Genomic DNA, 144,179 nt, shown 5'->3' with positions numbered 1-144,179 from the left:
TGGGATTTCCGTCAAAACCAAATCCACAACGACGCTGGCCATATCCGAAAGGTGCTGTCCTTCCCCCCTGGTAATACTCCTGTATTTTCCAAACTGACGTTTAGCTAAATGATCCCGTCCGTGCACCGAGCGCAGCAGTTTCCACAGGAGGTGAAGGACGCGTATTGCCGAGAGCAATTGTGAGTTGCTAGCCTACAAGGACTGTGCATCTGACAATCAATCCATAAACATTGGAGAGAGAGCGCAAAATTGGACCCTTTAAGTTATTTCCCCACATTTCAAATCTACTTGACAACAAATCTGAAAGTCAACTGTAATTTTAATCATCCAGTAATGTTTTATGTTAGCCAATTACAGTGCTCCAAGAGATTAGCTGAATGTTTCATGTCTGATAAATATGTGACTGGGACTAATTCACTGGACCCTTCTCTAACCTGCGTTAGGTATAAATGAGTAGAGCTTCACTAAAATCAATCGAGCTGTATCCAGTTATACTGTCACAGAAATTGGTGCTATAGACTTAGGATAATTTTCCTAATAAAAATAAATTTTAACCAGTAGATTTTTGACTCATACTTGTAATCTAATATTTCAGGCAATATACAGACCTACTAAATCACCCGCTTTCCCTGCATGCATTCCAGATGAGCTTTGCTTTTTACATCTCTACCTACTAGCAAGAATGCTCATGAAACACCCCATAATTCAATTATAAGTACCTCTAGGAACCTTCTAATTATATGTTAGGCAGGTCAGAAATGAAATAGCCATGCTGCCCTTTAGTCTTGGATAACAGAGTTGAAACGGTGAAAAGAAAAGTTCATCTGTTCATTAAGGGGCCAACTGTAACACAGTTAAGGGCTTCAGCAAGCTGTTTTGTTGAGATCTGAATATCCGTGAAACAAGCCCCTCCAAAACTGGAAGTTTAGCGAGCCTTGCCTTTTCAGCCACTGCATCAGCAAAGAATGGGTCACCAGCCGGGAGAGTAGGTGCCGTTCATTAGTCGTTTGTTTTCTCTTACGCTAAATTTGGTTGTAGGAGTTCACAGGATCAGAATGAAAAACAACTACAGGTACTTAAAGGTGCTATTCTTTTCTTAGAGATTTCGGCGCTACTCTTAATTAAATCTTCCATAGGATCGCAGGGCTTGGAAGGAAAAAAGAAAAAAAAAAAAAAAAAGATACAAAACAAGAATGTGTCCATCAGGCAGGTTTTTCTAAGCTTTGACAGCTCTAAATGCAGGCAGCTGCAATACAAGCTTGTCCTCAAATCCTTGACAATGACCTTAACCTCAGGGTGAAAGATAATGTAGTTGCTTTGCTCATTCTGTGCAGAGTGTCTACTGATCAGAGGCTTGTGGCAAAATATGTATATTTTTTTCTTATGATATAGACTATTGTTCACTGGCAACTCAAGTGATACCACAACATTATCTCTGTGACAGGTTTTGTGGTTGGTTGTTTGGTTTTTTTTTCTATTTTCAAACGTGAAGGAATGGCACAAATTCAGGCAGACTTCCACTTCAACAGCTAGACAAATGACTTTGTAATGCCTTCCAAATTAACCCCTCCTTAGCCACATGGTTCAAGGTGAAAAGAAAAATTAAGCAAACAAACAATCTAATCCCAGGTACTTTTACCAGGTACTTCACACAGCCACCTGCACCAAGGACAGGGAGATTTCCCACACAGAGTGGTTCCTATCACGCTTAGCACAGCCTTATCTAAGGGCGGGATCCTCCAGTGGTGAAAACTGTCGCTTAATTGTCTTCCTAGGAGTAATGATCATTTACATCCAAAGGATCTGCCTCAAACCGAGAATCTGCCTTCACTATTTAAAGGCAGATAAATTTTGAACTAAGGAAAGAGACAGCCGTGTGGGAGCACTGTAATCCAAGGTGCCTACCTTATACTTAAATGACAAAGGAAAATTCCTACCGTAAAACTTCGATATTAACATTATTATTATTAAAATTACATTATTATTATTAACATTACATTGTTATTATTATTTAATTATTACTGAGATTCCAATATTAAATTAAATAAACGCGGGAACGGCTGTGGGAATATATTCTGATGTAACGTGGGGGTACAGGCACCCCGGTGCCGTTGGTGGTGGGAGCTGCCGAAGCTGCCTGCTCTGCAGAGACTCCACTTTACTCCGCAATGACAGAGCATATGGAAATTTTACCTGCTAAATATCAAAGTCTCCGTCACTCGAGTGCAAACCGCAATTTCTGTCAGTATATAACCTGGCTAGATTTTGAAGGTTTTCACAATAAAAGGCAGGTTCTGACATAAAGGCTGTACCTCTCACCAACCTTCAAGTCCCTGTTCTGAAGTCTGGGCACAGCAGACCAGTTCAAAACGAGCGGCACGATTGCGGTACTTGCAAACATTTCTCATAGGAGCATACAAAAATAGTGATTTCAAGTGATGCTTGTTAAGCAGGGTATTTCTCACACAGAGGAAAATCCTTTTTCCAAAAGCATTCTGAACAAAAATAGGAAGAGACATGGATAGCACAGAATGCACTTACACTACACATACCTTTTGGTGGGTGTGCACTCTGTGAACATGTCTCTTCTTATTCGAAGAGCTGGGTTTTTTTTCACATTACATTAGTCAGCTAAGAAATTAAGGAGAAAAAGCTTCATGTGGCAGCCAAAACGAAATAATTTAATGCTTAAATGAAAACCTGAAAAGAAATATCTTTTGGATTTAATTAAATAGTTTACTATAGGAAGGTTTGATTTAGACATGAGATTCTTCTTAAAACATTTTAAAATGGAAGTAAGCTAAATATGACCTTGAAAAATTATGTAAGTTTTTTTTTAAAAATATCTTTTTTCATATCAAAAATTAAGACATTGTTAAAATGGTTAGAATCACTTGTCAAATTAGACCCAAATGAGTATAGAGATTTAATAGCTTTGTTACAGTAGAATATTTTGGCCAACATCAGCCCCACCTGTCTTTAGTACTAGTGGGATTCCGATGATCAACCAGATACGTTTCCATAATCTTTGAACTGGTTTTGTAAACGATTGCCAGCCTAAAAGAATGTTTGATAAAACCCCACGATATGAGCTTGATTTTACATATAACAAGTGTTCAAAGGTGTGGCTGCTGCTTTTCTTTTCTTACAAGAAGAGAGATGGAGATGCAGTTAGTGTGTGCATTGGGAAGCTTTGCGTACAAGCATTCAAAGGTTTTAGAAAAATTGGTCCAATAAAAAAATCATTACCCACAACTAAAAGTGCTAGAGTGCAATATTAATTATTTTTATCTATTACCTTCTCTTGGTTATCAGTACCTACTGAAAAAAAGACTGGCCTTCCCAACCTGAAGGGAAAAATTTTAGAGATACAGTCCTGGTCTTCCCCCATTTTCTGTCCACGCCTATTCCAGATGAACAACGTCACAGAAATCAGTAACCCCTGTCTGTGAGATCTCACCCTTAGATTAAAATAATCCTGCAGGAATCTATAGCTCCTCTTTTCTTCAATGGCTCCTGCTTTTGCGTGCCATCTTTCCGCTTCAAGAATGTGTTTCTGCTTTTTCCAAGATGCTAATTTGGCTCATGGTTGTTATTTTGTTCGGTTTTGATGATTTCTTGAGAACACGGTTCACTAGATCCTACCAAACTATTTCACTCCCTGTGTTCCATTAACGTTCTCTGTCAATCACTTCAAGATTTTACTTTTTAGTTTTATCTTTTTTCCCTATTAATTTTAAATCTCACATTAAAAATAGGAGGAAAAATAGAATAAAAGCTGATACAAACTTCTAACCAGAAAGGTATATTGAGAACGTGTTAACACGGTATTGTCAGACATTTATAAACTTCTTCCAATGAACTTTGAATTACCCTGGTCCTTTCATATTTTCCAGTTAACATACATACATCTGCTCTGCCATGTAATCAACTGATTGTTACACAAGCATTTGCTAAAGCTATGACAAACTCAGATTTATGAGGTCAAAAAGTTCAAACTTAATCCATTCAATAGCTGCAATTTATCGTCTGATGATAATTGTATACACAAACATTGTAATGATTTAGATGACATAGTGTAAAGATGAAATCCGTTTATTTTAAAAGGGTTTCTAACCCCTAAAATATGTTGCCATGAACACCTTTCTAGGTCCGCTTTTAACAACATAGTTATTATTGTTTTATTGATCAGGATTTTATTACTGATTTGACACTTATATTTCACACTAATCGAAAAAGGTATAATTTTTCTACAAGAATAAGACTGTAATTAATTATATCATTATTGTGTTTTCAATTCCTTCCATTTAAAGGGGCCTAGAAAAGAGTGCTTAATTTATCATACATGTATTATAAGGAATATGTAAACCTCTTCAAACAGACAGAGAGCATGATCCTTTTGGAGATGATGGGATATGACATAGGCACTATATTTATAGATTCTTACCTCTATAGTGACCTGATTTTATAGTGACAGCTATTATAGAATGGGGTAATAAATTAGCAACCTAGAAAGCTTGGGTATCTACAATTATTACTATTCATTACTTTTGTAACACTTATTAGTGACCGCTCTCTAATACTTTCAACAGATAAGAAAACAACCTGCAGTGAATGGTAGGACAGAGCAACAGTGTTACGTATACTATCTCATATGTGTAATTTTATATATGTATTTATATACACACATACCCTCAGTTCACAAATTCAGGAAACAATTGTTGCAAATGGACAGCATCTGTATTCATCTATTTCTTCTAAACATAAAACATGTTAGCGATTGTAAATTTCCCAGACACTCTAAAACAAGTAGCTAAATGTGAAATTTAAATTGATCTTTGGTTTATTGCCATTGATTTTGTCAATTTTCTAAATGTAACAGTGTTCACCACTGGGAACAGAAACCTGTGTATATATCAGTAAAATTTATGCTTTCAACCAACATAAACTGCACAGGAGGAATGACTGTCCTTGCTGTATAAAATAAAATGCATGTGAAGCGAAGGATTTTCTTCTCTAATTAGATACTGTATATTTTTTTTAACATCGTGTTAGTAAATTTACCACATAAATTTAAATGCTATTAACAATATTGCTTGCCCATTTTCAGTTCCGTTTCCTTACTATAGATTTCCACAAGTACTTTGTGATAATGGCATTAACCCATATGTCTAATTCAGATGTACAAAAAACATTATCAGTGCTCATACAAACATGCCTCAAGTGTTTTATAAAAATGTCAGCACGAGCATAACCTAAGCTGGTAGATACTTGTCTAAGTCTAATGCTAATTATTGTTTTCCCAATTAAAATACAGTAGATTTACATTTCCATACTGTAGTACCCACTTAGCCCACGAGTCCCCAAACACTCTGCCTGTATGCGACTTCCACTTGCCAGTGAGGGTAGCTAAAACCGATGGAAGAGAAAATATCTTGCGTTTTCCAGTCTGCTTTTCTGAGTGACAAGTGTGGGATTTTGCTCTCTGAGGTAGCCGAAGTGCTGCTGCAGTTAACATTAGGAACCCGCCCTCATCAAACCCAGCTCCATCAGTTCGGGAAAATAGCACAACTGTCGCAGAATGGCATCCTGAGGGTATTTATTTTCTTAGGATTCAAACCGAACCATTTGCAAACTTGTTTCACGAACCTCAAATACGCGGGGGAAGGGGGGTGGGTGGGGGTGGGTGGGGTGGCGAAGAAAACATGCAAACTATTTTAAAACACTAAGTGAAATAAAATCAATGTCTGAGCTCATTTTGTGTTAATAGTCTTCAAACGCCTTCATTGTTTCACTGTTCTTAAGCAACGCTCAAGACAGACACATATATAAGGCTTTAGATCACCAGTCTCAAAAAGGAAACTTTTTTTTTTTGCCAGTATAATGTCTGATAAGACATTAGTACACAAGAACATTTGCCTTAAAAGATAACGCCACTTATCTTAGTGTTGTAATTCACTGGGTGGTGAAAACATGCGCCTCGGTGTAAACATATCTGCTACATGTGTACGTTCAGTCAGTTCACGGGAAATCACATTTGTTTCCTCGAAAAGTAATTTTTTTAAGACCATTGTGAGCCTTACTGTGTGTTAAGAGCATTATGAGCCAACCTACAATATGAGCACAAAAAGGGAGCAAAGAACCCATAACACTTTCTGCTGTTCACATGCACGTGGCAATGTGATAAGTCTCCAACGAGGGGGCAGCAGCTCATCACTGTCACCCCCAAAACTGCTCCAGGGACACAGACCAAGCACCTCACTTGGGACACCAGCAGCACTCCCCCTCCAGACCTTTGCTCGGAGATACACCAGTTCCTCCTGGGCAGCATGTGTTTTTTCCCCTAAGAAATGCAAGAGAAGGTGCAGAGATGCTGGAGTTACCTCCCTGCGCTGGAGATGACGGCCGGGAAGTCAGCGCTGCCCCAGTGCGACCTGTCCCATGTGTCCCACCTTCCTCAACACTCCTCAGCCACCACATTGAGGATCTGACAAGCTCCAGGGGAGGATGACTGGGCTGCAGTTCCCCCAGGCGAAGGAGACATTTCCTGGGCGTAGCTCATTAGCAGAGAGGGGTTTTGCCAGTGCCGGCTTGTGGCGTGACTCACTGCCCTGCTCTCCTGCAAACCGAAGCACTGACTCTATAAAACGATTTGCAAAACAAATGTTTACAGGTACGATAATAAATCAAATGCAATTCCAAACTGTACCTAGCAAAGAGGAACTTCTAACTGTGCCACCAACAGGGCCTGACCCACTGCCCTTGTGGCACTGACCCAGGGCGCACACAGGGAAATGGTTTGTACCCTCAAGGCTAAGTCAGCTCTTGGCAGAGGCAAAACTCGCTCTTCACAGCCACCAGCCTCCCTCACTAGGCAGAAGGTGAATAAGATTTTTGGGTTATAATGCTTTAAACTCCCATTTCCATTTGATTTGAGTACTCAAGTCCATTACTGGATGGAACTCACAGATTAACCCAAACGCGGCACTTTTCCCACCTCTGGCCATGCATCCAAGGCAAACAGCACAGCTCCCTCCAAGCCAGCCTTTGGATGAGGGTTGCTTTTGCAAACAGATGTGAAACAAAAAAAAAAAAAAAAAAAAAAAGGTTTCAAAATGCTCAAAGTAGAAACTGCCTCTCACACAACAGGGCACAAAACATTCATTTGGCCTCACCAAAGGGGCAGAGAACAGAGTCCCCCAGATAAAGATGCTTGTGTTTGGAAAGACCAACAGACCTCCCCATTATCTCTTATTCCTCCTGGGTGGGATGCTGCCGCCTCTCCCGCACTTCTTGGTGCACACATTTCCCTTACACACAAACCCACCCACTCGCGGGTTTTACTCGGTAGCTGCTAGTAGAGCCTGTCTCACTCCAGCTCTCTCGATCTCTGTGTTTCAGAAGGGACGGTTACAATGCAACGAGAAGATAAACAAGCTGCAATATCTTGTTTTTGCTCCTGAACTCATGTTATCAGCAGTGACTTTGACATTTGGTGGGAGCTCTCGTTTTCATACAGTCTAGTTCTATTGTGCTTTTTCTGATAAGAAACCTCAGTAACAGAAGTATACATCTGAGAATGACAAGAAAAACCTCCTGCTTTCGCAGCAGTCTGACTGCATTCCCACTTCCACCAGTGCCACAGCAGCTTAGGAGCTGCTTCCAGTTTGCACTGGGAACTGGGAGGATCAGGGTCAGTCTCCCAGTATCTAAATAAAGTCAGTTTGAAGAAGTTGACAGAAACGTCAGCAATAGAGTTTTCCTTTTAGTAGAGCAAAATGAACCTGCTTGACTTATTTTCTAAAGAAAAATGTAGAATTTATCTGATTGGATAAGATCTCTTCTCACCTGCTCTGTGGCGCATGTGGTCACCTTTGACTTCAAAAACACCACGCTCCTCCTAACAGCAAAATGCTGCTCTGCCAATTTAAAATACATATAACAAATCCCTCCACTTCGAGTAAGCGTGAGGCAGTGGGACGATGGTCCTAATTCCTGCAGCAGTGGGACTGGGGTGGAAAACAAACTTTTAGGGGAAAGAGCCTGCACTGCTTCTGTTTTCTTCTTTCCCGCCCTCCAGCTTTTTCAAGAATTTGTTTTCTAAAGATTTACTAGAAAATTACCGCCTTGCTTCCTACGTCCCACACCGCCATGGGTATTTTCACCTCTCCTACCATGGGCGGTGTCTTGGGGACGCAGGTAGAACATCAAGCATCTGCCACCAAAGTAAACAAAGCATCCCAGAGCCCTGTCAGCCTGCAGAACTGCAGTAAAGGGGTTTTCTTTCTGCCAAGTGACTTTATTGAGGCAGGGTTGAAGGCCTCATCCCCGGATGCAAGGTCTGGGCAGTAACTGGGTGTAGAGAAACTGGGAGAGCCCAGCAAGGCATCCGGGGAAGGGATGCAGTGCTACCCTGGGGCACTGAAGTGCTGAGATAAGGGCTGTCATTGGAGCTGCTGAGGGATGTTTTGCCTGGTGGCACAAAGGCAGGAGGTCCACCTGGTCCCTCTGCTGAAGCACGGCCCAGTGCTCTCACTGGGCAGGCCAGAGCAGACCAAGCATCTGAGGTGGCGGCAGGGCCGAGGCATTGCCAATACGCGCCAGGACAGGCAGGGTGCTGAGCTCTGCTTTCTCCTGGGTCACAGATACAAATCAGCTGCTTGGACCTTTTTTTTCCACCCTCTCCTCCCTGGAGGATTGTGTGATGAGGTCAATTTGAGCTGCGCTTACCTGGAACTTACGTTAGCAGAAGGAAAAATGCCAATTACTTATATTTAAAAATAGACTGAGAGAACATGCTTTCTTTCTCTCTCTCTCTTTTTTTTTTTTTTTTTCTCCCCCCTTGCTGATTGCCTGGTGGTACTTATGGCTGAGAGAAAAATCAACACACCATCACTGATTAGGCATTCAAGGCTTGTTTTTGTTTGGGTAGCAATCTAGAGGTGGAATGAGATGCTATCTGGTGACAAAGGGAAAGCATACCCTACCTCACATGCTGGTCCCTTCCAAGAGCACATCTTATAAAAGCCACAGGTTGAGTTTAACAAATTTCACTGTTTTACTAGAAAGGTCCCATGTGCTCTAGCCTACAGGTTTCCCCTGTGCCAATGAAGACCGGTGCCCTCCGTGCAATAAAAAAAAGACTGAAATAAAGCCCACAGCATCACAGCTGCCTGTTACGCAGCTCTTCATAGTGGAGTAACCTTCACTTGTCTGAAGAGAGACCAAAATGCCTTAAAGCTACTCTACAAAACACAGAAGGGACCATGTCATTGGCTACAGGTGAGCAAACAAGGAGAATTTAGAAACATCCAACAATTCATCTCAAAGTTTCACTTTGAAGAGAGAATAATCCTTCGTTCATGTGAAGGATGTCGCATCTGCCTGGCGAACAGGCGCTCGGAGAATGAGGCTGAGCTCCTTGGTTCGTATTAGTTGGAAACCTTTTGGACTTCAAACACTTCAGCTATTAGAAGCAGGTGCCTCTGAGAAAAATCTAGCTTTCTTTTCATTTTGTTTCAGCTTTTGAAGCACATTTGAATAGTTCAATTTTACAGTAGTCAGAGAGGAGTGGTAGGGACAGAGCCATGCTAAGTTATCTCCATGTCTTCAGATATATTTTAGGGTAACGGGAATTTAGGAAGGAAATCATAACTACACGAAAGAAAGGAAGACTTATGGGCTTTGCAGCCAGTGTGTTAGGGTTATTAAAATATGCTTTGTTATCTTCACACATGGTAGAAGCTTTATGAATTATTCTTATGGAGATGATTCCTCGTTTTAATGTCTGAAAAGCCCTAAAGTTAGATGACACTTTGATTGCTGCTTTCACTGTGTAAGTACTCACAATATCTCTGCTTCTCATGAAAATGAATATTCCCATATTTTCCCCAAACCAACCGTTGCAGACACGAAAGACAACAACAGAATTTCTCTTTGTTTTTCAAAACTTGTCCTGGGAGCAACCCTGGACTTCCTGTTCATGCACCAAACCAGAAGAGAACTACTGTCCAAAGACGGTGAATGAAACTGCACAGAAGACCCAGAAAACAAATCCTTCAACGTGTTAAGATACCTTCTGGAGATGTTTATGCTCTGTCTGTTACCCAGTCTGTTCAGGGTATGGAAGAAAAGAAAGAGTGAAAGGCTGCATCCTTGTCTTTCTGACTCAGGAAACAATTAAAGCTCTATTATTGAGGACTGAACTGGCATCTTGCAACATTTCTTGAGATTTGAGAAGTATCTGCAGTGCTCTTGGCCCAGCAATGGAGGATGGAAATGGAAGCATATATCTTGGGCCGCTACAGAGATTATTAGGAAAACTGGGTCAGCACTTTACTTGTGGCAGTGTCACTAGCTCAGCTGTACAGAGGGAAAGAAGAGGCAGAAATAAGGGACGTCCCTCCTCAGGGAGCACCAGCATGCTGCACACCCAGCGGGGTGGGAGTGAAAGTGGCATGTCCATCACTGCGCTCAGTGGCACATGTAAACTCTACAGGGCATGGGGACACCTGCATCTCCCAGGTCAGAATAACAGCACACCCAACCTCCAATCCAACAGACTTATCTGATCTTAAGGGGTTTCAAAAAATAGGGAAGATAGTTTGGGTTTTGATGTTCCCCCCATGTTTTCTTCCTGAAAAAGCAATAAGAACATCAGTACACATGTAGAGACACATGGACTATCCAAGCCCTTTTTAAATATTTGTGTGTCACAGCGACTGTTTGGTAATTGTATTGACTCTTTTGGAAATTCTATCCATTCATAAAAAAACCCAGATATAAGGCCTTTGGGAGACAGAACTACAAATACATTGGAATCTATAACAGATCCTGAAGGATTTCGTATGCCAAAAATCAAGTATAAGGCTTTACACATATAGTGTATGTTTAATGTGTAGAAAATGTTTTTTCTTAGTAGTAATAGGAACAAATGACTTTGTTGTGCCTAAAGGTGTTAGTTGAAAAGTGTTTGTGAAGCGACTGATATGGATGTTGTTTCATCAGTACTCGCACAAGACATTAGTAAAGTCAAACTTTATTTTTCCAGACATTTGCAGAGCAAGTGTAAATTTAAACACTCAGTAAGCTATTCTCAATACATTATGGAGTGCCTAACCACCGGACAGAGCTGACAGATGCATGTGTACATTGCATGATTTCATGAGATAAAAGCACATGTTTGGGGGTTTGGTTTGAGGCATACTTTCCACAGGATGAGATCTCCAATACCCATTATTTGTTTTGCTCTTGCCAAGCTAGAGAGGTTTCAAGCGTGATAACAATTGTTAGAGTTCACTCTGTTAAAACATTTACTTAACATTAGCAACACAAAGTGCTACTTGCAGACTGTTTCTAACACAAAAGCCTATGGTATTTCCTATAAGAATTATATAAGTATAATTTGGCTCTTTAGAGAAACAAATATAATTAAGAAAGTTATTTAGCCGGTGATCTACTCCTCAGTCAGTACCACTAATGCAGAACATCGTTTAGGCCCAGCCTACACCAGGACCAGAGGAGGTCCTAACGCATGAAGCCCCCTTTGATACTTGGATTTTGGTTGCACCATGCAGCTTTGCATTGCAAAACTCATCACTGAAACCATAAACGATCAGTGCAGAATTCACTGGCACTGACCTACTGGTTTCTATGTTACTGTCTTTCCAGTCTGAGCAGCCTCAGAATGCAGGCTGGTGGGGTTGTGGGTTTTTTGTTTTCTGGTTTTGTTTGGTGGTTGGTTTTTTTTCTAAGTTCTTATTAACTAGCTGCCTTTAAAAAAAAAAAAACAAAACAAAACACCCTAATCTATGGATTTTATTAGGATATATTTATCCAAGTTGTTATGGCAATGGTACATTAGAAATCAAATGAAATATTTGTTGGCATGAAAAAATTAATTGTTGCCTAGGGTCTGGAACAAACACAACAGTAGAGATAACATGCCACTAATATGGCTTGTTTGAAGTAACAATACTGTATCAATTAAATTGGAGCTAAACTATGCAGCCTTCCTAAGCTATTTAGCTAATGCTTGGGGATGTGAGACTTTGCAGTCTATGCCAAGGGAAAATGGTTGGGCTTACTGTGCTAATGAGTAGCTGGAATTTACCGTTTTCTGTAAGCCACACTCACTTTCTTGTCCAGTGTTTTGCACTGTTTCATCCTTCTTGAACTGGGTACGTGAATAGTATTTCCGTGCCTCCCATAGCAACAGCATTGTGGGAGTCTCTCTCTTCTTTTTTTTTTTTCTCAAGTATCTTGTGGAGTAAATAAAAATTTTGACTGAACTTGAGATAAGCTTAAATCACAGTATTCCAACATCAAGGCACCAAACTCACAAGAAAGGTTGGAGCTACAGAGTTGCAAGGCCATTGCCTAAGGCCCTTGCTTTAGGATTCCTGATCCTGCCTGTAATTCGGTGCTGCTTATAATCAAGAATTTGTTGCAGGGTGATATCCTGACTAAGGGATACAGAAAGACTGAAATTCAATTCTGAAAAGAGAAAACAAAGGCTAGTACAGCCCTCTTTTGGAGGGACTAAGTCTGTGTATTAGTTTTGGCACAGATCTTTGGAGAGGAATTGGTTTCACCCCTAGTATAGGACATAAATCTCTCTGTAAGGATCATCACAAACACAATTCATAGATGCTATAGAAGCTTTTAACTCTTCACACTCAACATCGTCAATGGACAAACTCAAGTCCCAAAACTTGCTAGGCTAATTGTGCTTTTCAGATGGAGCATCCAGAAAGCCAATGGCACAGAGGAAGTCAGATGTCCCCAGCAGAGTTCCCAGCCCAGATGTGTAAATACAGGATTTGGAAATAACATCTAGCAGATCTGTACACTACCAGTCCTATGTTTATCCAGGTAAAGTTCCAGCGCATCCTGCCCCAAAGCACACACCTCAGGTAGTAAATGCAAACTACTGTGTGCTTGTCTTCTTCATGCCTGTGTGTTACAGCCTTGAGACTTCAGGTAAAGCCACTGAGGCCTGGGAGGCTTCACAGGCCTTCCAAGTTCAGTGAGTCACCACAGAGACTCCACAATTGCCCCAGGAAAAAGAAAAATAAATGGATAGGAATGCAGCGCCTGGAGATGCCTCTTATCTACAGCTCCTCTTCTCCAACCATGTTGCAAAGATTTTATCTGCACTTTTGCTCTGTGTGACAGGAGGGTCTGGCAGCATAAGCCACATCTACAGGAGAGCACTTTTGAGTGAAAGTCCAACTTTCCCTGAGTTTTAACCCTTGTCCCCATGGAGTAAAGGCATATATGTGACCCATGTAGTTGTAATAGTGTGTTATCTTAGATGACTCTGACAGATGTTGACATGAGATGCGTTTTGATATGAAAGCACCAAGGCTCTTATCTGTTGCCCAGAGAAAACACTTTTTACTTGCAAAACACTTCTTTTTATTGTCTGGGTACAGCTGAACCTTGTGAAGCAACAGACTTTTTAAAACACATGCATTAAAAATCAGAAATTTGTTGTTAGCAAAAAGAGCGGCACAGTATAAATGACTCTGGCCCACAAGTATGGCTAAAAAAAAAAGAGCGGAGCGGCTGTACACAATTGTATTTCATCAAATACTAGGAAAATGTATATTTCATCTAGATTATGTTGTATGCAGCCAATTTTCCATACAGCTGTATTTACAGCATAATGTAGTCACTGAATGCAGCTATGATACCATATAGAAACCTTTAATAAGACACCATAACTTTTGTGTCCATCCACCAGGAATGTGCTGCCAGGAGATATCATATTTACAATATAAAAGGGGACGTATTTTAGATTTGTCCCAATTAACCTTGTAACGAGATGTATTGGAGTGCTTATTAATGACAGTAATGAGATGCAGACAAGACAATGTATAAAACATCATTGGCATATAAATTAAATTCATATACACAGATACCTTTATGCACTGGACATGAAGGGAAATTATTAAGAGGCAATTTTGCAGGAAAAAAAGGCTAATTAGAAAAAAATTCAATACTTTTCCTAGCTTGTATCCATCAACGTTAGAAAACCTGTTTGCCCACTGACTAAGAAATTGTTCCCACCGCTTTTACTGTGCAAGTTACAAAACTAATTTTATGATGGTTCTCTTGGATGTATTTTCTATAAACAGCTCATGTCCATTATCCTTTGGCTATGTATTGCTCTGTTGTTTAATTTGCTTTGCTAAGGATGCATGATTTAAAAATAAAACATCTTTTCTATCTTTTGAAAGCTACTCTACATATAAGTTTATTTCTCATTGACCCACGTTACAATCACCTGATTTACAAAGATCCCGCAAGTCTTAGATTTTTATAAAGCAGCACAAGGGTCACAATCTCCAGCATAAAAACTAACATATGTGCTTAAATAAATACGTGGGAATTGTCCACTTAAAATTTGTAAATCTTCTCATGTGAGTGGAGTTACTCACACACTCAAGTGCTTTGTTGAACTCCGGCCTAATTTTCCTGTTCTACCATCGCATGTCTTCACTAAAGTCATGGCTAAATCCCACCCAACTTGGAAAAATTTAAGGTGTACCATTAGCCAAATGGAGACTTTAAAATGATTGTCATGACCAGCAATAACAACAAACCGATTACCATGCTGAGCTTTATAATAGCATTTCACTTTCTTTTCATTATTAGAATTATAATAAACAGATAAATTACATCCATACATACACAAACAGCTGTGTAAGCATGGCTGAAAAAGTCAGAAAATCACTTTATCAGAGGAGTGATTGGATCTCAAAGGATACTAGAAATTATGTACAGTAAAAGTAATAGCTCATGCATGACTTATAGTGATCAGGAGAGGCAGGAGGCAAAGGAATAAAGCTTCAGATACCTCCGAGCTGTTCATATTATTACAATCATATCCTGCCGTGTTACTTATTACTTCTTTAAAAATACTAAATGAAGAGAAAGTACTTTCTTTCAGTGTTGTTTAACTCTGAAAACCACCACACCTCCCAAATAACTTTAATGTTCTATATTTTTTTTAAATTAGTTGGGGAGGGAGGGAGGAGGAATGAATCCAAAGGGAACAAAGAACAAGCAGGAAGAGGAGGGAAAGGCAGCAAAACCTTGGAAGGACCTAATGCAGTGAAGAAGCCAAGTTGCTTCACCAGCAAAAGGTGGTGAAGGACAGTTCTGCAGAACATCAGAGCCTGTCCTCTGCCTTGCTTCCCTCTGCAGGGCTGTCTCTGACTGTGCAGAGAGAGGGGACAGTCCTACCTGCTGCCCAGAGACATGTCACCGTTCCTGCCAAAAAGGGAGGGGACAGCTATTTCTGTCCACCCGCTCATACAGCCAAAACTGTTGAGGTCAGGATTGCTCGGCACACTGGAGTCAGTCCCTAAAGGAGATTCCCCCTGAGATCTGTACAACGTCTAGCAGAAAGGGGCCCCAAATGTTGATGTGAAACAGCCATTGTCCCAAGGACAATGTAATCCAAATGGACAGACTAGGAAAGGGGCCACCGTAGACTCCCACTGAAGGCAAAAGGTAAAGTCTTCTGGGTCAGTGCATTATAGCAAGTCAAAGATCTACTCTTGTACCAAGACAGAATTAAGCTCAACTCATGCAAAATCAGTATTTTCCCCCTAATGTAATAGCTCCTGAGCAGCACAGATTTGGAAATCAGCGCTGCGAAGGGAGATGAGTCTGTTCCCAGAAACCCTTATCTCAGGCTGGTGTCTCTTTTCTAAACTGTGAAGTTTTTAAAGTCTACAAAACTCAGCACGTGATCATGAAAGGTTCAGTATCACACCATGCACTGCTTGTTTCAAGTTCACCCTTTGAGTCACCACAGACAGGTTTAGTGAAAGCTGCCAGAGTTTCACACTCCTAGAAGATTTTACTGCTCATTCACTTAGGGCTTTAAACGTGGACTGATGTTCTACTGCGCACAGTATCTTAACTTCTCCATTTGATTATACAATATTGCACCGGTGAAGTGATAAATGCAAAGCAAGGAATGGCTGAATGACCTAATCACTGGGCTGGGACTACCTAGGCTGCCAGGACTTAATCGCAGCAGGGTCAAGACGGCTCTTCTCCCTCAACTTAAATAAATTAAACCCCACATAAACTACTGCATGCGGTCTTTCACACAAGTCTTTAGAAAGAACTTGTGCAGACCATCAAATCTCCTATCACTTTTTTTTTTTTGTAAGAGAAAAATTTATTTTAGTGCTTTCGCTTTAAGTGTCACAGCCATAGGTTATTTTGCAGAAAGTTGTAGGTTTCCCTTTATCTGGACTAGTACACACCTGCACTTGGCACTTTGACGTACAGCAGTCAACAGCCTTGGACCTGTGCTGAGAATCAAGTGGACACCAATGTCTACTGATGTTTCCCTACTTGTAGACTTCGAGCAAAACCTAGTTTCAACTCATTTAGTAAAACAGAAAGCTCTGACTACCATCATCACTTCCACTTAATATGTAGTAATGACTAAAAACAGAAGATCTAGTAAAGCAATTAGCAAGCAACCTACTTGCAACTGATATATTAAATGCCAGGAGATGGGTGGCATCAGGAATCAAAAATGTGTTTCATAAATTCTGTTTTTCTAATTCAGGGATTTGTTTGTTCTTTGCTTTTGAAAATCATAGCTACTAGGTGAACTAAGCATGAAAATCTTGCTACTGAACAACAAAAAAACTAAATTAGTTACTGAGTACCCATTGCCAAGGGCAACACATTCAGCAGAGGATATGATAATGACAGACAAATCCTCACTAAATTCTGTCTCTACAAAATAAGTGCACGATGTCTTAGATATTTTCACTTAGGCTCGAGTCACCTTCCTTCCACAGCAGCTGCTTGCAGCTCTGTCAGTGAAAGCCAATAGAGGTATGGTTTCCTGTCATTAATATGACAGAATCGCCCCAATTTTCAGCTGACAGCACCGGATTTTTATGGCTGCTCATGCCTTGCTCTTTCCTGCTCCTCCTTTGTATTTATTTCTTTCCCTGGGAATTTTGTTCTCTTCCTTTCTCTGTTTCCCCTATTACTGTCCCTTGAGTCAACACAGATTCCTACACCTTCTACATCCCCTTTTCACCTTTCATAGAGGTTGCTTTTTTTTCCAGACAACAATAGAAATGAAGTAATGACAGCACAAGGTGACTTCATTTAGTCCAGCATCTTTCAAACTGGTCCAAAACAATCTGGTGATGAAAAACACAACCTCAGCACTAACAAGAAACGATTGGTCCGGCACAGGTAGGACTCATTCCTGAACATTTAAAAGCCCAGCGGGAGGGCAAGTGGTGGATCCTCCAGGAAGAGCTGATTTTCCACAATGGGAGAAGCCCAGGTAATTCAAAACTGCACTAATTGCACCCACAAAAAAAGATTTCTGCTGTCAACCCCTGTTGACAGTGACTCAGCACGGTCCCGCTATCAGCCAAAAATTGTTATCCATGTTGTACACTAAGGAACCAAAAATCTAACCCATCTCCGTGCTTTTGCTTGGGGTGTAAAAGTCCTGAAGCTGCTCATTAGCCTGCTATGGGGACTTGCTAGAACCACATCAAATCAAGGTCCCTACTCCCACAGACACAAATCTTTTTGCCTTTCTCACAGACGCAGCCCTGACCGCAGCCGTGCCTGCACGTACCAATTACTCACCATACTCCAAGATGAAAATCAAACTTCCCCTTTAAGTTAAGACAAGCACGTTCTTAACAAAGCCATCAAGCACATCAAAACACTTACTAATTATTAGGAAATAAAAACGTGGTCCATGCTCCCAGGTTTCTGAAATTACCAGAGGCCAACAAGCAACATCTAACAAGAAGTGCTTGAAAGTACCTTTATTAATGTTCTTTTTATTCCTTCATCAAATTCATTTTGTTCAGAAAGAATATTTCTCCTTACTTTCTTGTGCCAGATAAGCCCAGAACTGGGGAGCTTTTGTAACAAGGGCTAGCAAACAATGTAGAGCGTTGGAAAGAAACCATGTTTAGACAGGCAGACCATGGATAACAGTGATATTGTGTGTGGCAGGCAAGAGAAAGGAGGGACTGCAAACTAATAATGACAGGGCTATTTATTACTGAATAACCAGCCTCTAATTTTAGAAACATAAGATCTCCTATTTTCTATTGTTCATTTTAATTAGTATTTTCCCTAAATAGTCTCCCTCTTCCTATATGCTATTTATACAATTGCAAAGAAAATATGAAGTACATGCAATGTTAGCAGAACAGCGACAAAACGTGCTGTTTGCGGTATGTTAGCTGTGCATTGTCTGCAGCAGAGACAACCTAGGGAACGATTTTGTCTTTTGCAATAGGACATTCTTGTTTCCTTTTAGAGATAATATTCTGCGCCTTTAGTATCCCACCCTGCCACCGCATCCCATAGACACAGAGTTAAAAGCAGTACACCGCAGCCTGTAAATAGGGTGAAACAGGTAAATATTTGTGTGAAGAGCAGCCTTTAGCAGCTGGAGGAATTCAGCCCTGAATTGGGTTCTCTCTCTTTAAAATCCTTTTTAATTTTTTTTTTTTCCTTGAAAAGCCAACAAAATGCTTGGCAATGGCTCAGAAGCTGGTGCACTGCAAGATACCCTGTCTTGCTGTTTCCTTGCACTTCCCTCATCTGCTGTAACCACTTGTTTCTTGACATAAGTAGGCGAGAAACCTGTGATTTAGTATGCAGAGCCCTTCAGCTACGCCCTTGCGCTCACACAACAAAGGGCATTTGGGAAAGGGATATTTTCATCATGGGCATAAAGGGTTCACTTACCCTCTGGGTGTCTAAACACACTATTCAGAATGATGTTGTATTTCTCCCTTCCTTTTCCTGTAAGGTGGCACAAACCCTTCCGTCTGACAGCAAGACAGTCAAGGAGTCATAAGAAAGGTTCTTCTGGGCCCTGCCTCCACCACCAGACACAAGGAGATGCCTGGGCAGGAGAGTAATGACAGGTCAAGCTTATATAAAACTTCCTCCCTTAAACACTTATCTCTGATTTTTTCTTAGTGACGTGTGATTTGTTTCTGTTTAATAGCACTCTGTGGATTCCTCTTCCAAGAACTTGTTCAGCCTCCACCTGAACTCATGGAAACTCGTAGCATTAAAGGTGTTCTTCTGCAAGGAGCTTCTTATATATAAAAAACTACAATTTTTTTTTGTGTGCTTGAACTCAGCTTCTGGTAAATTAATTTGATATTCACCTATCATACATTTGCATTCAGGGGTTTGAGAGCAGATTTTCTTTTGACTACTACAGCAACGTATTTTCTATGCATTCTCCAAAAGCACCAATGCCCTCACTCTTATTAGAGCTAACTGCAAGCCAAAATAAAGGAAAATAGAGGAAAGAGATCTGGCAAATCTAAAGTTGAACACAAAGAAGTGCAAAGAAGTGCCTCCCCTCCTTTCCTTTTGAGATAGTCCTGTACTAATGTCATTTTAATAGAAATAGGTGAGCGATGCTGCAGGATTAGGTGCTGCTCATTTGTGCCAGCACAGCTCCCCCACGTCACACAACACTTCCATAGGGAGTGCGTGCGTAAAAGTTTTGACACTATTAGTTCCTACAAATGCGTCTGGGAAAGGTGAGTTTTGTCCCCAACACAGGGGCTCTGAAAAGAGGGTCCACCTAAAAAGAAATTGCACAGATCAATGTAAAATGCCATCTCTTCCTGAAAAGAAAACAAACTCAGATATTTAAATTTAGTGCATCTCCAAGTCTTACAAATGCATATGCCAGGAGGAGAAAATAAATAAATAAATAAATAAATAAATACAAATCTGCAAAAATGGGGTAGAATTCACCATAAAATGGTCCCTGGGCTGCATTTCCCACCGCCAGGACCAACTGCAGTTGGCCGCTTGTCCCAAAGTGGCAAGAAAGCAGAGAAAGGCAGTACATCGCGGGATGTTTTCCCCTTGGGCAGGGCTGAAACTTGTGTAAGGACTCAAGTGTCTTCCCTCATTGACAGACTCGCTTCAACAGTCGCCAAAACTGCACTGCTTCTCTGTGAGAGCTGGCAAAACCCAGCTGAATATTCAGTTTCTGTTGTGTTGAGCCACGATCCTCCACGAACTCTTGGTGCCAAGTTTTAAGCAGCTCCATGTGCAGCGTTTTGTAAATCACTTCCAGATATGCAAATAGCATCATTAAAACATTTGCATATATCCGTAAGCTTCTACTTCAGGTCCATATGCCCAGGCTGTAGAAGAGGGCAGAAAATAATGCTGCAGCATGGGGCGAGGCAGGTACGAGTGTGGAGGGTAGGGAGCAACGGGAGCGGGGTGGCGGAGACCCCCTCTGGCTGCCCTGTGACAGCTGCTGCAGAAACCCCTGGGAGATAAAACCAATTTTGCCACAGAACAAAATGCAAAACATACCCTCTCCGCTTTACGCAAGGAGCAACTGGCATGAGTGAATGGTATGTGAGACCTCCAGTGATAGGGAGGACCTGTCCAGAGACATGCAGAAAGGTGTAGATTTTTACCCACTCCTTCCACTGACTTTAACGCCCTGCCACTCTGCAAGACTTTGTAGCATCAAGGTTTCTTCAGCTACACACAATACAGCATGGAAACTTGAGAAATGCGTTTGGAGAAAGACGCAAAGCACCCGTATGCAATCTGAAGAGTCATTGCAGGGCTGGAGACCACGAGGACCTCCGAGGAACGAACAACCTGAGGTGGCTTAGCTTTAAGGAGACAAGTCAGACAGGGCATAGGAGAGCAGCCTTCAAACACATAAAAAGCTGCAGCAAAGAAGGGAGGAATCTATTTTCCATGCCCATGGCAGATAGGAGAAGCAGTAATGGGATTAAATTGCAGCAAGAAAGATTAAGGTTAAACATTAGGGAAAATTACTGAACAATGAGGCTAGCAAAGCACTAGAATAGATTGCTTGGGGAGGATGGAGAGTCTCTGTCATTGGAGGCCATAAAGAATAGATTAGACAAGTGTCCATCAGATATGACAGGTACAGGTGGTCTTGCCTTAAGGCGGAGAGATGGGGAAGGTGGCCCCTTGGGACCACAACCTGTCCTGCAGCCCGGGGAAATGGGCAACATAACATGAATCGTATCTGTGCGTGCTGACAACATGCAAACACATTCTGAATAACATTTTAAAACTACTAAAAAAAGAAATATAGTAAAAATTGTAGTCCTCTTGGAAAAAAATTACATATACTTTTAGCTGTAATGCTTTACTAGTTGTTTCAGATTCCTGATTTTTAGTTTTCACTGGTATAGGTTTTTGCACCGTCAGTTGTGCTCTGACAAAATCCTTGGGATTTCTCAAAGCTTTAAAGAGAAAATTTCGAAAGATTCCACTTTCTGGCAGGAACATTTTCATTATTATTTTTCCTAAAAGGAAAAGCATCAGGAAAAGAAATTATTTCAGTGACCAAATATAATGGGGAAAATATTTTTTTTTAATTTTGTGTTTCCCTTAATCATCTTCAATAAATGCCAGAGTTACTTATTTCATACACTGAAGTCATAAAACAGAAAAACAAGCTGAAACTGTCAAATTATTTGTTGAAAACGTATTTCTTAGCCCAGCTCAATAGTGAAATGCACATACTGATCTTGTAAACTGTTCAACACTTTTTTAAGTTCATAATAACCTCGATTAACTAGTCATAATGCCTTATTCCTAAACTTCCTGTAACATGCACATTTGACAAAATAAAACAGCCAAAGCCACTATCCAGAAAAGGCAAAACAAACTGCACTGCACATGTTAATAGAGAAAATAAATTAAATACTTTTTTCAGCTTCTCATTCTCCCAGGATTCAAAGCTGCAAGAGAACTGAGTATTACTAGCCATATTTTTGAAGGATAAACCAAGTCTGTGCAGCTCACCCCGTCCCACACAAGGAATCTGAGTCTGGAGAAGAAGCTGTCAGAGATTTTTGGATGTGTTTAATTCAATGAGAATTTTCCATCCACTCCCATGAAGCCAAGTTTTCTCCCCAGATCTGCTGTTGCTCCAACAAGTGAGGCGTGCTGTCATGTGGCTTCCCTTACTCAGACATACAGACCTAACACAGATGAGTCTATTTATGGATGATTAGAAATAAGTCTACAGAACAGAGTCCTAGAGAAAAGTACCGGAGAGATTTGCCAGTGCAATCAGGTGTAGACCGTAATCTGGAGGGGGACCTGCACTGCAAAATTAAGCACTTTGCGGGACGGCGTTTGAGATAACAGCGTAAAACAGTTTCAGATCAATGATCAAAAGAAACCTAAGCAGGCTAGTGGAGATAATTTGTGGCTTGGACATTCATGTGGAAAAGACTGTCAGGTTTACTGCAATGCTCATTAAACAAGAGTAGCGACTTGCGTGGCTTCTGCAGACCACCTCTCCTGCCTGTGCAGAGAGGATCGAAGGTATATTGGCTCCTTTGCACAAAACCACACACTTTTATTGTCCAGTTATAGCACCTGAACTAATAAGATATAACAGACCCAAAATTCACACGGCCTACTTTATAAGCAAATCTTTAAACCTCGGCCACAAAACATCCACAAAGAAACCACTCCTGCCTGGCATTAACTCCTTCACATCATCCCGTTGAAGAAAATGCACCTTTCTACTAGCTTGCAGTAAAGAACACCTGCTTCAACAACTCAGCCCAGAACTGAACCACTGCCTTCAGAATAATAAACCCGCAACTCTCAAGATGAAGATACCAGCCCACTACCTCACGGCAGTATCGCTACCCAGACGGCACACTTTGAAACGAAGCATATTTTTCTTGTCTTAAGGCTCTGAGACAACAGGAAGGTGCAAAAGTGATAACAAGCCTAAAAAGATGAGGCTGAATTCTGGAAGAAGGGATTTCAGAGAGGTAGGCATCCCCCTCCTCCATCCCTACAAGAACAGGGAAAGGTGCAGAGCCCTCCAGATGAACTGGCATACCTTTCCTTTTTAATCAGAATAGAATATTTAACTAAGGGCACAGCAAAAAAGCATCATAAAAAAAAAGTAGGACATATGAATTCTTGAGCAAACTCGGAATGAAAGTTACTGGTTTGTCAAAGCCTTTAAATTCCTAATGCCCCAAGTTCCTTGTGAGCCATCTCCTATATGACAGGTTCAATATGACACATCCCTGCAGGCCAACACAATCTTCTGCCTGCGCTAACAGGTCTAGTGGATAGCAAAAGGGATTTAGGATTGGCCTTTCAAAAGAAAACACGATTCAGATTACTCATCTAAGAGCACTAGTTATGCAACTTTCTGTGTCAAAAGAGTTTCTGGAGAAAGAGTGATCTGTGAAAACAACATTATAATTTGTTCTCCAATTAAAGTAACTGTAGGAGGAGGCATGTTCTCTAAGAGTTGGGCTTTGGTAGGAAACCTGGTCATTTAGTCAAGGGCTTGGCTGGGGAGGTCTGACCAAGCCATTCCAGAGCTGGTATCTGTGCGAGGAGTCTAAGTGAACCTTATATACGTACAGGTTCCATGACTGATTCCTTTACCAAGAAGTCAAGATTCAAAGCCTGAGATATCTGCTAGTGCTTGGTGGAAAGAAGCGTCAATGCCATGCCGGTGTTAAAAGAAGCAGCAGATTTTTGTGTGCAGAATGGGACCACCACTGCCTGCGAAAGTAGCTGAGCTGGCTGGATCTTCGTGGTGGGACAGAAAGGAAGGCACGAAGTATGTGCCTTGTATCTGGCCACAATATGGACCAGCTTTGGTGTTGAGTTTGCCTTTGCTTGGAGAAAGACAACCAAAATGGGCATTGGAGAGTGATAAAGAAAAAAGTGACAAAAATTAAATGGAATGAATCACTGAAGACCATGCAGAAAAAGATACCAGAACAGGTGGCCATCCAAAGCTATGGAAAGATGAATTTCCAGTACGGCAAAAAGTGCTAAAGGAAGCATAACTACACCAGGAAAAGCATCTTATTAATAACAGGTGTTTTTTTTTAAAACAACCCTAATTTAAAAAACCCCACAGTTTTCAACAGTGCTGCAAACATCTCAGAAGTTTAAAAGGATGATTCCTCTTATTCTCCATATCCATATATTACCATATCATTTAGCACAGAATAAAGACCCATCAGTTTAATTATACAGCTAAAGACAGGTGGTTGTTGTTGTTTTCTTTGATGATGATGCACTGCAACAATAAACAGGCCTGTTATTTTTAAATTAGCATATGGGTTCTTTCTTTGATGATACAACACCTGTGGTTAGAGTATATGTTGAACCGGAGAAAATACCTCCTGGAAACATCTCCACAGACTTAAGATTTCAAATTTAGAACAACAAAAGTTCCACTTGAATCCCCTGTTGTTGGAAGGATCAGCAATTAATTATTAAAAAAGGAACTAAAACATTACCATCAATCCTGCTGACAAGAGGTGCTGGTGGTTCCAGTGGACAGGGACAATTATGCACATATCACAGGGCTACAGACAACTTCTGAATTACAATTACACCAAGAAACTCACTACAAATATCACAGACGAATACCACTGAAAAACATTATCAGGACTGGCTTGAAACATATGTTGCATTAGTGCTGGGGAAAAATGAGGCAACCACCAACTTCAGAAGAGATGTCTGTCCAGACAAATTCTTGTATGTTAAAAAATTCTGCAGTTCTGGAGCCTGTGCAAAGAAGTTACCAAATAATAAAATAAAATGTTGAACTGCATTAACTATTTCTACAACTCTAGGAAAGTGTCCAGTTAGGAATTTCTGAAGTGCAAGTAGAAGAAATGCACACGCAGTTTTTTTCTTATTCTGATAGTCATGACGACACTGATGAACGCATCAAAAGAGGGTGACCAAAGGGTCCCTGCAAGATGTGCTGCAACTTGAACAAGCATTACTACTGCAGATGAGCTGCCTTGACCTGCCCATCATCTGCATCCTTCCCAGGCTATCTCACTGGCAATGCCATTTGCAGAAGATTCTCTTCGTTCAAGTCCATTGCAAACAGGAAGATAGAAGAGCGACAAGAAAAAAACCAAAGCAGAGAAATTATAAACCAATTGGAAAAAAAAAATCCTTTGAGGCAGACTGTGAAATGAGACATTGCTCGATATTTTAATATTGATATTTTAATATCAAGCAGGATAAAGGTCCCGTGTATTTGCTGTAATGGGTTAAATTGTCTTTAATAAGAGGTTAGAGGAAGAGGTAAACTCAAATTGAGCATACCTGTAAGACCAATCGAAATGACCTGGCCCTTCTTTCTATTAGCAAAACCTTGGGTGAACAGAAAAATGACTAAAGCACCATCTGTACATAAAAAATGGGGAGGAAAGATAGAGGAATAAAATTGGAAGGCGATAATTAAAGAGATGTCAAGAAATCCTATAAATATAGATTCAAAGATGGAAAATTCAGCAAACAAACTTCAATAGTTGGCATTTTTTATTCTCAGTCCAGGTTTCCTTCCATCAGTGGATCTCAAAGCAGTTTACAAATATTAGCTGATGAAATTTGTTCTTCTGCCAAGTTCCCATTGACAAAAATCACATCTGTTAATGCAACCAAGTACTGGAGTAGAGTTTAGTCATAAAGATTTGATAGGCTTTTGGATGTTAAGTTTCAAAATATTGTCTCCAAAGTTCCCTAAAGTAGCTGACCTGGGAAAGGAAGGTTTGCAGGCTGCTCTTAAAAAGTGCAAGTTCCATCTGCAGAGAGTTTGTATCAATCCTCTGGTGTCCCGGTAAAATATCAAAGTACATCGATAGCCTAAGCCTATTGGTCCTTTAATTCAGTCCTTACTAATTAGATACAAAATAGCTCAGCTCGCAATTATGGAATGCTTTACGTTAGCTGGTCAGATCCTCATCTGCTGTAAATTGGTATCCTCACAGTGATTTCAACAGAGTACTAATACTTTATGCCAGTCAAATAGCAGGACAAATATCACTTATGAATGTCTCCAACTACAGAATTTTGGTCTCACAGCACACAAAATATAAAACTCACTCTTTCACCAAACTATTTTAGACAGCCAGTGTTAAAGCAAAAAAAAAAAAAAAAAAAAAAGATACAATATAGCCCGGAGTGGCATAATAGTATTCTGTGATTATGCTATCTTGACATCGTTTACCACCTTTATTACAACCTCTTTTTTGCCATGTTCCCATTCTTCCAGAAAATAAAATCTATAATATGTAATAATTTAGAATTAATATCTTGATTCCCTAGATCCTTTAATGAATTCAAATGCACTTAGGGAATCTAACCAAAGACATCTGTTCATGAATAGTGAGAATTATTACCAAGTCCTGGTGGAGACGGCAAGATGCCATCTCTTCCCGAAGTACCTCCCAGCTGAGAAATCAACTGTCTCCTGGCTGAATTTTCGTGTGTCAAGGTTTTACCGTGTTATGTCTCTTGGGATTACTTACTAACAAGAGCTCCCTCCCAAACTTTTACAACCCCCAGAAAGGAGGAAGATGAGCCTAGCATTTTTTTGTTGTTGTCCAACTACACATGCATACTACCTTTATCATATAAAATAACGATGGACTCAATTAATACTAATTACTACTCCAAAGTTGCACAAATCCCTTTTTAATCATCTTTGGGTTTAACTGATTTACCCTAAACCCCTCTGACTGCCAAAAAATTAACATTTCATTAGACAAATCATAACCTACTCCCTATTCTCCAAAATCCAACCCATCTGGAAATATTCTACCTCATCAAATGTCAGACTTGCACAGTATAATGGAAAACTACTTTTATTTAAAAACCACGCATACATACACATAGCGAGTGTGATATATCTATACTTATAGATGCAAATCTAGAAATATCACCACACCCACACCCCACCCACCACTCACTACACTCCAGAAGATGTCCAGTGCCTTCACCAGTTACCATTTTACTTCTTCCTCGCTCTTTGCAAATCTTCTCTCTCCCTTCCAAACATCCATCACAGATTAATTTACCTCTACTGTCAGAAATGTAAACCATCAGCAGCTTGTTACATTGAAGAGGTTAAATGAAACTTTTGACATGACTTGTGTTTAAAATCCATCTTTAGCTGATGGCATGTCATCAGCTAGGAAATGTGTAATCAGGAGAGCAGACCTGAAAGTCTGAAAAGTCAGAGAATGCAAAGTTCTGCTGGTGGTTTTTCTTTCGTCTCTTCTTTTTTTTTTTTTTTTTAATGTAACAAGTTCTAAAATATATTTTCTATTTTTGGCTTCAAGTGTGGCTATGGTCTGAACAGTGACTGTGTAAAAATGGCACCTTCCTACTCAAAAGATCTGCTCCCTGTGTGCATTCTGAGGAAAAAAAGTGCTACTTCAGAAAAACTACGGACCCGATCTCCAGCTGGTTAATCAAGGTATGGGAACTCAACATCAGTTCAAGACCTGTCCTGTGGTTTTCCTGCTTTGTAATTTGTTGGACCCACACAAATAATACACATACAGATGCATATGTTTTAATCTGTCTCTAAAACGTCATTTTGGTTTTTGTAGTTTTGGTTTGTTTTTTTTTTTCTTTTTGCAAGTTCCTGTTGTGCAGCTGTCAACAGCACATCTGGTAGTACACAGCAGGATGGGATGATTACAGCACAGGTCCACGTTTTGTTCACACACATTCAGAGTTACATGCCAGTGTAAGGAGCATCTCCTGGTGCCTTCCAGCGCCCAAAGCACTCAGAGTCATGTAGCTACAGGGATTTTACCTAAATTCTGCTTGAGATCTTATTACCTGAATGTGCATCTTGGCAGTGCCTTTGCGTCCCAAATGCCTATCTCAGATCAGCCTTACTGACAAAAGGTTAAAGTACAAATTAGGGTGAGCTTCACTTTACCTTCAGATTGTGGTCCAAACAGTAAAACACGACCACCTAACGCCCTCTGTCCTTCTGCAGGACCTTGCAACATCCTTCTGCCTTCCTCACGCTGATAATATCATACGTGAAGAAAGATGGTTTATAGGGCACTGCAGGTCCACAGGGGCCAATGTATCTGCTTTACCCGCGATGGGCAAAGCCACTTATTTCAGTTCAGCCCACAGTGGTTCTTATTAAGATACTGAGGACCCTACTTCAGCCTCCACAGCCAGCAATACAATACATATATAGGCTCACGCTTAGAAGGCACCATCTTTGCACGCCTTCCCACTCCGGGACCTCTCCCTGCAACCCTTCTAATGAACCAGTGAGATGCAGCAACCACAGAACCCTGAAAGACCCGTTCCCATCGATTCCCAAACTACAGCCATCGTTTAACTCTTGACCGCCCTGATTCACAGATGAATCACCTCCAATTCATCCCTCTACCCGTGAAGCACAGATCGAGGATGTTCAACCATTGTTTAATATTATACACATGTTCTGATATGTTTGGTGTTTTTCATGCTTTCTGACTCACTTCTATCCATAGTATTTTCATTCCCCACTAAATTATCCCAACGCATTTCATTAAAATATCTCATCATCAGGCATATTATTCTCCACTTTCTACCTTTTTTACCTTGCGAGGATTGATTAAATCAGCATGATGGTAGCTGAGCAGTGTTTAGGACTCAGTGTGACCACATCTGATTTGTTCATAAAGGATCTTCCTTTCTCTGGATGCCAGAGGGGTGCAACTTGATGTATTAGTACCTTTTCTATTTAGAAAATCAGCTACTGAAATTGTTCCAGATCAGCTTGTTTAATCAAAAGCACCAGATAAAATTAACACAATATTGACAGAGAGAGAACTTTAAACTCTGCAGCTGTGCCAGTTTTAGGTGCTCCAAGGTAATTCTTACAGTCTCGTTGCAACTTGCGGCAAACTTACGATAATAATACCTTAATAATAATAATACCTTAAATTTATACAGCAGTTGTTCTCCAGAACTATCTGAAGGCACTTTAGTGACTATATATAGTCATTACTTCACCTACCACCAAACTGCGGCTACCTTAAGGATGGAACAAAACACTCACTTTCAGCTCTCTGCATCTTCTAAACTGCGACGGGAAAGGAAAAAGAAATTCTCCACAGTTTCGGGTGAGCAGCTAAATACACAGAGGGCTGATCTCCAGGAGAACGTTCACAGGACAGCACGTCCCGGTCCTGGTCAGAGTTTCCATGCTTTGCTAGATGTCCCAAGTGCCTGGGATTATTATGTTTTCTATGTACATAAAACACCAGTTGTCTCTCTTAGTGGAGATGTCTCAACTTGCAGCAAATCCATGAAGTGAGGATAGTGCCCAGAGGGCTAAATTACACCACAAAACCCTTAGAACGAATGTCTTTTCCATCTCGTCAGTCCACAGAGCCATGGCTTCCCGATATTTGCAATTCCAAATTTTCTGTGTGTTCAGTTATTTTCATGATAATTTGCACCAGAATTTGAGCCTTTCACCACGTGGTTGTCACTAACTGCCTCGCTGATAAAAGTGGGAAGATTTCATCTTGTTCCTAAGTCCCCGCTTGCAAAAATACCTCTTTTTCTACAGGCAAACAGCAGAATTTGTTGAGTGAGAAGCCTTATTTCTACATGTGCTCTCTCTCTCTCCCGCCCGCCGCAGTCCCTACATGGCTACTCGGTTTCTTGGCTACAGCAGCCACCAGCAAGTTAACAACATGTCCCCCTACATGCTTGGCGAGGATCCACGGCGTATCTGCTGGCCCATTCTCCTGCTTGAGAAATGCTAAATAGCGTTGCTGGCATTTACATGTCTCTCATCACTGCAATGCCATCGGCCCAAACATTCCTCCTTCCCTTCCCATCGATTACCGAAGCGGCAGCAGCACCCGGGGATCCTTTTCCCCCCAGTTCACGTGGTAATTCAAGCCTTGGGCTTGAATGACCATGCTTGCTGGGAGCCTGTTTCTGAAGTCAGGGATTTGCAGAGTAGAAGAGTGGCCTTTGGTGGAGACACCCCTGGCAAAAATACTGGACACACCATGGTTTACAGCACTTTGTAACTGCTAATCTGCCACAAGAAACTGCTTCAGTCGTATGGTCTCTCTCCAGAAATAAATGCATTACACTGGCTAAATGCTGATTCTGGGCACAGTGGAAGCTTTTACTCTCTGGAGAGATGCAACGTGCTCCGGGACACGGCAAGAAGCCCAAGATCAGATGAGGCAGCCGTTCCTACCAGGTGCGCCGCAGTGTCACCCTGAGCAGGTCCTCGTAAAATCTCTGTCTCTTTTTGCCTCCCCACAACAAAAATGTCTTCCTGACTGAGCCTTAATCCAGTTTGGATGTATGCAACCAATGGAGCTGGAGCAAGGCCGTGTTTAGCCTTTTATGGTTAGCCCGAACCAGAGAATAGCACACTCAAGGCATCATTCCCCACAGTCGAGGCGCATGCAATTAGATGACGGCAATAATATTACAGCAGTGGGAAAATGCTTGCTTCAGAGCTCTTGTACCTGTTGGAGCAAAGTCCCCATGGGATGTTTACAAATGGTTTGTCAAAACAGAGCCCTGAGCATGCACACAGTACCCTTCAGAGACACCGCTCACACCAGTTAAGGAGATAGCTGCATTCGTAACGCACTGTTTTCACGCTTCGTGTTCTGCAGAGGGTACGAGGTGGCACCAGTGGCTGGTGGCATTCGGTCCCATGGAGGTGCTACAAACGTGTCGGGGCACCTGACACTGGCACTCCGTGAGCAGCGAGCTGCGAGTGTCACGGGAGGGCTAGCTCTACCTCCAAACAGAGCGAGACCTGTATGATTAACTCTTAAAGGAAGGCTGCATTGTGCTCAAAGGTAATTTTACTCTGGCATTGATTTGAGGTGCAATTTGAAATTCATGACAATCTATGTAAATGTGCTTGTGACACTGAAGAGACACACAGTGCGGATTATGCGTGACATCTTAAGAGCATACAGATTTTTTCATAAATACTCACACAGCGTCTGCCTTTTAGACATCCTGGACATACTCTGCTCTCAGGTTACATCCATCACATTTAAAATAACTCCCATGATTACATCAATAGAAAAGAATTTAGTTTGGCCTCTAATTCTATCTGCAGATTTAATAATCTTCTCCACGTAAATGTAACAGAGAATAAGAAATTTAAGGGTCACAGGTACTGATCATCCGTCTTCTAAACTGGGAAATATAAGAGGAAATGGAAATGGTGAGGAGGGGTGAGGAAACGCTGGAGAAAGACGGAAGGAAGCAGCACCCCCCTCCTCACCACTGCCTTCCTCGGCCTTAATTTTCCCCATGGGTTGGTAAAATTGCTTGAACACAAACAGGACAGCGGTGACATTCTGCTGTTTCTTGTTGAATTACATTTATTCCTTAACACCGTATGGCCTTCCAAATGTCAATAAAACATCCCTAAAGAGTTAAGGACAGACACTGACGTCCTAAAGCAGACAACGTGCTGACACTGTAGATAACCTTAAAGGGGTTAAATCCGAAGCGAGTTGCAGAAAGAGGCTCTTTCATGAGTGAGATAAATATGACTAACGTACTTTTACTAGAGACGGTTAAAAATAAAACCTTAAAGAAGAAAAACATGCATTCATTTTACACGACAGACACTATTATTTCTACATATTTCAGATTCATTTGCAAGTTAGGAAAATTGTGACTGAAAAAAAAGATGTTAGCAATCACAATTACAAGCAGAAATTCTACTGTGTTGAGTCATAAACTGCCCCCTTGCCTCAGCTATATTACGCTCCAGAGTTAAATCTATTCTTGCGCTTTTTCTTCACCTCATTTAGCAGTGGGTATATCTTTTGGATTAATTAGAGCAATCCTCTCATTCAATAATAGTCAATTGTTTTCTGTTCAACCATTATGCATAATTGTTTTCTTTGATCCATACAAATGCCGGCTATTTTTCATGCTTAATTAAACCAGCCGCGTGTCCCCCTCCACCACCATCCCCCCCCCCCCCCCCCGCCCCGGCTCCTTTCCCCGCGCAGAGTTGCGCGCTGCGCTGCCGATGCGCGGCCGGCGCTGCACCGTGCGGCGATGCCGGCAGAGGGCAGCCAAGCAAGAATAATCCCGGCCCAGCGGAGCTGCTGGCTGCAGATATTTGTCAGATCATACAATTGGCCTCAACAGAGTTTATTGGGATTTTTTTCCTTCTTCCCCCTCTTTCCCCCCCCCCCCCTTTCCTGACAAACGCATCCCCGGCAGGGCAGCTCACTGCTTGCTTAACCACCCCTCTACACCTGAGAAGGAGACACTGCACGGCCCACATAACATGAGATATTTAAGAGACACGGCTACAGGAGGAGGAAAAAAAAAACCAAACAACAAAAACACGACCAAAAAAAACCCAACCCAAAACCAGAAACGGCCACAAATGGAGCGGTAACTGGTGTTTGCACAAGCTTCCAGGCTTACTGCACTAAGTTCTAATAAGCGGCAGAAATAAAGTCATGCTTTCTACCTCCAAATTATAACAGCAAACAAAGGGGGATGTATTTTTGCAGCGGAAGAACTGCTAGTTAAATTCTCACAGGAGGGCTAAGAGCTAAGGTCCAATCTTGAAAGCACTCATCACATGAGGACTGGTGCTTCTATGACCATCCTTAGTAAGGTTACACACGTATATGTTTCTATATATATTTATAAACACAAAAGTACTTATAAAAATATATATACACATACATAATTTCTTAATCCTACTTCCTAAAATAGAAATTTCTAATTCCTTAAAAATTGTGTGTGCTTATATATACTCATACAGACCTTTTCAAGGAAAAACTACTTTTTAAAACAGGATTTCAACCATCAAAAAAGAAAGTGATATGCACAACAGCAAAACAGCTCTAAAGCATCATCTTACGGAAAAGCATTCAGACAAAACCTAGGACGTTAAACTGCAAGGCTCTCTCTGAACTACTCTGAATATTCACCGTGTTTAGGAATAGTCGGTGCGTCTTCAAACCTGTTTTACTTTAACGGGATGATTGCTCATAAAAGTTTCTCACTCCCCCATGTGCAGATTTAAAAGAAGGAAGAGAAAAAAAAAAAAGAGCTTGGTTTGAGGAACCAAAATCACTAATTAAGAGTGCAAACCTTGAGCAAAATGATTGCTTTAAACTGCACATTTTACTGTCTCCCCACTGCAATTTCAGCCTGCTGACAACCCCGGAGAGCGCGGGAGCAACAATGGGGTGCTGCCAGATCTGCCTGGTCTCTGAGGCCGGATCCTGCTCCCCTTCCCAGCCCCCGAGGGACTGGTCCCCCCAGCCAGGGAAGCAGAGCAGGACCAGGATATGTCCCATGTCCAGCAGTCCTGTTTTGTGCACAGCCTCAGCAAACAGGAGCTTTCTGCTCCACAGACTTCTGGCCCTTTGGTTTTAACACACCATTTTTTTTCTTTAAACTACCAAGCCCAGTTCTTGGCTCTGCTGGGGCTGTGTTTTACACTGGGTACAACAGAAAGAGCTCACTTCTAACCCTGCTTCAAAGCATCACCTGTGGGGATGGGTAAATCAAAACAATCCACAACCTCCTGAGACCTGGTGCCATCATCACCCCTCGAATACCAGCCATGGATGTGTCCCTGCTCTCACAACACCACAAAGTTATTCCAAATTCTTGGCCACTTTTGGAGGGGAAATCTGCTATTTTACAGGTCCAGAACTAGGTGCATCCCTCTATATCAACTGACAGAGGATGGTGGTTGTTTTCTTTTTCTCCTTTTTGCAGAAACCTCTAAGTAGCAGACAAAGCTACTGTCAAAAGAATGTTTTTACAGCAGTGGAAATAATCAGTGCAAGGCTAGTTTTTAAAACCTGCTCCTAAAGTGCTTGGAACATTAAACAATTATTTATGAACACTTGAAACATTAGCTGTTCCACTTGAAACCATTGGCAGGGCTTTAATAACAGCCCAAGCAATGCTCTGGAAGCAACACCAAGGACTCTCGCTAGTCACAAACCCTTTATTTCATTTTTAAAGCTGCTGTTGCTGTGCACCAAAATTAAAAGGTTTATCACTGATTAAAACAAAATCTCATCACCGGCATGAGCGTCTATTCCCTTCAATGCTCCACCGAGACATTCCCCTCACTTCTTGACTGTTTGGTACACCTTTGCTTTTACTCTGCTGCTTCCCAAAACAAGTTTTTCCTGCAGAAAGCTGGACCAGGGCACTGCCTGCCCTCTCTCTCAGGATTCGGGTGGATTTTCACATCAAGGAGGCCAATTGACACCAGGTTAAATAGATTTCCTAATCAGGATTGCAAACTCTTTGATAATGCAAGTGCCCTAAACTTGTGTTATTTATTAAAAAAAAAAAAAAAAGTCTTTCTGGTAAGAGAAGGAAAGGGGAATTCAATGACAGAGATTGCTCAATGACAGGAAAGACCGCATTTACTGAAGTCTGCAGGTGTGGATTTTTCCTGCAGTCCGCTTTTCCCAGGGAACCAAAAGTGTTCAAACCTTTTTAATGTGTGTTTATGTATTAACATCAGGATGTTTCAACCTAAAGCAGAATCCCATTACATGGGGTGCAGCACAGGCACAGAGCCCTGTCCCTGGGATGGTATGTTTGGAGAGTAAGGAAGAGGCTTGCCCGCTTTGCAGTGAGGAAAGCGTGGTACAGAGAGGCTGAGCGCCAGGTATGGAAGAGGGCGCCCATCCCCTAGGACGGAAACCCAATCCTTCAGCAATCTACCTGTGCTCCTCATCTGGTACTTCTAAGCAAAACACAATCCAAAATCCAGCCCTTCCAGCATCCGGTAGCATGAGCCTGTCTTACACAAAAGACTACACCAAGAAGGAAGATGTTTCACAAACCCCCTTTAAGTTTAAACATATTTTTGTCCAGGATGTGAGAAAGCTCTGACCCTGCTCCTGGCTTGGGAGGACAGAAGCCTACGTTGCTCAGCCATACCCAGCTACCAGGGCTCACGTGCCATTCCTCACAGAATGGTTTGGGTTGGAAGGGACCTTAAAGATCACCTAGTTCCAACCCCCTGCCTGGGGCAGGGACACCTCCCACTAGACCAGGTCACCCAAAGCCCCATCCAGCCTGGCCTTGAACCCCTCCGGGGATGGGGCAGCCACAGCTTCTCTGGGCAACCTGGGCCAGTGTCTCAACACCCTCAGAGTAAAGAATTTCTTCCTAATATCTAATCAAAGTCTACCCTACTTCAGTTTAAAACTATTACCCCTCATCCTATCACTACACTCCCTGATCAAGAGTCCCTCCCCATCTTCCCTGTAGGCCCCCTTTAAGATCACAATAAGTCTCCCCAGAGCCTTCTCTTCTCCAGGCTGAACAATCCCAGCTCTCTCAGCCTGTCCTCATAGGAGAGGTGCTCCAGCCCTCTGATCATCTTGGTGGCCTCCACTGGACCCACTCCAACAGGTCCATGTCCTTCTTATGTTGGGGGCCCCAGATCTGGATGCCATACTCCAGGTGGGGTCTCACCAGAGGAGAGTAGAGGGGCAGAATCACCTCCCTCACCCTCCTGGAAACACTTCTTTTGATGCAGCCCAGGATGCAGGTGGCTTTCTGGGCTGCCAGTGCAGTGCACATTGCTGGCTCACGTTGAGCTTCTCATCAACCAACACCCCCCCAAGTCCTTCTCTTCAGGGCTGCTTTCAATCCATTCTCCACCCAGCCTGTATTTGTGCTTGGAATCATGTGGTTTATCATGAGGTTATGAAATTGCTCACGATTAGGTTTCTTTTTTTTTTTTTTTTCTCCCCAGAGGGGGATGGAGGCAGGCAGAGGCCAAAAGGTGTTTTCCGCCTTGGCAGTACCTGCTGTTGGCCTCCCTGTTGTAGGGAGCCCAGCGGTGATCACTTGACCATGCATGCTAAAACCAAGGCTAACAAAAAAGGCCGTATTCCACTGGGTCTAAGGAAAAGCAGGCAGCATGGTGTTAACAAATAACTGAGGCAGAAAAAGCAGCATAAAGAATCTGAAAGACATGAATGCCTGAGGAAATGCAGATTTTGGGGAATCTGTGAGTAAACAGGCATATGACTGACTGAGCCAAAATATATACAGGATTTCACAATATTTAAATCATGTATCTTTGTGTTCTTAAAAATAAATTAAAACTATACCAAGGCTTACACATGGGTAACTGACGCACACTGGGTGCTACTAAACCTATCTCATCCTGCAGCCCCCACATAAGCAGACCCGGGGGCCTGTGCACAGCCCCCACGACGCTTAACCACTGACACCAGTGGGAGCAAAGGCAAGCCAGTTCTGAGGGGGTTTAAACTCCCCCATGAAGAGCCCTCACAGCGTTTGAGAATCGCACAACAGAATGCGCATTATCTGTTGTGGACCCCGTGCCCGCTTTTTAAGATGGCTGTTAACTCGCAAAAGTTACTGTGGCAAAGGAGTGGAAAAATGATTTGATCGTACTCAGTGATATTGCTAAGAGCAACAGGGAAAGACATTTGAAAAAGTGGCTTGCAGTCATTTATATACCTCTTTCCACATGTTAACCATTTTTACTTTCAATAACCATGCATCAGTGCTCTTGCTGCATTACCTTATAACTCCTTTTCTTCTTTATGGTCCTTTGTGGGCACATTTTCACCTGCTTAAATCTCTGCATATCTACTAGGAAAAAAATGTGAGCCATACACACATGTACTCTGTCCTAAGTTATAAACATATTAGGGACGTACAAATGTCATCACAACCCTCAAATGCAGCTTCACTGGGTCCTGCTACAGAGACACGTTGTGACTTGCTAGAAGTGCACCAGCCAGAATCTGTGAAGGTTTCTAGGACCGGTGCTTCTCTCATCCAGGTGATTTGTTACTCAGAGTGCGCTGATCTTATTAAAAGAGCTATTCTTTCCTTTATGACTGTTTGCTCCTATGCTAGTTTTCCCTAAAGAGATGCAAAGCCCACTTTGCTCATATTGACAAAGTGAGAGAGAGTAATTTTCTTGTTGCAACTCTAGAACTGAAACTCCAGACTTACAAGGCTGCCAACAGCTGTGTAAAGCAACTTCTGCAAATTTACCAGAATAAGTTTGGCCACCTAGATCAGGGTCAATATTCTTGTAAACCATGAATTTGCAACCAAAAGACAAACAGCTACCTGCGTCTCCTCTCCCTTCCCAGTTTAGGTCCACTCACTCCTCCTCTCTAAACTCTTGTAGGTGTTGGCCCCAGCTTATCTTGCTCTCCCCTGACATGGTTATGCAAACAACAGAATTCTCTGCAACACCTCAGGTTTTGAGTCATCTGCCATTATTCTTACTGACTTGGAAGAGATTTTGAATCCTTCCTGAACAATATTTTCAGAAAGATGTTGGCCCATCTCTAGACACCTGTGATCACTACATGTTCAGGAGGGCTCAACATCTTGAAGTCTTTGGGATTCTGGCTATGACTGCCACACCTGGAGATGTTGACCTGGACTCTCATGCTAATCCCTACCCCAGCTTTAGACATGGAAAAGAAAATTGATAAATCTGAAATAGGTTCAGACTGAAAAGGTAGCTTACAGCTCATGTAGGACTCTTCTCAGGTGCTTCTAAGGCCTTACGTAGATCTTACACAAAGTGCTTCTCAGTTTAAAGATACTCCTTTTAGCACAGCAAACAGCATGCACGCTCCCTTTTCATGGTGTCTCTCCGTGGTGGTATTAGTCACGTACTCTCACACTGGGTAGAAACATTGCTTCAGACTTGGGCAGGGTTTGGGGGAAACACACTGCAACAAGGGGATTCTTTATAATTTCCGGTATCCTTTCTGATGCAATTCTTGCAAACCAATGAAGCTGGGAAATCCTTGCACCTACGAGCAGTTTGGTAAGGACAGCTGGGATCTATGCAGATGTTGTTAAAAAGGTTGGGTGAAGCTTTGGTAAAGCAGCCAGAACCTCCTTCTCTCTATTCATATTGCATGTCCTTAACAACTGCCTTTAGTAGAATATTTTCTTAAAGGGACAAACTAAAAATGCATATAAGTAGCTGTGTAGCAAATAGCTTTATCAATGATTTCATTTGCAGTCCAGAAATACCAAAGAGCTTCGCAATTCAAAATAGTAACACACAAATCTTAGGCCCAGGGAAGTTACCACCTAGAACTGAGAGTATACGGAAAACAAAAGGAATGAATAAGATGCTTGGGGTGAAGATGTATATAATAAATTAAAATTAATCTACCATATTTTAGGACACTGAGCTCTAGCTATGATTCACCTCTCTCCCAGTTATTGATCGAGTTGTACCTTACTAGTTCTTTATGAAGGAGGCAAGACCATTATATTACTACGTATGTTTGAGAAATCAAAATATCACCAGCATATGAAGTAGTTGGATTTCCAGTTATGAAACACGCATTTGACTCTTAAGAATGCTGGAGGCTGAATAAAGGTTAAAAACTCAGAAATAATATTGTTCCTGCAACTTTTGCAAAAATCTTTGAGAGATGAATTTAGCAATATGTGGCTTTTAATGGTGTTACATTAAACAGCAGGATTTCCATATGGCGTGAATCTGCTGAATTGTATCGAAGATGGGGATTTTGTTCCAAATTTCTATGGCATTCTGTGATTGTGTCATTAGATACCCGCAAGCCTTTGCTACAATGAAGAGTACAGAATGTGCCAAGTAAAACAATCTTGAGTACGCCTTCCAAGGGAAAATACTGAAACTAACATTTAAAATTTCCTAGCCCCATTTTCTCTGAAATGCAGTGAGTTCTTTTTGTTAGAGAAGGGTTAAATGGAAATGTGTCATTTTCATAATAATAATGTGTTTTATATTGAAATTTGTTCTTCGTGTCTTTTCTTTTCAGTATAAGTGTTGGTGTGTATGAGTGATATGAGGATAAGTTTGTGAGGGCAATTACCCATTATTGTTGAGTAGCTGAGTAGTCCCCTGAGCAAACTCATGCATAATTTGTTTGTTCATAAGATACTGTAGAGCTGAGGCTGCAGTATCTTCTATGCCCCAGCTTATGGGAAAATGGAAGCTTTTTCCCACTACTCTGCATTTCTTACCCTATTGTTTGAACTCTGATCATCCTTCTTGCCCCTCTATTATGGGCACCTTCGCTGAATAGGAATCGCATATCAAGCGGGTTAAGGTCAGAAATACATCATACAAAAGGGGGAACAGTGAATTCCTTTTACAAGATTCATTATGATAATCATGTCCAAATACATTATTAGAAGCATTAAAGAAATCCTTTTCTAATTTATTTTTGTGCCTCTTACTATCTGCATATCCTTGTTATCTAAGAGAAACAGCGTGGTCTGCGAAGTTGAGGTTACAAACGTGCAGCGGTCTTGGGATAGACAGGACTGGCTTGAGATACAACTTCAATGTTAAATAATTTTCCACTTTTTAAAAAACTCTAATCTTTCCTTATATGGTTTTCTCCCCTTACAGCTCTCTCTTCCCTTATCTGCAAGAGGACTTGCCCTTTTCCTCAGGTAGCAGCATCCCTATTACCTCTTTCCCTTACACACACTAGAGCAGTGATTTCTTGCTTTACTGATCAGCTCTTCTGTAGATTCACCCTGGAGAAGCCCCATAATTTAAACGTTGCTGTCTGCAGCCCGTCTCCTCTAAAGAGCTGCATGCATTTAATGGGCAATGCATTTTTGTTTTTAAAATTACTGTAATAGGAACGTGAGCATTTCAAAATTAGTCACTTGCACCAAGACAACTGTACGCCTGGATTTGTAAGGGTTTTCCTCCCACTTTTTTTTGCTTATAAGCCAAGGCAGTTCTATGCTATACCACAAGGAGGGAGGCAGGCTGATAACTCATCTGTATCATGAGATACAGGTATACGTATCAAGAAACTACTTTCTTACATGAGCTAATATTTACTGTTACCCAGCCAATGCTTATTTTTCACAGGGATGCACAACTGTTTCATCGGTAGTAACTCAGAGGTTGGAGGCACCACCAGAAGCAGTGACATATCAACCTGTGTGCCTATTCGGTATGGCTGGCGTGCCAGATGTCAGAAAATTTTGGTTTAGGACACAGACATTTAAAGGGATTCTTCCAATACTGATAAGATATTACATATAAGAAACAACTATAATTCTTTGAGTACATGGCAATATTTCTGTAACTGATTTTGGGTAAGATTTTCACAAGAGGTTGGCTTTACAAAACCTGCAGAAGAGCTAACCCCAGTTTTATCCTCCCACACAGAACATTACACAATCCCAGCCTTACATTTTCATATTTGGACAAAGCGTTATTATCTGGCATGAATTACATTTGTGTTCCACCTGTACCTACCACATTTTTATAATGACAAGCTACTTCTTTCTGTAAATAATAGTACAAATAGGAGGATGAATCATTAATTGATACTCAGATATCAAAATTATGTATTTTTAGGTTTTTTTAATAAGACAACTGTTTGGGGAAGATCCTTATTTCTTCTTTAGATACTTTTCATCTATTTTCTCCTGTTGATAAAGTAGGTAAGAATTTAGTTGAAGCATGATCGTAGGATAGCTCTAATGTAATTTGCATCAAGTCTTAATACTTCATCTTGGAAGAAATACCAGACTAACATGTGCATCTGTCCCTGTGTAGCTCTCCTTGGGGAAATCCGGCATAAGGCATTTGTCAAAGCAGCCCCCGAACTCACTCATACCTGAACAGAACGAGCTGAACATTCAACAACATAACTCCATGCAAGAAAGAAAGAAAAAATTCCAAAGTGCCTGAATTTAGTTAACAGCCTCTGCTTGTAACTCATGGAGATAGACTAAATATCTTCAGTCCAGCTCCACAGAAACTAAACACCCTAAAACTTCCAACACAGGACTCTCAGACTAGCTTCTTCCTGATGAAGTTTCAGGATAAATACATTAGGGTTGCAGGCGGATTTAAATGACAAAGCCAGTTATTAATTTTGGTACAAACATCGGATGAGCCCTCCAAGACTTTATGACACCTTCCTTCACACGTGGAACTCTGCCACCAGTGCTTTTATCTCCTCTTTTGCTCTGGCTGATGTTATTAGTATCAGAAATGCTGTTTGGATGGAAAGAGGAAATGGAGATATAGCTAATTTCTTAAAAGGTGGGGCCATTAATCCTGTCAGAGGAATATTTGGATCCTAAGGAAGTAGATACTCTCAAGCTGGTAGCTGTCAGTTATAGATGAGTCCAAACACAGCCTCCAAAGCCAGTGTCATCACCGCAAAGCCCTTAGGTGCAAGATGAAGACAGTGCCTCTGTGGAAAGGATGAAAAAATATCTTGGGAATACCTGGCACACCCGGTACTGGTGTAAGAGCAGCCTGCGCTGCAGAAGACTCTTTCACCACCATGAGTGGGGAGGGAATGGATTAAGACAACAGTAGATTTTAGAACCTAATATATTTGAAGAAAGCTGAGAGTGGTAGGATGATCTCCTGGGCTCAGGACAGTCTGTCTGCAGCCCAAGAGGAACTGGGCTGCTTGTAAAGAATGGCCTCTCTTAAAGGTCCACTTCACCTGCTAACGATGAGCTGCCAATATCAAATGGAAATGTAACTATGGGTGAGCAAATATTTATAAAATGCGTTGGTTACTTATAACAAGGCAACTTGTGCCAAAAACTAAGAGATCCATTGAGATTACAAGTAAGGAACAGGGAAGTGGTGGGACAAACAGGTCTAAAATGGAGAATTAAATGCTGAGAAAATTGGCATTTTTGCCCAGCATCCTCTGGTGACCCTAAAAATTATTCTGGGAAGGGACTGATGTGTTCTTCAAAAGAGACTGAGTCTGAAAGAGCTGTGCTGCACTTCGTGTTTCCTGTGTACATGGCTCTCCAGGACTTTGTATTACTTGCAACAGCCAAAATTTAGTGGCAGTAAGAACAAGCCCTGAGGTACGTGAGACCTTCCCTTCTCCTGTTCAGTGTCCCATCATCTTCTCTTTTCACTTTCACACAGCTTTAACCACAAAATGCCCAACAGCCTGAAAACAGATACGGCACTAATTATAACCGTCTTATAGATTATTTTTTTTCCTAGCTACACCACAACATATGATCACTGTCTCTTTTACAGATGGAGAAAATACAGTGATTTATCCAGATCACTCACCACGCAAATGGCAGAACAAAGAAATGACCCTGTATTTTCAAAGTCCTTAGCTGGTAGTTGGTATTTGCAGTAACACATCTCAGCTCTAAATCATTATTAGTTACTTGAATTTTTAGTGTAATTCAGTACATTAGCGTATCTTTATCACCATGAATTCCAAAGAGTGAAAGAAACATGCTCCAAAAGATGTTGCAGGAAGACTTGCTACTGGGGAAAAGAAAAATATTTAGGTCACACCATGCAAAGTCATATCTAAAGACTAGAAATTTCTATGCTATGGCTATGTGGGCTAAACAGCAACAGGAACACCCTGACGTCTAAGATACTATATCTGAAAACTTGAAAGTATTCTTGATGTCCAAGACAGTTCTGTTCCTCAGCAGGAACTCATAAGAGCTGAGAGGACACTGGGGAATCACTTGGAAAATATGACTTGCAGTTAAGCCCTTGATCAATCAGTGTAGTGAAAGGAGCGGTATCACTCTTCGGAAGTTAATTAGACACTAAGAGTAATACTCTAAGAAAGCTTTGAGAGCAGATTGTGTAAAGACAGCTCCCCATATAAATCATTACTATACCTCAACTCTGAATTTCCATTAATTATTAAAGCTTTCTAGGCAAGCTAAGCAGATATTCTAAGACGCATATTTCAGAAATTTCCACATGTTAAAAATTAAGTACTGTCGAACAAGCTGGGCCAGGCAATGAGAGCCTTTGGAGGCCCCCATCGCAATGTACTCCTGTCACTCAGCATCATCTCCAAGGGCTGCGTCAGGCTCCCTGCTGACGCACGGTGCAGCCCCAGACCCAGCCAGCTCCCTCTGTTCATGTCACCGCCCCGTCCAACCCATGAGTTTGGGTTTCTTTTCCACGTATTTGGGACAGACCTGGAGATACGGGTGTATCTGAGGACATTTAGAAGTGCTCCTGGGTTTGTTCAGTGTATTTTGTGTCAGCAGGGTTTTAGGTCATGGCACAAACTAAAGGGAATGGGGCGTGTGGAATAAAGGATCGGGCAGAGGGAGGCTGTGGGGAACAGCTTGCATGAAGAACCAAGGCCTGGCTGGATGGTAGGAATGAGGCTCTCCCCCTCATTCTTCAAGTTTGCCTGTGATGTTTTCCTTGGTTTTGTGATCAGACACAGAAAGAAACAAAGACATAATTTGAATGAACGCAACTGGCATTCTCAGATGTTGGGAGAAGTCAGACTCTGCTGACCCTTGGCTTTGTGCAGAGTTTAATTAGAAACAGAAGTAGTCCACTAAAGTGCTCTCGTTTGGGATGACTGCATTAAGCCTCCCCTAAATTCAACTTCCCAATAAAGTACTGGGAGCAGGGGTCTTGTAGCTGTTTTTAATTAGATTAATTATTTTCAGTATTTCCAGGTAAGACTAAGAAAAGTGTAGCTTAAAATATTCTGAAAGAGATATACATCAAACAAAGGTAGATGTTTCTCATATTCCTGCAGTAAAACAAAAGAAGAAACTCAAGGGATCTTACTTAGACATTGCAAAAACCTGGGAAGATAATCCTCCCCCCCATTCTATTCTGTGGGTCATCTTTTTTTACATTAAATTTAAGAATTGTTAACTTTATTTGTACATAACATGTAGACTTGTCCTTCTCTTGGAGCAGACAAAACAGAAAAAGAACGCCAATGAAAATGTTCAAAGGAATTGGAGGGAATGGCAGCCTTTAGATTTGCATGCAAAGCTTTCAATGTGATGAAATGTACCCAAATAAGTGTCTCAACTTTCGATTATTCAAATCAAGATACTGCAATATTTTTGGACACTCAAGACTTGAGCTGTTTATTTATTCATTTTCTTTCTTTACTGCCTTTATCCCCTGAGAAACCTAACAACTGAAATATAGCAACAGTGCAGAATATTTATTGGAGAAAACAAGCACTTAACAGGATTGCAAAATTCCAGGTTCTCAAGAAGAAAAAGCAAAAGGCATTAAACCAAAAGCTGCTGATACTGTACTATTTTTTAGTGTTACAGATAAGAGACATTTTTTGCTTTCAAGACAAAAACTAAGCATAGTTGAATAAGAGTGTTAGACTGCTTTTTGTCCAAACTGCACAGCAGGACATCTTTGCAAAGATACACTAATGTTATGTTTTATCACCTAGGAAATATTTGAAAATACAGTCAACCATTGGATTAGCCAAGAACTAATTACTATTTAGGTAGAAAACCAGTTGAGAAAACAGAACAGCCACTGTGAGTGGTTTGAAACATTTTAGGCAATGACATCAACAATGTTTTTGATTGCAATTTTGACAAGGATAGATGGTGTTTCACAACTAAACCAAGATAAAGAGCTGACCGCTCCCCAGAAGTCAGTGGCTACCTGTCAGGTCAGAGAGATGCTGCTCAAGGTGAGAACCACAGCTAAAGACAGGGGTACGTGGGACCATGGGTACAGAGGCCGGGCTGCCCGGGTAACCCTTGCGAGGGTGAGACAGCGGAGGTGGAAGTGTTGCCCCAAGAAGGCAGAGGGTCTCCATGCTGGGAGATGAGCAGTTCTCTTCAGAGGAGATTTCACTCACATTTGACAGATTGTTCAGAATAGACATGTACCTCCTGCTCCTCACGTTTTCAGCAAAGCATGCACAGTATTTGAAAAACTCTCTGAAACCCCGTCCCTGGGCTTCCCATGGTAGGACAAGCCATCTTGCACAAATCCTTGTCTAAACCCAAGATACAGTCTGAACTAAAAATTAATACCTTCAGTTATGTGATCACCTAGTATGTTAATGAATGAGGGAGTTGAAATAAGGTTGCCTGAGCAACCTCAGTTCTGGCATTGCTTAATATCAGGGTACTTGGCTAAGCAATCTGAATAGTTTTCTTTTAATATCAAGTGGGTTTCTTGGACAGATCTGGAGAGCACACTGCCTTCAGATGCTACTAGGAGCAAGGACGCAAACAGACGTAATTCACTTCCACTTCCTCAGCAAATTTGAAAAGGATCATGCTAGCTTAGGGTCTGAGGTTGCCCACCTCAGCGCAAAGCAGCACATCCAAAGCGCTGCCTGAGCTTGCACCAAGGCAAGTCATTCCCCAGAACAGCTCCAAAGCACATTTCCACTCCTCTCTTGCGTCTCCCCCTTTTGCCTCACCATGACCCAACCAAACCTCGTAAAGCATCAGAGCAGGCTTGGCAAACAAGAGATGAGTTGAAACTCCAGGGCAAATTTTAGTCTCCTTTGTATCACTTGCATACCGTTAGGACTGATGACAATTTATTATCTATGTTCAGGTCTAGGGTTGATTGCAGATATAATTTTGCTCTGTTCTCATCTGCATGCTTTCTATATATAGCACGACTATTTTTTTTTTCCTTCCCTTCCAGCAACTTTGACAAATTCTTTTCAAGCTCAGGATGGAAAGAAATGCTGTCTTCAAAACAAAAAAAGAAAAAAGAGCCTGTTTCAAATAAAAATATGAATGTGATACTATTTCACCTGTGACACACCTTCCCTACCCTGCTCCAACCTGTTACACATTTGAAAGAATTTGATACTCAAAAATACAATGAATACATACAAATAACTTTAAACCCTATGATTGTTTTTGAAGTATCATGCTACATGGAATCAGACAATTCTCCTCTTTCATCTACACTCCAGAGAACTACACTTTTTTCCTGAAATTCTATAGCATTTGAAAAGAAATGGTCCCAGTTTAGAGTGATAGCGCTCCAAACAGTTCTTGTGTTTTCCATTACTTTTCGGTTGTATTGGTATTCTGTTCCAATTAGTCTCTGTTAGTGCTTCAAAGCTCTATCTTATCTGCAGATAACATCAAAGATGAGAGCTTCCAGTTTTAAATTTGGTTTGTAGTTATTTTAAAGATACAAAGGCATCATTTGTGAATAGCTGATCAAATAGAATAAATACTTTTTTGTTTTGGCTCCAAAAGGGCCAGAAAACTACTTTTCTTTTTGAAGTCCAATTTCATTTAGACATCAGGCCTCATTTTCAGGGTGCTGAACTCCCAGAGCTCACATTGACTTCAGCTGCAGTTGTATGTGCTCAGGCAAGAAACATATTTCCTCTTCCACAAAACTTTAAGACTTCACTATTTTTCTTCTTTCACTAGTCCAAATCACAGCCCTTTACAAAGCATCTCATAGAAGCATTAGCAAGAAAGATCCCAAGTAACTCCCATAACCACCAACCTGTTGGTTCCTTTAGGACAAGTTCTTAATCTCTCCTTGTTAGTCCTGTTTGACTCCAGCTAGAAACTAGCACGATCATTCAGGAGCTTGACCTGAGGTTTCTTGCACCCCAGGGAGACCCTACATAAGAGTTCACAAAGTTGGTGTTGTCTCTCTACTGCTGCTTTCTGTCTGTCCTTATAAGGATTTAAACAAAGGCAAACAAACATAGCAAAACAACAAGAAACTCATTTCAGTAACAGTTAGCTGAGAAATAGTAGTGCTGAATTCAAGGCAGCTACAAGTTCCCTTGACGTCTTCCTGAAAATAAGGTAGAGATTTAATTTGGTCCTTTTCTTATAAGAGTAATTTAGACAACGCCCCCCCTTCTCATCTGTACTCATCACCTCCGAGAAGGCTACCACATCTCAACCACTGTTGGGAAGCAGCTTACTTAAAAGCACAAAGGGAAAACACTTAAGTCGGTTTTCTCCCTGTTTAAAAAGTGCAGTGCTTTCACTGACATCTTGTCTGGGATAGAGCTGTTTAGGGAGGTGCTGTCAAGCTTTGCCAGTCAACAAAGGAGTCCGTAAGTGCTCAGATTCCTCTTCATTAAAAAATACTTGCCACTGGCTTTTTACATATGATGGAAGATGTAGCAAATCGCTGTTGCGCCTACCTGGCTTGCAAATAATGTTAAAAACAGAGTGATCCGGCTGTCAGCAATCCCAGTATGCATTCTGCACTTGCTGAAAATGTGAGTGATATTTCTCAATGGTTCCATGTACGTACTTATGCACACAGATGAGTCAACTGATACTCAAGAAGCTGCATCTGTAGTTCATCAAACCACGAGGGGCCAGAGATTAAAGGTATTCACGGATTCCTGCAAGGGAACAAACTGCGGGGCCGCACGTGCCATCCATGAAAGTGCAGTTTGGGAAATGTAAATCTTCATTTCTGACCTACTCCAAATGCCTGTATAGCAGAGGCAAGTGATTTCACAGGAACTCTGCAAACTTCTACCAGCCCAACCACAACAGGTCAGGGCTAACAAGCACTTTGGAGGACAGGACAACAGTTCAAAACAATCTTCATAAATCAGAGAAACAGCATGAGGAAAATGGGGATGAAGTTCAGGAAGCACAGCTGCACAATCCTATGCTTAGGTGGGAATAATCAGTTGTGTTAAAAAAAAATAAAATGGTTACATTGCTATGCTGCAGAACAGAATCTGGGAATCTGGGGAACAGGACGGATTATAAACCAAACATAAGTCAACAATTTCATGCTGTCCTGAAAAAGACAAACATCATACTGGGATGTATAAACAGGAAGAAAACTTGTGAAACATGCCAGTAACCTCACTGCTCCATCCCATCTGCGCAGAGTCTTAGGTAGAACATGACCACTTTTGGACACCAAATTACTAGGAAGATGAAGCCCAACGAAGATGATCATAGGCTAAGGAGTATGATCTACATGTAAGTGGGGAAAAAAGCTGAGGGAAAATGTGCTAACTCTCCTTTATCTGCTGAAAGGATTGTCGCAAAGGGACAGGAAACTCAGCATTGCACAGGCAGAACAGAAAGCACAAGAGGCAATGGATTGACTCTGAAGCAAAGGAGGAGTTTTGTGTCATCAAGAAAAGGTTTTGTATTTGTTATCAGGACAGAAAAGCCCTGGAGTAAACCGCCTGGAAAGGCCATGTATCTAGATGTCTTCGTGGGACTGCAGAAACAAGTTGTCTGAGTATTGCCAAAGAGACACACAGAAAGTCAATCCTGCATTGAGCTAAACAAGGCGTAAACAGTCTCCTGAGATTCTTCAAAAATTCTTGTAAAAATATTCAACTAGGACCCTTGTAATAATCTGAGACAGACAGTTTCTAGACAGTAGTAATGAACTGTTGCAATCAAGATACAATCTTCATTTTTCACACCTGTTACACAAACTCCTGTATGCCCCCAACAAAAGCCCTGTAACTACTGTTGGTTACACCTATCTGCCAAAGGATACATCCCCTCCACGCGATGGTCACATTCCTGTCCCTCTTACACCAGTACACACTGTGATATGGAGCAATTACATCCAATCTATTTATTTACCATCTCATCAAGTCTTTCACAATTTTTGCTGTAATACTCAAGACGATTTAAAATATTCATCTGGAAAGGTCTCCTGCAGAAGGTGTTCCTTGGCCCAGAGGGACCTGTTTTACCCACCTTTCCAAATACATCAAACCTATGGGCCAATTGTCCCATAACACGCTATATATCTTTTTTTTTTTTTTAAAAGCTCTTGGGTTTAAGGCACTTTCCACCCAAACACACCCACCAAAGTGCCAGGGCAATGCGGAAACACCTATAAAGACAGCACACAGAGAGGTAAAGGAGAACTTGGCCCATGATGGACAAAACACTAAACAGCACAGGAGGATTTTCTGCTTAAAGCCAGGCTGTACAAAGGCACACATAGCTCACGTGTTACTGTAAAGCAATTATAAACTGTGGGCCTTGGTTTTGATTGGGGCCTCTAAGAGTTTGCTGCTAGTAGGAGGGAAAGCAGCCAAAGCGTACTGCTGCTTTCAGAGACCCTTCCCCAGCCTGGACAGGGTTTTCATGGCTCCAGGATTGGAGACTGGTTCTTTCTGCCTTCCCCACCTCAGCACCATGCTATCATCCTCCCAACTTTATTTCACACTTGCCCTTCATCCTCTTCATAGCTTTTAGCACAGACACCCAGTAACCTCCCCTCTTGCCCTCTTGGAAGATGAAAAACACGCAGTCTCTCTCTTTTCTTTACTGTTCAGTGGAAATACGGGACATTCTTAATCTTACTGGTTTGTGCTTCCTCTACATTATTAGTGACCTCTATGCTAACCCACCTTTGCAATCCTTTTCCAGCTTTTATTCCACCCTCCAGTCTAAGCATATTGCCAGAGGTTCACCGACCTACAGTGTCACAGAGTGGAAGAGTAAAATAAAGCCCCATGTCTCCCCTTGCAGGACACGGAGTTATTGAAAAATTATCTAGAATGTCTATGAGGCAGAGTGATGGGGAGTAAAATCCTACTGTCTTTGTACTGCTTAGAGCCTCTGCAGCATATAGATCATTTGTCAGCGCCAGTTTGAGGTAGTCTCTATAAACAGGCTGCTTTGCATTTGAAGCACTCGCAGGACATGATGGTTCGGCTAAAAAACCATGCATTTTACATGTAATCACCAGGATAATTTGGCTGTATATCGTGTTCCCACAACTTAATATTCTACCTACAGATGCATGATCAAGAAGAGATTCCTTGACTTTGACAGGGCACATCACATTATACTCACTTTATTATTGGAAATGATCACCCCAGGGTGCAAAAGGGAGCAAAGGCATAGTTTCAACATCTTTTTTTTTTTTTTTTAAACCACATTTACTGCAGTGCAGGGTATTCCAAAGCTACAGAGCGCCACTTGCCAGTGGACAAGCAGCTAAATTTTACCTGGATAGTGCAAGAAAGAAATAACTGCTTAATCTAATGCTGTGCTGTGGAAAATTCACACTGGAAAACTCAACTTCTGGGCACACAGTTCATATCCTCAAGTACAAAGTCACTTCAGGTAGTAAAATAGAGTGTTGTAAATGCTGTACCCATAGAGGTTACCAAAAACTCTCTCCTGGCTGCGACTACACATCCTCCCTTAGTCTCAGGACAGGACCTGATTCTGGACTCCTGACTTAACATTAAGCACGCAAAGAAACCTTGGCAGTTTTTATGCTTGCTAGGACCAACAATGAGGTTTTTTCCTCTGCTTTGATGTTTATTACAACTTGTTAAAGTTTCCTATTCTCCAACTCTGCAAAGACTTGAATGCGCTCCCAGTTGAGCAGACCAGAAAAACACACTCTCAAATCTCAACAAGCGCTTGATACAGTACATTTATCTGGCAACCGATTGATATCACATCTATTTTGGCATTATGATTTTATATTTTTTTTTATCCTCCATATAAATGCCCTATTTCACAATCTGGAAGGAAAACTAACAAGTGATGGCCCATAGCTATTTAATAGCTATAAAATAAAACCTATAAAATAAAAGTGAAATGAATTATCAAACCATAACCTAAAGTTTGGTGTTTAAAATGGGCCATGGCTTTAAAAATTCAATTACAGCTTTAATAGAAATAAGTTTACTCAATATTTTAATGACCTTCTCTCATAATGTTTTTTTCCTCGTTTGCAAAGGCTGGCATCACCGAGGATGCATGGCAAGCCTGCCTTTCCTTTAACTACTTTAAGATTGATTAGGAAACAGAATTATTGATGCATTTGTCCAAAATACCTTAATTAAATGAGGCAAAAAATAGCACACAGAAGCATGTCTCAGTAGAAAACTGGAGTTGATCGAGATTAAGAAAGGTTACATTTAGTGTTCCTGCATTGAAAACATTAGGACCATTAACTGAATGTCAGCAATGGAGAATATCCTGAATAGGAAACTCATTTAATATTTTCTTAACTTGCTGGTGGGCTATTTCCTGAGGTTCAGGTTAGGTAACTTCTGCAGATTTGCATGCTACCAACACACAGAGGGGTCCTACAGGGCATCTCAGCTGAGGACAGCAGATGAAGAGATCATCTCAGAACGTCTCAGAAGCCTGCATTACCTTCGTGGAAGCACAGATACAAAGCCAGCTTTGTGTTTGCTTGGTTTTGTCAAACTGGTATTGTCACGGCTTGGGGGATGCATTTTGCAACGGGCTGTCAGCGATGCTGGTTTCTTGCACCCCTGGGGGCCGAGGCTGGACTCACTGCTAGCTCCTGCTCGGAAAAAAAAGACCCTTAAGGACCAGACTTCAGGGGCCATAATTTCAAGTGACAGCGGCTTCCAGGGCTGTGGTTTTGGAGGGGTTTTTCTTGTCTGTTTCACTTTCTTTGCGAGACATGAGGATTTTGACAAAATCTCTAGAAAAGCAGGGAAGGGGTGCTGAATGAACTAGAGAGAAAGAATTTTCTCTCTAGTTTGTTTTGGAAACAACCCATATCTTCACTTTAAACAGTGCCTCTGAAGCGCACAGTAGCACCAGGTCCACGTTGCAATCAGATAGGTCTAGGCTGGTGTATGTGGAGCCCAGCTGATTTTATGAGGACCCAACCAGGAGCTCTATAGCTTGCCCTGACAAAGCCAGCTGAAGAATCAGCACCACTGATAAATTTAAAGCATTGCAGGTGCAATAACATGGGAAAAATAGGTAAGTGTTTCTGGGAGAAAGAAGGGAACTGCAATTGAAAATACATGATTCTCAAAGCCGCATCCAAGGGGAATGGAACAAAGATCTTAAAATATTAGCCCTTGATGTTTCCCCCCTGTGGTTGCAATTATTCCCAAAGTACCCTGCTTAAAATAGGTTTTCAAACCATGCAAGACTAATCATTGCAATTTGGAGATGTAAGTAGGCACTTACCATGCGATTCACAAATAGCTAAAGATGGTAGAAGAATCTCAGTCATGTTGGCACAAGAGATTTAAAAAAAGAAAGAAAACATTTTTTTTCTTGTAAGAATGACATGTGATGGGAGAGTAGAGGAAGATAATTGTCATAACAAAGGGAATATGTTATTATTTATTGGCCACACTTAAGCACGGGGATCTTGGATTATAGTATCTGGTGACAAATGCTGCTTGAAATTTTGTAAATATTGCTTAAAAGGTAAGATAACTGAGTAATTCTGCATGTGCTCTGCAGCCAACACTTTCAAAATTCAGTGCTGGGATGCAGAGTGACACTTTCTTTTTGTCCTGTAGAAGAAGGAAGATGCGACACCTAAGCACCCTAAAATCTTGCTTTCTTTGGTCTTGGCTATACTCCTGCTAATCTTAGAGCAATATTCCTGGTAACTATGGCAAGAGACTTTTTAAAACCAACTAAAAACCTTAAATTTTTAGTGCCTTCAAGGTAGGGGTCAGTTCAGACTGTCACCCTGCCCTCTGTGCTGCTGACCATCATGCCCACCCAGCACAAGGGCTGTCCCCACTAGAGACCATTCAGCCCTGTTGCAATGGAGGTGACAACTGTTCATCCCTGCAGACCTGCCCTCCCCCGTGAGGACGGATTTCACCCTCCTGAGCTCGGGAGAGTCACAGCACTCAGCTCACCACGGGACTAGACCTTTTCTTTGCCAAAGTAGCAGCTGTAAATAGACCTTTAGAGTCTAATTTCTACGTCCTTCAGTATTTTAACCTACATTCAGCCAAAACATTGACACGTTTATCTGATTTGTCACTATTAATTTCCTGGTTCCCTTTTTATTTTCTTCCTCCTTTTGCAGATTCACTGGGTTATGAACTGCAATAATAACCTTTCCAAACCAATTTTTCTTCTTTTTTTTTTTCTTTTTTTAAAGCTTTTGATATATTTTTTTATCACTCTACTAGTGCTGGGGTGCTGATTACCCCCCTCCTTCCCTACCCAGCTCTAGAAGTGCATGCAAACAAAAAGGGGGAAAAAAAAAAAAAAAAACAACCCTCAGCAATAAGTTGGCTGATTCTGGCAGCAAGACAAATGTAGCACCACACAGCAGGCAGGCAGAGAGTGCACTGCTCATCCTTTCGGTTTTGTCAGTGTATGGGAATGCTGGACATCAACACACAGCGAGGGATTCGGCCGAAAGCACTCCTCCTTGGCGTCTGAACCCTGCTGCTTTCACCCCCGGTTGGAAAGATACAGGTAAAAATAGAGAAATGCTTTAGCTAACTGGATTCAGTGAAAATAGAAAGCAGTTACAAGAAGCCTGGACAGCCTAATCTGATTCCTAGCAGGCAATGGAAGTAAACCACAGCGTACGGGCTGATAGCTACCGTATACGTAATACCCTCAGGTACTGTAACTTGCATGTGATTCTTCGCATTACAGCAAATAAATTGTTGCAAGTGGCATTAAAGATTTTATATTTTTTTTAACACACTTTGTTCATGTTGCCTCTATAAATATTTATCATTGTTTACATAATTATACCTCTCTGACAGCAGGCGCTACAGCAACTTTGAACCACGATAAACAGGCAGACTGGATGCCTCCTTTTTAGCCCGACCGTGTCTATTCTGTGTGTTGTACGTACGTCTATTACCAGCACGCTATGAGCATATCACTCATCCGTTTCATAATGTAATTTATAGTTACATTACAAAAGAATCCATCTACAAACAGCAACTATGTAATATTGATAAAGCATTTAGGAACAGAACATAAATTTAACGACTGAGGTATTACCTAGTATCAATAATCTGCAGAAAAAAAATGTGTCTGTATAAGTAATCACAATTTATTATAACAGGAACCTAAACAGAGAACATATTTCTTTGTCAGAAACTTTCTTTAAAAGAACTTGACATCCCAAAATTCTTTTCCTCCCCGCAGATGTCAGAAGCCGAGACAGACAAGGTAAAAATCAAACCAGCAGAAAGTTTTGAGCATGACAAGCAAAATATTTCTTGGCTGAAGAAAGGTGAGTTCCATTGCTGAGTTATTAGTTACTGGTTTGTGTTCAGAGATATTTCTCATTTATTGACAATTATTTTTTGAAGAAAAAGGCATAAGAATACTTTACAGGCTTAAATATGGCCAGGAATTTCTACCACATGAATTCCATAGCTTGACTTCTACAAAAAGTGCATGTACATTTGCTTACAGAAAGGCCTAGATTACCAAATTTTAAAGTAAACTGAAAGCTCTTTTTTTTTTCTAATATCCTTGCATTCCTGGGGAAGTTTTATTTGACACGAACTATAAGCCATTAACAAGTATGGACCATCATCTTAGTTCTGATGAAGAGTTTCTATTAACTCAAGCTATTGCTGAATCAGATTAATATTTGTTTGGTTTTCACAAACAGGAGTAAAGATCAGCCCTGAATCTTTGGATTTGGCAGTGTGTTATCTTAGAATAAAGTAGCATCGGTCCAGCAGCGCTTTATGAATTATAAACTCTCAGAAACAGAGAAGTTATAAAAAATAAGTATAGGAGACCTTTCCAGTTTTAAAGGCTGAAAAATGGCAGGTGTTAAGTAAATAATTTGTGTCAGATACTGGTATTTCAAATAGTACTTTCTATTAGTTAAGCTATTTAGAAGACAGACATACGATTGTAACGATTTTCTTATCGCACATGCCTGTACGCATAAAGGACAAAGGCTCTTAGGATAATTTTCTTGCTGGAAAAATCGATTTGCCAAGTTAGTACATAGCTTATTACATCTTTATGTATGTTTGTTGGTCATAGTGGAGTTACTTTATTTTATTTCATACACACACAAGAATGTGAATCTAAATAAAGTCTCAAAGCAGACACTTTAAAGATGCATGTGATACAAATTAAATATCTGTGGTTAGGTGCAAATTATGGTTTTTTTTAATGAGAACAGTTACATTCTAATCCTAACAAAAGTATTTGGGGAAGACTCAACAAGTGATCTCATATTTTGAAAATATTAACTATGGCGGTATTGAGGAAAAGGCTCATTTATAGCCACTATTATGTCATCTGTAAAGTGTGCATCACTATTTTAAGCTCATGTAGTTAATTGTAGGTTAGATCGTTTAGCTGCAAGAGGGGCTGCAATGAAGTAGGCCTAAATTAATGCCTCTGCCTCGCAGTCCTCATGGTTTATGCAGCATTTCTGAAGAACGAAAACAGCACTCTCGAGCAGAGCTGACTAACCAACATGCAGGCTCTGTTTGGCCGGTCACCCAAACCCCTCTGCTTGCAAAGCAGCAGCTAACTTCAGTAAAAACTCTGCAAGCAGAAGATTTGCAGTTTGAGCATCAGAGAGCGAGAGAGCTGAGCGAGAGCTGGGTCTGATCCTACCAGACAGCATTGCACTTCAGTTTGTCAACAGCTAACAGGTAACCAAACCGCGTAGGCATTCCGTCAGAATAGAGTAGTGCACAAGAGATTTGCAACTTTACAAAAGGTACGGGGGACTTTAACCGGTCCGTGCCTCTGAGCAGGACAAGACCGATGGCACGGGCCCTCAGAGTCCCATACGGCTATTTATCCTCTGGTCCAGACCTACTCCAGTAGCCAGGTGGCATCTCTCACACCTGTACCTTCCTGAGTTCATTTGACTTCAGTGATGCTAATCCACAATGTTTTCCACTTCCTAAGGAGAGACACCATCCAGAGTTTCTGTATCATTAGTAACGTTTTGACTGTTTTGTACTTGGAAGAGCTGACCTCTCTCAGAAAGAGCCAAACACTGTCTATCAGTGTCTATCCTCTTCTCTCTGAACTGCCATAGAGTAGAATTGGGCCTTGAAGGTCTTGTACAGAAGCTGAGTCAATAAATAGCTGAAACGTGTCTCATAAGGAAAGGAAATTTTCCTTGAGATAAGAATGTGGACATTATCTTATATTGAAGTTTGCTTTTTAAAAATTTTGTTAATGTTTCTTTGCTTTAAGCACTTCTGTAGCACACAGTGGGTTTTTAAAATATGGTGAACCAAATTGTCTGGAGCAGAAGCTTAAGTTCTATGTTTAAATGTTTTAAAAATACCTCATGTATAGATTTCAGGCATTCCAATAAACAATGAATTGTGGAGAACAGACTCGTACTGTTTCCATCAGGCACAGTAAGAAGACTATATGTTCTTTTAGCATCCAGTTTTAAAGAAAAGTTATTTTTATTCATGGTTTTGTATTGATTATTTGTTCCTTCTAAAAGAAACAATCATGAACCACATAGTATCAGAAATAAACAAAAAATATAGACTAAGCTATGGCTTTAGTATCTTTCCTAGACTTCTTTTTTTTCCTAATGCTTTGCAAAGTAATAACTTGTGGACCGGTAGTGCAGTGGGTTGACATCAAAATAAGGTACCAATTACTTTTTTGTTGACTTTCAGCATTAGAAGCTATTTAATCAGGGAAGGGTAGAGGAGGACTTTAATCTGGATGTCAGTTATTTATCGTCCACTTGTTTTGGAAGAAGAAATTTTGGCTTCTGTCTTTAAGCTTCTAAAAGCAAAAATAATCAAAGCCTCATTCTGAGGAAAAACTTCTTCCACAAAGCAAAAGAGAAACCAAACCAGCCTCGTGAAAAGTATTACAGAAAAACATTAGGTTATGCGTACAGGATTGTATCTTATTGTATCAGCAGGGAGAGCATAAATGGTCCTACACACGCCTCTACCCCTCAGTAAGTCATTTGCACCCACTGCTGTGCTCCTGCACCCCTGCCACGAGTGCGCCAGAAGACTGACGGGAATCAAAGATGACATGGAAAAAAATAATGCTGCACAAGCCAGCACAGTCTTGGAGAGAAACATCTACATGATCACGGCCCTAGACTGTATTTTTAAAGTGGACATTGGCACATTTGCCCTCTCCTTTTATTTCTTGCTTCCCCTACAAGCCTTTTTTTGGTGAAGGGCCTGAGGTCCTCCCCAGCACCTAGCAGATCGTAGAGATGTAATAAAATAATAATACAAATGTAAACAGGGAAGCAGACCGGCAAATGCGTGCTCTAGGCTTGCTAGACTTTAGAAAGTCCTAAAACATCTCTGTACCTCCCTAAGGTACCGAGCACTTAAGTGTGAATGTGGACAACATGGGAGACTCCCTGGGTTGAGAGTGCAAATGAGGATGGTGAAATGATCACAGTCCTATCCCAAGATGCCTCAGGGTGAAGAATTTATACCAGCAATCTTTTCTGATAGTATGGCAGGTTCCTCAGGACTATTATTTCTAAAGATCACACAACAGATGAGAAAACCTGTGTTTGGAGGGTATGCATCAGACCATCACGTGCAAATCAACCAGAGTCGGTACAAATGAGCACTGAGAAAAGGCAGTTGTGGGCCTCTTTTTCTGCTTGTCTGATCTTAGCAACTGGTGAGAACCTACCCAGGAAATCCTGGGACATAAGACTAAAACCAGACAATGACTCCTATTTTCTGTAGGAGTAGAGGCAGTTATCCCTGCTTGCCTATTCCCACAGAGAAGAGCTCATTTTTGGAGGTGGAAGGCAGTTTTGGATGAAGATGGAGAGTTCCCCATGCCAACACCTACAAGACATCGGGGCAGAGTGAAACATGGGCTTATTTGCAAAGAAGTATCTGCAGTTACCTACATTTCTGCCCTGAAAAACTAAAGTAGGAATCCTCAGCACACGCATTATCCCCACTTATAGACATTTTGCCCTGGCACGCACAAAATGACAAAGTGTTTAAAATATGAATATGCATGTATAAGTAAAGAACGACCAACGTAACTTGGAGGTAGTATTGAAGAAGTGTCCTCTGCACGGGCCTGCATGCCCGTCTGTTTCATGCACCCACAAGATGTTCAACAAGCAGACGATCACACCCCAAGAAAGAAACATCTCTGTGGGCTCCTAATCAAGCGCAGGTTTTAGAGGAAATCTGGAAAGCTATGGAAGACGTGCCTTTAGAAATACATACCCAAGGATGAGAAACACTCCCAGAGGCTGACTCAGGGATGCTCCCACCTTGCACAGCACAGCCACGACCACAGAGCTGCCTCTTCCACATGGACCAGGGCTCTTTCTACTGTGGTGGTGATTTAGTGCCACATTAGCAGCCATCTGGTGGGAAGGGAGGTCAAAGCAGAGCTAAATTCACACCAGCCTCAGCATGTGGCTTTTGGAGTTCCTTACAAACATTTAATCTCTTGGTATCACTTGATGATTACAGCCATATGGATACGTGGGAGCAGGCAGGAGCTTATCTGACTGACATAAAGCTGTAAAAGGTGACACTGATCTTGCACAGGGGCCAGCAGCGGTCTGTTCACTATTTCTGCATCCATCGCAAACGCAAGGGAAAACGTGTGAGGGCCTAATACTGCCCTCCACCGGTTTCATCCCAAACTGGCCACAGCAGCCCAGGAACGCAGATCCAAGTTGGAGAGAAATGAAATTTCATTTCAGGATATTTTCACACAAAGCCCTCCTGTTTTATGCTGCCCAGCTGTGTACACAAATGCCCTCCATATATAACTTCCAGTGAAAAGTTAATGAAATGGCTTCCTTGCTCTCCTGCCAAAAATATAACTGAAATGCTAATCTCAAGACTTTCTCCAAAATAGCCCCTTTCTGCGCTAAAATTCTCATAAATCAGGAACATTTTTGTCTAAAATAAGGCTGTTTTCATTGTCTTGCAAATAGTAAAAAGTCTAGCCCCAATTTCTTTAATCGGCTGCTCTAGCCAGCAGATTTTCGCTGTAGGGTGAAATTCAGCCCTGTACTGAGGGTCAGGACAAGGTCAGCACTTAAACCATAAAATAGGGCTTAAGTGGTAAATAGAGCCTCTGTTCAGGATTATATTTCACCCCTCCAAGGACTATAGTTCATATGAAAAGGGAGATTTACTCATATCATAGACCTGGCTGCAGTGACATTATTCACATTACTCAAATAAGACTTTATTCCAGAAGTAATCCCACTGGGTGAGATTGTGCCACAGTTCTTCGTGGTACATCCCAGGAATCCAGTACAGGAGCAGACTATTCCTAACTGCACCACACCAAAACATCACACAGCCTGGTCCCGGGGTCATATTCCTGGGCATAATAGAAAAACTTTCCCTTATCGCAGCACTCAGAAACACCTTTTCCCCTCCCTGGTTACCCAGCGGCTTTAAGAGACTTTACAAGAAGTGATAAAGCAGGGAGGACACACCACCATGAGCCTGATTTCGCAGAAGGAGAGTTGTCCTGGAGACACTCAGGGAATTTCCCAGTTCTTTCATAACCTTCCAGCTTTTTACCTGGTTTGCAGGATCTGGAGTAATCATTACAAGGCTTATACTTTGGTTTCAGGGAGATTATTCTCAGCGGAGTGTTCTGATCTGATATATATCCTTGTGTTTGGGGAGCTAAATAACATTTTTAGAATTTCTTTCTTTCTAAAAACTCAGAAGTCGGTGAATGCAATTTTACATACACGCTTGGACACTTGTTTCCTGAATTTTCCTGACTTGGGTCCAGAAGCTTTTTTCACTCTCTTCTTCCAGCCTGAATTAAGTCATTGGATTGAAAAGCTTTATAGAAGACTGATAGCAAAGAAATACCTCTCAGTTTCATGTAACAGAAAATGCCAAATGCTTATAAGATGAATGCTGTAATCCAAGCAGACTGTTTCCAGATAAGAACACCACACAGACACAAAAAAAAAAGCACATTTAAAAACTGATGACAAGGATCCCAGGGGGCTTAAATTCCTGGAAGATGCCTTGTCAGCTTCAGGACTATGACCAAACGAATTAATCAAGACAACCCTTCCTTTAAGTTGTAAAACAGCAGATTTAAAGACTCTCTTCCAATGGAGAGGGAGTATATGAAATCTGCAATGGTCCCAGCTCACCACTCCTAATTATAGTTTTATAAACTGAGTGGTCCTTGATCTTTGAACTGGCGGGTCCTTGGAGATGTAAGACTTTGAGTACTGCCACAAAAGGGGAATGAACATACAGTAAAAGACAGTGATACTTCTCTGGGTGGTAGGGTTAAGTTTAAAGTCACACTCCTATGCTGGATATTGACTCTAAAAATGTAAGTGAAGGTTTATTTAGGTTTTATTGCCTTAAGTAAATTTGTTCCACAAAGGCAAAGTCTATTTCATTTAACTGCCAATGCTGGGGAAGACCTGAAGATGTTGTTTCATTCACCCCCTGGAAGTTTTCCAGAGCAATTCTGTTCTTTGCTGTACTTAGGCAAAATATTCAGGATTTTGTCCTCAGTTGTCAGTAGAGCAAAACATGGAATAACAATATAGGCACTCATTAGTTGTTGAATTTCTCAGCACCATACATGTTAAAGCAGAATCCACATGTCCAAGGGCCTCCCATAGCGCTTCCTACTTAAGATCACTGCACCGGGTTTGCATGGCAAGGTTTTGGTAGCAGGGGGGAGTTACAGGGGCAGCTTCTGTGAGAAGCTGCTAGAAGCCTTCCCTCACGTCTAACAGTGCCAATGCCAGCCAGCCCCAAGATGGACCCGCTGCTGGCCAAGGCTGAGCCCATCAGCAATGGTGGCAGCACCTCTGGGACAACATACTTAAAGGGAAAAAACCCCCAACCCTGCACAATTGCAGCAAGAGAGAGGAGTGAGAATATGTACGAGCAACATCTCTGCAGACACCAAGGTCAGTGAAGGAGGGGGAGGAGGTGCTCCAGCTGCTGGAGCACAGATTCCCCTGCAGCCCATGGTGAGACAGATTATCCCCTTGTAGCCCATGAAGGTTAACGGTGGAGCAGATATCCACCTGCAGCCCACGGAGGACCCCACACCAGAAGAGGTGGATGCCTGAAGGAGGCTGTGGCCCTGTGGAGAGCCCACACTGGGGCAGACTCCTGGCAGGACCTGTGGTCCCGTGGAGCGGAGCCCACATTGGAGCAAGTTTGCTGTCAGGACTTGTGACCCTGTGGGGTCACGCTGGAGCAGTCTATTCCTGAAGGACTGCACCCTGCGGAAGGAACCCTTGCTGGATCAGTTCATGAAGAACTGCAGCCCATGGGATGGACTCACATTGCAGAAGTTCGTGGAGGACTGTCTCCCATGGGAGGGACACCACACTGGAGCAAAGGAAGAGTGTGAGGAGTCCTCTTGCTGAGGAGGAAGGAGCAGCAGAAATAATGTGTGATGAACTGACCACAACCCCTATTCCCCATCTCCCTGCACTGCAGAGGGAGAAGGAGGTAGTGAAATCGGCAGTGGAGTTGAGCCCAGAAAGAAAGGAGGACTGAGGTGAAGGTGTTATAAGATTTTGTTGTAGTTCTCATTATCCTACTCTGATTTGATTAGTAATAAATTAAATCCGTTTTCCCCAAGTCAAATCTGGCTTACCCATGACAGTAATTGGTGAATGATATCTCCCTGTCCTTATCTTGAGACTTTTGTTGTATTTTCTCTCCCCTGTCCAGTTGAGTGATAGGGCAGCTTTGGTGGGCGTCTGGCATCCAGCCAGGGTCAACCCACCACAATGGCAAACTGCGGTGCACGGAAAATCTTAGCCTAAGGGTCAGTGTCAAAGCAATGAATAATTCTGTTAAAGCAATGGAGCTGTATTGGCTTGCAAAAGATTTCATTTGTCCCAGTATGTTTAAGATGGATACCTGTAATCATCTCATGGCATCAACGAGGCAGGAGGAATGAAGAAGCATGTCTCATTTTTACCACTTTATCTCATGGAGGGAAGGGTGAAATGCCAAATTGGTCTCCTCTACAGCAACACAAGCCAGAAAGATGCCTCTACTAAACAGAATTAAGTAATCTAGATGATAAAGAAAATTCAGGACTAATAAAAGCAGCAAGTAACCTCAGAAACCTCGATAATTTTTAGTGTTTGATTGTACATCTGCTCCCTATTACGGATGTTGTTGGCCTTAGATTCCAATACCTGTATCGTCTTCACAGAATGGTTTTCTTCCTTCAAAGTGGAAGTGGAGCCCACTATCAGTTTCTTTGGTCAACTTTACCTTACACTTCTGAAAGCTCAAAAATTTAATTACTTGTATTCCTTCTAATCTGGAATAGTAGTGCAAACATCCTCAGGGTTATTACCAGTTTCTTCTGGAGGGAGACAGTAAGACCTTGAATATAATTGGGTATTAGATGTTTAAAAGCTATGAAAAACAGACATTTCAAACCTATTAATGAGCATTTAGTGCATTTATAGAACTTAATTCCTTGATAGAAATCCCATCAAAACAACCTCTACGCAGACCTGATTTACTTTTACCCTGAGCTCGAAGGCAGGATAATCGTGGATGTAAGCAGGTCAGTGCCAGTTTTCAGAAGGTGTTTTATAGGCCTGTGAGATTATTCACTGATACGTAGAGCCAGACTGACAGTCGTGTAGAGGTATAACAAAATCCTTAGTGTTGTAGGGGTTCAATGAAATATTTAGATTAAAGATAATTAGATTATGAAAAAAATAGGCATCCGTCCTCATTGAGGATTTGCAATCATTCTCCAAAATACAACTGCTTCTAAGTACTCCAAACAAAATGCAGTAGATGGCCTTAATCCTGGGCATGCTGGTTATCTATTGCTTAGGAAGGATATTACAGGAAAAGTTTAGAGAAAGAACAGAATTGAAATTAGTTTTAATATCCATTGTTCACTGAGGTTCAAAGGAATTATTTTTCCATCTATTTTTTAAATAAGTATTTAGAACTAAATCCAAATGAAAGATACTTAGACATTAAGAGTGACCGCTCTAAACATCCAATAATACAATACTGGATATAAACCCCTTTATCAGAACAGCTCAGTGATTAGTGAGTAGTTCTGGGACTTCAGATCTGGGCTGAGAGCACATGGTTGTATGAGAGGACTCAAATTCACGCCTTGCAGAAGAAAACTCTTGTCCCCGGCTATCAGGTACTCTATGCGGTATCACACATACGCAGTATGGAGATTCCCCAGTGTCTGTGTCCGGATGGACTACTTAAGGCTCATTGCCTTAAGAGAGGAAAGGACACCATAGCCCATCAGGTAGGACATCTGCATGAAGGGCAGGAGATTAGCTCTAGTCCCTGCTAGAGAGAGTACTCAGCTATCCAGGAAAATGTGGAAAACCTTTGACAGGCGACCTCAACACACTGCTGAGAGCAGGCAGACATGGATTTCAGCCTTGGCCATGCCTGATCCACTAGCTGCTCTCACCAGCAGGGATCTCACTCACATAGCTGGGAAGGGATTAGAGCATCTCCTCCAGCTCTGTGTCAGGAGCCGTGGCTGGCAGAGGTGCCCAATGCAAGTGGAACAGCTGTAATTACATTGGGGTGGTCCTTCTCCCCATTCCTTCCAGTAGTTTTCCTACTTTAATTCCTCTTGTTTCCTCACCTCTCCCATCAGTTTATTTCTCCCAGTTACCTGATCCTCTGCATGAGCTGCACAGAAGGTTGAATCTGGGACTCTGGTGCCCGCTGGACAGAAGGGCATATGCAAAAATTAGATGCCAAAGCCCTCAGTGTCAGCTGAGTTTCTTTATAGCTCATACTACAACTGAGATTCATCTCTTTGAAGAGAACTGCACAAGGCCTTTTTACCACGTAAGCCATATTTAAGTGATACAGAGATCTTTGTTATCCCCCTAAACTAAATTATTTTTTATTTTAAAAGAGTCAAACATTCTTTTAGGGTCTCCTGATTATATAGTCTCATTCTAATTTCAGTCTTTAATCTGAATAAACACATTAGAAAAACACAATTAACTTAATCAGAAATTCAGATGGATTGTTTATTATCTGTCTACTTAATGTGCTTATGATTGCAGCAGTTAAACATGATAATGTTTTCTTCTCTCACGTATAAATGAATATACATAGTGCAGAAATATGTGCAGGAAGGAAAACTTCTTCCTGAATATGTCAGCAGGCTGCAGAAGTAGAGGCACCGCTCATTGTTGTGCTCCGCAGAAAAGCACAAACATTGCCATGAGAGTGTTGAGACATGTGAGAACTGATTACTGACAAATGATGTTCCTCTTGCTGAAATATGCCTACGTGCCATTTCAAAAGAAAGAAAAATGCTATTGCAGCAGCAAAGATGCAGATAGGAACAGTATTTTGCTATATCACTGCACCTGTAATTTAAAGGCAGAGGTGTAGATTTTGGGTAAATAAGATCACTTGAGTTCTTCAGAGTAAAATACAGGTCAAATCAGTATCTTCCTACTGAAGTAAGCTCATCAGACATCAGATTTACAGAGTTTTCTGCTGTGTGATCTTCACAAAAAAAAGTTATCTTAAAAAGGGGTTAAACCCTTTTAACACCAAATTGGATTTTTTTTTATATGCCCATGACACCCAATATGTGCCAAAATGCTAGCACATATCCACAAATATTTGGATGCCAAAATTAAAGTTGGAATGTGATTCTTCCTGTTCCCTCAGCGCATTAAAAGTAAATAATTATTTCAAGCATGCGTTCAGTAAAATTAGTGATTATTACTCAGACAGGCTTTTCTCTGTCATTACACTAATTTTTTAATGGCCACACAGTATACCATAATGAAGTTATATTTGGTTTTGGAATATTCAGTTTTAGCTAAACTTAACACACTACACTTTTTTTGTCCCCCCAAACAAGAATTATTTGTCATCTTTGTTGCCTCACTGTTGGTTCTCAGATAAAGCAGCCCCAACCACATGTTCTTATTATGTATCACTAAAGCTAAATTCAGAATGGTATTCCCTATCTCCAGCCTTCCTAGGTTTTCTGACTTCCGTGCGTTGACAGTCAGAAAAAGGGGTCTAAGAGGTTAACTTCACGCTGTTAACCCACGCTTCATGCTGGTTCTCTGCGTGACACTCACTCTTACTACAGAGACCTTAGAAATAAGTTGAGAGGAGTCTTAGAAAAACAGAGCGCATCCTCAGCTAATTACAATTTTGTAGGACTGCTTCGTGTAACACAATTCTATCAGACGCTGTTCTTCCAGCCTTCCACCACGTGAGCTGCCCTTGCTCTGCACACTCATTGAATACCAGAGTAGTCAATACTAAGCTAAATCACAGCTTCTCGCTTGTTGGTTAACAGAATCCAAATATGCTGGGCAGTCCATGCTACTACACGTATAATAGTTCTCAACTTGACACAGACCAAGGTGAAATTTAGTGGCTTTAAGATTGACTGCTGGTCCTAAACTTACATCATGGATGACAAATCAGTCAATATTCCTGACTGAAGAGGTCCCAGTTTGATAGTATGTAGGCAAAGGGGAAGATAAAAGAATGGAGACTCTTTAGGTAAATGTAAGCCTCTTCACTTTGCTTCTTCTAAACAATTTCCCTTGTATATAACTATTGTAAAAATGAATAAAATTCTATGATAAACTTTTATTTTTCCTGGTTAAAAGCAAAAGACAAGTTTTGTGTTACTGGAATTTAAAATCTCTGAAGTCCATGCTTATGTTCCAGGAGTGGGCAAAAACAGTAGAACAGATGGTGAGAGGCAGGAGAAGAAAGCCAAAAGGACCATAGGAAAAAGCAATTATGGCACCTGGTAGTCATTCTGGTTAGACGAAATTGTGACCAAATGTATTGTCGTCTTTAGCTATTTTAAATGTTCAATATTTTTAAAATGCTGCTATTATTACAAAACAAGACATATAAAAAATCTAGCATAAAGTATTTGAATTACGTCCATTTCAGCTTAAAGTTAAGCAATGATTTCATTTTTTTTCTAGTTTACTTATGATTTAAATAAATAGCCTATGGGCTTCAGGTAGATATTCCCTTGATTCACACTCTTGGTCCGTAACCTGGTGATCGGCCCTGTCCCATCAGAGATGGGAATCACTAAGCGAGGAAAGTCCAAACAGCAGGAGAAGCTTCCCCAGTTCTCACTCAGAGGCAATCACCAACGGTTGTAGAAGGATAGGACAGTCTCCATGCCTTCAAAATTTTTCATGAAAAATAAATAAAATATAAAACTAAGCAGCAGTTTTTACAGTATGACACAGCAGTATTACTTGCATTAGGCCAATTTACCACTTATGATAGCAGTAATAGCACTAAAAGCCAATAAAAGCGGTCTGTTTGTTCGGAGATTGGCTTTTATGGCTTATTCTAAATATTATCAAGTGAATCAAAAGCTGTCATTATAGTGTCTAAAAAGCCTTCGTACCTTGTAAGCAAACAGTGTGATTTTGACAAATAATCATTAATATGCCTGTGTGAGACCAGGGCTAAAAGAGAAAGAAAAAGGAAAACCCAATATTTCACCTTACATAAGTCATTAAGATCATTTCAGTTAAATTTCACACAAAATAAAACAGTTTTATATGTAAAATGCCATAGTTTTCCCAAGTTGGTTTTTGGGTTTTTTTTAAATCTGTGAACATACTTTTTCATAAAACAGAAACTTGTCAGATAACTGAACAGTGAATGACTGAACTATAATTATATATTCTCATCAGCTTTGGGAAAACAAACGATGCACATGTCTAGGTAGTGCCTTTTGGGCCAGCATCTAACCTAACCTGCCCTTGGCTCCCGTCCTGCCTGCCAGAAGCCCCGACAAGCACAGCACCGCTCCTCCTCCTCTTGCTTCACAACAGAAGGTATGTTCCCATAGCACTGGAGAGGTGTAAATTAACTTATCTCCTGTCTCATACCTGGCCAGTTACTCTTGCAAGAAGCTCAGGGGAGCAGAGCCAAGGCTCTGACAGCTCTCAGCTGCATTCCACCCACCTCCTGCCCACTTGGATGTGAACAGGAGCATCTAGAGAGAGAACTGCGCTCTCTACCGTGTACAGCGCGGATGGTGGCTATATAGGATTTCCTCTTTGCAGTATTCTTTGCTGCTGCCCACCAATACTGGGGCAAGTCCTCTTCAAAGCTGCAAGTCCAAGTCACTACCATTTGCCATTTCTACTCTTTGAACCTCTTGAATGGCGCTGTGCAGCGTGCAGTCACCAGCAACGGTTCAGGCTGAAGATTTGAGATACTACTGGCTGCCTAAGATAACTGTTACTGGCAACACGGCACTGATTCACGTGTAACTTCCTGAAGTGTTTGAGAAAGGATGGAGGCAAAGCGACAGACAGGAGAAAACACCCTATTATTACTGCCCTTGTACTGTCACAGCACAGTGCTCAACATTGCTTCTTCACGCTCTCCTGCTGACCTGACAGGCAAGTTACTCAAGGTCACACACCCCCAGCTGGGTGGCCCTGCTGGCTCTAGAGAGGTGCCCTCGTCTGTTTTGGATCCCTGTGTAGGCATTACCTGGGCTACCGAGAGACAGGGAAAGACAAACAAGGTGGAAACACAGCAGGAGCTTCAGGACATCACGTGGGATAGGACATCATCCGGTGGTGGGATGACTCCATGGGTAGGGTGAGCACACCACCACATAAAGGGGGTAGGTACTGGGAAGGTTAGGTGCGGATTGCACAACAACAGTCCTGACTATATAATCAAGGCTTTTCTCAAATAAAGAATTTGGACTGTTAAAACATTAACTAGATTAACAGTAAAATCTTAGCTGCCCACAGAAAGATTTTTCAGTTTGTTGTCAGCAAGAGGATTTGGAGCCTCAATTATTCTCAGCGCCCTAGGAGGAGTGTGGCCTTCGGTCTGTGGGCCACAGCGCTTCCTCAGCCCCCAGCCAAGCCGTAGCAACTTTGTAGCCAAGCTGGCTACCGCCCAGGCTCTGGCCTCAAGACCAGAGTACGCAACCAGGGCAAGAACCTGGGACAAACTAAGTGCCTTGGGCCAGGCATGGCCGCCTGTCAAGTGTCATGCATTGAGTACAAGCCCTGGGCAGTTGGCTCAAGCGAGTGCTGCATCTCAGAGATCTCTTGCCTATTGCTATTTACAGCTTTTGGGGCCCCACTGGAATGGCAAGCTAGCGTGCTCGCCGTTGTCGGCGTTATGTGATACATTGTGCAGCTGCGTGGAGTGCATGGGCTAGCAGAAACATGTGGTGCTGCGCTGCCAGGGGAATTCTGCCCCCAACACGGCCCTTTAAGGGCCACGTGTGTTTTGCAGGCAATTTATGAGAGCAGAAAACCAACAGACCTCCCATTCCAAGCTTCTAATTTCTTTGGCTATTTTTTTTTTCCCCTAGTTTATAGAACTTTCCAGAAACACTACATTAACAGTGAAAGGAAATATCCCAGGTAGAAACTGATACACCAGGTTTTACCTAAGATGTCCCAAAGCATGGAAGGAAACCTGTTGGGATCCTCTACATGCTTGCATTTATCCAAGAAATGGTGTACACAGTTCTACAAATCTATACCAAATAGAGCCGCTTCCATAAAAAAATTCCCACTGAATTATGGGTTTGATTATTCCAACCCAAGGAGTGAAAGAGAAGGTAAGAGCTGTTTATCTACTCACACGAATAAAAGGAATTTAGTCCATTTGAATCTCCTCTCTCAGGCAGAGCGTCTAGTAACTACTGAGCTCCCTTCCAGACCCGATACACAAACTGAAGGTCTGCTTTGCTGTGCCCAGACATAAGCTGGTTCAACAGAGGGTCAACAACTGAGGCCTAGAGATTGACTGAGCTGCTCATTGACATTAATAACGTCAGTGTTCCTCTTCCATTTCCACCCACAGTATTCTGTAGTACTGATTTTAGTCAAGAATTACTATAAAATGGTAAGAAAAGGTTTTATTGCACAAAGGTTCAAGTGGTTTGGCCTGCTTGCTTTTCGTGTCATGGGTCTGCAATGTATGTATTCATCATATACAGTTTTCTTGTATTATTTTTCCCAAGGGTTCAATCCGCCCATACTTTAGCCCCACCTTCGTCTCTTTGTCACACACAAGTTCTTTATTATTGCTGAAGAAAATCAGAACACAGGACTGTATGGGTTGCTGTGCAACCTGAAACGCTGACAAAAGCAAACATGGGATATGATTCTTTTGACCAAGATTTCAAGAGCAGAGTCACTAGGATTACTCATATGCTTGATGTTAGGCTTGTGCTTCGGCACGTTGCCAAAACTGCTTCTGATAGAAGATGAAGAATGCCTTGGCCTAGATTAAAGGACACATCTTGGGTATAGTGTTGCCTTCTTTCTAATTGCTGCTGTAGCCAAGAAATGGTATCCTTCCCTCCACTTGAGACCACCTGGAGAAATACAGTTTCCCCCCACTCAAACTTTGCACAAGAGCGCAAAACTTAGCTTTAATATAATACATATTTTCCATTTTTTTTCCTCTCTAATGAGACACATTGATATTTTTACCTGCATGAACTGTGTTTTGTTAATGGGAAATGTTTCAAACACTGTGGTAATGGACTGTGGGTTATGGGATTATATATTTATTAATCTCAAGAGCACTGTGTAGACTGTACCAGTTAGTTACAAGTAGACCAGCAGAACGGGGTTTGAATTCTGGCAGGGGATCTCTTCCAAGCTTGCCTGTTAGGCTGCATTTGGCTCTGCTTTAAAACTTTACGCTGAGCTCTAGTTGCTTTGGTCAACTGTGCTACAAACAGGCTGCGCTGAGCACTCTGCTCTGGGCCAGTTGTGTCAAAACCATGGTGACCCAGTGGCCAAGAAGTTGTGCTTTGAGCAGCTAACCGCTATGGTTTGTCGCATAACGTAGTAAATCTTGCTATATCCAGAGATAACAACAGAAAACGTTAGTCAGGGTGTGCTTCCATTGAAAGAAAAAAGTGCTCTCTGCCCACGGAGACTGTATTTGTACACAGCGATGTCTAAATCTAGCTGTATGCGAGTTTATACAAGTATGCTACAGTCAAATACACCCTCACCTTCTCTCCTGCCACAATAGTTCAGCTTAGATTTTTCAACGTGGTGGCTTTTACAGAAATGAAAGGCATTTTTTGCACAACTGAACGACTGTCATTTTAAGATGAAAAAGCCTGCTTTCTCCCCTGAGGGAAAGTTAGAGAAAGTTTCATGGCTTTGCCCTTTGTAATATTCTGGTTTGTCTGCAGCAAGAGGGGGAAATAAAAACTAATGGAAAGAGACGTTTCTTCTTGGATCAAAACTGAATACTTCCAAGAAGGCATTCTCAGACTGTGCTCAAATACTTAGAGGAAACAATTGCTAGGTCAAATGATTCAGTGTCCAGCTCCGCTCAGACACTTCATATTTATTTTTCCTAATCAGGTAAAAAAATATGACAAATTTTTACTTTTCGTCTGATAGTCTTAAATGCTTTTTAGCCATTAACCACTAAACCAGCCTATTTGCTCCACGAAGGTGATTACTAGGAGTTGAGATTAAACAATTACATAGGAGTATGAAGGTATTTCCTAAATTTGGGCATCGGGACAGGAACATGCTCTACAGCAAGCCAAGTGAAAGCTCAGCCCAGAGCCTTTTTAAACTTCAGAACAGTTCAGATCCCAACTTTTCAGGCTTGTTTCACATTCCCCTATACCACCACTTGAGGAACTGAGGCATCCTACAGATTGAGACAGTAACAAAGTAAATTTTATACCCAATACTAAATTAGATATATATTGGATATACATAATACTTAGACATTCTAAATATCCAGCTTTCTGGGTAGCTGAGACCCTTGGCTGTGGTTGCCAGTGCCCAGCACTTCTTAATGAAGATGAGCTCTGCATATTTCCAAGAAACAAACAGGAAAAAAAACCTTAACACCCAAAGTTAGTAGCTGTAGACGAGGTAAAGATCACAAAGGACTGGCACTGACAGAAAGGTCAAGTCCTTAATACTGAATTATTCAGTATTAATTAAGGCAGTACTGAATTATTAGAATCTGGCTTTCCCTGATTTTCAGTCTCATTTTCTAGTATATTTTATTGCTCTTCCAAAAAAAACCAAACCCAAGTGGCAGCACCTTTTTTGGCCTGTGATAACCTAGTTTGTACAATGCCAGCCCGCTCAAAGTCTTCCATTTAATTTTATGAGCTCTGGACTGTGGCCCTAGAATTGGTTTTAAAACAACTAAACTTTCCCTCCAGAAAATACACTTTTGAGACAGCAGATCTTAACAGCCTTGTACATAAGTTTTAAGACGTCTGTTTCCAGGACTGGCCACACTGACCTGCTTCTCCCATCGGTGTCCCATGGGAATGCAGATTGAGCGTAAAATTAGGACTAGATCCTGTAGAGTACCTCCAAATCCTCAGTTCCCTTTGACTGCCAGGAAAGTGACAGTAGTCATCATCAGCCAGGTACAACACTGGAGTTATTGACATGGAAGTTGCCTTGGAATGTACGTAAGTTTACCCTAAAGTTATTTAGACAGCTGATTTTCAACTACTTCATCTATATTGTCCATAATGTACATCATAAAATCCTTATTTGCCCTATAGTGAAGGCTACCTAAGCTATGGTTGGTTAAGAAGTCTATCTGCTTTGTCTAAATAGTGCAAGCTCTCCCATATCCAGTGACTACTGGAATTATTGTGTCATCTTTTCAGCTTCTAATACATATTAATTTGTAATATACAAACCCATTCAAATAAATAATTGTGCAGACTGAATAAAAAAGCAATTTAAACTTTTTCCCCCCCTAACTGGAGACACGTTTTACAAATAGTTCTTTTAAGTAGTCTTAATAGTATCTCTTTAATATTGCCATTAAAATTCAGAGTTCAAGTGCAGAGCAAATTTACATCTGTTAAAATAATGGAATTGACACTGATATTACATCATTGCTATTTTAAATAATCATTCTTCATAATTCTAACCTACTTGCTTTAAGTTGCAAATAAAGGGCTTGTTCCTACTTTTCATCAAAGTCGATGGCAAAACTCCCTTTGGCTTTCAGGGAGCAGCACCTAGCTTTAAAGATGGGGGCCTCTGGTGATAGTCGGTGGGGTCTGACTGCATTCACTGATGCACAAAGAATAAACCCCTCTGAAGGAAAAATTACTGAGGACGGTTCTATGAGCTCTGGTCAGACACGATAGTTGTACTGGACTAGCTGCTCCCCCCCAAAAAAAAAAAAATCACAAAACTCTATGGACTACTCGGAATTCCAAGGTAGTTACAGTTCTGCTTAGTTTCACAAGAAAGTAACACTTTATGTAGGTGTTTTTTTGACATTTTAGGGCGATTTCGTGGTTTTCCTTCCTTAATATTTTGGGAGAGATTGTTTGAAGAGAAGCATAACGGTAACCCTCACCAATTCACCTTCTCTTGGTAAGATTAGAAGTTTCACTGAAATTACATAAGTGTTCTTCTATGAAGAGTTCAAACTGAACCTAAAGGAATTAAAAAGACACACTTTTTAGGTGGCTTTCCAGCTCTGTATCAATGTAGTTGTCTCCCTGATTACAGAAGAAAATGAAGGATTTTTGAGAAATATAGAGGATAAAGCCTATTTAAAACTGGAGAAAAATATGCTTTTTACTATCTGTTTAACCCTCAAAACAACAAAGTTTCATACCTGGCTATTCCTAGGCTGCCTTTATGTTCTTTAGGGGGAAAAAAAAAAAACCCCAAACCTGTGTCCACACTGCAGCTTATCATCTGTAAAATCATCCCGATTCAGCTACCTATGTAGAACTCAAGTTTTCAGGGACAAGAGCATTTCAAGAGTATGTGCACTGAGCATCTAGTTTGACAGATTTTTGGCCATGGCAGAAATCACCAGTGACTAGAGTTAACTTTTACTAACACCCTACTAAAATATATCGAACACTTACTGGACAGTAACTACCAGCTGAGTCTTAACCATAATTTTGCGCTGCAGTATAGGGCCTGTTAGATGTTATCTGGGAGCCAGAGAACTTTATTAGCACTGCCATAAAAGCCGATGCAGAACCAATCCCTTGCTCTATCATCACTGACACTGCCTATTATAAATAAAATACCTATCAAACCTTAGCAAATTTAGGTCCTAACTGAAAAGGCAATTGCCTTGGTGTCTTTAAGAGCAATTTGGTTTAATAAAAACCCACATGAGAGAACAAAATGTGACCCTTTATTTTGAAGAAAAGCATAATTAGCACCACGAAGATCAGAGAGGAAACAAATTATTCCAGAAAAATCAAGTTCTGAAAAACCTGCAGTGTGGACTGCTTTACTCCACTTGGAGTTACTTACCCCATTAAGTTTCTTTCGGCTTCCACAGCAGGATGCCTGTTCTTATACTTATTTGGGAAAATAAGAAAACATAGCTTGAATGGTAGGGAACTATCTTCCAAGCAAGGACAATTAGGCAACTCTCTGCCCCAGGAAGCTTTTCAGGCACTGTCACTTGATGGTGTCAAGAGAAAATGAGAGGGAAAACACCTAAGGGATTAGCCTACAGATATTTTCGTGTCATGCAGGCTGGGGCTAGCTGAACTAGGGAGTCCTTTCCGGATGAATCATCTGTAACACTTTTTGTCATCATTCCTCACCTTTAAGATATACCATCTTCCCCCGTGCCAGTGGCACTAACACAACTTGATGTCTAGTGCAACTCAGCCTTCAGGATAGTCTTGAATCACACAGGAAACCAATGCTGTGCAATTAAATAAGTTACAAATGCGGCTTTTGTAAACAATTCACTTTTTGTGACTTTTCAATCATGCTAATAGGAGGAATTGGCATACACCTGACACGGAGGACCAGTTGTTGGCACAACTCTTCATCACTGGGGGAAAGATAAATATTCAAATATGTCTGTCTATCCCTGTCTAATAAAACATATATTATGGAGACTATTTTTATATCATAAAAGCATCTAGATTCTCCAATCCAACACTATTCTTTTCTACCACTAAAACCCGCTTATCTGAAGACATCACGTAGCTGCAGAAATCTTCATGGGAAGAAATATGTTCTCATGTCATCTATTTTTGGCTCCCCATGCTGCGACAACAGGGGCTGGCCTGGTGTTTCTATATATGAACGTTTCTCAGGTAGCAGAACAGCTACTGCAGATTGCCTGGCACCTGCTTGAGGATGAGGTGAACAGAAAGTAAAGCAAAAGTATTTTTGTTTCATCGAGAACATCCCGGCCAAGCCATATTTGTAGAAGGTAGAAAGCAAGGAAAGTGTAAACCAATGGGGAATTGAATCTTTTAATATTTTTGAGAGCATGAAATGGTGAAACCAGAGTTCTGAACTTGAACAGGTTTAAGATGGAGGTGCTGGGGAGAAATATCCTTTTCAGGATAAGCATTTTCAAAATATGGAAGTTCATTTTGTTAGTTCTAACCTTCTTTTAATGAAATAAACTTCTGAAGAGGGAATATAAAAATATGGAATTTGAATGCCAATAGAAACATATTGTAAGTAAGATATATCACCAAGTCTACTACTGCTGGGTTAAGAAAAAAAACTAATGCACTTAAAAGCATCTTCTTTTGCTTTCTAATACTTTTTTTTTTGGAAGATCTGACTTTTTTTAATAGAGCAGCTATTAAGGGAAACTAATTATGATTTGATTTTTAAGGGCCTGTGTTTTCTCTTACGTGTATCATTCTAAGTCAGGAGTAAGCCCATTCAAGCGAGTGAGATGAGGTTGGTGTGAACAGATTTAAGCGTGACCAGAAGCAGGCCCCAAGATATTTATGGATGGAGTGAGTCATTCTTGCTCTGGTTGGATGATTACATCAGTGGAGAATTAGTCTATCATCAAGCAGGGCCTGAGCCTCCTTTCTCTTACATCACCACACATCAGGAAACATTGTGTGAAGTTCAGCAGTATTTCACTGGCCTAAAACCAACAAGATGGAAGAACGGAGCCCGCAGCCCCAGCCCCTATACTAGTTGTGCATTGACTACAAAGAAGCTGCCCCCGTTTAAATCGGCCGATATCTGGTCTTTCTTCCTTAGTCTGTTTACCTACTAAACCTTTCATCTAAGTTATTTTAAGACCTGTTTCTCATTTAAAACATTAAGTAACTGTGGTCATAAAAGAGCACATACTTTTTTTCTGGCATCACATCCAAGAAGTAACTTTTCTACCATCAGTCTCCAGTGACACATCTACAGACACGGTAAGGAGGAATTGAATAGATAACATAAATTTGACTACTCAAACTCCCTCTACACCAAATGTAGACCTGTGAGAAGTCTTTAGCAGTCCAAGTCTGAGCATTTTGCAACAACTTCTGTGTCAAAGTAAAACAACTATGTGAGACTCAACAGGTTTATTCCCTTTTTAGGCACACACCAGATTTGGTGGTGCTAGAACAACATGTGAGATCCATCCATCTTATCTCCAAGATTAGGCAATACCAGCTATTCAAGAAGCCAGCTCAGGAACTGTTGTGGTGGGCTGCTGTGAATATCTAGAATAGATTAGGAAAGGAGAAAAAAAAAAAGAAATGGATGGAAAGTCTCCAGCAACCGTTGGAGTTCTTCAGTTTTCCCCTCATGGCAATGACTTCAGGGCTAATTCAAGGCAGAAAACCAAAATGGCAACCTACAAATTCCCCAGACATCAGGTGTTTACCAGAAAAAAACTGTTCCCCAGCCACATGCTATCCTGGTTCTCAATGGTTTCAGGGGCCTCTCCCCTACCAAGCACTAGACAGTCTGCTTTCCCACTACATCTGCGCACTTCTCACTTCTGAGAGACAGGGAGGATTAAAACCACCTTCAAAGTGGAGAAAACCAAGCGTGGTTGCTTCTTGGATCGAGCTCAGCAACCCCAGAAACTGTCTGAGAACCACAATGACGTTTTACACCAGCTTCTTCATGCTATAGGCAGCTACAGAGCATCATGTTTTGCTGCTATCCTGTCCCTGGCCAGCCAGTGGTCCACCAAGGACACTGAGCTGGAGAACACTAGATTTAAATCATTTCCAGTGCAGTTTTACTTCCTACCATTACACCTTTTTCCTCAAGATATTTCAGCACCAAGCATTGCAGGTATCATGGTTCCATATTCGTGTTATACTTCCCTAATACCATGTAGAGTTTCTCCGCATTAAGTGGTGTATTTTATCGTTTCCCACAAATAAGAGACATCTGCACCATAACATATCCTACAGACAGCTCTTTTCATATCTAAATCCCAAGGATTTTTTGTGGAAAAAAAGAGAAGATTATGTATTTATTCAGAAATTAAATGAGATTAGTAATTTTGAAAGTAATTTACAAATAGCAATCAGCCTCCGCAATGAAGGTCAAAAGAAAAAGGACACATTAGCAATTGAATATCTTCCCTCCCTTTAAAGTTTTAATACTGCATACCTGTTAATAATGGGAAATATCCTTCTTCAAGAGTAGAATTTTCAAAAACTGGTAGAATCCTTTTGCTAATTCTAATCTTCTTTTAATAAAATAATTTGTTAAAAAGGATTATAAAAAGGCATGAAAATGGAATACCAATAGAAGTGTACTGCCTATACAATAAACAGTTAATGTATTTTCTAAATGAATGATTTAAAATAGCTATTAAAGTAAAGAGAATGAGCTTATGTTTCTAGTAATGACTTCTCTGCCTCAGAATGAAATCTGTAAATCCCTGATTGCAATTTCACATCCCAAAAGAACAAGCAGTCCTGGGACCGATGCTTATTGCCTTTATCATTAACACTAGCACACCACATATGTGATTTTTACATTGCTGGTTTGAATATTTAGATTTATACTTGTGTACGCTTTATATTTTAAATCTCGTACATCTATTCTGTCACAAAAATAACGCTCTCCTTCAACAAGGCTTTTTTGTATGTACATGCATACACATATACACAGACTTTCAGGATAACTACAATTTTATTCAGAAGAGTGCATAATGATTCAGGCTGTGATTGTTAATAAAAATGCATTTCTAACCATCAAATTTGAGTCTATTATTCTAAGTTAATTGCATTTGCCCTAAAGAGACTTGCGACTGGCTGTCAGCCTATTTGTGTCAGTTCCATTTTATTCATCAGTCAATCTTGTCTCCTCTTTTTTCACATCCCATATATTGATCAAATAGATTTGTTAGCGTGCCTCTGCAGCTTTAAAAAAGTTTTTGTTATTTGCCAGGTTTATTTGATTACTGTATTAGTTTGCGTGTTATCTTAATTGTTATTTCAATAGAAAATAAATGCCCTTTGATAGTCCCACAAGATTCCCATTGAATATAATCCATATAACAAGTTAGTGGATGGAGTGAATGTGTTAAGAAAATAAACACATTAAACCTATTTTAAAAGGTGGTATTAATCTGCAGCTGTATTGTACTTGATCCAAAAAGACAGGAATCGAAATAAGTATAGTGTAAAACAATTTTGATAAACATCAGTGCCGTATCATTGCATATTATGCTATGTATAAAATACTTTAAGAAAAAGACATGCAACATAAAATAAACTGAGGTCATATCTGGAAGAGTGGATTTTGTGGTTGAGTGTGAAATGGAACGATATATATGGCTTTAGACACTAAAAATTAGGCTAGAGAGGCTGCAAGCAAAGGCAGGCGGAAATGCTGTGTTACATGGGGCAAATTTTTGATAGGGAGAGAAAACGCAGCTTTTAGGAAGGTATTTATTGACGCAAAAGATAAACATCTAAGCTGGTAGCTTCTTCCTCTGTGAAGATACAATACACTCTTTAGTGAAATAAATAAGGGTTTAGATAGATTAAAAAATTGAAACAGCATCTTGTGCACATTAGTCAGTTTTAGTAATGACTTCACAAACCCCACAATTTTTACCTTAATCTTCTTAAAGCGGAGGTGACGCAACCAGTTTTTCCATACAAATGTCTCAGAAACATGCCTCTGATACCTTCATTTTCATCAAGGCTGCATAACCCTGGCTTCTTACTTAGCATTGAACCTGGGATCTCCCCAGCTGGTATCCGAGTGTACACAGCATCAGAAATAAGCACTGTGGGAAACTGGCAATAATGTGCTTACCATCTCATTAAAAGTGAGACGAGAAGTCCACGTGCCTTAAGATAGCCACTCAAAATATAGAAACATTAATTTAATAAAGACTTCAGGAAGCAAAATCTTGTGTTTTATCTGTCCTTAAGTACCTTTACCAACCCCACAGCTTTCTGAAACTGAAGTGTGAAATTTCACAAGAAATTTGGAAAAACTTGGAAAAGATAAGTTCTTTCATTTCTTTGGCCAGGGTTAGTCTTTGTATTTTCTAACTTCAGTTACCTAGAAGTTTGGTTTCTGGTGCAGGTCGTTACCTATATTTTGTCTGTAGGCAACTGCAGGGGTTGAGAACAGGGACAAGTCTTCCAAAGAGCAATTTTTTCCCTGGCTTAAACCCTTCTGCCAAGATGGGATGACTTGCCAGCAGGGAGGGCTTGTCTCTTCCGTTTATTATTGCAGGCGTTTAGACCAGACTGAGCACCTATCGTACCAAACAGCTGGTAGTGAACTCCACTCTAAGGGGGAACCTCATAGCAGGAACATTTTTAAGTGCCTGTGGACACTGGAAGTGTCCAACTCCTAGGTTATTATTTTTCATCTAGAACCTCTTTAACAGCATTTCATACCAAACAACCATGCTAAAGCTTCAGAAGCCCTGAAATAAAGCTCAAACTTGCCATTGTCCTAGAGCAGTGAACAGCGCTCCTGCAATTCAGAAGCACACGGCGCGATGATAGTTTCAAGCTAAACTGTTATGACCAGCTAGTATGGAATATAAACAGGAACAGATGAGAAGAATACAGCCTCAACATTTGAGACAACAAAGAAAGAGTGAAATGATTGCTACATAAAAGACATTTCAAAGACCTCCCAGAAAAGCAGGCATAAAAATCCCCAATAAAAAGGCTCAGCAAGAAAACTGTCACACCCCCTAATCCTCGGCAGACTTTAACAAGATGTTTGCATGAGCCAGAGATTGTCTCCTTCCCCAGAAGACAAAAGGCACAGAAAACAATACTGTCTAGCATAGGATTAGGAGGCAAGAGATAGATAAAAAGGATTCCTTAACCTTACAATTAGAAACCCCTGCTCTCCAGCCAAAAGGATAATCGGAAACAGACTGCAAACCTGTGTCACAATAATTGCTGCATCTTTCTTTACTCTTTGAAAACTGATATATTTTCTAAAGATTTTTTTTTTTTAAGTTTATTGCCACCCCAAATAAGGTTTTGATGGCCACTTAGCTACAAGACAATTGCTGCCACCAAACCACAATTCAGCACACATGGAAATAGCCTTTTGTTTCCCATTCTTTGTATTTCCACCACCTCCAGCCAAGCAAAGATTAGATTACCAATGCTCATACCAACCTCCCAGTAAATTGTACAACGAAAAGCAAAAGTTTATGAAATGCACTAGTCTTCTAACAAACGATCAGCTTACTGCACCCTAAACCAGACACATACACAGATTCTTCGTGCCAAACTTGGCATGAGCATGTGCTCTGATTAAAAAGGAAACAACTTAGTTGTTATAACGAGCATCTTTAGCTTTATTTGGTATTACTAATGCCTTTAAACAGAAGGCAGGGTACTGGCAAGAGTAGAAAACAGACTTGAAGGGGGAGGAAACCTACAGGCTGGAAAAAAACTACAGTTTTCAAAGTTTGACCCTCATGCTGTAGCTAACTAGTGACCATAAGCTGTAATACCTGTAGAAGCTCACTGCGTAAAAAATTAAGACTCTCTCGGAAGCTGAACAAAGCAACCACAAGACATTGACAACTGCATTTACAGAGCGTATATTAACTTACAGACATGACTTCAGCACCTAAACAATCATGTGTTATCAGGAACTATACATGTCCCCGCTTTGTAGGGGATTATTTGAGGCACAAGAAAATTAAGTGGTTACTGCAAGCACCACTGAGGGACAGCCAGGATTTAAGCAGTCATCACCTCCAACAGGTAGTTGCTGTTGCTAGCCTTTTCCAGTCTTTCTGCTACTATCAGGAAAGGAAAAGTCAAGCAATTTCTTTTTTCTTCAGGTGCAGCACACTTTGAAACTATCACTCTATGCTCTTGTGATCCTACTGTCTATTGGACCTTAAATTTCCTACCTCAAGCTGATGTTTAGTGGTCTTGTTCTGTGCAAGCTAGACACTACCTCAGAGCTGCCTCAAATGCTGTGGCAGATGAAATAATCCCTCTTTAAGTAAACTACTTGAAACCACTTTGAAAGAGGTTGGCAGAGATGCAACCTTAACCATTGTCATTTGTTATGGAAAGATGTAAACAAACCACACTTCCAGAACAGTCATGGCTTGAAACAGACACATGGGAAGAGGCAAATGTTTGTGTTCTCTTTTTAGTAAAGTTCAAAGAGACCATAAAGCTTGGCTTACACATACTTGTAGAAGAAAAGGGAGAAGAGTTATCTACAGGTTTTTAAGTAAGCTTTCTGGACCTTGGTCCAGATGAGAGCAAGTAATTCACAATGTACATCCCCAAAGCACGTAGCAGCGTACCAGGCAGAGGAATACAGGACATGAATCACTGCAGGGTAGGAGTGGAGGGTAGTGTGGTCTGCACAGTGGCATAAGCAAATTAATCTCTTCTCAGCCACACAGTGCCCCAGGGACTCCAGGTCTTGCTTGTGTTACTGTCAGAGACTCACAAGCCTTCGCCTACAAGCACGCTTGTCCCCATGCCATGGGGAGCTTTGCTGCTGTCCTGCTGAGACGCCAGCTGTGCTTGAATCAAGAGCCTGGAAATAGGACCATGGTACCCTGCCTGATGTCTGAAAGTTATTTCCAGATCATGTTTTCCTCATTTGATAAGCAAGCAAGCTTCTGGTTGCCACTGTTACAAGCACAACTTCAAATTTACAAGGTAGGCTGGCATTTTTTCCACAATTTGCACCCAAATCCAGATTTACTGAAAAAACTGCAGAACATATACTGAAAAAATGCAGAACATTCTTTGAGTGACCTGTACGGCACAAAATCCCACATCCAGTGGGATCACAGTGCCACCCAAGTATTCAGTCATTTAGATAAGATCTATGTCTTCCCCACCAAGCAAACGAGAAGTGTGTAATGCTACAAACACCATGAAGTTTTCTGCTTTGCCGTCATTTTTGAGATACTCAGATACCACGGTGGTGAAAGGCACTGCAAAGCTTCAATATACCTAAAGCATAGCAAGTATTGCCATGCTGCAACAGAAAAATAAAGATGGGTGAGCTAAACTTGAACCCCCAGCATATCCTAAAACCATGGTTCAGAAAACTAGGCTGCGTGTATTACAGTGGTTATGTTGAATAACTTACTCTGATAGCTTCAAAAACTGAAAGACCAGCATCTTCATATGTACCAGTGGCAGGAACAGGGATGCGATGAAGCACACAGTGATGAGGTCTGTATTCAGGTTTATTACCAGTGTTTTCCTCGGTTGAAATTATTTTAATGAAGATTTTGCCTAATTAAGATTTTCACGATTTGGCGTAGGAAGCAGATACAACACCTGATATAGTATGCCCTGAAGCCAAGCATTTCCATCAGCTTTAATGGGCATTAGGATGGTCCCTTATGGATCAAGGCAGAGCCATTTCGCTGATCAGGTACACGAAGACAACTCAGACATGAGCCACCAGAAAGGCATAGCAAAAAAGTGTAAGCTTTACTCACCAGCAACTCAGGGATGAACGCTGCACCAGTGAATCAGGATGGTCGGGCAGTCTCTGCTCTTCTGTGCAAGACAAGTTGTGTTGACCACAGGAAAACTGGCTGCGTCCCCTGGGGGGGGAAGAAATCATCTCAATGAGAGCCAGAGGGCACCGGATCCCTAAGGGGAAGAGGTATATCCCAGCTTCTATTAATATCTATTTTTTTTTCCATATTTGTGAAGTTAATTAGGAAACTAAGTCTCCAGCCCCAGTACCTTGACTGTTCTCTTTCCTGTGATAACAATACTGTTTTGAGCAGTTTACAAAACATTGGAGCCTATGGTGGACAACAAAGCTACCTCACCAGCTGAGGAGCTTTTCCTGCTTAGTCAAGCCTTCCTCTTCCATTCTTGTTTTCCAGAACTGGACAGCCCCATCCTACATCCCCTTGGAGGCTCAGGTAAGTCCCCCACCTTCTCAGCTCCTTCTCCCCACAGTATGTAGGGCATGGCTCCATATCTTTGCAGCTACTGAAGTTGCCCCTTTCATGCAAGAAAACAAGGTCAATTATTCTAATCCTATGGGGACAGTGAGTAATATTTTTTGCCTTAGTACTAGCCCATTATCTGTTTCAGATTTCAGGCCATGTTTAAAATGAGACTATTCTTTATATTAATGACTTAAACATTTTAAGGTTTACTCAAAACAGCAGAACAAGTGCTGTGGGCTAAGCCTACAAGTTTTTGACTATGAAGATAACAAGCTTCTAACCACACAACCACTTTCTTATGAAAATTGGGTAAGAATCCCAAAAGGGCCAGCCTATGAGCCACTCAGAACCTGCTCATTTCTATTTGCAGGATCTCAGTAGATTACTTTGGGATCAGGCAACCCCCAAACTGACACCTAGTCACCTACAAAGGCCCCTGATTCCACCCTTACCTGGAGAACAGCCATAATGTTGCTTTCTTCTTCTTACCTTTATTTATCTGCTGAAGAAGGAGAAAGGCCTATGCCCGCCTCCCTTCCCAGCTGAGGATGTTTTGCTGAGTGTGGGTTCTCCAACCAATTGGTACCACCTGAAAGCCTTTGGAAAGGGGAGATAGGCCAATATCTTCTTCCTATTCAACCCCAACAGAAGTTGGTAATGCTTATCTGCTCCCTTCACTTCTGCTGATGACCTTTAACTGGAGAGTCCCAGCTGGAGCCAACCTGAGAGACCTCTCAGATTTTGCCAGCGGCCCTCAGCAGTCTTCACCATGACCATTAATTGGGATGTCCCTGATTAAAGGGCGAGCACACCAGGCTCTGCAGCACGCACAGGCTGGTCTCTACCGGTAGCAATGAACTGGCTGTGTTAGAGACCATGTCATCTAAAAAAGTTTAGAAAGCACCATGCCCCCATTAGGACCTTTCTTAATGGGGCATCCAAGACCCCACTGTTGCAAGCAAAAAGCCTGCACCCAACAGCTCTGTATTTCTTTGTATTGCGAACACAGACAATGAAAACTTTCTCTGCTAGTTAGGGGACACTGCTGGGGGTTTGGTAGGCAAGGTCAAGACAACTAGTCTGCTCTGATAAAGCATGAGGAGGTAAATCGTTTTGTGCAACTCAGGAGTCATTCAGATGGTACTTTTGGCATTTCTCCCCCCCTCCCCGCTTTTGTTCTGTCAGTCTGAAGAGAACAGCTCGTGTGATGTAATTTAGAATGGAGCTTTTTTAAAGCTTTCACTCAGGAAAAGCTTCGGGAGCTCTGGGGGTATAGCTTAGCTCGGAGAAATAGAAAGAAAGCAAGTTTGCATTGACAGCTTGATCCCAGAGAGAGGTGGCTGCCTGCTTGTCTAACAGGTCCTCTGGGTCTGGATGAGGCAGAGACAGAGGAGCAGTCATATTAAGTGAACGCGCGCTGCCAATGTTAAAGGAACAATTACCATTATTCTGCATAGTTCACTGTTTGCTACTGCTATTTCCTTCAATAAAACCTCTTTTCACTTGCCAATTGGAGCTTGTCATGTAACAATATTTCTTATGCACAATACACATACTAAAATGCCCCTGTGTTTTTAATACATTTATAGTTGTTAACAATAGCGGTATAGTGACAGAAAAAATGTACTTGCTTTGAATACAGAATAGATTGAAAAAAGAACAAACCAGAGGCCCTGCTCTGAAGGATTAATGGGGGTTAGATTTTGCCTAATCTCAGTGTTAAAACAGTGACACCTCTTCCATTTCATTGACACTCACTTTTTCCTCTGAGGGCCTGGGCTGTGACCTCCTTGCTTGGAAGGGGTTGTACACCTGAGCCTTGAGCAAAAGCTTCCATGAAAGTTTTGACGTGAGGAAGTGTTGAGAGCAGGGTTGAGTTCTCACCCACCCCCCTGCTTGGGCAGACGAGGGGTTTTGCTCTGGGGGCTTTGGCGAGCTCAGTGTGCTGAAGGTCGCCCAACCAACCCTTTGATCCCTGGGTGTGCTGACCTACCACCTAGCAACACCTGAAGCCGCTGGTGTTCACCACTCACATCGGACACCAGCAAAACTCTTTGGGTTCCTTGTGGTTCCTTGCAAGGCAGGACAAACAGCTGGCGTTGGGGGGAGGCTGGCATTTCACCGAGGTCGCAGGAACTCCGCAGCTCTCCTCTGACAGCTCGTACAATGAAGACATTGTGCTAGTACTGCACTTGCCAACTTTACAAAGCCAGGTGGAAATGACCACAGTGAAGGTGCCACAGTGAGAAGAAATTACGTGTTTGCGCTTGTGAGCAGGCTGAACCTAATATTTCATGCACCCAAATGAACAAGCAGCTGTTGGGAAACCTTTGTAGCACAGTCATGAAGGAAACTTTCTTCTGCTGTAAGACTCATGTTTTCTAAGAACACTATTTTGTTCTCAGCAAGTTAATATACACAGGAAAAGACATCTTGAGTGTTCCTGGACTCTCCTACACTATCCAGGAATAGTGATAGACTGCGAGTTTAAACACATCCTTCCACTGCATAGCGAGAGAAGTGTATTTAATACTGTGAGCAGAACAGTTACCACGTTTGCCTTTGCCGGAGACGGCAAGACTACACCATCCTAAAAGTACTTATTACATAATTAAGAAACATTGGGTGTCATCTGTGTGCCCCCAGAATAGATGTTCTGCAACTTCGGCGTCCCCCAGGAAAAAGATGTTTTGTGAAAAGATGTATAGCATGATACATCTCCTACTTCAGATATTCCTAATTGCTTTGGCTATGACTCTTTCTAAGGAAAAGAGCAAAGAAACCTAGAGAAGGCTACCATATTGGAGGTTGTTTGGGATCCTGATCTGTTGAGCTCCCTGGAAGTCTTTCCATTGACATCTGCTGATACTGGACCAGGCCCTTGAGGAGCTAAATAAATGGTTTTTCCAGCACGGTCCAGCAAAGGCTGCTCAGCAGCACCCGGGGAGGTGCTCAGATGGTAATAAGATTAATAATGTTTCCTATAGTGCACAAGTCCAGCTCCCAGTTGTCTTCCAGTATGACGTGCAGATGAGAGAGAAAAAAATGGAAGTATTTGCTAGGAAAGTCTCTAGAAGGATAAGACTCTCACAGATTGCCACTCATCGCTGGATTTGAATCAAAGAAAAGCTTTTATAACTTATTAGAAGACGTGGTTTTTTTGTAGTCATATATTATCACATGCCAATTTACCCGGAGTAGAACTTTAAGGACCACCTATGAGAAATGCTACATCTTCTGTGATTTGCTGCTCTGTTTGACAGCATTTAAACTGTTTGGGTATATTTTAAGAATATATGTGGTTTTGATGGTGTTTCCCCCCACCAAATCAAAATGCTGACAGCCTCAGAGCTCCTCTGGCATTCATGCTGTGCAAGGATATCTTTGTGACCATAACCACGTATAATACCTGCTTTGGGAATGAACTCTTGGCACATACCTTCAGTGTCATTCAGAAAGTGGCACAGTTGCCAAAGACCTTGGGACGTGAAAGGAAGGCACTGTGCTGTCTTTTCATTGGGAAGCTCACAAATTCTGCCTAGAGATCCCTCTGATATTTTCACTTTTCAATAGATAGTGCTTACCAAAAATAAAACTGAGAATTTTGTGTGCTTTCTAAATTCAATGACACAGAGTTTTATGTGGAAAAAAAAAATCTTTTGTAATAAACTCAGTATTTTCTGGTTTACATTATCTATAAATTTCCCAAACTAAACAGAGCGAGCAATTACACAAGCATGTCCGTGGGTGAGACCTACCTTTAGTTACTGTGCAAACGTATTAAATAAAGGCCTGTCCACTTCTGGCTACACTGTTCTGGTTAGAATTTTGTTTCTGAAACTTGATCATATTGGCAGACAGTCTTAACCTCAATGATGGGGTGAGAGCAAGGAAGGAAGACTGAATTAATGCCGCAGCGCTGTCAAGGCAAGGACTATAATAACAATAATAATAAGGTTTAGTTTTTCTTTAATTTGAAAACAACGTGAAAAATTCAGATAAGATACTGCATCAAAATCTCCAGCTTCCCACTCTGCAGTGAGGAATAAAGGGAATTGAGAGTTTCGAATTATCCCTGCAATACAACAAGCAGCTGCCCGCAAGCGCTGGGATGTCGCTGCCCCAGCACCCGTGGGGGGGTGTCCATGCAGCCCCATCAGCTGGGTGGCCTCGGGGGCTCTGAATGGGGCTGCTCATCCCAAATCCCTGTGGCCCAGGGAGGTGTCAGGGACTGGCAGGGCCCTGTGGTGGCTGGGGTGAGTACTAGCATTAATAAAAACAGATAGATGCTTAGCCCTCCACTTGGAGGGGGAAGGACGGGGCTCTGTGTTTTCTGTGTGGGTTCAATTTGAGACCTACTTGCTCCGAGTTTGTTTAATTATCCCTTTTAGCAAAATGTCAGGAGAGCGGAACCTTGAAACAGAAAGAAAGCAAGCAACAAAAGAATATGGAAAGAAGGTTTTATTTTTCTTTACAAAAGCTTTTTAGGACTGTTTCACGTGATAGAACCGCACACCACCTACAAGATCCAAAAACCCAGTCTAGGGCTTAAATTCAACTTCAGAAATAGCCTTCTCGGAGACCCTCAGAGGGGATGATCTCTTTCAAGAACTGCTGGAGCAACAACAGGGTGCCAGGATGCCCTGATCATAAACTGGAGTAAATTAGTTCAAAACAGGCAAAAGAAAAAAGGAAAAACCTATCAGCAAGCAGTACATGAAATGCCACGAGATGCTGCTGCTCTCTGGACTAACCCCAATTACTATAATGGATTTATTTCATGGAGGCCATTTCATGCAGTCACAACAGCCAGGACATAAATACAGACCTACAGAAAAACTCGGTAGGAAAGAAAACAGTGGCTGAAGGAGAATTTGGAAGATCCAATCTAGAAACAAACCCTGGGAGATCTGGCATAGATCTCCTGGAGGACGCACGGCTGTATCCCACAGCCTGGCACACGGGTTTCAGTGACTGCATTGCCTGTTGACCAGCTGAGGTTACGTTTCTGCTGCAGTTAACACTTGATACCAAAGCTGTGAAGTTCCTGCAAAAACCCGGTGATTTATCTTGGATTTTATCAGCCGAGGGCTCCTGAGGACCCGGCGCCAAGCTCTGACACAGAGCGATGGAGAGTGCAGGTCTCTGGGCAGGCACCTGTAAACCAGCCAGTGAACACGCTACAAAAGCAGTTGTGAATTTTGCCGTTGTGTTCGTTGAGAGCATGAATTACGTCCGGTGTCTAATGCAGATGGTGATGTCTGATGCCATAGGGACTGTGGAATTAGCACATAAAAACCTTTTCATAAAATGTTTGGTTCCCCTTCTTGCAAAGTCCGTTACAACTCTAACGTGTAAGCGAACAACATAAAATTCTCACTGATCCCTTCAGTTCTTTTTTAAGCATCTTTAAATCCAGCTTTTTTTTTCCTGCTGTACATCTTACTTTTTATAGTTAAAAGTAATTTTAAAGCAAAAAAGAACATAAACAATATACACTGACTCTTGACACTCCATTGCTTTTTTAAACTAGAATAATAAAAATTTGCAAATGAACAAAAGAGTGGGAGGAAGATATCTGATTTACAATGTTTTTGAGATAAAGAACACTATAAAAAAAGATCAATGTGAATAATAAGGCATTGTTAACTGAGTCATGACATTTCTATTCTCAGTGAAGATTTGAACAGTAGAGCTCTGCAAATGAGCACCTTGTGCCATTTTCAAAGTGGGAGGAAGACATATAATTATAATTTTTAAAGTGAAGAGAATTTAAAAAAAATCTCTGTGAAAAAGTTTATTGAAAAACATATCGACATATCAATATGACATAAATTACTTTAATTTTATTAAACTAGGAGGGGGGAAAACCTCTTTTTGAAGACTGGCTGCAGAAAGCATTCCTTGAAAAGAATTTTCTTTATTAAAAACTCTTTTGCTAAGATGAAACAGCACTGAATGTCAGCACTACCGTATATTTATTCTGTAACTCTTCCAACAGCTGAGATCTATAAAAGAAACATATTTTCAAAACAGTTTTAACCTCCATTGTCTTGATCATTCGTATTAACATTTTTCATGTCACCTATTGAAACCCCTTAAAGGAACCTTTTATTCAGTCAAAATTAATGAAGCCATTTTCTTAAACAGCCTCCAAAAAGTAAAAAGGACATAATGTTGTGCATTTTATTTGACATACGTTTTCTGCCATTTCACTTATTTGTGTGATGAGAGCAAAACTTCGTATTTATGCTATCAAATCTGCAGAGAAAACTGATTTTGAGAGAGAAGAAAACGAACTCTGCTCTCGCTGTGTATGCAATTTAAATCCACAGTGAAAATACAGCATTGATCAGATTACTCCAATTGAGTCATTTAGTGCTTTGGCATTCCTGAAGTTAGGGCCCAGCTGTGAAATCATAGTTGGGGCCAAACTTTGCTGTTAGGTGAGTGCACATGGCTCCCATTTTCTTCAAAGGGAATGACACACATGGCCAATATTTAACTTTCACCTCTTCCATTCTTCAGCTAGCAAAGCCAGAACCAATGGACTATATGCAGGCAATTTAGTAGAATTAAGAATATAATCAAGATTTTCCAGGACTTACTAGTGATTTGAGCTATATAATTCAATACACCTCAAAGCGCAGATGCTCAGCATATTCTGAAAATCAGGCCATCTCAAATGTCTTACTTTAAGCAGGTAAAATCATAAATCACTTTGAGTATTTTGGCCATTGGCTCCTAACAAACAGGGCGTAGGATACCTCTTCAAAATCATAAGCTCCAATTTCTGGGTTGGCTGGGAGACTTACCGCATCCCAACCCATTTTGGGTACGGCATTTGCACACATTTCTCCCATGCTATTACCGTTACGGGACTTGAACACAGCGCAGACGCCCTTCTGCAGCAGCCATCCCCTCAAGAAAATCTAGGTTCTGGTTCTGCAGATCCCCTGGGGTGGACTGAACTGCTGGGATGGCCCACAGGACTTTGAGACATAAGTGCCATAGAGGAAAAAAAAAGGATGCATCCTAAAATCTAGCTGCCCCATGGTGTATGCAGATCTTCATTTCAACTCAAGGTCAAGTGGAAAACTTTCCTACCATCCTTGCTGACTCTCCTCTTCGCTTTCCCTCGACTCCATCTGTTCCTCACCCATCTCCTTCGTTCCGCACTCGCCTCCCTCTTCTTCCTGTGTCCATCTGTTCCCTCCTTCCTCAACACAAGTTGGGGAAGGGAAGTAAATTCAGTCATTCACTGAACAGATTTCAAGATGAACCCCCTCCCTCTCCAGTTCTAACTTCATTCATCATGGTAAAAATTATAATGAATAGAAATGTTGAAGGTGAAAATTTATTAGGGATTGTGTTGCTTTCTTATATCAAAAGCAGTTAAAGCTGCATATAAACATTGGCTTCATTCATTTTTCTTAATATATGGTGTAATTAGTGAGAAATATTAGTGGAAGTGCTTGCTATGCAGTCCATCAACACATGCCTGTCAGAGTTTAGGATCTGGGCCAAAATATTTTGCCAGTCCTGTGATAGATTTATAATAAGCCTATAGAAGGCTTTACAGTCAGCTGGGTCACTAATTCATGAAGTTAAAATGTATGCAATGAGGTCAAAAATTCACTATTGATAGAATACCCCCTCCCGGGATTGCACCATTAGCTTTGTTACTGCAACAGCAAAATAAAGTAAACCCAAAGCTCCTGTGAATTACCAGTCCATCATCATAAATCAGAAGAGAAGCACTTGCACAAGTTCATGATGTCATATGGAGCCCAATGTATATTTATAGCCTTGTGTACTATTTCCTGTTTCCTTACGACAAAAATAAACAGTCTCTAAATCCCCTGTATCCTTATGCCTGAGCTCAGCAAAATGTAATGGGCACAAAACTATGAAAGCGCCCATGATATATTAGTCTAGAGCAGCTTGCTTCAGGTTGGCTGTGACGCTCAACCTCCCTCTGGCCTCTCCTACGTGGATGAGGGCAGTTCCTATGGAGTTTGTTCCATCTGCTGCGCTCACTGTAGGGATGGTCCCACACCCCCTCCCCTACTTTGCCTTCCTGACCCTGGGAGAGAGAAAGATGGAAGAGTTAAGCCTCCAAGTCCTATGCATGGAGTAGGTGGCCTGGCAAACACAGCAGAGGTGGAGGAGCTCGGCACCCATGTGGGGACATGGGCTTGGCACCACGAGGACTGTGGGCATCTTGTCCCCCAAGATGGCTAAGAAATAGAGGTTGGAGCTTGGGCTGCAATTTCCTCTTTCCTCCTTTGCTGATGATCTGGGAATCTCATCTAAGGTTTCTCATCTAAGGTTTCTCATCTAAGGTGATGCCCCACATTTCATTGCAGACCTCCCAACCCTCAAATTTTCTGTACCTACCTGAAACAGGAACTTCTGTGTTTGCCAGTGAACTTCTTACTGTCTTCCCAGATGAAACTTTCTCTCTTAGCAATTTGTTTGATTTTGGGGTTCCTTTTCAGCAATGAGACAGAGGGTGGCAGAAACAGCGCACCATCCCATGTAGCCTCCCCCTGCAAGGGAGCGCACTTGCTTCTATTTGCCCCCAAAGCAAGAACTCCTGAAGTCAGTGACTGTCACTAAGTGGCTGGGTGTGATACCCGTGCCAAACCACATCTATTTACAGTGTCCTTCTGCAATGTTGTTTTGTTCTTCCACCAAGACAGCTGCACCAGCTCCCTGCCTCTCCCGGCGCTTCCTGGGGTGACGCTGAGCAGCGAGGACCATCCGGGTAAGCTGCTGGCCCCGTGCATGTGTCACGTCGTGCAGAGATACCCCTGGCATCCCTTCCCACTGCTACCGGCAGACAAATTGTGTCCTTTGGACTGCCAAGAAAAAGTATTTTGTTTTACTTTTTACTTTTCCTTTTCTGAAGCATAGCCATTGAAACCTGGGGCTTGGGTTTCATTTTACTATGAGTCTTTTCAAACCAAGTGAGTTCAGTTCAAGCCTTCATACTTACAAGTTATCATCCATCAGGTCTGATGTAGCTCTGCCTGCTTCATCTCAGGACTGAATGGACATGGCACACAGCTCTTTCAGTGACAAGCATGTGATATATTAAATAGACAGGTAGCGATAGCGGTGCATGGAATAACGAATGGCAGGCAGATCAGCCAGGCGTTCCTTTGGTTCTTTTGCTGCACTGATACACGAAGATGCCTCACGGTGAAATTAAAAAGTTACACATCCTAAACTGCTAGAGTTTTCTACATAGTTCACCATTAATCCTTGGGACTCCTTGTCACAGGGGTGTGAGGCAAAGGGCCACTGCCAGGATGGATTGGGAACAAATGGCACCAGTGAGTAGAGCCGCAGGCTCCCTTGTCCTTTGCTTGTAAGATGCGTATGAGCCCTACACAGGGTGATAGGTCAGTTCTTTTCCTCCACTTTTGGTGGCAGCTCCCCCTAACCAGTTGCTCCTAACAGGTCTTTGGCATTACCCATGTTGCTGCAGTCATCCACCAGAATAGAGCATCTCTTATCCCCGCTGTCCCTTGCCAAAACCAGACTTACAGCCCTTATATACCACTGTGTAAAAGCTAATTTCAAAAGTGTTCTAGGAAACGCCACCCTCCTGTTCTCCAGGGCTGCAAGACCCCAGTTTGTGCCTAAGCCAATGAAGAGAAACAGATATCAGGGGACCTACCCTAGATGCCAGTCTTGGTATCGCTGCGCCTCACTAAACCAGGGGCATCGGTGGCTGGCATCAGTGGAAAGGAAGTGATTTAGTTTGTGCCTTTATGAATTTAGACGCTGTAGTCAGCCGCTCAAATCACCCACCTTAACAAAAATAAAAATTTCGTGTGAGTATTGAGACTGTCTCTATCTTCAAAACAAACATGGGTGAACAATCCTAGTCTTCTACTGCAGCAGCCAAGGCAAGCCCCAGCTTCCCTGTATGAGGAAGAAAGTCGCTACTTCATGATACTATTTAAAAATGACAGATTGTGGGGGTTCACCTCTAGCTCCCTCTGCCTCGCAGTCTAACACTGAATAATCTGAGCTTTCTTCATCACGATATACTTATTTTTCCCTTTCAATTCACTTCAGTGGATGATTTATACACATTAAAAACACAGACATTTGTGAATATCTGAAGCTGAACGCAGGCTCTTAAAAGACAATAAAGAAGTTTGACCCTCTGCCCATCTCTAATTGTAATTTAATTTTTTTTCACATTCTCATTTAACAGTAATCATAAATAATATCAGTTGTACATAATATATTTTTAAAGCCTATTTGGCTCCGCTTAGTTGTTCCAAACTCTCAACCTACTACTGTTCCACACAGCAACAAACTATAAAAGAAAAAAAAAGTGCTAAACACTTTTTTTTTTCATGCTGGCTGAGCATAATCTTTATTTCTTTAGACACTTTGGGCAAACATTAAATTGATAAAAGACATAATGTAGATGGACTCACAGCTGAACTGAAGGTAATTGCATAAAAATGAAATGGAGACCTATAATTGTACACTGCTTTAGCCTCTATCGCACTGTTTTCTGGAAGCAAGGATCTCGCTTGTCATAGCAAGTTGCTTGTTACAGTGATTGCATGAAGACTTGATCTAGCTGTACAAGACAAGTATAACATTACTTAAAGGGAGCTTTTCAAACTAAGAGTCTGACACTAAAATGTATTGTATTTTCAAAGATGTAGTATGCTTTAACAAACAGAAGAGTCCTTGAATGACAGCTTTTGTTACCCTTTTGTTTGATGGTGCTGCATTGAAAAATTCAGGTTATGTCTATGCCTTTCTATTTCTGGTTTTGATTTCTCTTCAACAGCACTTCAAGAATAAAAATTGACTCGAAGCATGAATAGTAGAAGTCGGTGGATACAGTAAATGTTAGTCTGGCATTTACTGATTACTTGCGTCTGATTTCTTTCAGTCTCGTTTGTTGAATGCTTAAATGCATTCTGTGGGCCATTGTACTGTTGCAGAAATGGGGAACTCAACAGATATATTGCAATTTAAAATATATCCGGTTTAGACTTTTGGGCCAATTTTGAAAGTGGAAAATGATAGAAATCGTCATTCTTGCCTAGGCCTTTCAGTCTGATCCATGTGTATTCAACTGCTCAGCCTGAGTGCAACTCTCAGCCTGGACAAACAAGATCCATTTGTAAGATTGGCACCTGAATAATAGGTGGGGCATGTGTCTTTTGGACTCACAGATCAATTATTATCCAATAAATCCAATGCATAAGCGGGACATTGCTTCCTCCAGACCTCTGCTACTTCAATTAGCACAACTTTTCCTGGAGACAGTATGTTATTGAATGAAAGTGCAGGAAAAATTATGGTATGTCATTGATTTGTAAACACTGGAAAACAGTGGTTACTGTACATGGAAGTACCTGCATTCAAAATGCATGAATTTTCACATTTTGGACTGAAGAGGCTGGCCAAGAAGTCACCAGAGGAAAAAAAAAAAAAAAAAAAAAAAAAGAAAAGGTATACTTGCTTACTCTGGGGGAAAAACCACAAATAAATTATCAAAGATGGGCAAAATCAGACATGCTTTGCCCAGGACGCTGGTTTCCTACAACCAAGTGTACGACCTGCAGGCGAGCACCACTGTGCTTTGCACTGCTGATTCACACCCGGAGGAGCCACTGCTTCTCCTGCCCTTCCCAGGTCTCGCCTGTGGCTTTCCTTCATCATAACACTCACAAAACCTGACAGTTGTAGGTTTCTGAGACTCCTCTCTGTGCCACTGCTGTCTTACTGTCTCCTTCCCTCCACTTCTCTCTATCCCACCGGTTGCTCCCTGCCTAAGGCCAACCTGTAAACTCTTCAGGACAGGGAAAATCCACATTTCCTTCATAGTAGAGTTTGTCATTATTACAAGTTCAACATCAAACCCAAACATCTGCCAACATACATTTTTAAAGCAGTGATTTAAAGTTAAAATTTAAAGTTAAAAAAGTTAGTTTTTCTTCTTATCCTCTCCCAAAGTCTTACACTGCTAACCTCTACCCAGCTTTTCTGCTTTCTACGTATTTCACCACGTGAAGATCATCTAAAATGGCATGAAATGTGACTATGAGTAAAAATTTAAATGAATTGCTCGCTCATTCAGTAAGTAAATAGAATCATAGAAATCATAGAAAAATTAGTCTGGAAGGGACTCCTAGAAGTCACCTCGTCTGGCCTTTGCCTCAAACCAGGGTTAACTGCAGTAAGAGCAGGTTCTTGGGGTCCGTGCCCAGCTGAGCTCTCCACAATTCCCCATCCTCGCTGGGGTCTGCCATGGTGCTTTACACCTCCCACGATGAAGATTTTGTTCCCATATGCAATCCCAATTGCCCTTGCTGCAGCTTGGGACAGTGGCCTCTTGTCCCTTTACCTCTGTGCACTGCTGGGAGGAGTCAAGGTCTGGCTTCTGCATTACCCTGATTATGAAGTGGAAGACAGCATCCAGCACCATTCTTTGCCTTCTCTTCTCCAGGCCAACCAAGCCTACTTCCCTCAGCCTCTCCTCATACATCAGATGCTCCAGACCCCTCACCACCTTGGTGGCTTTCACCGGACTTGCTTCAGGTACCAGTTAGACCTCAAATCCTTGCTTCCTGCTACTTCAAGCCCAATGGTCCCAGTGGTTTTTCACCTACCTTGCAAGCCATCCATCCCATCCACGTGTCCTCCTTTTGGCTGCAAGGATATTGTGGGACACAACTGCAGTCTCATCAAGGTTTCACTCTCTATCAATCTTTTCTTGGCTTTTCTTTAATATATGTCAGGGGCCAAAGGTACCTGAAAAACAAGACATACGTGGGGTCTCTCTTCTGGCTCCTTGCAGCAGAGCGCAGACTTACTGTTCCTCTCAGAAAGCAATGTTTGCAAAACTGAGGTGTTTGTAAAGATTGATTTTCTGTATATAGCTCAAGAGCAGGCATATCACAAGATTTAAGTAAGATAAAAAGTGAGGCTGTGCTTGATGTGAGGCACAGGAGTTAATCAGCTGTAGATAAGAATTGATGAGGTTTTATCATCCCAACCATAGAGAGAATGACTGTGTTTCTTGGCCTCTTGATCACTTCGGAGAGTAAGTGAAACTATATATCAACCCATGTTTATCTGTGCCTGAGAAGTTCTTCAAGAATAAATTGAGCTCAGAACTCTTCTTAACCCTTCCCCTAGTTTGGGCTTAAAATTAAGCTCTCCCTCTGGTTTTTCAGCTGCCTCTCTGGCATACTGACAGCATGTGAAGTGTCCCATCTCCTAGTTGACTTCCAGGCCAACAACACAAGTGTGGATGAAGTTATGAAATAATGAATCTGGATGTTAAACAAAGACCATCTGGCTTTCTTTGCTACAAGACTATGTGCCATGGCGAGCTGGCACATCTGCATCTAGGTACCACCTACACACACATCGTTGGCTGAAAATTTAGGGAAACGGAGCTGCCATTGAAAAAACGTGATAATTCTTTTGCCTTCTTTTATATCACAAATTGAATTTAGGCTATCACACTCAAAATAGATGTCGACTGCGGCAATAGTTCTGTTCTCTCTCCTAACCTGATCCCACCCAGTGGGAGCGAATTATTACTTAGTCTCTAAATCCACTGGGTTTAAGAGAAAACCTTGGAATGCAAGTTCACAAATACTTACACTATGAGTAAACTCGACTTGCATAAAGAGACAGAAATCATTAGGTAAGTAGGGTTAGGCCTTGGAAGTAAACAACTGTAGGCTTGGAAATTCTGCATATGTTATTCTTTCAGATCTCTGTCTTAGTATCGCAAACAAGTCTTTTTTTTTTTTTTCCTAATCCCACCAGATAACCAGCTTACAAATGAAAAACATACAGATGAAAAGCCTATGAAAGGTATCGTTATGAGTTCTGTCGCAGAATTCAGCATCACAAACGCTTCATCAAAAGGTACCAAAAATGGGAAGAAATTCTCAGATGCGAGCACATCATCCATCGCTTCCCTGGAGAAATGCAGAGAATTCACTTACATTGAAGATGACGCATCAGTACATCAGAGAGACAGTGACGGTATGTTTTATAAAACAGATCACATTTAAGCTGATTTGTAAATAATGCCCATTGCAAGAGGACTGTGTGTATCTAACTTGCTTACACGTTGAACAGGAGGTTCAAGAACATAGCCAAAAGCAGCATTAAGTTGCCCTGCAGACATTTTTGTGATAGATGAGAACCTGTAGAAGGTGATCTTAAATTGTCAGTGATACTAAAGTCATAGAAGAGGAGCCTAGAGCCTAATACACAACAGAGCATTTGTACTTTTGTAATGAGTGTCATACCTGCACAGAGGTATGAGTGTCGGTATCAGACAAACAGAGTATCTCGCAGTACCTAAAGGGGGCCTACAGGCAGGATGGGGAGGGACTCTTTATCAGGGAGTGTAATGATAGGATGAGGGGTAATGGTTTTAAACTGAAAGAGGGTAGATTTAGATTGGATATTAGGAAGAAATTCTTTACTGTGAGGGTGGTGAGGCACTGGGACGGGTTGCCCAGAGAAGTTGTGGCTGCCCCATCCCTGGAGGTGTTCAAGGCCAGGCTGGATGGGGCTTCGAGCAGCCTGGTCTGGTGGGAGGCGTCCCTGCCCATGGCAGGGGGGTTGGAACTAGGTGATCTTTAAGGGCCCTTCCAACCTGAACCATTCTATGATTCTATGGACACCTTTCTCCCCAACAGCAGAGGGGGTTGCTTTTGACATTGGTACTGCCGCAGCTGCTGTGGTTGCTGAACAGATGCTGTGTTTGGTGGTTGGCATATGACTTCCATGGACTCATATATGCAAGCCATGCATGGACCATTGCATCCAGCCCTGCCATTCTGCTGACCCATCACCAAACCCTCCCTCTGCTGTCTACACTGCAAAACCCACCTGGCTGAGGATGAGGAGCTCTCTTCTACCCTGCTTCTGCAGAGAACTGTCTCTGATGGCTGGGCCAGGTGGATACACGTGGGTAGGGCTTCTGGTTAGTTCAGTATGCTCTGTGTTTTGAAAAAGTGTATTTGAAAACAAAGCACTCTGAAAGGTAGTTACAAACCAAAATTGCAGCAATAGTTCAAGTGCATTTTCACAAATGAACATTGCTAAAACAGAGCTTGCTCTGGGGCTAATAATCAGAGCTGTCTTACCTTTTCCAAAAAGGAGCTGATCCTTTATATTGTGTAAAAGCACAAGTTTAAGAGCCAAATACCTGCATTATTTTTTAAGAGTTTCAGAGGCAATAGTATAACCAAGAGTTAATGGATAGTATTGGTGGTGGACACTCATTACAGACCAAGGGGCATGGCTCCCACTGATCTAAATAATATAACATCCCTGATTTTAGTGGAATTATGCTGAGAAGCAGCTATTCCTGGTTATTCCAGCGGATGTGAAAGAAAAGGGCTTCTGTGAAGCATTTCTGAAGTTTCTTATGTGTGCTTTTGGCAATAATGGGCTTAGCGTGTTATACCAAATGGAGTTGAGATCTATCGTGTATACCATTTAACAATTCCTAAATTAAGAATTTCTAAATACAGATCAACACAGTAAACCACCGTGCTCTCCAGGAACCATTGCCATCTCTATTGTATCACTGATCCTGTAATAAAAGGGATCTGTCCGATACATCTATTAGAACACATTTAATTTCAATGAAGGACCTGAAGTATTTATTTCATTTAGGGGGCTTGTCCTCTAGTCCAGACACTCACTAATTTCTCAGTTTGCTGACTATCTGATCAGGCCCCTCAACCATTACTGGCACACAGGTGTGTACCATGTGATGCAAACAACAGATTTCATACCCCTTAAAAAAGCAAAAAGTGAAGGAAATTAACAAAAAAACCAATCTGTGCTCAATTAATAATGTTAAGGGCTGGATGGAAGCCAAGAAAACCCAAGGAAGCCAGATTTGTGGTTGTCACTGCATACTCCGCTCACTCTACTCTGACAAGTTACTGCTTATTCCACACACACGAGGCCAAATCCTGTTCGCTGGTGCACAGAGAACCTCTGAAGGCAGAGGAGTAGCTGAGGAAATCGGCAATTATTTTGTTCCCTGCTCCCAGAGAGGAGCGGATCCAAAGCTCATAGGTCTCAACAAAGGTGATCGCCGTGGCTTCAGCGAGCTTTGGACCAGGTTTGCTCAGGACTTCCTCTGCATGGGCAGAGAGTGAGCTGACAGCCACCCAACAAGAGCAGGAAAACCTGGAGATAAGGCAGGCTAGCAAGATTATTAGAAGTTCTACTTTTGTGCTAATTAATCGACTAATGTCGAGAATGAGAGCCGAGGTCGTCGTTCTCACTGAGATGAATGCAGTAATGCCGTTCCGCAAACAGCAGGGAAAACAGAGGAGAAAACAGGAGATTGCATCTTCTTTTATGCAGTTTGTGGCTAATTTATTTCCAAATATATAAATGAATGCATAGGAATGGATGTTTAATTGCTAATATCTATTATTTATATACATTACCCCACTTAAAACAGGACAAAAAAGCCTCACACATGCAGATTTTTCGAAATGTGTTACATCCATTATCACAGTTCATGGTGTGTGCTCTGATGGGAATTTAAAAGCATCTTTACTGCACATCACAGACTCTGTGCTGAAACATTACTTTATTATTAAAATCTTGTGCTTTTTGTGTGCTCTCTTTCCTGGATGAAGCCCTAAGAATCGTATCTATTCTCTCCAGGTTACTTAAGCACCCTTGTGGTTAACATATTCATGAAAAAAAAAAAAAAACCCTGTTATTAGAAAACAGATCTTCGGAGAGGGGGAAAAAAAAATTTGAAAGGTCCTTAATTGTTATATAATTTTGAATTTCATCGCTCACATCTATGTATAGGAAGGAAATTTCATAAACAGAAGATATCTAAAAAGAATAGTCTTAATTACACCAAGGACTACTGGATAAAATGATTGCATTTTCTACAGTGTAAATTTCATACAATTAAATGCAGCAGTGTCACCTTATAAAATGTTTCAATTTTATAATTATTTCAGTTCATTTAGTCAGAAAAAAATATAAGCACGAATTTACTAAGTATCACTGAAATCTAGTCATTCTTATTCTACAGGACTGACTCAGAAGTTAGTTGTGCTTGTCTGAACTTAAATAGATCTTGACATATTTAAATATGTATTAAAATTGATAACATTGGTGATGATATGCTACTTAGAAAGAAGTTCAATCACATGCTATTTATTCTTGCTACCTGCTTTAACTGCCTTTTTTTTTTTAATAAAGAAGCTGGAATGATTTTTTAATTTTGTTTTTCATCAAGAAAGCTTTCTTAAAAAAAAAAAAAGAAAAAAGAGCATAATTCTGGAAACTTCCTGGCAGTGAACTTTATGTTACGTGAGATAGAAAATGCCACAACAGAACCAATGCAGTTGAATGAGTTCACAGTTAGTCATCCTAGGGCAAGAAATGTGGTTATAACCATATGTTTTCCTGAAAGAACCAATGAAAAGGCATTCATATTGTTGAAGGCATTTTTCCTTTCCAAAAACAAGGAGGGAAAAAAAAATAAGATTTGAAAGGTCTGGGTCTTTGCACTCCAACTGGATTCACACCGTCAGGATCTCACACCTGCTCCGAGCCCTGCTGCACCCGGAGGCAGCCTCCCCAGATGCTGTAGATTGAATGGCGGGGAGTTAATTAGTTGATCTTTGAGGGGAACAAACATTACACAAAGTTTTTGTCTCGGTGACCAAGATTTCAGGAATATTCACTGGCTCCAGACACATGTCCTAGTGGATGCTATTTTCCAAAATTTTGTCTCCTTTTGAAAATTAACAAGCATGTGAATGAAAAGGTGAGAAACCCATTTCGGTGGGGAAGCGGAAGGACCCTGGGCTGAGAATTGATCAGCTCGCTGCCCTCCATAAATGCTTTCTCCGGACATGCCTTTCCTCCCTGTCTTTGGTTTGGCAATCTAGATGTCATTAAACATTTTTACTGAAACAGACTACTTACAGAAATCAAACTACAAGCAGATGATGAATCTGTACTCTTTTTTTTTTTTTTTTTCCCCCTGCGGATTTGGTCTCGTTCATAAGAGCATCTCAGTCATTATCCAGATGCCACATCGAATTCATGAGCCAGGGACACGCTATCCCACGGATCCAGACTGACCATGTAGAAAAGTAAGACCTGGAGAGCCCGAGGGTCAGATTCTGTCTCCACAAAAGCTGTGGGTGTTTGCGCACCGACTTCCAGCAAGGATTGATTCAGTAACAGACATACAGCCCAGAAATCAATTGTTTTAAATAAGGATACAGTTCTGAACTCTTTGTATGCAGACAAAAGCGTCCCTGAAAGGTTTTGGGGGTTTTTTTTCATTGATTTTTTTTTTTTTTTTTTTTGCCTTCCTAGAATTAGCAGGAGCAGCCTCATGATTTTTATCTTTAATTGCAAACTCTTGTGAAAAAGAAAATAAATTCCAGTGTCTCGTGCGATGGTCAGGTAGAGCATGTGGCACCACAAAGCAGTAGCACTTCCAAACGCCTGCGGGGCTGCAACCCCTCCAGCAGAGCATCCCTGCTGCGGGATGTGCACTCCTGTGCTGAATTATATAGCCCAAACACTTTAGGTGTATAGAATCATAGAATCGTTTAGGTTGGAAAAGACCTTTGAGATCATCGCGTTCAAAGGGAAAGTTGGTTCAGCATACTTGTTCCTCTGAAATTCACTACCACTGAATATTTTCGTTCAAATTATTTTCACGCCGCCGTTGTTTTTCCAGGGCAAACAACACAGCAAACAAATCCTTTCGTTTGACTTTACGGGAGTAGTTGCCGTCAATGTATTTTTAGCCTGCCCTGTGTGCTGTCTCGCATCTCATTTCTGTGTAGTCGGACTAGCCTGAGCCTGGCTAATCAAGCACGCCCTTTTTCTTATGTCTCACTGCTTTTCCTTTTTCTTAGATGAATGCGCAACACTTATCCTGGCCTGCTTGTTCTGCCAATTTTGGGACTTTCTTATAATGCTGCCTGATACCTGTGAACATTGGCTGACAGATACCTGTTGTCCATCCAATAGATACTACCAGACCTCCAGCGAAGACCACGCCAACAACGACTGCAACTGCGACTGTGACATTGATTGCAGCCTTTTTGAGTCCTGCCACGAGACTGGTGAATGCCTGGAACTTGCTATGGAGATTTCCGAAGTCTGCTATCGCTAATAGGAAAATAAGTGACAAAATTCCACAAAACTGCCTGAAAGTGAACTGACAGAGTACAAATGAATTGTTTGGGGTTTGTTTGGGGTTTGTTTGTTTGTTTTTCAAAAAGATAACAATAATAACCAGAGTGTTTGCCAACAGGACCACGTGCATCACACTGCTCCCACCCCGGAGGTCCGTATATCTGTCCCGTTCTGGTTGTAAGATTTCACAAACTGCTGAAACCAATAAAGGGCAGAAAAGGGTTTTTTTCCTTTGCCATAAACAACAACAGAATTCCAAAGTGCCAAGCATGCTTGATGCTTTACCCACTGTCAATCCAAGGCTTTTATAAACCTCTAATTGCTTTAAACACAGATTTCCCCATTCATAAACACAGGACAAATTAGGATGTTATTTTAGGACTGATATATACATTAGTTCATCTTCCTAATGGATTCATACCTAAACATGTATTACACATTGTTGGTTATTATTAATAATGTATGACATAACATCATTTTATAATTAAAAATTTATTTATTCAATCTCTTAAAACACACTTATATGCTCAGTTTAGGTAGAAAAGAAAATTAAATGAATTAGAAACCATGCTAGTGGTAATTACAGCAAATGCCTCTAAAAATCTCCAGTGAATTTTGTAGAGGAAGCATTTTAACAGGGTAGTGCAATTCGACAGTGGATTAATGTGCGTGCCTATGGTTATGTAATAACAGGTTATGCCTATTGTTCATTAGTTATAGGAAAGGGCTTCTTAAGTGTAATTAGCCTAAATGGGAATTGAGTGCACACTTCCAGAGGAGAATTACCCCATGGATAGCCAGGAACTCCTTTGCCTGATTTCCATTTGTAAGATTTCTGCAAGCAGCAGAATATTGCCACCTATTCCACTGGAAACAGCCAGCTCCACCTGCGCACAAAAGATTGCAAAATGACAGTATCTATCCTGCTTGTGCTTTCAAACTCCCTCTATCTCTTTTCTGATGGCAGGTCTGATTAATAAAAAGGAAATACATATTGCACATTACACATATGACAACAAAAGCATGTAAATTCAGCTGCCTGAGGGTGCAGAATGCAGGTATCAAGCACACAGAAAAATACAGTTCCTTGCTCACATTTGATATTTATAGACTAACACCAAAGAGAGTGTTTGCTTTGTACAGGCGCTAAAACTTCTCCCCAAGTCCCCGCTGATCTCAGTGCAGAAGCGCCTGGGGAATCCCAAACAAGAATCGTGGACAAGATGCCGGGATACTCAGCATTGCTGAAAGCATTGAAGCCACTCATTTAATAATCTGAGTTTCAAATCTGTAGTCCTGACACATGGATATTTAATGGAAAAAAATAAATCATGTGAATTTGCTTTCCCCCCCACAACTTCTGAAAAATTAATGTTTTAAAAAAATCAGAAAGTAAGAAGAAGGTATAACTGTTAGTGATCTTTGTACAGGTATCTTACAAGGCTCAGTGACCTAAGGACAACAAACTTTGGAATTACAGCAAGCAGCCAGCCTACCTTCTTTCTGTGCTCCTTCCAGGACATCGGTGGGGAGTAAAAGAGGTTTGCTCATTTTAATTGTGACGTCGCATTGTGAGTTGTAGCCACCTAAAGGAACAAAGTCATTACTCCTTAATTGCCAGACCTGTGCTAGGCTGCAAGGTGGGTCTGGACCCAAACCCAAAAAGCAATAACCACCGCCACCTGGGAGGCAGTGCTTTTACACACCCTGGGCTGGGCAATGCTGAGCTTTAATGCTCCAGTTTGCACTCTCCGCTAGATTTTTGATCTTAAATCTCCCAATACCGAGACTCACAACTAAACTCTCAGTGCAATGGATTGGGCCACAGAGGCTTGGATCATTCCACTTTCTACCATAGGTTGCTCTCGACAAAGTGGCAAGTGGGCACGTAGGAATAAAGACAAATGACCCAAAGAGTCTAAGAGTCAGAAAAGGAGAAAACATGCCCTGCATACCATTTCTTAGAGAAGTACCAATATTGCAGTACCAAGGTTGCATGTTGGCAACCTTGCTCTTGATGCTCCTGTCCAAAAGGGGAGATTTCATGGGCAATGGCTGGAAGGAGCCCAGGAGAGGAAACCAGAAGGTGGCAAACACCACAAGGCTGCCTGTGAGTGACCCAGAGATGAGAAACTTGTCTTTCAGGCCAGGATGTCTTGTTCCAGCTCTGAGCCTGCAAGGTAGTACACATTGGCCATGCTGGGATCACCCATGGCAAGTGGGTGGTCTCCATGCATCAGTTGTGGGGCTGAATTAAGGACTACTGGCATGATTTTTTTCCCCCCAACTCTTTTCCTAGGAATTGTTATTCAAAAGCGCTTTTTTTCCTGTTGTAATCCATAGGTTGGCAAACTGAGGTCATGTCTACTGTAGGGCATGGGTAAGATCAAAGACAGAATTACAATGGTGATGGCCATGGCTAGACAGAATGTCCCAACAATATGAAATGAATCACACTGTGGGATATAGAGAGCTGCTGTTGTAGTGAATGGTGGTGTTGTAAATAATACAGCAATATCTCCTTGCCTAAAGCGTACAATGGCACATTGCTTGGTTTCCTGTTTTAGGAATTAGATTTTTAGAGGCCTTCTGTATGAGCAATGAAACCTTGAAAAACGTGTTATTTCGTACAAAGTCATAGAAGCAGCAGCTTACTATGACTTTATTTTCTGTCATAAAATTGTTAATTGCAAAATTGTACTTTCATGACACACAGGAACCCTTCAATGCTTTGGCACCAGAGAAATTCAATCAGACTTTTCCACTAACTATTCCAGAAACTGGGTTTCCTCTTTGGAGAGCCGTCCTATTTCCACACTAAACTGACTTCCTAGGCCAGAGAAACAGACATTTATCAGATCTGAACATGGGTAGACATTCCAGTGAAACAGAAATATTTGGAACAATTCAAGGCTGTCTCTGTATTTTTTATTTACTGGGAAGGAAGGTCTGAGTGCTTGAGTAGGAGGCGTTTGGGTGGATGGCTGTTCTGAACATGTTGGACTCAGCTGTGCTCCCGGAGAGATGTCAGCTCCGCAGCGTGTGAAACCAGCTCCTCAGAACAACAAATAGAAGTTACCATTTTGCAAACGGGAACATCGCTCCGACACGACGCCTCCCCTCAGCACCATAAATGCGCTGACAGATTGGTTGGGGGAAGAGAGAGACAGAGATAATAACGAAGAGCTATGTTGCTACCTTCTGCAGGAAGGGACCATGGGATGCTCTCTAAGGATCTGCTCCTGGAAATGACCCAGCAGCCTCATCCTTAAGAGGAAAATGTCTTTTCACCTCCTTTCACTGTATTCTCCAGACACAGTACAGATTAGGACACAAACTCTTTACAGCAAAGATTATCATTTGCTAAATATTGTACTGCACCCCGCACACAGAGGACTGAACTTGAAAGGCCTCAGGGTGCTTCCAAAAGGTTAAAGATCAGCTATCCCAAAGGAAATGGAATTCTCTCACTGATCATGCGCCCTTCCATAAGGTTGTTCTGGTGCCTTACTCTCCATGCACGCTATGAGTCCCTTTAGATATCGGCTAACAAAAATTAGTCCGTGTACACCCCCAAATACAGGGATGGAGCATATTACGTTATGTCCTTTGACATTCCTCTGCTTCCTAGAGCATTTTGATTGTTCATACTCTCTTAAGCAATCACAACCAGAATGACCAACATCTTCCAAACATCAAGACAACGCACATCCAGCGCTGCTTAGGGATTCAGGCTGAATGCTACAGCTGAGCTCTAGAAGACTTTGGTTCTCAGGAAGAAAGCAAAATACGGGCACAACTAAGATGTTCATAATTGTATTTCTCCTATTGTTATGCTTGTACAGTATTGAAAAACATTCAATAGTGTTGGACTAAGAAAGTATGTATCTATTAAATTTTTCCTTTAATTACATGAAATGGGTGGTTCCATTGCTTTAATCTTCATCTATGTCAAGCTGTATTTTAGGCCTCATAAATGCAAGGAAATACTATGCCAGAAAATAAGTTTACCAAACAGACTGGGATTTCCAGGCACTGCTCCACTGTAATTCACAGCAACTGAGTATTAATCATGGTTAATAATCTATCATTCCTGTGTTTTTTTTTTTAAAAAAAAGAGGGAGGAAATTATTGAGAAACTGTACTTTCTCGTAGCATACAAGAGCATATAATTGCACAACAGAACAATTCTATGGAATCCATTGTTCTGCTGGTAACAATCTAGATTTCCTTAACATTGCACACGAACAGGAATCGTTGCCATCTGATGCATGTTCCATGGCCTGTAAAAAATGAGTTGGTGGGTGCAAGCCAATTCATAATGGATGTGTGCCCATATCACAAAAAAACACCATTATAATTGGTACCCTTAGGAAAAATGCCAAGGTCTGAGTGTAAACAGAGCACTTTCTGTCCCAAGAGTCAGTTCTTCTGTGGTCAGAGTTGAAGCACAACAGAAAATAGCAATGCTGCACTGCATCTGTTGATGGCCTGCCTGAGCAGAGCAGGTTAAGTGACAAAGTAATATTGGAAAAGTCTTTTTCCTTATTAGAGAATCTTGCAACTGAAACAGTCATTCACATGTTCGTGCCACAGTATATTAAAATGATCATGGTACAAAGAGAGAAAAAAAAAACCCACCTTATAGAAGCACACAAGAAAATCACCATCAATATCATTAAAATGCAGACTCAATTTATATTGCCAGTTTTGCCATGATTTCTAAGAAGTAAAAAATAATGCCAGAGAGCAGTGAAGAAACTATTATTAGATCAACTGTATAAAAAGCATGAGTGATTCCATTAGCAAGCACAGCTGAGAAAAGGCAGGATTTAAATCAAATCTAAATATGATAAGATTATACAGCCGAAGTGACGTCCATTTTAGAAAACATACAGGCCAGAAGAAGCAAAACAAAAGTAGAATTTTGGTTCTGTGCTGTAAAACATGCTCTATCTTACACAGCATTTAAAAAACTGTTGGAAGTATCCTGTTAGCACCTCAGTTTTATGCTGTACCTGTCCTAGGTAAATAACAAGTGTGTAGTTAATCTACAGGGTCACCCTTTGTTCATCTTTATTGCAGCGTATTTGCATCATTCATCCCCTCAGAGTGTCCATGTGGCTTATCACTTGATGCAGTCATCGTACACGCAAACTTTTCTACTCAGAAAACAGCAAAGCTGCCCACAGAACCCCAGTTTCAGCTCCTAAAAACTTTTGGGGTGTTGTGTCTTTGCTCCACATGAAGGGCGAAGCAAAATGTGCTGAAGGTTGGTGTTAAATGGGACAGTCAATTGTTTAAAATAAAAAGATCGGGTTTTCTAATCTGTTCTCTTTTGGAACAGGAGAGCTCACCCTGCACTTCATGAGCCTTTTCAACAAAAATGGAGCTGGAAAACACTCTCTCCAAGAAGTGTTTTTTTGGATAGCACAATGTCCAACAAAGTCTACTGCGTATACATATATATATAGAGAGAGAGACAGGTAAAGGATTAAGAAGCAGAAAGAGATGGGGTAGCTGTGGGTAATTTAGCCGATAGCAGTTGTTACTAGCTGGTGATCTCCGATTGCTCCTTGGAACAGGGTAATATTTGTGATTCCTGCTGCACCAGAGGCAAATGAGCTATGATATGAAAGCCGAACCAGCACCAGTGGGCCTTTGACCCAGCTCCTCGAGATTTCTGCTTCCTCATGTGCTGCCCACTCCTGTCCTCATTTACTTCCAGATGGTCCCTCTGAAATAAGTTTCATTTGTACGGGATTTCAACACAGTTCAACATCAGGAGTGGAGAAGGACATGCATCGATATTCATCTTCTCAAAGATATAATCAAAAGTAATCCATTTTAAACCCCTTGATTTTACTATGCATTTCAATTTTTCCTATAATCTATAACCCATGCACACCATAAAGTCATCACTGAGAGGGGAAGATGGAAAAATCCAGCTACCTTTCCAAATGGAAATCAGAAGATATATTTTTAGCTACATTAAGCCAACTGCATGCAGCTCTGCACACTTATGTAATTCCAACATAAAAATAATCCATAATATTCCAGAGGAACAAATCCAGTTCTTAGTCATATAAATTTTCATATAAGCCCATCAAAACCCATTCCAAAAATGTCTCAGTCTCTCTGAGCACCAGAGTTGGAACAAAAGAGCGAGTCCTTTAAAATGCCTTTGGAACTTCCAGGGATGTTAAATCTAATTGCCCTTAGCATAGCACCGATCCACAAAGGTTTAAGTCATGGAAAATGTGTTTTACCTTTATAAAAGATATACTATGCAAAGTTTATCATGGCATAGTAAAGTTGGATCTAACTTACTTTGTGCAAACTTCAGACAGAAAGAAATTAACCTTTGATTCTTCACTTTGACTAACCGAGACAGAAAAATGTGTCTTCTCATTGCAGACGTGCAATATTGCATTAAGTTATATGACACAGTACGGTATCATATGATAAAATATCAATTTGTGCACTTCAGTGTATATGTGTACGTAGAAAACTATATTTATACTCACAGATATTTATAGCAATGCCTCTGTGTTCCAAGAAGCAAGAAGGATGGAGAGCAGGCAAAGATTAATTGTGATAGAAACCTTCTTAACACAAAGCCAGAACCAACGTTATTTGTTAATACCTTTAGAAGCTTCACAGTTATCAGAGCTAAGGCTGAGTGAAATTTTCCAGTAAAATGTTTGTTCATGACAGAGTGGTCACTTGCTAAAGCAGACCTTGCAGCATCATGGGCAAGGTAGCATTGGGAACTGCTCATTTCTCTGGAGGCATCCACAGGGCTTTGGCAGCCCACAGAAAGAAGAACGACCCAGACCCTTTCCTGGGAGCCTGGGAAGTCCTTGAGATCCAGGTCAACCGTCCGTTCCATTTCATTAAAATATAAAATAAGAACTAGAACGGAAACCTTCCTTTTTTTTCCAGAATGAGTCTTCTTTGATGATCCTTCTACATGGGTTCTTTAATTTTCTAACATCTATCTGAACCAGTTTTTTTCCCCAAGCTCCAGAATCTCTGGTGGAATAAAGCCCCCTGTCTTTGCCTGTAATGGCTCTGTCATGACCAGTGTTCACGGGCATGGGAGGAGACCATGTCTGATCCAGAGAGCTCCTAATTTTAAAGATGAAAGAGGGAGAAGTAAAAGACCATACAGTTTGCAAACGGGAAAGCAGAACAAAGGGACCAAGGGTGGATTTTTTTTTCCTCCTAGAACTTTATTTCTCAGCTAGAAATCTGATCTGCAGCGAGGGGGGCCAAGGGGCAAGCCGTGTTTATAACCCAGCCAAGGACGCCATTCCCTCGGTTCAGTCCCCCAGCACGCTCAACACTCCTCAGCTGCGTCTACTCCATAAAGGCCCAAGGAAACTTAAAAAAAAAAAAAAACAAAAAAAAAACTTGCAATGGCACGTCTTCTTAACCAGCATCATGGAAAAGTCATGCTGCTCTGCATATAGCCTTCAGGATTGTGTCTGTAACACTTGAAATCCTGCCCAAGTCTGGCTTCGCTCGCACTAACAGGTACTCTGTGTGCTTCTGCATCTTTTCCTACAAGCAAATGTTGCAACTTTCCTATTGCGACAGCTGTAATAGGCATTCACTTTACTGTGTTTTTCCTTAACACTCCCGATTCCTTTTATATCTAGTTGGGAATACACTCAAGCGCTAATGGCACTTGTTCAGCCATCCAGAGACGGCGCAGCCTCGCCTTTCTAGCTATTTGTATTTCTTCGTTTTGGAAAGCTGAACTTTGCCGAGATCCAAATGCCTGATATTTAACTTCGATTCATCCCTCTTAAGGTCAGAAGGCACCATTAAAATTATCTGGCAACACAAGATCAGCATCTACTTGGAGAAAGGAGATTTTAAATCAGTCATTCCTTCCTCTGACTTCTGTTTGGGCAGTGAGAGGATTCCAGGTGCCAGATAATTAAGTCACCACCGACAGATGAGACAGGTGATAGACCTGCATCCATATGCTATCACTTCTAGTTTGGTAACCTCAAGGGATGTGTCTCACGCTGCACGATAGCGATCTACAGCTGCTGGTGTTTGCTAATCGGTCAGCACGGGCTCCTTCTGCCACCGCCTGATGGAAAAGTCCTAAGGGGCTCAGCAGAAGTGTAGCTTTTAAGGCTCCAAAGACAACGTTTCATGGAACAGGACCTGTTCTGGGGTTTCAGGCTGTAAGCGCTTTCTGCTGTCAGCCCTACAGGGTGGTTCAAAGCGCTGGGAACAGCATCAGGGCAATCCTGCAAAACAGCAAATAGTCTGAGCTGCCCTGCAAGCCACTTACAAATCTTTGAATCTACGTGTGAAAAACGGCTTGAATTGTATAGGAAGAAACAGCACTAATAAGCCCTATGAAACCCATTGGTAAGGCAAAGCAAGGAGAGCTGCAGGGGAGCTAAGGGAGTGTAGCGACAGCCAAAAAATTCAGAAACTCCTTCAGCAAACAGGGAGAGAGACATACCACCACCCAGGCAGGTCTGACATAAGGGTTTTGAACAGGAGCCTTCAAAGTTTTATTACTAGGCTCCTTTTCGTAAGGCAGGGCACAGCAAATACTCCATTTAAGGCTTCCGTGGAGTAGAACCAGAAATATCCAGCCTTGCAAATATCCTCACCAGCCAAGCGCGGAGCCGAGACATGCAAAATGAGCGCCCGTCAGCTCGGTGCCAGCACAACAGAAGGCAGAAGTGCTTCAAGGAACTTGTGACAGGTTCTCTGGATGCACCAATTCGAGACGGGCCAATCCCTGCTCGAAATGTGCAAACTCTCACACTCCTTGGCATGACCGTGCAGCCAAAATGCACATTTTTTTAAAGGATTCAGAGAAAACACGACCAAAGGGACAGGAACGCAGAAGAATTTGGCAATGGGAAGCAGATGCTTCCTAGGGAGGAGACAGGACTTAGTTCGAAAAAGGTTTGAGGGAAACTTTATATATAGCAGTGAAGTTGCTGAAGTCTATTTCATTACAGAATATCTAACTTACAGGGAGGACTGTACTCTAAGCAGTCACACCTGGGAAAGCAGCTCTGTGGAGATTCACTTGGGGGAATGAGGCAACTTGAGTGGTATAAATATCAGTGCTCTGGTTTACCTACAGCAGCCGCTGCTGGCAGACTCTGCAGCCATCCATCCCAACCCAGGTTACCCGGGTTTTGTCATTCCCTGCTCTCCTGCAACCCCCGGAAAGCCCTGGAGGTGAACTACCAGGGGATGCCTACAGTGAGAGGGTGAGCTGGTGTGCAGGCCTGGAGTGGGAAAGAAAAAAAGAGGGGATCAAAATATACATATAAGGCACAAACCAAAGATACAGAGACTCACAGTGAACTCCAAAGTTGCTGGCAAGAAAGAGAAATGTGACTATCGGTTTTGAGGAGGGAGGTGGGTACAGTCCAGGCTTGTTCCTGCCTAGTGGGATACAGATTTTTGTTGAACTTTGTCTGAGAACTGTAATGGTGCTAAGCACTGAAATGGAAAAAAAAAAGGACAGGCTGATTTGTGAGGGATGGAGTTACCTACCTAAAAGAGAGAGAAGTGGCACGTTTGAGGGGAAAGGACGCAGGACAGGGTAGAAAGTCCTACAAGAGAAGGAAGAGAAAGAACACCCCTATTCTCCTTTATTGCACTAAAAAAGTGCTTGCCTCCATCCAAAGGGATCTTAACTTTATTTTCTCTTAATAGGCGAGTATGAAACGCATTATTCCAAATGGAGCTCAGTTATATCTTGAGCCGAGCCTTTGCATCCTTCAGTTAAAATAAAAAAAAAATTAGACACTTGCGGTTCTCTGGGCTTCAGTCCTTTTCATCCTGGTGTTAATTTTATTTTTCAGGCTGAACAAGATCACTCCTCATTCACATCTTAGGGCCTCCTCATAAAATTAGCCTGGGAAAGCAGGACAATTGGACTGAAAACTTTTGCACTTGCCTTGGCTTTGGAACACTCCTAAAAACCTCATGTTTCCTTGGAAATACTCCCCCCTTTGACCAAACTAAACCTGCTCTGTTTCCAGTAAGTGTCACAAGAGCATACCTCCCCTCCAGTGGGACCAGAGAGTTTCCTTCCTATAAAGCCGGGTTTAAAGGCCAGCTGCACTCCCGAGGCTTCAGCAACAGCCTGCAGCCTCCAGCACACCGCGTGCCAGAAACCAGCATCTACGCGGGCTCACAAAGGCTGTAAAACATCTTGTGCAGAGTGGGGAGAAAAAAAAAAATAAAAAATGCCAGGGAGCTTTGCCAAACACTTTCTGCTTATTCGTACCCATGCCAAACGCTTTGCAGTCTTTTGCAGGGGGCATCAGAAAGTTACCCCCCCGCAGCCCTGGGAAGCAGGGACATCCCTGCTGCCAGCGCCCCGGGAGAAGGGCCGGGGCAGAGCTCATGCTCCCGAGAAACTGCAGTAGTTTTGCAATGTCTGCACAGAGATTAGGCTGTCTGATGCCTCTGGGGAGAAAACTTTCATCTGAGGCACAATTTAATTCCAGTCCTGCCCCAGAACCCATTTGCAGCCCTGCTGACTCACACAAGAGTCCTGCCTCAGTTTCCCCGTGCAGAAAAAAAAAATGTTAGTATGTCCTTTACACAGCTCTCTTGGGCACTGAAGGGACATCCAGTTCTGAATCACACAATTCGGAAACCAAGAGGCAGAGAAAGGGGAAAATACAGGACACAAGCCATCGTCTTTTTGAAGAGGACTTGAGCTTCTACAGCACTTTGGTGTTGCTGCCCACACCGTCCTGGAGGGATCTGTGAGACAAGCTCTCCTCCACACCTAAGAACAACCTTTGGCTTCAGGAGAAGCCACTTTTCCCAAGCTGGGATGTAGGAGGAGTGTCTTATAGGTAAGAAGAAGTTTCTTCCTGCCCAGAAGGAACAAAGCTCAGAGAGAAAGTGAACCAAGGGGAGAGCTGACTTAGGCTGTGCCCTTTGCTCCTTTGAAAGAGGAGCTGCATTCGCCTCTTGCAGACAGAGGAGAGACAGTTTTAAGCACAGACATTTTTAAGCACTAGAGAAAAGCCAGTGTCCTGGTTGGAGCAGGTGATTGGGAGCATCCTGCACTGCAAGTGGAGCAAGAGAGACAGTGAGGCACCAGCCAAGCACTGGTCAGGGGAAGAGTGGTGAAGATAAGCACTTTGCAGATGAATAGATTTCACCCAAATTAACTTTCCTCCTCCATATTTCATTTCCTTTGCCAGTGGTCATTCCCCGCTGGCTGGTCCTGGCAGCCTGGGGTAAAGCACCGAGTGCTTTTGCCTCGGCAGCCTTTTCCCTGGCAGCAGGGCAGCGCCAGCTCCTGGTGCTGCTGGATGCTGTGGTGAAGCCTTTCACCATGGAAGAGTAATTTCTTCTATTGGGGGAGCATTCAAAAGCCACAAGGGGCCACACAGACATCAAAGAAGGCATAAGCCCGTTTGAGGAACTTACAACACAGGATGGCAACAACACAAGAAATGATGGGAGAAGGCACAGACAGAGGGATACGGGATGCTCTGGGGTTCAGAAGCTAGTCATGAATTCCTTACTTCAGTGTGGTTTTATTATTTCTCTATATAACCATTTGCTTAACCAGCCTCAGGTCTCCCACTGTTAGTTCCCATTCCAACACAACAGACTCAGTTCTGAAGAGGAAAGACAAAGCAGAGAGGTCCCGTCATACCTCAGAGCAACACCAGCCTCCCTCAGAAAGCATGGGCAAAGGCAGGTCCCAAACCGCTGCCCTCGCAGGTCAGCCCAAATCCATCCTTCACAAAGGACAGCTGATTTTGACTTAAACACAGCTGTGCCTTATCCTCGGCTCCCGCAAGCTGGCGTCTACCTGCTGAAGTGAGGGCCCCTGCTAACGGCTGCCAGGGGAGGATGCGGTTCCTCCGCATCCGCAGGTGTTGCAGAGGACGCACAAGCATCCTGATGGCGCAGGAGGGATGCTCCCGGCCACCCCGCGACCCAAGGGACATCCCTCCCCAGGCGCCCACCCCCGTCCCTCGCATCTCCTCCCTCTCGTCCTGCAGGCACCAGCCCAGGCTCTGCCCCGGTACCGAGATCCGGGACCGTCACTTCTGACATGGGGCTGACTTTTGTCAAAACCTATCACTAGGACTCTGTTTCCCCACTGTTTTGAACCTTCTTACGTACAACATTGAAGCCTCAGATTTGTCAAAACACGCAAAGGTGCTGCCAGAGGCTGAGCAACTCATTTTAGTCCCTTTACAAAGCCATTTTGAGGAAAGAAACAACATGTCAGGGCAATGCCAACAACTGACTGTACCAACAAGGAGAGATTTGACGTACTTTTCTATGCTGCAGTGACTGTTATAATAAAAGACAGCAGTGCATTAGTGAAAGATTTATGCTAGTATTTCAACAATGGAAAACATGAGCTTTGCTGTATTCTCATTCACATGGAGACAGGCAGCGAGGGCATGTCATGTAGCGCTATTTCCAGGAATGATGCTACAATTGAAGAAATGCTGATTTGCTCGTACAGTGAGACAATTCCTGGAAGCAGGACAGACCCTTGTATTATTATCATCATTGCAGAGGGAGAATTTGACTGCACAGCCTCTTATCCCGAGCTATTTTGGAGGGATGGCTCTCCTGCTCCTGAAGGGTAGGAGGAAAAGCCTGGGAGAGCTGCCGCCCCGCCGTGGCCCCCTCTGCGCGGCAGCAGCCTCCCTGGCACCGTCGTCAGAGCCCTCCATGCCAGCAAGCACAAGTGCCAGCTAATTGAATTTGCTAATGATACATTCTTTCGAAACCCTTCGCACTGCACCCACCATTTTGTGCTTGCAATTAAATTACAAGCAAAGAAAAAAAAAAAAAAGAAAAAAGGAAAAAAAATGCCATGTGGTGTCATTTGACATTTAGATGTCAAAGTAACTGATTGACAGGGAAAAAAATCAACAGCGAAAGGCCCGTTCCTGCCAAAGCCAGCGGGGAGTTTGCCAGCGGCGTTGGAAGAGCAGGATCAGGGCCCTCGTGGGACAACGGGATGAGGCAGGGTGGTGGGAGAGCGGAGAAGCAAGCCCCGTGCCTGCTTATCCTGGCCCTGAGAGATCCGGGAGGAGGGAATCATCCCCCTCCGGGAGCATCCTTCTGCATCCCCCATCCTCCAGCACGAGGATTTGGGACCCACGGAGGGAGGGAGAGGAGAGGGAAATGAGACCCCGACACCATGGGAGGGTGGTTGTGTGCAGAGCCTGGGGACATGGGGTTCTCCCACCTTGTCAGAGGTTTTGACACCTCTGTGGTTTTTTTCTGCCCCTGTTGAGGATAAAGAAAGGGGGGATTTAAAAAAAAAAAAAAATCCTTTCTGAGCTGACCATTGAGGCAAAAAAGCAGAGATAAAGTAAATCACTCATTTTGATAATTTTGAAATTTTTTCTTCATTTTTTTACCTTACATAACTTTTACAGGTTTTAGCCTAAAGTAATGAAAATTTCAAAGCAAAAAAGGAAAATTTTTACATGACAAAACCTGGACAGTTTCCACAATTTAGAAAAGGCTTTTTTATCCAAAGAAAGCTTTACAAACTGAAGAGATTCACCACAACAGGACCCATCATCCTACAAAAAGCCCCAGCAATGGTAAATATGGCATTTTTCCCAATGGGATTAAAGGTTCATGCCCAGATTCCTGGCAAGCTGAAGGAGGGAGTCCTGCCTTGGGGTCAGTGAGGTGGGAAGGGGACCGTGTGTGTCTGTATGCTCACCCCCGCGGCCTCCATCAGCATCCGGCTGTGGTCCAGGAGCGCAAAGCACAGCTACAGGCACGGGCGTCTGGTTTGAGAAAGGGAGAAGAAAGAAGAGTTTAAAAAAAAAAAAGAAAAAAAAAAAGAAGGGGATTGCAGTTGCATTTTTTCTCTTTCCCAGACCTGACGTGGGGGTTGGGTCAATAAGTGAGGTTTTGGGTCACCCACTGCAGACAGTCCCAGACCCACCCACACGGTGCTCAGCTGATGGAGGGGTGCGAAGGCCCAAATTCCTACGAGAGAAGAATATTGATAATACAAAATTAAAGCCCTCCCTCAAGCTAACTTACGCTCTGTCTATAGCAAACAAGGTACATCAAGGAGCTCCCTCGCCTGCCTCCTGCAGACCCCACGGACCACCAGTGCCATGGGTTTCCATGGGATTCGGCTCAGTGCCCCCCCCGCAGACCAGCGCTGGGCAAACAGTGGGAGCTGGGACTTGTGTGTGTTTTAATGGCACGGACGAGGTATGTACATGGAGTTAAAAATAAAGCTTTGGGGCTTTTTTCCTTCTCTTAGATGCAGGTGGGGCTGTAAAACCCTGTTAGCATGAGTCAGAGAGCCAGACTTGGCAAAGTTTGGCTTGCCACTTTAAAAACAGAGCACTAATTAAATCAAGTAACAACAAGGGAAAAAAAAATACCTCTTTTTTTCCAATAACTAATCCAGCCTGAAATGAATTAAAAATATTTTACCTGGACTCTATTCATGTACAGAATAAAGCAAAAAAACATGCCTGAAAAAAAAAAAAATTGCTTGGCAAAAAACCCTAATGCAAATTGCTCTAGCATGAAAGTGAAGACTTTTTTAAGCAGTTTAGGTAGATTTAATCATGAAGCTGAAAGCTTCCTTCTTCTCTGTGGAGAGCCCAAGTGAATAGCCCTCACTTGGATGTTCTTTGTAGGCAAGAGAGGATGGGACTGTCAGAGTCGTCCCAAATATCCCACCACAAACAGGTACTAACAGGCAAAAGCGTATACTTTATCTTCCAATGTATGTTTTACATCCTATTGCGACTGTCAGAGAGGCTGTGAGTGGGTTTATTAAAGTGATGGATTTTATGGCAGAAGTTTAGACTTTGGGTAGGTCCTGTATCCCCTGCGCAGAGATCTCCGTCACCCGTGAGCCCTCGCTGGGCGATGCTGCACAGCCCCGCGGTGCCCCTGCCCCGGCATCATCCCTGACATGGAGATGCTGAACCAAACGGTCCTCGCGGCGCATCCTGCGGGCACAACCGACCTGAAAGGTTTTAATAGCCATTGCAGCAATTTCATTCCCCTCTGTTCCTGCTTCCTGCAAACATTTCAGGAAAATGAGATCCATTTTGAACTCGCATCAACGCAACAAAATATTCATTCTTCCAGTACTCCACAGTTCCTTGGCACTACCCTTACAGATTTTCTTCCAGTTTTTTTTTTTTTGTAATCGTATGTTGTTTATAAAAAAAAAAAACCTTCAGAAATGTTAGTATCAGTGAGACACAGAAAATTAGTGCGAAAAACACTCAGTAAAAATACCGGAATGTGACAGGAAGTAATCTATTTTTAAAAAGCAGCTAATTCCTCCTGAGCATGCCACACTTGCAGAGTTAGTTAGCAACAGTCAGGCTTCGTGCAGGAGTCACGGGACAAAGTTATATGGCTTGCGTTGGGCAGGATATCCGATCAGCTCGTCACGGGATTCACTTGCCTATAAAATTACTTGGGGCAAAATGATGCACAAATCCAGCTCACTGTACATGACAGTCGTGCCATTAACTCCAATAGAAACCCGCTCGCCTGAATAAAACAAGCGAGACTTGCCGGGGAATTTCTATCAGCACGGTGAGCGGTAATAGATACAAAGTGCACATTTCATTCTGGAGCTTTATTTTTATTGGGAGCCATTTACAGAAGGATCTGCAGCTGCACAGTTGCGGGTGCTGGGGCCAGCCTGGACCACAGAGCGTCTCCCCGAGCGCAGCAGAGGCTCGCTGCCTCCTCTCCTCGTCTTCATCTGCTGTAGCTGGCGCCCTGCAGGCTTCGTACAGCCTCCTACCTGCACCCAAACCTGCCACTAACTTCAGGGACAAATTTGGCTGCCAAATTAAAGCGATGTCTGGCCCGGTGGGGTGGGTGGGTGGAGCACACACCCTGTGCCACCGCGGGGTCTGCATTACCCTTAAAGCCTAGGCATAAATCCCATTAATGGTCATTAAAATTCCCGGCTGGCGTTGGAAGGAAACTAGCCATTGATTGGTATGCAGGGGGGTTCAGGGGGAGGGAGGAGGCTCCGGGGAATTGTGCGGCTCCTGCTTATGCTCCCGGTCTGCTGCGGGGCGTTTCCATGGGTCAGACCTGGTCTGGGTACAGCTCTCCGAAGCATAGAACACACAACCAGAGAAGCTCCGGTAGGCGCGATGCCGAGCCACGTCACAACTTGTCCTCGAGCTGTCCCAAGCGCCTCGTGAGAACATGGCTCCGCAATATTTCTGCAAGGAACAGAAAACTCAATACTCGGTGCCACCTGAGACTTTCCAAGTCCCATCCCTTGCATCTTCTCACTGAAGGCATCTTTGGGTTTTTTGCAGAGTACTCGTTTAAATTACATTTAATAAGATAGGCACGTCAGGTTTTGTTTACAGAAGTTTACTGTTCAAGTCAGTAGGGAAAATAAAAATCTATCGGCTGTGGCTTTTAGACAATAAGAACACAGATTTTTTTTGTTAGCACTTTATTTCAGTGCAGACAGAAACATCACCGACAATCACTGTTGTTTACTGTAAAAGGCACAGCTCCTACCGCCTTTCCACACGTAGAATATTCCCATGGCAATCAATGGAAGTTTAGCATAAAGAGCAAAATATACTCCATCATGTTGTCTCTCTATATAGTAAATGCTAATTTCTTACCAACTATAAACTTGAAAATTTCTTGCAGTACATTGCGACACAAACCTATTCTCAGTGTGTAATTTAGATTTTCGAGATGTGTACATTCCCAGTGGAGAGTCATTTGTGTGTGTGTGTGAGTATATGTATAGAAGAGATGAAATGTTAATGACTTCTCCATCTACGTTTCTATACTTGTTAGCTTTTCCTACTAGTTTTCTTCTGCCCTTCAGAGTGCTAATTGTGCCTGTAAAAGTCCAGGAAATTTGTGTCATAAATAGTTTCTGCCTATTATAGCCAATGAAACACATATTGAGACAAATATATGGGACTGAATCACAAGCTATTTCACTGAAGTCAATGGGGTTACTCTGCGTTTTGATTTCGATTTGGCAAAGCATGTGGTCTAAAGTTGGTCTTGGAGACGGGAATAAAATTAAGCACACGCATACGTACTTGTCTGGGGCTTTTTTTTAAATTGATTCCATACAGGGAGAGGAATTTAGCTAAATATATTAAATACAGTTTCCTTCTGATTTTCATCACTATAGATAATAGCTTGTATTAGGAAAAGCGTGCCATAAATATCACACATTTGCCAGAGAATGGAAAATAGGAAATAACTGATGCTGCACTTGAATCAGAGAAGTGCTGATTTTCATGGCCAGGTTATTGCCATCTGGACATTAATTTTGCTGATAGGTTGGAAAATAATATGCTTTTCTGTGTTAACTAATTAATTTTGTGTTCAGGAGCAAAAAGAAAAACCTTCGGTTTCTCAGGTGTTCAGAAGTACTACCGTTCCTTTGCTGGTGCCTGCTCCCCCACGTCTTGGGTGTGCCACCCTCTTTGGTGGGTAAATTCAACCCTTAAAACTAAGTTGATGGGGTTTTTTTTCATGTGGTACAGAATTGTGTGCGTGTGTGTTTTTAAACAAGGGCACCTGCATAAAAAAATGCCTATCCTCATTAGATCCATTTTCTCAATTAAATTCAAGTTTCTATGTCCAAAAGGCATAAATCTAGGTATCGATTTAGTCATAAAATAATGAAACTCCCAGCAGTCTTCTAAACCCATTTTACTTGGATGAGCGTATAAGCTTTTAAAATATCAAGTTATTCCAGTATTTAATGCACATAACTGCTTCCAGAGGTCTGAAGGCAATAAGGCACATCTTCCCCACTCCATTTGAAGCGCCACCGTTAGAGCTCGCCAGTCCTTCACTACTGGTTTTAAGGCTTTTGACAATTTTATTCAGTGTGAGTTTGATACTTTCTCAACAGGGGCTATATCCCCCAAAGCCAAAATCAATAACCTATCAAATCAAAGCTCTATAAAATACCAATGGGCTCTTGGTTTTTTGCTCCCATAAATACGATTCAGCTTCACTCTACGCTCCCACAACAGGCTGACTCTACATTTACTGGCCCGTTTCACCACGTTAACTGGACCATCAACATGTACTTCCAAAAATCTCTTTTTAGGAAACAAATAACGACCTATTCCTTGTAAAGTAAAGAACCAAAACCAATTCCACTTACTTGTATTCAGGGGACAACTCTGAATCTTATTTTCTTCAAACGGGACAGTATTTTGCTGCACCGGTGCATCCTTCACCTTGTTCAAAGGACGTGCCCAGTTGAGCAAGTATAACCTCTGTGTGGAGATGACAGGAGTCTGGGTAAAGCATTTAAGTTTCTTGTGGTCCAATTTCAGGTTAAACTGGATATCACAGCGCATAGATCAATGTTTGCAAACAAGCTTTAAGGTACATTGGCCTCTTACTCAGCCCCGTCTACGCTCAGGGCAGTTTGAAAATATCGAAAGAATAGCAAATTGAAGCAAATTTTAAAAAAATGCCGGTGTGTTTCATTTGAATCTTTTCCGCTCCTCAAACACATGTTGAAGTTGCTGCTCGATAAGACAAAATCTCACCGAGATGAGCATTTTATGAGCTAAGAAACATTCTCTTCTACAGCAAAGCTAAGCGCAACAGTGCAAGGAGTAACTTACCTTCCTAAATCAAACCAAATTCAGCATACAATGTTTTTGCCCAGCTGTCAGAGTTTAGCAAACAAACTTGCCCTGCATAATACAACAAACATTCTCCTGATAACTAGGAGCAACATTTCAAATTCAGTGTGTTTGTGAGGTGTTTGATCTGCTGATGCAGGCTTTGGTTCCTTGCCTTGCCTCGCTTGCCTTTAGCCCCAGGAAGCTCAGTTCACCACCACGTTATTCCAGGATTTACATTGCTACACAACTGGAGCAAAGGATCCTTCCTCCGGGCTGTTTTCAAATGATTTCAAAAGAACTGAACTGTCAGGTTTCACTGAAATTGCACGCACAGAAATCTGAAGTAACGTGGTGATGAATTATCCTCCGAGTACAAGTATTTTGATTATTAATGAGCATGAAATACAATTACTCCTAGCAGTTTCATATATACAATCTCGACTCCTGTTCAGCAGTGAGACTGGTTTCTAAATATAGTCTTGAGATCAGCACGTGAAAAATTTAAAGCGTGGCCACATTTCAGATGTGGTTGCATATCACAAATCAAAATTAATGGCAAAAACTTTCATTCAAATGAGTGTCTTTTGGTTCTGCCCCTCCTCTCTTCTCCCTGATTAAGTCTTCTCCCATAAATATAGTGAGGTAGTTCCTAATTTTTTCCTCTGGATGGCATTTACATAGTTCCCCTACAGCAAACATTACAGGAATTTATTTATGTATCGATCTCTCTGGTGTCCTCCAAAAAACCAGTCCTCTAATACTACATATTCCAGATGGGCCTTTACGTTCTTGACTCTGTTCTACATAAATAGTAAGCACATTTTCTCTTATGTTAAAAAAAAAAAAAAAGGTAAAAGTGATTGTTGAGACCCATCATCTGGAATAACCTCCTTCTACTATTAACTTCATCTCTGTAGCCAGCAAGGACGATGTCCAGATTTGGAGAGCTGAACAGCTGCTGAGCAGGACCGCAACCTTTGTTTTGTGACATCTCTTGTTTTGACCCCTGCTTTCTGGTCACCGGAGAGATGATTGACTAAGTGCGCAGGGAAGTCCATTTTTAGCACGGCGGACGGGAGCACGGCATGACAAACTGTGATGTCTAAGTCTTGCGTTCCACCATCTGGCCTGCCATTTCCAGAGCCTCGCATCAGAGTCCTGATGATGTATGTTTAAGCTTGGCACTATCATTTATCTCGTATCTTGTGTTTAAACAGATGCAAGCTGAATATAACAGAAAAGGAGACCTTGATGCAGGAGTCGCTGCAGAAAGTGATGCTCTTGAGCTGTCTACAGACTCCAAGATTAAGTGTAAAATCTGACAGGGAGGATACGTATTAAAAAATATGTGTTGACAGAATGATTTAACTAATATTTTAAAGGCAAAACATCAACTGAATTTCCATATCATTTATAATGTTAGTGAACAAGGTACTACAAAGCAGGCTATCCCCTTCTGTCACCATCATCTTATTTGCAACTTTATTTTACAGATCAAGAATGTTTTAATAAAAGGAAGCTCTGGGGCCTGATTTTCAGCTGCTGTAAATCAACCCAGCTACACTGATAGCACCGGGGTAGCCACATTAATGAAGCAAAGCCGATTTATATCAGCTGAGGATCTGGTTCCTAATTCTGACACAAGTTCTTGTACACAGAGATAACTTGCTGCATCACCAGGAATACAAGACCTTGATGATTAAAATGAGCCCTTGAAATGCCACGGGTGGGAACGCACGAGTGCACGGTCTGAACCAGGTGTGTTCATTGGCCCAAGAAGAGGAGAGGGAAGGAGAGGGGTCTGCCCTGTGCCACGAGGCCGTGTAGGGTCCCCACTGTCCCAGTTGTGCTCAGCTCTTTTTACCTTCATCCCACAAAAAAATGCACGTCCCCTCCTTGACCTATCTCACCTTAATCAGAAAATCCAAAGGAGGAATGACATTTCACACCAGCTTTGGATTCAGCCCCTGAAGCCTAGATGAAGTTCACCAAACTGTAGCAATTCAACTAATAGCAATGCTTAAATTAGCAGTTCAGGTCTGCGCTCCTAATCCACAGAAAGAGCCAGGCACAACTGGGCAGGGATACGGCCCTTTTAAGACATGAAACACAAGGTATGAAATGAGGGGTGCAAGCCTCATTTCACTGCCAGCAAAGGGAGTGTTGAGCAACTGCATTGTATCTTGGACACCTGGGTCCCGACATCCAAAAGAGAAAATATTCGAGCGCAAAGAAGCTAATTGATGCAGGCAAATGGGACCTTCCGGGGAGAAACTGGAGGTGGGAAGGGGAAGAAAACATGATGAACTGAATAAAAGTAGTAGGTAATTGAGATGTGAACAGTTTGGGAAGACTGAACTGTACAAAACCCAGATATGTCACCCTCTTATTCCCTCACCAATGCCGGAAGCGACAAAGGGGCTTCCATGATGCCCGTGGGACATGCCGGTGGTGTTACTGGACTAGGAGCAGCCACAGTGCTGGGGGGACAAGGCAACAGCCCCTGAGCATCATACACCCCTCAGCAGCTCCTGAGCAGGCAATTTTCAACCCTTATTAAAGAGTTAGCACTTTATTTTGTGAATGGAGCGATACTTTTACTGCATGCACAATTAGCCTTTCGTATTAGCAACTTCCTAGCAACTCTGTTTCTTAAAATAGGGACTTACAGTGCAAGCTTTTATCTTATATAATCCCTTGGAAAAAGATAGCTCAGACACCTTTTGGGGGTTTTAAACATCAAACCTTCAGCTTGAGACCTGTCTTTATCAAAGGAACTAGCAGCTCTATCTAGGGTTTATGTTCTTTAGAGGAATTCCAAATTGCCTGTTTTTTATAGACTACCTACATAACAACCTCCTACAGTATTTAAATTTTTGTAATTTTCTACTCCTAATGTGATCTTCACATTTAAATGCACACAGAGTATTTTACATTTATCTATTTAATATCGTAGTTATGTCTTTCTTTAAATGCCTGTTATTCAACAACTTATTAATAGTGAACTGGTTTTTTCGAACAGAAGCCATTTAAATTTAGTTAGTTTGTGGTGATTTCTTGTATCTTTTCAGCCAGGAGAACAGCCTTAATAGCCTAGAAGACTGTATTTATAAAACATGTTTGTCTATTTAACCTCAGATGTATCATCATTATGAGAGAACTAAAGCATTTTTCCTGCCTTTTCACAGTTATTTCATTGCTATGCATTAATAAATGTGATGCCTCTGAAACAGACTTGCTGTTTATCACCAGTCCTTACAAATTGTTCTGGCATTAAAAAACAAGTTCTTTGCCACAGAGTATTCTGGGATGCTGTCCCAAAGACAAAGGTCGCGGCGGAGCTGTGCTTACCTGAGCTGTCACACTGCCATGGGGTCCCAATGCAGCAGTCTCTCAGTCCTCAGCTGCCAGACGTGACCCCATCCACGGTGGTACGCAGCATCCCAATCCCAGGGCTGAGCACGTGGGTGACCAGGCTGAATGTGGCTCAAAGAAACGTTATCTTGTTAGCCAAGAGTATCTACCATCTCCTGAACAGGAAAAGATGAGGGAGGAGAAACCAGGTGTAATGTCATTTAACATCATACTCACCCCTGCAATCTTCTTGCCCCTGCGGACTTGGATTTTGGTGCGCAGGTGGCAGCCTGGTCTAGTGGGAGGTGTCCCTGCCCATGGCAGGGCGGTTGGAACTGGATGATCTTTAAGGTCCCTTCCGACCTGAACCATTCTATGATTCTATAATCCAGAGCAAAGCCTTTGCACGTGCTGTACTTAAAGAGCCAAAGGGCTCACAGGGTTTCAAGGATGTCCTTGGCCACTGCTCTGCATGGGGCCTCCAGAGGAACAAGGCAGCAAAATGTGTGTTTTCCTGACAGGCTCTGGCACGTACCATGAGGAAGAGATGAGGGCTGAGAGAGAAATGGGATCAGCTGAAGTGCTGTTTGTCATGACCGGCACAGGATCATCAACGGTAGCTCCAGTCAACGGTGTCATTGACTTCACCCGCATTGTTGACTCCAGAGCATCTCTCAGGCAAGAGGGAGGTGACCCACTCCCATCTAATGGTGCCTGATCACCATTACCCTGAAATAGGCCGAGCAGGAGGAAATGGAGGGTTCCCCAAGGATGGGGACAACCCATCTCCCTGCATTCGCACTGTGCCCACCACATCAAGTGATGTCTGAGAAAGGTTTGGTCGTAGAGGTAGCCCCAAGTGCAGGGAGGGCCTCGAACCCGGAGTATCTCACCCACCTCTTTGGGTCCTCCTCCGCCCTGCAGGACCTGAGCTGTTCACAGGTCACGCGAGCTCCTGGCCTTCTCCCTTGCTATGGGTACCTAACAGTGAAACTTCAAGGAGTCTTTTTCCTCCTTTTTATTTATCCACCAAGCGTGCTTTGCAAGGGCTAATTTATATTTGAGCAGCAGCGTGTATGAAGGTCTATGCAAGGCAGCTCAGCCACCAGAAAAGTTAATATGTGCTCCGCATTTGCTGTCTCTAATTACAGGAGGGAAGGAGTGGAGGTACAGCTATGCCTGCCTCTGCATGAGCCACTTTGACTATTCCAAAGCTAATTAAATATGTCTCCTGTATATAAAATATATCATCTCCAGATAACAGCATACTGTTAAATTCTTCATCTTATTAAAAGCTTGCATTAATGCTTTTCCAACATAAATTTTAACTGTGGACAGGTACTATTTGAGGAGCCTGACAATAGGACTGACCTAGATTAGGCTGACAGTGCCAAAAGATATATCACCTCTAGCTGTCTGGGGGAGAAGAAGGATGAGGAATACATTCTCCATTATTGCCTAATGCTGATGTGCCGGCATTATCTCCAGAAACCCAGTGTTTCTTCGCTTCTGCTCTTTTGGTACGGTAGGTGGCTATACCATGCCAGGGAACAATATTCTCTGCTTGCTGTCTCTTATTTCCCATCTTATAACTCAGCTGCAGGGAGAATTAATGGGGCATTGGATAATGATTTTAAAGCCATTGATAAGTCTCCCTATAGTTTACAAAATTATGGGAGAAGTCAGATAATTCCAGGTGGTTGGGTTTATGCGGTAAATTCTTGCAGGCATTTAGGTGAGGGCTGTCATCTGTAGAGGAGCAGAAAGAAGTCTGCTTGTACCAACAGTCAAGCCTTTGCACAAAGTAAATTTTCTCTAAGGTTGCTTGGACTCTTCTGCTAGGCCTGAGCAGGCAAGGGGCAGTGACGACAGGTTTAGAAACCACAGTTTCACCACATAGGGAACATTTTGTTCCTTTAATATACATGCACAGAGCTGATCAGAGATCTTTTCAAGGCATCCTTGTACAAAAAGGAGACAGCAAGTGGGTTCATAAAAAACCCTTTACTGTCACACAACTTCTAATGCAGAAAACAAGAAGACTGCTGAAGAGCAGCAATATTTCTCACATGCATTACTGAATATTCAAAAGATATTAAAATAGCTTTAAGAGTCTAAGAAAATAGAAATTCCAAATATTAATAGGAACTCTGCCATTGATTTTAGCACTGAGCTTGCATTGACACTGGGAGATTGCTCAGTCTTAGACACTTGATTGACACGGTGATGGCTCATTCAAAGTGTATGCAAAGTCAGTACAACTGTATTAGGCTTTTCTCTTGACTTCAGGTTTTTTAACTTTTTCCATCGACATCCCAAGGGCCATGGTATTGACAGAATAATACTTCTGTTGCAATGCTGGTGTATGAGAAACTTTCCTTTTTTGGGAAGGGGGAAGGGAGGGCTCTTCCACTGCTGTCCTCCTGGATGAAGAGCTCAAGATACAGTGAATGAGGTGCAGCCACTGAGTCTCCATCCCATGAAATTCTTTTTGGACTAATTGGTGGGTTGCACACTCAAAAATTCAGTGAAAACCAGTGTGAGCTCTGTCTACACACCAATGCCTCTGAAAACAAGACTTTATGCATATTCTGCTGTTGGGACGGTAAGGCCAAGGATCAGTTTTGGAGCCACAGCTTTTTGAGAGTTGAGTGTGGTGTTTCCCAGCGCTGTCTCAAACCTCCTCAGCGGGACAGAAGGAAACCAGCATTGCCACCTCCCAGAAGAGAACATAACTGCTTCCCAGGACAAGGGAGCCATTGGCACTGTTCCTCCCCACATACCCAGCGAGTGACCTGCTGTAGCACAGACCTGTCCCTTCCCCAGGCAGTGAGCTCATGGCCCCTGGCAGGAACTCATGGACTATGAGACCAATGCAGGCAGAAGTGGGGAAAAAAATGCTCCATTACCACCTGCTTTTGCCATGCAACTGAGTGAAAGACAAAGAGAACGAAGAAAAACTGATGGAGGAAGGGCCTCTCTAGGGGAAAAGTTATCCCTCGAGCACTAGGACAATAAAATAAAACATATTGTATCTAGAGATTCTGTCTGATAAAATGAAAATCCAGTGCCAAAGCAAAACTGAAGATTAGAAACACAATGAGCAAGAACTTGGAGGGTCTCACGATCACTTCCTCGGCCAGAGTAAAGGGCTATAACGGCACTGGATTTAATACCAGACAGGAATATATCAGGGATCTATCATTAATGTCCCACAAAAACAGATGTTTCCACCTCCTCAGAGATACGGACAAGAGTCTCAGTTACCCTAAATCCCTCTCATGCTCTTCTAAATATATATCCATCATATGCCCTTTTAAAGTGTGAGAATGATGCAAGACAGACTTCACGTGTATGAAAATCTTCTCCTGGATTTTTGCAGGGAAAGGCATAATTTATCGTTAAACTTTTTCCCAGCAGTTCCACTGGCTGTGGAAATTCACCTCCTCATTTTGGAAGGTACGTACAGAAATCTGTCTAGCTCAAGGAAGAAAAATGAGAAGTGACAATAAACCATCGTAATCTGCTCGATCGGCTGGCGCACAGAAATAAAAAATGCTACCTCTTAAAAGAGCAGCCTGAATTATCTTGATTTGTACATAGAAATAAGTGACAACAACTTCCAGATAGCACCACTTCCTATCTACATATTTAAGCTTAAAAGTCAAGGTTGAGTGAAAAAATACTACTGCCTTGAAAGATAAATATATTACTTATATTAGCTATAACAGGAATATGTGCTACTGCATAAATATTTAAATTCAGATTTGGAAACTATATATTTCGAAGAAACCAAGGCCAATAAATATTGGATTACAAATTCATATTTACAATTTCCTTTAAAAAAAAAAAAAAAGAAAAACTTATGATTTCTGTTTCACTGAACTGAGGTGGTAATAATTTGTCTATGTTGTACAAATGCTCAATTTGCACTCTGTTCTCCAAGCTAACATTTCCCGTTTCCTTTTAACTACCAGAAAAGTGAAAACATTGCCCTAAACTATTTCCATTCAAATTTCCTAGATTAAATCATATGCTTTTAAAACTCACTCTATGGCCAGGACGCTTTTTCCTGCAGCACTCCAAGCCAGCTAGTTGTGAGGGATGAGAAGCAATAGAGCTGTGCTAATAGAGCAACACAGATGAAAAGAGAAATGCTGCACGGTGGGCAGCTGACAAAGCCCATGGCCAAAAAGACATGCCCAAAAGAAGGATGTTAGCAAACATTAAAAAAAAAAGGAGGTGGGAGGAAGAGGCCGTTGTACATAATTACAGTAGAAAAGGCTTGAGTTGTCTTAAAATATAAGACATGTGCCAGCCTGTAACGGACATGAGCAAAGAGGAGGCATTTCGTTTGGCCTCCTCTTTTGTTTTGACCTACTGTAAAGATTACTGCGTTTAGCTCCAGGGCAGCTCTTACGGGTCATTTCTACCTGCAAAATTAGGCCTCCGTAGCCTGGGATCTCATATGATCTGATGGTTCCGACGTTAATTACTGAGGACCAGGTTCTTCCTTTCTTGCTCGGATAAGCTGCTCTTGGTCTCTGATGGTGCAGACTTTGAATTGGAGGATTTATAGCTGTGTCAGGGCAGGAGTCGGGAAATGATAAGCCAGGAGTAACGAAGAAAAGACTGAAAATTAACACGGCACGTGCACAGTACTAAAAGTTTAAAGTATGCAGAGGGTGTTAAATAAAGTTTAGGAAGAATATAGACTCCAGTCACCTAGATGACATGGAAAAAGGTGCTTAAGTGGGGCTAATAGTAAAACAGTCAAGGAAGAAAATAATCTGGTCTTCCTATCCTGCAAACCTACATCTGCAATTGCTCAGGCTGCGTAAGATCCCAGAGGGGTGAAAAATCACATCACTGAACTTGTAGGACCCTGTCCCCTCGCGCTGGACCCCCATGTTAGTTCACGGGGGGAACCAGCACCTCCAGGCAGGCGCTAGAGGAATGCTAAAATCCACCCTAGCACAGCTGACGGTACGAGCGGCACATCGCTCTGCATTTCAGAAAACGATTGCTGGGTTTAGTTGCTCTTTTTGGGTGTCTGCCCAAGAGAATTGATTGCCAGAGAGCAAAGGCTTGGGCTCACTGTGAATCAGGAGCTAATAAAACATCCCAAGGGACAGGTGAAGGCATGCCAATTGTTTTTGAAAGTGTAGGCTTTTAAACATGACATGACTATCAAAAAAAAAAAAAAAAGAGAGAGAGAAAAAGAAGTTTTGTTCATAACCAGCACAATAAAAATATCTGATTTCAAGGGGAAAAAAGAAAATATGGATTTTTTGCAAAATCCCACTAGAAAATTATCTCTTCTTTGAACACCTATAATGCTGACTCAAATAAATCAGACTTTTTTTCTTTTTTTTCCCCTGGGAATACCTAGTTATCTTTTACACTCCTCTACTTTTCATTCTACAATTTACTGTTGTGACAACCATAGTGTAACTCTCACCCATTACTGGACCATCAAGGACTGTACCAAAAGGTAATCCCATGTATGATTAGCACCTTCATTCAAAAGGAAATGTAAACGACAAAGAAGTTTTAAGAAGCCTTGAGACAAGTTCATTTTTCACTAATTTAAGCTACTTTACCACTCTTTCCAGCAAGCTTACCGCAGCACTGACAGCCCACTGCCTTCACATGAAGCATTGACATCGTGTCCACAGCTGCACAATGAACTTTGCCAACGCATCTGGCTCTCTGGGAAGCAGCAGCCTGACCACTGGCTTTCCAAATCCTCCCCTTCTCAGGACATTTTTTACCCTTGTTCATTAACACAGCTGAAAGGGCAATTTGCTGCCCACTGCTGTGTGGACAGCATTTTTAATAAATAATGCATACTGTATAATGAGGACAATAAAGGCCAAGGTAAAAAATGTAAAATATTTTAATGGGATGTCTTGATGAAAGCTTCCCATCACCTTTTCTAAATACTTTGCTAATGATCTTCTAGCATGGGGAGATTATTTTTTTTTTTCTTAGAAACAAGTTCATAATGTACTAATAATACGCTGCTAATTGTTGAAGTAGCAAAGTTCATATGCGTTATTCCAGCTGTTCCCCTGAGTAAATGTGCGTATGTCGCACACTGAAAGCTTCAGTAGGGTGTAAGTGATACATGTAGAGGGTCTTCTGCAGGTCTGCACTGCCGGGGAGAACTTCAGCCTCTCAGCACAAGGGTGGATTCCAGTTTTCTGGGGTGGAATATGGAATAATGAAGTGAAATAATAGCATTAACCAATACCTAATTAACACACAATCTATTTAATTTCTAGCTCCACCATTAGGTTACTATTAAAGTATATTTAGTCGGTCCGTGTAAAACCGCATTATGGCAGCTTTTCAGAGTCAGGCTATTCACAGGCCATTTGCAATTTTCATTTCTCTTCTCTCTTTAATGTCATAGACTTAACTTCATGAAGGTCTAGAGCAGGTTAGCGCAGAAGATTGACGATTACAGCCTAATAGTTTTTTTTCCTTGGTCCCTCCACAGTGTGTATTAGCAACCTGCAGAGATTCAGAGCAGAAACGCGTCTGTCTCCTCCTGGCCTCCAAGGTAAGGGGGAGCGGCATTTTAGGTAAGATGAACTGGGATTTCAGGCAGAGCTAGGTGGTTCTCTGCTAAGCACGAAAGTGTTTCATATATTTGGATACTCAGGAGGTGCCCACAGAACTAACAGGGTTCCATCCATCGTGGGAGAACTGTACCTCCAATGCAATGTGTAATGTGTTACGTCTCTCTTGTATTTCTACCTCAGCTCCTGTTATGGTCATGGCCAAGGGCATCCTTTTCCATGACGTGTACAACTCCAGTTCTGCATCCCACTAGGTCAAAACACCACGCTTCCTCCTGACCGAGAAGACAGCCGAATGCGAGCTCCTGTTCGGCTCAGGGACCGGCACAGTCCATCTGCCACCCAGGCACTGAGCGGAGGGGATGGAGCAGCACAAGCAGGCCCATCACTGCACTGAGCACCAAGGGGAAGAGTCTGTGCTTGCAGCCCTGGTGGGTGCTGGGGCAAGGATTCAATCCATACACATTGTGGATGAGTCCATCAGCACGTAGTCCCTTCTCAGCAAGGTCTGGGTCATGCGTATTCACTATTAAACTATTCCATCTGCACCCAGCCTGACTGCGGTCACAGATATTATGGTCAGCAGCTGAGACCCTGGAGAGTCACAGTCCCCTGTTCTTCCCTGACAAGAGACCCCGCAGCAACGGTCCATATACTTAGTTGCTAACTTTTGTAAATCGTTCAAAATACTGCCTAGTGCATAATATAAAGGACAGCTGTGATTTAGTAAGGCTCTCAGGCTGGGCAGAGCAGAGCTGTCTGTGCTACCTCAAGCTAGAAAAGGATGAGTTTTCAACAGACCTCCTCAGGATATTTTAATTTGTGTAAGTGCATTCAAAGCATGAAAGCAGACGGACAATATGTGAATTATGAACTAATTGGGGGAAGATGGAAATGAGAAGGTAAATTTCATTTACATTATCTCCCTTTTTACGCTTGCTAAGGTCTAAGGTAAAGGCTTGGTCTCTTTCTGGTCCATAAAATATGGATTGCTATTTTCAAACTACATCAACACTGCTAATAGCCATTCCCATTAGTCAGCCGTATAATAGCATTATGATGCTATGAAATATTGACATGATAAAACAATGTAAGCCAGAGGTTACTGACAGTGCACACTCTGATATTGACAAATAAATGCAGATTTTTTTAATGCACTTCTTTTGCCACCTTTCTACCTGGCTGACAGTACATAAAAAACATTTTTCCAGATCCTTCACTCACTATTGCTAACGCCAGTTGATGGCAGAGGACCATTGAAATTAATGGGGCTATTCCCGCTGGTGTTTTGCAGCGTGGAAAAAGAATTCAGGAATTTGTCTAAAATGGAGCCGGCGCTGAAGATCTGATACCTCAGCCCATGTGGTGTGAGGGAGGCGAAACAGGGGTGGAGGTACCAGAAACTGACCAAGGAGACGCCAACTTGCTGGACAATGCCCAGCTTTTTGGGAATGTGAGCACACAGAAATGATCAGGGGAGGACAAAGTGACAGACCCAGTTGCTCCAGCACCTCTTTCTTGCACCCACGCACCTTCTCTGGAAGGGAGCTGCCCTGTACGGTATCTCCTTCACCAGCTAGCTGCAAAGTCATCTTTCTGCAAAACAAATACACAAACATATAACCAGCTACCCCAAGGGAGTATTCTGTTAGGCATTTTTAAATATTAAAATAATGTATTCAGTGCCTAATTTTCCACCCTAAATCATACTTACAGTACTTTTTATTTTGTTGAGCTTAGGCTAATTTCATGTAACATTTGATGATACAGTATAGATGAGAGGAGAACCTTATTTTTCCAAAAATAATGATAACTGGTCTCCTACTAGAATGTATTCCAGATTATCTCTTCAATGGAAAACATATCCTCTGTACCAAAGGCTCCTATTCATTAGCATTTTCTTTACCTTTTGTCTTTAATTATACCCATTTTCATTGTGTAACTCTTCCTTTCTAACCAAAACGTGTCCACACAAAATTTCAGATGTGGCCATCTCTATTATCCAGTCAGTCCAATGATGCCTCCTCGTGTGCCATCTATGGCAGCTCTATGTGCCATCAAAAACTGGGATAAAGACACTTGCCAGGCCATGGTCCTTTGTTCACTGGTGTTTGCAGAGCAGTTGAACATTCCCAGGTCCAGAGGCCATGTCCTACATGTGTTTCTGCTTCCTTCATACCCAAGAGGAGCGTAGCACAGTTTTGTGTTTCTCCTGGAGGACACATCTGCTGGACTCACTCTCTACCTCCCAGGAGTCCACCGTAGGCTTGAGGTCCCATTCTCATTCCTCCAACCCATCTGTTTTAACGATGACTAATTTCCACCACACATAAATCACCAGCTCCCCCTTGCTTTCCTGGAAGAATCCTTATTCTGTGGTACATACCCCCTTATCTGTTCCTGTAACCAGCTGTCCTTCCTTTGATGGTTTCTACCAGGGTTGCTGCACAAAATCCCCAGGCTGCGTAAATCCCGTTCTGTGGAAATGTGGTGATTTTGCCACCGGGGTATCCAGCCCACTCCTGAGATGACAGGACCCGAGGAAGGGTTCGTAACAAGCACTGGCTTTGATGTTGTCTTCCCACACGCTCTGTCGCCTCATGTCTGAGGCTGTACGTACCACAGGAGGGTACAACAAGGGCAGCCTGAGGAGAGCTTGTCTGGTGGGGCTCGTTCCAGGAAGACGCGTGTTTCTGGTCTCCATTATCTGCAGGAGTCAAACAGAGGACGTGTCAGTGCGAGCTGATGGGTAGTGCTGAGCTAAGGAGAACACAGCCGCCTCTGAACAAATACAGCTCCTGTGCGCCTTTAACAGCTTACACTTCACAGGCCAGGTCTGGTTAACACAGGAAATTTCACCGCCAGATGCTGCAGCCCCTACCTGCAGACACGGACCACACAAGGGAGTGGAGCAGCGCTGGGTGAGGAACAGAGGGAGGGAAGGATGGGGTCACTGCTCACCTCCTGCGTCCTGGCACTGCCGGGACAACGTGATCTCCTCTTGCTTCCCACCAACGTGTGACACATCCCTTTGCTTAAGATACAAAGTGTAGCTTTTGCTTATGGAGGTGCGTGGATGCTCCAAACTGCTGTGCAATTAAAACAAGAATGAAAAAGAGAAATAGGAGCAATGACAGCAACAATAAAAAGAGGAAGGAGAAGCTCGAGCCAGCAGGGGATGGGTTTGCTCCCCGGCTATTGATGATGAAGCTGTGAAATGGGTCCCTTTGTTGTGCCCACGTTATGGGGTGTCACTGCCATCCCCCCCTGCCAGACAGGGCCCTGCCTCCAAAGTGGAAGGGCAGAGACCTAACGGCACAGCAAGCCCACCGGTGGGGCTTCAAGTGGGACATCACGATGGGTGATTTTTTCCCCCCGACAGGCACAAGTGCTTGCTAGAAATACCATGCTGCCTCCACCGATGCCTGAGGGTCACAGCCCCACACCAAACAGGCTCTATGGTTAGCCAAGGCTACCTGAAGGGACGATAACAGTCTGTAACTGTGACAGTTGTAGTGCCATACGGCTGATAGAAATCTTGAAGAAAGCTCACATCGCTGCTTATCGCAACCATTTCCCCTGGTCTTATTCAGGAGAGAGCTCCTGAGGACAGGCACTCAAAAATAGACCTTCCCATAAAATTTAACATTACTGGATTTTAGCACAGGTTTGTTACCTTGCTCGGACTGGGATACGATGCTTGGAATACGCTCTCCTGAGTTAGCACTTTACTCTGCTGATCTGGCTCCTTACCTGAGCAATGCTTAATAGCCGTAAAGTAGCAGAAGGCATTGCAAGTTGTGTGCTACATTGCTGAGCTGGTGGGTGAAGCATGGGCAATTAAAAGTGTAATCAGAAATAAGTTTTCAGCCACAATAGATAAGCGATATGCAAAGCAGTTGCTTGTCCTTACTATTTACCTTGGGTTAGAAGCTGATGGCAACCCTCCAAAGAAATGAGTTTAAACTGAACACTGAACTCAGTTTAATTAGTTTTAGGGTATTGACACCACAGCAAGAACCATCAGACAAAACTTCAGTGCTTGATCAAACATATGGCTTTATCTGTGTCCGATGCGAGGCTTTTGCTGCCTAAACCTGAAAACTTCTTATCACTTAATGGTTTGGCTCGAAAGCAAGCTAATTTGGGATGGTAAGTGGATTGACTGACCAATTTGTGTTTTAAGACTAATCCACATGTGCTGTACTTCACAGTGCTCCTTGGTGAACTCCTCACCTTGTTCTGAAGCTTTCTGTATAAGCTATCTTCTGTGACAAGTGCAGGGAGATGCAGCGAAGAGTTAAAAGTGAATCTCCTGCCTCTTTGAACTGTTTTCTCAGTACTGCGTGTACACAGATACACTTTTGATGTGTTAACTAGAAAATCTGACTGAAAAAGAACAAAGCAGCTGTCACTGAAAGGAAGACACTGACGAAGAACCACACAGCCTTTTATTGAAGAACTGTCAAGATTGATCCTACAGCACTCAGTTTGTCTGTAGTATTTATCAAAGACCTAGATCAGATGAAGGAAATTAAAAAAAAAATAATAAAATTCTATCCACTGGACATTTATAAATGGTATCTGAAAATGCATTACATTTAAAACACCTATGAGAAAGGTTTTTTTAACAGTTCAGGGACTGGAATATAAACACACTGGCATTTTTCACAAGTCTTGGAAAGTAATAATTTGTCATTGTTGAGCAAACCCACTTAATTGCTTGCAAAGTTTTAAGTAGCAAACTTGATTAAAAACCATTCTGTGCTAATAAATAAGTGAACTCATAGAAAGTTCAAAATCTCTTACCTTTAAAAGAGAAGCAAAGCACGCAATGCACCCTTGTAAGTACTGACATCGCTGTTACAGTTGCACCGCAAGGGCTCAAAACAAGATCAGGGCACAAGTGGGCCAGAACCTCCCCAAACATCTGCGTAGGGCGCAGACGGCCACACAAGCAGAGGGATTAAGGCGTTTGCCCAAGGTCACACAAAGGAGGCCTTTGGATAGTCAAATCTGCAGCCCTGAGGGTTCCAATCCAATACTCTACAAGGCCAGCCCCTAATCGAACATCATTGCTGGCCTAGGGATGAAGCACGTGATGTGACGGTGTGAACTAGGGCAATACATATCTCACAGGACTGGCAATGACTGCTGTCGAAAGGCTATTAAAAGCCAAAAGCCTCTCTGGATTGATAATGCAGGTCCTGGTCCTGCCCTGGGCTCTTCGGGGGAACCAGAACTCCCTGGTGGGTAGCGCAACAAAACCTGTGGGTACTGTGTGGTTTCTCTTGGGAAATGTTGACAGTTTAATGATGAAGACTCTGGAGATATCTCCAACACAGAGCCAACACAACAAGCTCTTCTCCATCAACCTCTCTTTGAAAGTAACAAAAATACTGTCTTTTCTTCCAAAGAGGCAATTGCTGCACAAAGAGCTCTGAAGTACTATGCAAGTGTTGATTAACATCCAGATTATACTTATCGACACACACACGCACACTTACTTACTTTGGGAAGGGAAGACAGATTAGGTTTTCTGTCAGCAATGAAAGTGGAAGTTGCACTAAGATGTGGAAGCCCATGTTAAAAAAAAAATAATGCTTTTTGCTATTGCCCTTTTTTGGGAAAGTACCAGTAAATCCTGAAAACGCTGGTGTGCTATTCTGCATCCTGGGCCATTTCAGGCACTGTTTCATATGGGCTATGAGAGTGGTTGCCAGACTTCCTTTAGCCAAGGCTCACCTGAGGAAATCAGGAAGAAACCTGCACCTCACCTTGTCCGGTTCCTTCCACCACTCACATGTTTTTCACTCACAATGGTTAACACCTCCTACCTACCGAGACTGCCAACATTTCCACCTCTCCTTCCAGTAGAGTAAAACCATGTCCCTGAACAGGATAGGGCATATGGCCAAGAAAGGCATATATATGGTACATCAAAGAACTGTTCACAGGGGGTCATGCACGCTCTCTTTGCACTGGCAAGCAAGATGCTTGCTAATCAGGTAGTCAGGCCTTCATAATTAATTCATGTGCCTACCGATGAGCAGAGCACTGGCCCGCCTCTCCCATGAGAAACGGCCCTGAGAGATGTGGCAGCGGGTTAGGCAAAGCAGGGGTTAAGGAGTTGGATTGGGAATAGACGTGTGTCTCAGTTTGACAGTCATACGCTAACTGGGGATGGCTGAACAGATGCTCTCCGAATGCTAATGTCACTCATGGTGTTCTACTTTGGGCAGACTTTCTCCACCAGCAAAAGTCATCTGGGAAACGGCTGAGCCTGGAGGAGCTGGTGGTTGTTCTCCTGGGGCACTGGGGCTCTGCCCAGCCGGAACTCGCCCCGGCACACATGGCCAGGCTTAACCTCTCTGCTCAAACATTATTTAAGTGCCTTAAACCAGCATTGCCCCTTTTTGCCAGCCCTTGGCAAGGGGTGGATTTCTATAAATCACATGGGAATGGGGCCTTTGCCGTTCAGATACTCTTGGAGGAATTAAGAAAGTACACTGGACTTGCCATGTACGCTATAAAAGACATTTAGCAAGTCCTTAGCCAGCGTATCTTCATCGATTTAGACACCAGTTCTGTATTCAGACTGGCTGCTATTCAGACTCCTACTTCTGAAGCACCTTTTGAAGCTGAAGGGTCTGTGCTATCAAAGCCAGTGCGTGGTCAAGACCTCAAATAACAGGCTGCTTAGATTGAGGATGTATGCAGTGACACGTGGACCTGTGACACTGTATAGCGATCATTAACTTAAAATCATTAAGACTCATTTAAATTGCACTTCGAGGAGATGTATATTTACATAAAATTTGAGCAGAAGACCCCAAAATTTTAAAATCACATCGGAGCTGTCTATTATAAACAAAATAGCAGAGCTCTTTCTTAGCTTTATCAAATGTAAACTTTCCCTGAAATTAATCAGTAATTTGTCCGGGTGGTTATAGAGATATGGGGCTCTGGGCATACAGGCAGAAGCTTGCTCACATAGGATGTTCTCAGTGGAGTAACACTGATTTACATCACTGAGAATCTCTCCCAGAGATTTTACTTTTTCTGAAAAACACTTCCCGCTGTGGCAGACATAACGCCATATCAAAGGCATGTGCTGTAATACACAATAAAGATATAGCTTTCATAATTTTCAATTACACTTCCTCTGCAATGATGTTAGTGAATCTCACCCAAAACTAAATTATTCAGTGCAGATGATATAGAAATCGTTTGATGAATGTCACTTTTCCATTTAAAGTTTTACCGAGATCTTCTTGGATAAGGGGCTCTTTTTTCACATGACACATTTTATATTTTGTTTCTGTCCCTCACCTTCATTCAGCAGGCTGTTTCAACTTTTTAATATACTTTTCTAACAAAACATTGAGTAGCCATTCAAATAGGTCTATTCAGGGGAAGTGCTCATTCATTCAACCAGAAATACTGATATGTATGTTTTATTTAGTTTTAAGAATACTTTTTTTTTTTTTTAATTTTGAGAACATTGAAAGCTAGAGCCAAATATGAAACGGCAACCTTCTTTCAAGGCAGGCTTGGAGGGAGAAGTATCGTGGGCTGCACTGGGAATCCTTTTCTTTCATGTAAATAAATAGTTCATTTACAAGAGCTTTTTAAATGGAAAAACATATCCAATACACCAATACATTTAAACTCAATCATATGGTAAAATATAGCAAACTGAAGAGCTGAATTCCAGAATGTTTTTATCTTTCTTTTCACGAAGTTACAGACACATTGGAATCTAATTCAAAAAAAAAATCAAATGTCCCTTTAACTTCACAGTTATTTTCTACTTGCTCTACTTCAGATCTGTACATCAATTAATCATTTCATTTTTCCATCTACCCTTTCTCTTCTACCAAGCTAGTCAGAATCCTGCCCATGCTACATGGCCATTAAATGATGCCCTAGGTTTATTTTTATACCATGGAAACTCCTCCTGTTATGTATTCCTTATTACCTCAGACGTATTGGTCAAGAAGCACCAGGTGTCGGTAGTGTAAGTGTTGTGTCAATTATTCCTGTTTGGGAACAGGTGGGTAACACCTAACTCCAGCCGTAGCAATTTTTGCAAGCATGGAAGCAAGAGAAGGAGCTGGAGGAAGAAAATGAGGCTTGCACATTGTTACAGAGCGTTCAACCAACGTACAAGGAATCGTCTATACCATTCTACTAAGTTGGCAAAAAAACCCTCATCTCTATCTACTGGAGAGAGGATGGTGAAATTTCACTGATAAACACCTATCAAGATAAACCAAGAAGAGCCTTGAATGGGAAAATCACCATCTTGTGTCCGAGACTAAAAGATGTAGCAGCAAAGGAGATAAAAGATGATGGAAGTCTGGATGAGAGAGATTTAGCGTGTGCTGATGTACAGGAAAGGTTGCATCAGCCGTGATGGGAGGACAGACGACATTCTACACTGTTTTCCTCCTGCTGCCTTAGAGTACTGCACCTGCCTGCATTTGCCTAATTCTTTAAAAAAGGCCTGGATCTACGTGCAGCTCATGACAGGTGACACGTACCCATGCAAAACCCCAAGATTCAGCATCTGTCACTGAACACATCAAAAGCAGAGCAAAGTATACCTGTCTGTCCTGGCATTTATCCTGCACTTGCCTTGGTTTTGGCACCGCTTAGGCAGCGCGGTCCGAGTCTGGTTCCAGCTTGTTGTAAATAGCCCACAAGCAAAGGTCAAAGGCAGTCTTTATCCTTTGTGTCTTATTTACCAGTGGTATTTTCCTTGACACTCTGTAAAACCTTCCTGAAGATTAAGACTTCCCAACAATGCGCAGACACACACAAATTTTTGTCCTCTGCTAGCAATAATCTAGCAACAAAGAGATGCAACACTATCTGAAAAAACAGTGAGTTTTCCACTGGGAAAATACACCGCTGCGTTATGCTGCTGAGGTCTGTAAGTCCTACTGAAGTTCTGCATCTTCAATTGATGCACGGTTTTTGGGAGAAGAAACCACAAAACTAGGTGAAATATAGTTCTTCTAGTATATGGACAAGAACCACTGTGTTATGGGCTAGCACACCAGCGAGTGACAGAATAATCAAAGCTGTGGAAAACCCCTTATGTGACGAGCTGGAAATGACTTGGGATTGTTTACCTTAAAGGGCATACAAGAAAACTGGGTAATAGAGATCAACTAGGACCTTCTGGTCTCCCTGACTCAAAACAGAATGGGAACGTTAAAAGATGGGAAATTAAAAACTAGATATTTTCCCAATTTGCTCAAGTGCAACAGAAAGTCCTTGAAGCCTACACACAAGGTTGTAACCTTGAAAGATTCAAGAAGGGACCGGATGTTTGTACAAATTTCACTATCCAGAGAAGTCCTAGCGCTGTTTAACAGCCGTCTGCTAAACACAATACATCATGATTTTAGCCATTCCTAGATTTTGAAATGGCAGACCAGTGCGGAAAGCAAAAAAGCTCATACCTCCCTGTTGTGGGGTTTTACATTACAAGTGTTAGAGTTCCCAGAATTTTGAGGCTCATGGACCACCATAAATACACAGATGTTCCTACTGATTCCCACCCTAGAAATGGAGAACTGATAGACTTCCTAGTGTTGCCATCTAACACAGATCCATACATCAGCTACAGATCATATACTCTTGCCATATAACCAGATTGACAGCCCATGCTGGGAAAGCTGGTACAAACTTTGACTAATGTTGGCGTGCTCCTTGTACAGACTTCAATTCAAATGTGCACAGTACTCAAAGAAACAAGACCATGGCTCAAAAGACAACAGGACACCCCTTTTTGCAAGCCGGCTTATCTCTCTAAGCCAGCGATCTATCAGGAGCGCGATTCCTCCCTACCACAACCACTCATCTCTGAAAGAAAATTTATAATTCCCGTTCTTGATTCACTTTCAACCTGTTTCTCTAAAACAATCTTCCCCTCAGGCAACGTGAGTCTCCAGCCTTTGTTTGGCTGAAGATGTAAATATTTGGGCACTCACAGATTTGATATATATATACATATTTGTTGGAACATTTACCACCTGCTATTCAAAGTTAAATCCATAGATTACAGAAAACAAGTTCTTTATCACTTTTTGTCTAATGTAAAATTAAAGACAGCTGAAAGCCTACAAGCTTTCTCTTCCTTGTGAGTCAGTTGTAGCATAATTACCCCTCTAAGGCTTGAACAGCAGTGAAGAGCCAGATCTGCGCAAAGGCCCAACATCCCAGCAAGAGCTCCAGGAACTTCTGTGCTCCTGAGGACATTAAATCAGAGGTCATTAAAGCAGAGGCCACAGACTCACGAAAACTCCTCGGCTGCACTCTGCATGAGCTCTCATCTGCCAGCAATAAAGGCTCACTTGGCTCCTGAAGCAGGGAGAGGCAGGGTCTCTGTAGAGCATCATGTACCTCCTTCTGAGACCAACGCATTGTAGCGATAGCACAGGGTTTTCCCAGCCCCCTTCCCAAAGTTAAAAATGGTTTTTAGAGGTCTGGGAGATCTTTACACAGCCAAACCCTTCCTATGCATGAGGTCAGGTCTACCAAACCTGCATTGCTTCCCCAGGGTGGCTTTTCTTCCTTAGGGCCCTGAAGCAGTGCTAGGAACAAGGCCCACCACTTGGCTATGGGCAGGTTTCTCCTCTCTCCAGGCATCACAGAAACTTCATCAGACTCAAAACCAGATGAAGCATCTGGGTGCCTGGTGACAGTCATTGAAGTGAGGTTTTGCCAGCACTCAAAATAAAATAAAAAAAAAACCAAACAAAAAAACCCCAACCAATCAAAAAACCAAGGAGATGTGTTTGCCAGAGAATTGTGCTGGGTTCTTATGCTTGTTGTTTTTGTAAGGTTTTCAGGTGGTGAGTTGGGGTGGTATGAGCAGAGGAGAGGAGATGTGTGTGGAGCGTACAGCAAAGCTGGTACAAACAGTGATGCAAACTGCAGCAATGCCACGACCTCCAGTATCAAACTGGGCTTCATTCTCAGTACTACGTACAGGCCTCTTTAGGTTTATTTCACTCTGTGAGCTTTCAAAACATGCTTGAAAGAAAAAAAAAAAAGAAAAATACATCCCTAAAAGAGACCAGGCTTTCTTTAGATGTTTCAGAATTTCCCAGTCCCTTGGGACTACTCTCAGTGAACAGGTAGCAGTGTGGCTTCAACACTCAGGTCCACTGCCGGCATCCAGGCCCCAAGAACAAAACCAAACTGTTCACCTGGTAACTGCTTTTTACACTTAATTGTACATGTGCAAGTATTTTTGAATACCCAGCTGTAAATATGGGACTTACAGGACGCACACCTAACGGCCCGCACAACAGTATAAGCAATATCCTCCAACCGAGAAGGTTTGGAAATCTGAGAGGCAGATGATGGCTGGTCATTAAACTGACTGTCTGGATCTGACTGTTATAGAAGAGGAAAAGTATGTCTCCGCTCCTAATGAAAAGGATAGACAGATATTGAAGAAGAGTAAGTTGGACTTTAATTACTGTTTTTGATGTCTGATCTATAGCTCCCTAAAAGTTTTGCACGGGAGTAATATGGAAGCATCAGAAAATTCCACTGGGATATAGATGAGGTCCAGTTTGCAAAAATATCCTCTTCATAAAGAAGCTCAGTGCCCTCTTTTGCTTGGCAAACCATCATGAATTTATGATGCATTGCATTTGGAAGGCAACACGGTGCACAGCTGAGGCAAGTCACTGAAACGCAGGGAGAGTAAAAGCAAAATGTTCTGAGAATGAGGGTGCATATGGGGATGTATTTGAAAAAAAATTATATATATATAAATATACACACACATTTGCTAGAGAAAATGTATATGTATTTATAAAAAAATCTAAACTTCTCACCAGTCAAAAGTTAGAAATGATGCAAAACGCATCTGCTTTGATGAGCCTGTTATAAATCTCACAGCCTGAAGCTTTTAACTGACCCTTTCCAGCTCATGAATATTTTAAGCGTACCCAGTTTAATTTAAAACAACCCTGGATCAATATATGCATTTATTCTGGCACTGTCCAAATTTCAGGTCCTTGTATTATCAAAAATTGTATCATACATCTCCAGTTTGACTCCAAATTTAGGGTTCATTCAAGGCTGGAACTCAAATTAGGGGTAAACCTACATGGATTGAAACCTAAAAACGTCTGTATGGAACCCGGCCAAGCAAGACAATTCGTCTGGCTATATTTAGAGCAATCCCCTAACATAAAGTCTTTCCTATTGCCCAAGGCTGACGTTCAGAGAAGCACACAAACGCCCTGGGGAATAGGTGGTTTCCAGTATCACTTTGTGAAGGTTTTCAGCATGGGATGTCAGCAAGGAGACATTTCTGCATGGCAAGGAAGTCCATGCTACCTAGCTTCAGAAAACCCACCTCCTTGTTCCCCAGAGCACTGATGGGGAGAAGAGTTGCCCACCCCACCAAGAACTGACACCTCCAACCTAGAGGGGGACACCTTCCACGCAAAAATAGTTTCAACAACCCAAAACTGCTACTGTCCTGAACACCTTTCAGAAGAAGTCCTCTTGCCTGTATACACTCTTCTTCATCCAGGTGTGCAGAGAGAGTCATCGGCTGAGAACTGCAAGGCTGACAAATCATTCTTTGAAGACTTTTAGGATCTTGAAGCACTCGTATGACTTTACAAGACTTGCAAAAAGCAGCCATTTACAAGAATAACTCCAAACCTGTTCAGTTTAAATATTAATGGAATTAACAACTATTCACTGTCCCACAGATCAGTGTTCTCCACTTCTCATCTTCATGTCAATGAGAGGCATTTCTTAATAACTACAGTGAAAATTAAGTTGTGCCTTCCTTTTAAAGTCGATGAGAGTTTTGCTCTGAGTCATAACTTATTATGTACTTATGTTTTCCCTTCCTAGTACTGTTCATTTAAAAAAAAAAAGTCTTAAAAGACACTAGCATATATTCTACTGCACTAAATATGTTTTTCATTTTAAAAACTCTCTTTCCATACATCTCCATCCACTCCAAAATTCATTTGGTGCCACTAACATAACACAGATCCTGTATTAATCCAAGCGGCATACTTCTATTGCCATTAAATTTCCTAGCAGTGACAGACGCCTGGCAGTCACCCTCTCACCTGGTGGCAGGGGCAGCAGCCACCTCCCCGGCTCTGGTCCCTTGGGCACGCTGGGACACCCTCCTGAGGTCAGCACCCTACAGACACTTCCCAAAAGCGTGGACACAAATTTACAGGTGTCCATGGGGAGGGCTGTGGAGTTCCTCACTCCTGAGGCATAATTTTAATGCCTGAAAAACATCGATTTCCATAGGAAGGACAGCCTAAACCAGCTTCCAGATGCTTCGGTAAAGAGATAAGCTATGGGTCATTTTAAATGCAATGAATATCAGATACTAAGCTAAGACTGCATCACAACGCCAGCCTTTCTACCTAATCACACGTGCTAGCACTGATAAAAAGGCAGAGACATGGACCAGTTTTACGCTTGAGGTGCATTTGTGGGGGCTTATTCAGTGCATAAATTGTCTGTCTAACCAACCTCTAAGGAAATACCTACATAAACATCCAGCCTGTGACTTCATTAAGATGCTCACTGACTCTATGGGAAGTCCATAATAATCTCTATAGAAAGAATGCGATCAATATGTTATCGAGAAGATAAGTCAGTGTCAACGCTAATGTTTAAATATTCATCTACTTGTACCAACATCTTGTCTGTTACTGAAACAACAGGAATATTCAAAGATTAACTCTACATAAAAGACTGGGTAATTTTTTTTCTCCAATTCCTTGTTTTTCTCTCGTCAGTTCTACGAACAGTTGTTAAGTAGAACAGGTTGGCATTTTTTCATCAAAACGTTACTTATTTGAAAAATGGGTCTTGGAACAAACCAAGACTTTTGCAGAAAATTTTCATTTGGGGAAATTTTTCAGCTTGTTGTCAAGAAAAGTGAAAACTGAAAAGAACTCATTTTCCAGGATACACAATAGTTCTGAATATATAATCAAAAGAGCTAAAAGAACCAGACGGTATTTGTTTTAATCCAAAGAATTTGAAGGGAGAGAATATAAAAGGACTCATATTAACTGCAAGCACATTTATGAGGAGCTTCGGAAGAGAGAAGATTTGCTTCTTCGTTCAGGACCACTAGACTAACTCCAGAAAGTACCAGAGGAGAGAAGGAAGGAGGATGACTTCCTAAGCGTTTGCGACCCACTCGAGCCATTTCTGTCACTCAGGAGAGACTTCCCAACATTTCTGCAGTGAAAGAGCTGTTTAAGCTTAGAAATAAAGAAAAAACCTTTTGTAGAGGATTAAGGAGCATGTGAAATGCCTGGACGGAAAGATGCTGAAGTTCACTGAAGCTAGTGTTCTGCGTGGTGCTGCTTGGAGGCTCTAAATATAACCAACACTTCTGCCACCAGAGGCAACAGTCCCCTGCCAAAGGGGAGAAAACTGATCTCCCAGAGGATCGCACTGCCCTGAGGAATCCTGCTGAAGAGCATTAACATGGTTTCATGCAAGATGGTGAGTACATCTACCTGAGACCAGGAAAAAGCAACACATGGTAGTGAACCTAGTCCCACAACTAATTCATCTCCTACAGCGTAGGCACTGTGCAGCATATCACAAGTAAATCAACACTTCCAACGCCTTATTCACAGGTAAGCGTTGAAGTAAAGCCTGTTACCGTTTCTTAGGTGGGATTTGAGCATCAGAATTGGACGAGAGAAATGACAGTAAGAGAAACAACAGGA

The 144,179-nt window shown here is 42.0% G+C and overlaps 1 protein-coding gene across 1 annotated transcript; it reads left to right on the top strand.

Annotated features, from left to right (window-relative positions):
- The first annotated feature begins 53,574 nt into the window (after window positions 1-53,574).
- MDFIC2 (MyoD family inhibitor domain containing 2) lies at window positions 53,575-100,788 on the top strand. The gene is made up of 5 exons (XM_054216716.1): window positions 53,575-53,662; window positions 81,507-81,545; window positions 90,277-90,345; window positions 95,406-95,627; window positions 100,529-100,788. Exons 1-5 carry the CDS (start codon window positions 53,575-53,577, stop codon window positions 100,786-100,788), a joined length of 678 nt encoding a protein of 225 aa, XP_054072691.1.
- The last annotated feature ends 43,391 nt before the right edge of the window (window positions 100,789-144,179 follow it).

Source organism: Rissa tridactyla, chromosome 10 (assembly GCF_028500815.1).
Source record: "Rissa tridactyla isolate bRisTri1 chromosome 10, bRisTri1.patW.cur.20221130, whole genome shotgun sequence".
NCBI classification, from domain to species: domain Eukaryota; kingdom Metazoa; phylum Chordata; class Aves; order Charadriiformes; family Laridae; genus Rissa; species Rissa tridactyla.
Note: the sequence above shows the minus strand (reverse complement) of the source record. Positions and strands in the feature narration are given on the sequence as shown.

Coding starts and splice junctions, on each gene's coding strand:
- MDFIC2 (XM_054216716.1), top strand. CDS start 53,575: ATGTCAGAAGCCGAGACAGACAAGGTAAAAATCAAACCAGCAGAAAGT. Junction 53,663..81,506: donor TATTTCTTGGCTGAAGAAAG/GTGAGTTCCATT, acceptor CTTGTTTTCCAG/AACTGGACAGCCCCATCCTA. Junction 95,628..100,528: donor ACATCAGAGAGACAGTGACG/GTATGTTTTATA, acceptor CCTTTTTCTTAG/ATGAATGCGCAACACTTATC.